General features: G+C 47.6%; 1 protein-coding gene across 2 annotated transcripts; it reads right to left on the minus strand.

Moving 5' to 3' along the window:
- Nucleotides 1-213: 213 nt before the first annotated feature.
- LOC119460763 (Down syndrome cell adhesion molecule-like protein 1) lies at nucleotides 214-107,590 on the minus strand. 2 transcript variants are annotated; one of them, XM_049671796.1, is made up of 15 exons: nucleotides 106,909-107,590; nucleotides 58,991-59,275; nucleotides 34,314-34,436; nucleotides 26,534-26,710; nucleotides 16,193-16,337; nucleotides 15,347-15,495; nucleotides 14,220-14,351; nucleotides 13,934-14,098; nucleotides 12,348-12,418; nucleotides 11,318-11,555; nucleotides 10,872-10,964; nucleotides 10,201-10,389; nucleotides 9,554-9,730; nucleotides 8,558-8,953; nucleotides 214-6,829 (listed from the first exon to the last, which is right to left on the minus strand). In XM_049671796.1, exons 1-15 carry the CDS (start codon nucleotides 107,027-107,029, stop codon nucleotides 6,468-6,470), a joined length of 2,823 nt encoding a protein of 940 aa, XP_049527753.1. In that variant the 5' UTR covers nucleotides 107,030-107,590; the 3' UTR covers nucleotides 214-6,467. The 2 variants fall into 2 exon arrangements, with proteins under 2 accessions (XP_049527753.1, XP_037577775.1); XM_037721847.2 differs by having other exon boundaries at nucleotides 6,604-6,829; nucleotides 8,658-8,953; nucleotides 106,909-107,589.
- Between the last annotated feature and the right edge of the window lie 743 nt (nucleotides 107,591-108,333).

Consider the following 108,333-nt stretch of genomic DNA (forward strand, 5'->3'; position numbering starts at 1 on the left):
CCCCAAAAAAAAAAAATAATTATATATATATATATATATATATATATATATATATATATATATATATATATATATATATATATATACGCTGGGCGTAACGTGTTCAAGCCATTAGAACGTGCAAATGCCAATGCCCAGGACACCGGCACGTCCTATCAAGGCTGGGTCCGTCGAGGTCACGTGCGAGATGCAATGACAAGCTCGATCAAACACTGCAGGCTTGCGAAACCTTTAATGTAAATTTTATAAAACAGCATTTTGTACATCGACACTTCGCTGGTGAATTTGTTGTTGTTAATACCGAGAACGACGCTATCAGAGAGAGACTGCGAGACCATGGGTATCACGCACAAGACCAAACGCTTCACTTGGTCGCACGGTGTGGGTGCGAGCAGTGTAAACGCGCTATCGAGGTGTATATATTTACAGAAAGCCTAGATTACAAAGGCATAATCTCACGCCTGTTATTGTGTGGTGGCTATAACACGTCCGACAAAGAGTATACACACTGCTATTGATGCGCAAACTGCGAGGAGAGAAGAAGAAGAAAATAAAAGTATGCATGTTCCGACGCAACACATCGGAACTGCAGGACCACCATGAATACAGCAATTATACTTTTTGGAGACGTGATATACAGAGCTATGGTGTGAACACGGTGATGCTTATTTCATTTTCAATAGGAGTTTTTCTTTTCTCCATTTTTGTGCTTCTGTTTCTGTACGTTAATGACGCACACTTTTCTGAACACACCTTTATACCACGACAGCTGTGTCAAACGACCTTCGTTTATATTCATACTGGGGTCCGTACACAGCGCCGGAACTTACGTGGGGTGTTTTACCGTAGGCGACGACAGCTATAAAGAGACAGGCTCGTCGCATGTGAGGATACCAAACGATACAGTGAAATACGACGCGGGCATGACTCTCACTTTGCCAAACAAGTGCGCGAGTTCTTTAGGGTAATGCTTATGACCTACGTATACTTCCTGCTTTAGGGTCCCTGTATATTCGAAACATGTGGTCTGATTAACGCGGAGTAACTTGTTTGGCACTCCAATTTTATATGTACGCGGTACGAGGCACGGACAGTACGCTGACTCGTTCCGCTGGGCAGGGCATTCGCGAAACGCTGTGGCTAATAACGAGGAAGCGCTCTTGAAGAGGCGCCATTTATATGAGGATTGATGGCATCATGATGACGACAAGTTTTGTTTTCTTCACGAGGCGTTGTGTTATCGTTATCGTGCACAGTGACCGCTGATTGTGCAGCGGTCACTGTGCAGCGGTCACTGTGAAAAAAAAAAAAATTATGTAATACTTGTTGTGAAGGACGCACCGTCCCGGTGTATGCTGCCACGATTAACAGAGGCCAAAGATGAAGTCCTACTGCTCGTTTCTGGTTAGAAATAAAATTGTCTTGCTCTTTACACTAACCACGGTCACGAGTTCACCATGGTCGAACTATAGCAGCGCATATAATTTCGCATTCTGTAGTCTCTCGACTCGGTGCCGTTTTTTATGCGAGTCAGAAGCGATACTGAAACGGCGTTTTAGTGCTTAGTGGAGTAATAAAAGAAAATTCCGCTCTAACGCTTGACCACAAGTTTGTTTAGGAGTCGGACGTGGCTGCTTTCTGGGTTACACATGGAAAATTATTTCTGGTGGTTGGGTCAAGATGGCGAGTTCTGGCGCGCACACACAAACACCGCGTTTTATTTGCAAGCATATAACATTCTACGAAACAGACACAAAGTAGTCTGTTTCAGAGTGCGTCATTCTGTTTGCTCAGTCATCGACCCTCTCAGTCCGTAAGAATATTTTTTTTTTAAGTCGCATGCAATAACATTATCCGTACTAAAAGGTTTTGATTAGAGAAGCCAGCTCCTGGGTGACTGGTGAATTCCTTCACACTCGGTGTCCATCTCGCCTCAGCAAAGTTTAACGCCATGCCAACATCAATGCGTCAGTGCAACGTGCGTCATAACTTCGGTATTTAATTTTTGGAGCAGCGACAACAGATGGGCGTTAGCGGAACCCTTGTGCGTTTGCAGCCTTGATTCTTTATTTCCTGTGATTTACAATTGCCTGCTGGCGCACATCTTGTGCGCCAACACAAATTCCCTTTCACAAGGAACTCGCTTCTCAGTATCAAAAGTTTACGTCGCATTCTGTCTCCGCGATCATAACCTTCGTCAGTGAGCATCTGTCAGTCTAAATCTGATATGATCTAAAAGCGTTCAGGTACGGTATCTTGTTGCTGCTGGGTCGTCGTGTGGAGAATTGAGGTGCATTTCTTCTCTGACAGCGCCGAACTGCGTTCAGCAGCTGGCTTTGCAACGACCGTTTCCTTCAACACATCTTCAAACATCTTCAACGCCCAACGCTTCGTCGCCTCTACACTCTACAGACAGCGAGAAAGTTCATTTGCGGGTATAGACATTGTGTTACTCGTAGACGGTGTACGGTCAGACTAGAATGGTAAGCGGCCTATATTCATAATTCAGATCAAGATGGCGCCCTGGACAAGGCCGCTGGGAAGAGGGGCAGGGCAAGTCACGTGACACGTGCGTAGCTCCCAAAAGAACAGGTCCACACCGTTATGCGGACACTTGCAACAACTTTGCAGTTAAGACGCCAACCAATTTTGGAACATTAAATATCAAATTTCCGCAGTTCTGACCAACGAAAGTGAGAATCACTTGAATGGCGCGGAATTTTAAGAATTCACACACGTTTTCCTGGGAGTCGTGTGTCACATGACGGTCCCTACCCCATTACAACGACATTCCCCCGCCTGCACACCGGTCACACACACTACATACACACACACATGTGATGCGTACATACTATGCGGCGATGCGTACAGTAAGATAGCAAGGTTTATGCATTCAGATGCAGGTATATAATACTTTCACTGCTCACAAAGCAACAATCGCGAGCGGGCGACCGCTAGCCGTGAACAGTGATGTGATAATTCCTGTTGTACACTTTGTATACCAGCCTTTCCTTACTGGGCACCGACCACGCCGGGCTGAACAAGTCTTTATTTGTTGACGACGCAAATTTTCGGCGCACTACTAGAACGTGAAATGCCCTTTGCCTTGAAGGCCATCGTGAACAGCCGCACACTTCTGATGCGCGAGACTAGTCACATGCGATCTATGACTGTACGACTTATTTACTTCATTTATACCGCAAACCTTTTGTCGTACAATCGGTTTTAAGTGAAACATGAACCCAGAAGCCTGTGGCATCCAGAAGGGATTTTGTCACTCTGCACTCTCAGCTTAGGATATTAGCACGAGTCCCATCGATTCACATGCCGTAAAGACAGTTCCGTCGGCAATTAGCGACTAAACATCGATGGCTCCAGTACCGCCATCTACATGGCCGACATATTGTACAGACAACGCGTCCTGCATCTTGCCGTGTTGCTCGTGCTTCACCCACATCACATAATGTGTTAAAACGCCTTGCTGCACGCAAATCCAGGATGCGCATGACTATATAGTATTTAACACGTGGTTTTCATCCACGGATGAAAACCCTCATTTTAAACAAGACATAGGTCACGTCTCCCTGTATTCACGATCCTTCTTCGTTTTATTGTAGTTGTTCGCCATCGGGCAATGCGTCCAATGCATAGGATCTGGCGTAGACTTGTACTGCGTACACCGAAAACTTACGAGAGCAGGTTGCTTCGTAGTGTCAGCGTTTCATGTGTGAAAAAGTTTTCCGAAATCTCGACGACATGGTGCCACTCGTTCGTGCTGGCACCAATCCCTATCCAGGATTTAGAACTAAATGACTTGCAGTTTTCACATACTGCGATGCCTTACTCAGTATAGTGATGTCTCGTTCGATTCCTGGTAAAGGACTGCGCGCGATGAACGCCGACTACAAATACCACTCGGGCTCTTTTAACTATCGTGGAATAGTTGGCTCGTCATAAAGGTCTAACATCGCGGAAACCGAAGGAAAGAACAGAACAGTCAACTAACATACAAAAACTTGTTTGGTTGTGGAACAGCCGCTCACAGTACGACGTGTCGCGACGTGTTCCCAGCACCATTGGTACGGGGTTGTACAAGAGACTACGTTATATGAGGAAGAAATAAAAGAAAGGAAAAGATAACTAAGATTGAAAGAAGAAAATAAAAATGAGAAGTCTTGCAACCCCGGTTTTATCTCGGAGCACCATAATTCAGTTGAGGGAGAGAGGAAATCCGCGCGCAGATTGCGTTTGAACTCTCCTTTTCTTATCGCCTAGATAAAAGCCGCTCTTCTACAGCAGGTAAAAAGCTATAAAGGGTGACGTCGTCATGGCGTAGAAGCTGCGGAACATTACACACCTCTGAAGCACATCCGCACATGTAAGCAAACCCTTCCTTGTACGCCTAACTCGAGTAAAATCAACACTTGCAATAAGCGAAATTCTCGGCAGCCCTTCCAAGCACTATTGATAGTGCCGTTCGAAGTACAGTCATTCTGGATGATATCGAAAGCAAAATTGAAAACTAACAGTGCGAGCGTGTTTGCTTCGTTTACGCCGCAGTCTTCACTGTCTCCAGCGTCATTGATCGATGCAGCGGAGTCCCACAATGGTAGTCGTATTTACGAGCTTTTCCGATCTTTTACAAGAACATCGCCTATGATCTAAGTAAAGCACGTTTTCACAAGAAAAATAATTAAGAAACAATACTTTACGTAAAGGCCTGCCTGTTGGTGAGCTTTATGGGAAATGTTGCACATATAACAGAGAAAGGTGGTGGAAATTCCTGGTAATTATCTGCAGAAAATAATTTTCGCACCTACTTTCAATACGAACCATGCGCATGCATCACATGGTGACGCCATGCAATAAAATCAGAATACAGAAGAGTTGATATTTTAACACAGAACTTAGTATTCGCTGAGAACCATAGGTGGCAAACAATAGCATACGGAACGCGCCCACGTGACAGCACGCGAACTCGGGCTGCTTCTGACGCAGCTGCGTTGACGCCACAGACCAAAACTTTACTGACGGTTAGAGTTTATGCTAGCACGCATACTCGTCCGACTGAACAAAGAAAAACCAGAGGGACACTATCGACAGTCGTGCGTCTAAAAATGCTTTACATGACTCGATTTGCTTCTTTGGACAGCGGAAACAAGAACGCTACACAAATGTACAAATAACCTACACTTATTCCACAACAAAACGAACAATACATATGTTTCCTTTTTTTATATATAAATACCTACTCATTATCACAGAATTACAGCGCACTACATGAAAAAAAAAAAAAAAAAGCTCTATGTAGCAGGGTGTCAGCAATGACACCTTCGCGGTTCAGCTTGTGGTTTTAAGTTGGCTGTGAACGAAGCACAATAAGGCAACAGGGTCTGTACAAAGAGAGAAAAAAAAAAAGATCTCTGACTGGTGGCGTCTCGATTGTCGAGTTTGGAATGTTCTTTTCTTCTTGCATTTTTCTTCTTTTTTTTTTTACGCCGTTTGTAACGTTGGTAAACTGAACGGCACGGGTCAATGAAGAAGGATTTCCTTCGGCAGCGCGCAGTGCCACTGCAACACGACAGCTGTTCTAGGTATAGGAGGCCTTATTTCACTGTACTTGTTCAAATTACCAACGTAACAAAGGCAAAACAGCTTTCCTTCCGCAAGACGCCAGGCATGGAGAAAAGAAATAAAGGAAAAAAAAAGACAAATAAAAAACAAATCTCAATAACAGCCCACGAAAGTAATCGACGATGAAACTACACAGGCATCGGAAAACAATAAAACAGGAGCACAATACGAAACGTCGAACGTTGGTGCTTCTTGTTTCATTGCGCAGCTTCTTGTTTTTCGTGGAGATTCCGAGATTGCTTAGGATCGTCGGTCAGGGACCGGCGTCGCTTATTATATTCACAACAGTATCTTGCCACCATCACAACGGCTTTAGATGACTAAAAGTAGATACTTCGATTTCGCGTTTTGCTGCGAACAACCTGCACAAAGATAATCACGAAAACTAAATCGCATGTTCGAGAGATGGTGGGGAGCTGGGTTGATGGTGGCAACGGGGATGGGCGAGGGGACGAAATGATACTTTTTTGTGGGGGTGGGTGGGGGGAGGGGGTGTGCCGAGAAGTCAAGAAGTGATGACATTTCTACACGTTAACACGAGAGCTACTTCCTATACGGACAGAACGCTACACGCAAGCACGATCGGCGAACGATGAGCAATTCACGTTCAGTACGGACACACACACACACACACGCACAATTCGAAACAAAGGTTCTCGGGTGGGCAACACGCACACTACTAAGAGACGCGCGCGCACTGCACACGTGTACGTACACACACTATAGAGGAGTTCGTCGAGACGATGGCCAGCGACGGGGACCGGGCAACGAAAAAAAAAAAAAAAAACTGGAGAAAAAAAAATGAAACAGAGTCTGTCGCCAGTGTTTTCGTTTCAGAGGTTCAGTTCGAAAGCGACGGCCATGTTGTTGGCCTGTGAGGAACTAGGGTCCGCGTCCGGTTTGTACGCTGATGAGTTGAGCTCGAGGCCATCGGGCGCTTCGACCACGGAGTCGCTCGCTCCTTTCTCTCCGTCGCCCTCGACTCCTTGTCTCCCGCTGTCCTGCGCTGCCACTCTCGTCGTCGCCCCCTGTTCCTTCCATCCCTGATGCTGCTTCTGCTTCCAGTCCTCCACGCACAGTTCGATTGCACTCAGATCGCCACAGGTCACCGCCTCTAGGCTGCGATGTCGTAGTGGTGGATCTCTGCCGCCTCCTCGATGATGTTGCTGCCCTGGCCTTCCCTGTCCAGAATGTCCTGGTAGCGAGCACGAGAGAGAGAGAGAGCAAAGAGAAAGAAAGAAAAAAACAGACCCCACGCATAATGTGACTCGTCCTAAGGAGTCTGTATGTCTAGACACATGGTTCGTGAACGCTCTTCTATATACAGGGCATGCGCTTTGCGTTCGTATATATGAATAATGATGGGCCAGGCACTATGGTATGAACAGAAACCAAGAAAAAATAAGAAAGGCCGGTAAAGGCATGTGCAAGACACTTTGAGTTCGACGAAGGATGATGTTTCTGGGCATACGTCGAACACAGTTTCTTTCTTTCTGTCTATCTCTTTTAACACAGGGTAGCTGTCATTCCGTTTCACGATGTTCCGGAAAACTATCATCGTAAGGTCGCCATGGCAACAGTAAAATATATACGACTAAAGAAGAGAAGGAGCATTGTTTATTCAGGGATACCCCCAAAGGAATCGTCGTCGTTAGGCGAGCTAACGACGTTTTGGACAACACCTAAGAATCTTCTTGAGTAACCCCGGTCACTATTTTTGGGCGTACTTTCGCTCAATTCATTTCATACCGAGATTATCGCTGCTTTCTTGAGTCGTTAATAAAAACCACCAGCAGGATGTTCTTAACAAGCGAAATCGACGACCGCAAAAGTCGAAGGCCTGCGACTTTACCTCGGGAACCGGAGAAGGTCCCTTAAGCGAGTGCAAGCGGCTTGTACGGCAAACCGACACTGCTTGTAATTGAGAAATATGCCACTGACGCCATCCTTCGGTCGAAACGCAAAGAACAGCCCTTCCGAAACAGAGTTTTAAAGAAATAAGACAAATAAAAAACGTACGTGCAACCGCATCCTCTTCTGTCCCTCGAGAGAAACAAGGGTAAACGGGAAAAGACGGAAGATGGACGGAGAGAAAGAGATAGCGAGAGAAAGAGAAAGACAGAGACACACACAGAGAGAGAGAAAGATGGCACCAGACGAGACAACGAGCGGGTGGCGGCCAGCAAAAAACGGCGCGACCTAACTGCACGCGAGCTTGGGCTAATCGGGGACGGCGTGGGCCTGTGGCTGCTTATGCAATCTAATGCTTTTAACACCTGAAATGGCGCAATGCTGTCCCGTGGCTGACACCCTGCACCTTCATTTCGCAGATCTGTTGGTCGTTAGCTCACTTGAACACACTAACCGGAAGAGAGTCTCCTCCACACGAATTCGCACAAAATAATAACATGTCGTGTAGGAACAACAAACTAAACTTACTCCTCGGAGACATGTACGCGAGTCACGCACATGGCAATAGAGCTGATGACACCGAATGGTGACTTGAGAATCGTAAATCATCTAACGGCTGCGGTGACATCAAAACTCTATTGGCTAATAAGGATTGCGTGTTTCACCGACCAGTGAACTGTTCTGATGAGCTTAGGGCATTAAGCGTGACATTAAGCGCAGGGACATTATGCGTGAACTCTGCCTGCTTGTTTCAATATTTTTCCCTCAAGTTTTCTCTCTTTTATTTTAGGGTTTCGCTCTCTTATCTGAGACTTTAGGATTGCCGGCTTAGTAGCCAAGCCTCCCATACTTTCGCATGCTAATCAACAACTGCGTGGTTAGCGGACAGCCTTACTCCTTTTCGGGAGTTAAAAGGTTCGCTGCTTGCCGCCGTGGCGCCAGCACAGAGCAGAGTAAGCGAGTATAGGAGGCAGCAGGCAGAAGCAGGCAGAGACGACGTCGAGGGCCTTACTTAAGCGCACACTGCCGCCGGCCGTGAGCGTCATTGACGCCCAGATGTCGCACCAGACGCCTGAGCGCGGCGCGTCCCAAGGCTCCTGCGGGACACGTACCTGGGACAGGGACGTTCCCTTGGCGTGACGCGTGAGCCGCGAGGGCGACGGGCCGTCGGCCGCCGGGCAGCGGATCGGCAGCGTCGCGTACGGCGCCGGGTACTGCGGGATGGCCGAGCCCAGAAGCGGGCGGCACGATCCGGGCGGCCCGACGCTTCGCTCGCCGTCGGCGTGCCGGGGTGTCCGCGGAGCGCCCAGTCGCTGGTCCACGTCCACGTAGCGCTGGCTCTGTGGACGCCCGAGGCTTGCGGCTCCACTCATGTACGTGCCGGACTTGACTGGCTTCAACGGGGGCACTGCATTTTGCCGGGACGAGAGAGGCGGAATAGGCCGTAACCATGAAGCTCCGATATCTTTTTCAAAGCTTCAGAATGAATACTCACAGACAACCTGAGAAAGGGATGCTAAAGTATGCTTCAGGAATGTCAGCAACAGCAAGAGCAGGCACCAAGCAACATGTGTTGGTTTTCTTTGTATCTACGTGCTACCATTAAGTGGGTACCGAAGTTTCCTTTCATGAATCTGCTGCCGCCTAGGGCAGTAGATTCATAAAATCTCGTCATACTCATTTGGTCGGAGATTATGCCACGAGCACTCTCTGGCTTTAGCGTACGGAACACCGGTCAAAGCACGAGATACTATGACGCACATGACACATGCTGAGGCATGTGTCATGTGTCTCCTTAGAGCAGGCGCTCTAAGGAGCGCCGAGTTGCGAGGCGCGAAACGCGACGGGATGTTTCTGAACTGGTTGCGTCAAGATGAGGACATATGACACTCTTTCTGCCCAACAACCTTTACATCTAAGAAACGACATTACGGTCAATCAGAATATTGCATAAGCAAAGTGTCGAAACCCGCGGTGGCTCGTCGTCTTCACAGTGAAGCGCACTCACCGATGATGTTCTTGTACTTCCGCCTCTCGTGGCTCACGAAGAGGCAGGCCCCGGCGATGACGAGAACGATGATGGTGAGCGACGCGGCTGCCGGCGCCACTACCGACAGCCGGAAGTAGACCGGAAGTTCGCGGCTCTGGCTCCCGTGCGGGGCCGGCATGGATGCATCCGATAGTGCTGCAATGTGACACCCATCACTCAGTTCATGAAAAAAAAAAAGCTTCCGCTATGTCCTTGTTGAAATGGTCTTTCTGCTGGGCGATAAAATCACACTCCCGAACTCTCCGATGATCTCTGCTGTGTGAATGTTTTCGAACGTGCTGCGAGCTATAGCCTGAATATTTCGATAGTTCTTTTTCTTTTTTTTTTTTTTTGCCTGTATAGTATCTCCGATTTGAACACAATAAAACCTGAACGCTACGGCTCAAATTGTTACGTATTTCGTAGTCATGTGAACACTCCCATGAGTTTGATCTATTTCGATGTTATTTGTAGATATCACTAAGCACCTGCTTCCATGGCAGCTTTATTCACTCCCACGCTAAGCTTACAATTCATTTTCAAGGCACGTGTACTGAGGACAACCTACGGATATCGAAGATGAACGTAGTCGGGCGTTCGGCCGGCAGAAAGTATGCGCGGCTTACCTCCGCCTTCAGTGAGCACGGTGATGGTCTCGCTGGGGGCGCTTGTGGATCCCTCTCCAGCAGCCTGCAGGTAGATCTGGTAGCGGGTGGCCTCTCGCAGGCCGGACAACGTGTACTTGGAGTTATCCGCCTGCGGCACGGTCAGCTCGCGCCATGGGCCGTTCTCTTCCCGGTACGACATGATGTAGTCTGCGCGGTAGCAGCCAGACAGGACATCCATTCAGCCGATGACACTTGTACGTCTTCGTATTTTACAATTACGCTAAATATTCGCACTCTTAGAGCGCTAGGTACGGCTACGCACGAAGAGCTGAATCACTGACTTGTAAGCGAGTAAGTTAAACGAAGGCGAGGTAATGTCACTATTGGGACGTAAGGCACGAAGGCAAATGAATACGAAGTATTGGTTCCGTCTTGTAGCAATGCGTGTGTCTGCCCTCGTACCTCAACTCTTATCCGTTTTACTAGCCCATGTCCCCACACTCCAGTGGCAAACATGGCGCTGGCGGTTGAGCTTCTTGTGAAAAGGTCTGTACTGGTATGAGTTCATATGAAGACACTTCACTAAAATGACAGTGCGACAGTCAAGACACGGAACATTTCAATTGACATAAAAAGGGGGTCCTGTTTTGGAAGCAAGACGTTGCCGTGTGGCTAGGCCGTGCACTTACGAGTGACAGGTGGTCCTGGAGGCTGTTGCCAGTGAACGACGATGAAGAAACGGTCGTGAGACTCGAGCCATAGACGTGGCGGCAGTGGTGGCTCTGCAATGCAAAAAATAGCGCATTGCTTCATCGAATCGTACGAGGAGTGTCATTCAGAAGATTTGCTTCGTTGTACTCAGCAATGTGAACTTTAAACTTGTACTCGTACGTCAACAGTTACTGGCGAGGAAGCACTGCCTGTAGACCGCACGCGACGATGGCTTTAGCTTTCTTTCAACACTTCACGTTAGTAAGCGTTTTCATGTGTGTGGAAGTGTTTGTGCCCGTTTAATGTGTCACCTCATGTTTCACCCATCATATGAACAATCTTGCTTTCCAAGCATATGGCCAGGCTTTGGCCGGTCTGTGTCCAGTTGTCACTAAAGCCAGCTTCTCTTTTCTAACCAGCTTACCAGAGTCTGCTGTCCTGGAGAAGACCTCCTGCGAGTCTGGGCCGGAGCCGGCCGCGTTGTACGCCTTGACCACGATGCTATACTCAGTGGCCCTTTTGAGACCAGACAGGATGTGCTCTTCTTCGGGCTGATCAGTGACCAGCGTCGACTGGTAACTATACGGCTCCTCCGAGGCGCGGCTGCGGTAGCCGATGTAGTAGCCAAGCAGGTGACCGTTCCACTGCTCCTTGGGTGGGGCCTGGCCAGTGCGAATGAAGAGGTTAGAAGACGTTAGTAACATCTTCCACGCTTTCTTTGTTGCCCTTTTTTGCTGTTCTGCATGTGCTCACCATTCTTTTTTTCTTTTTCTGTCCTTTCTATTTTGATATGAACGTGATTTTGGTTGGCCAAAGCATGGTTCTAAACTCGCAATGTTGACCCATACGTTTCACTCATCAACGGTAGCAGCAAAGCGTACCCGCTACAAGTCGAAAAGACACCACCAGCGTCGCCAGGGCGTCAATTCGGGGGGTTTCTTTAGCCAGGCTCCTAATTTCGGGGCGTTTCAATCCCGCCAAGCACTTTGGGTCGGATTCACAAAGCTGTTCGCTCGACAAAACTTTGTCATTTGCCGGCCGCTATCGCGAATATTATGTTCGTTGACCTCTCTGGCTTTCTAATAAATTATCTCTTCTCCCTCTCGCTGCCAAGATTTGGCGGCGTCGGTTCTTGCGAACAGCTCTACGGCGTCTATGGCGTGCGACCCGATATGTGAAAGCAGGCCTTGTTTGTCTTTCTTAGGATGGCGCTTTCAGAAGGACAATCCTAAGTTTTAGTGATTGTCCTGACACCGAAACACGTGCCATACCATGGTTACGACTCTGATGAGTTACAAGTAATCATTACCGAGAGTCTGATCTGTGTGCCGGCACCGTGAGAGCTAGCTACCACTTGATTACTCAATGATTTGACGGGGTGCATATTAACGGTAAGCACCAATGAGCTATACTACCGCGGTACTTTTGTGCCACAGATGTTGGCCCGCACATACCTTCCATTTGATGCGAAGAAGAGTTGGTCCTCTAGACTCGGCCATGACGTCAGTAGGAGCGCCGCTTGGTTCTGCAGGAGAAGGAAATAATTAAGACCACTGTTCACGAATGCTTTTTTTTTTTTTACATTTGAACTGGAACTACCATTGAGTAACTACAAAGGATAATCGCGGAGTAAAAGAAGCGAAACGATGTGAATGAACTATAGGACAGGAAAAGGCGTCTTTCATGTCCTGCCGTTCCTTGACATTGCTTCGCGTATTTTACATCATAACCAAGTACGAGCCAACGAGGCCATCGACAACTATGACTGTAAATGAATATGGTCGCAGTATGCAGCAATTTCCTCGACGAAGAATATTACTGTTGCACTAGGCATTATTCAGGGTTATTATATTGAGCCTGTCTACGTACGATATCTCTTCCTTTATTTATTTTATTTGGTTTGAATCTAAGCACCCTCCCTAACTTTGTTCGTATACTGGCGTGAAAATAAGAGAGGGGAAAGTATGCCTAGAATCAAAAAGAATACCTCAGGTACTGTCAAACGCCTGCTTACAGGTCGGTTCCGTGTGTCTGCTCCCTTTCCCTTTACCGTCAACTCACAATGGTGAAAAATATTAAACCGTTTGCGAACAACGAAAGGCGTAGCCTCGATATAACGTTTCGAAAAAGAGGACTTGTTTTCATCAGGGTCGCCCTGATGAATACAAGTCCCCCTGTGAAAACGTCGGCTCCAGGCTGAGGCTTCCCTTGCGCGGCCACTGTTGACCGCTTCAAGTCCCCATCTTCTAGTGACCACTTTGTCTTCTGTTGGGAGAAGTCTCTCTCCGGAGGCTTCGATCGGTCCGGGATGGTCCTTACACTTTCCCTCGATCACCTGTGTCTGGGCACCATACACCTGAACCATCTGAAGCCCACGCTGGACCTTCTAGCAGTTTGTGACCGCCGCTTGTTCTCTCCCCGTTGTCGCTCAGTGAGTGTCCTGACACCGAAACACGTACCACACCATGGCTACGCCTCTGATGAGTTGCAAGTAATCGCTATCGAGTATCCCACCAGTGCGCCGGCACCACGAGAGCTAGCTAGCAGCTGATTAATCAATGGTTTCACGGGGTGCATATTAACGTTAAGCACGAATGAGCTTTAATTCCTACGACGCATGGGAGAGAGCCCCGATGCGTCGACGTCCCTCTACCACTGAGACGGAAAACTAAGTGGCGCATTTTAACTGTCCAATGTTGCCCTGCAGTCACGTCCGCAGTGGCTGCTCACCCTCCGCTGTAGCCGTAGGCTACTCAAAAAAGTCTATCGAGAGGTTCCGGGAGACGCACAAGCTAGCCTGAAAAACATGTCCGGGATAACGTTCCGTCAGTGGTCTGAGCGGCGCTCCACTTACGCTATCGTCGGTATCGGTTACGTCGTGAGCGGTGAATGAGAAGAAATGGGTGCCTACACTATAGTGGCCCAAGCCCGTTCGCTCATAGGCAGCTAGTTTCGTAAGCCAATTTCAGCATGACGCAGGTCCGCGCGCATTTATTTGACCACTTGCTCAAAAGAAGGGGAAAAAAATGAAGTGACGCACCTTCTTCTTTCGTCTGGAACTTTTGGCTCTCCGACGGGGATCCCCTCCCTACGGTGTTCTCGGCCAGCAGTCGGACGATGTACGACGTGCCTGGCTGCAGGTCTCGCAGGAGAGTCGACGTTTGTGGCGCCACGACGATGGCCTCTTCTAACCTGTGCGCAGCGCCTACACAGTTTCGATGTACGGAGAAAGAGAGAGAGAGAGAGAGACACGCAATGTGGTTGTTTTGGCCGAACATTATCGGATATAGATTTTGCTTTCGGACGAGACAAGAAAAGTTCCTCACCGTGGTCCTTCCAGTACTGCACGATGTACTTGGAAACGGGACTGTTGCCGCTGTACGGGGCATTCCATCGGACGCTGGCGGAACGACTCCAAGACTGCTCAACTTTGACATCGAACGGTGCTGACGGTACCTCTGAGGAAAGAAAAAAAAAAGATGTGCGTGAAATTTTAGTAATTATCATCATAATAATCATCATCGCCATCCAATCTCATATGCACTGCACGACGAAGACCCTTCCCAATAATCTACAGCTCTGTCTTGCGCCAACCGACCCCACCTTATGCCTGTATTCTTCCTGTATGTTTATGACTCCCATCACACCATCTAATACTATGCCGTATTCGGCTGTGTCTCCCTATACCATTCGCACCTATGCGGTCACTCTAATAGCCCACCGGTTATCTATCTGCCTTAGCATTGCAGGACCTCTCAAACTCCACTCAATCTCAAATAGAAATTCGGCTACGCCCGTTTGGTCTCTAATACATACCGCCCGTTACTTGCTAAGCAGCTATCTATTAACTTTACGCCCACCATTTCCCGTTGCATCGTTCGTTGCGCTGCCGTCAGTTCTTATGCCTCGTTGTTGTCCTCCAAGTTTAAAAATACGAGGAGCGATCTTATGGTTTATTTATCAGTGATGTTTAACGTTCCAAAACAGTAACAGCGCTGGTTAAACTAGTGTTGTGGGAGGGTAAACATCTCCTGCCGCACACACCTAAAGAGAAGGGAACCCATCTGTACTTCAGGCACCCCAAGACGGCCTTCTTCTCAATTAAAGCGCTGCTTATCTTCGGCATAGTTTTGCTCAAACATTGAGACTTATTGGACCCGTATAAGTATGAAACAAACATTACCAAGCGGGATTTGCGCAGAGTACGTGCTGCAGCTGCTTTTGTGATTCCTTTTTGAAATCATTCCTTCTTGCTTGCAAGCAACTTGCCCAACATTTAGTTCTGTTTGTGGTTCCTGTATAGGACCCGTGCACAATGACAACGATGTAGATGTAATGGGCCCAGTGAATACTGACATCAATCAATCAATCAATCAATCAATCATCAATCAATCAATCAATCAATCAATCAATCAATCAATCAATCACAATAAGTAAGTGAGCTGGGACTCACCGAGGACGACCAGCTTGATGCTTCGCCTGTCCGTCCCGAAGCCGTTCTTGGCGAGGCAGCTGAAGAGGCCGTTGTCCGACCGCTCGGCACCCTGCACGTGCAGCTCGGAGGCCGTGCCGCGGTCGGTCACGCTCTCGAAAACCTGCAGCCTGGCACAAAACGAGCACGGAAGTGATCACGCGTCCTGCACGAGGTCCCCGCCGCAAGACGGTCTCTATATAGCCCGTCTTTGGCCCTCTTAAACGAAACCCAAGTTCGTTGCCCATCGGTTCACTCGACATAGCCATTCCGGCTCGCCAAGAAACCAGTATATAACTCCTACAAACGTATATATGTATACATAAATATATATATTACTTATCGCGGAAAGCGACAAAAATATAGACAATCTCGCTAAGTTGAAGGAAAGGGGTAATTTCACCCTGTTACGCATTTCCTGCAAGAACAGAAAGATGGAGAGGGGGAGAGCGATGCCCCAACAATACCTATAGAAGCCTTTCTTTGCTCTAATCTACCTGTTATTCAAAGAAAGAAAGAAAGAAAGAAAGAAAGAAAGAAAGAAAGAAAGAAAGAAAGAAAGAAAGAAAGAAAGAAAGAAAGAAAGAAAGAGAAAGCAACAACCAGGAAAGCACAAAGTCCTCGTTGCCTGCAATGAACTTCCTAATGCCAGAAAGTTTACGCCACCCCTGAAAATAACTACTCGTTTCCAACATGCGACGTGGCTGCAGACAAACTAGTGGCGTTTCTGCAGTGTCCTACATCGTCGAATGTTAGCGTACGCGTAGTATGAGTATGTATACAGCCGATATATGCGCTATGCGCTTGAACGTGTGAGCGCGTGCTTACCTTGGCGAGTCCAGCGGAAGCGGGTCCTCGTTCCGATGCCAGGTGACACCCATGGGGCTGTCGCCGAGCGCCTCGCAGCGCAAGATGGCCGTGTCGCCACGCCGCACACTCTCCACGCTAAACTTCTGTTCGAAGCGGGCGGGCACTGCGCGAGCAATATGGCTCATTAGCAAACAAAGTTCAAAAGTAGTAATCATAATAAATGCCAAGCCTATCTAAGTATGGCAGGCGACCAGTGGCAATACATGGTGTCAGTATGACGTCACGTATTTCGCAGTAGTTTCACTTATTTAAGCCTTTATTTTCTTTTTTTTTTGCGCCAGAAAGCACGGCAGTGTTTACGGATTATTTTCATTCATTTACGAACGTAACACAAGAGCTGTTCCTTGTTCTTTATGTTGTTGTTATCGTTGTTGCTGCTGATGCTGCTGAATTGTGGTGTCGCCGGCAGTTTTTCGCGCTCGCATCACTTTTTTTGTGTTACCCCAAGCATCCACACATGGTAAACGTGGCCTATTTGATATACGAGGAGTGTAACCCGCTCAACTCGATTAAGCTCCTCTGCGCTGCGAATGTCATACAAAGGATGAGGAGTACCTTAATAAAGTCGACTCCCGTTAATGCGACCCTAGCGGGACCGCAAGATTTGGTCGAATTATCCGAAAGGTCGAATTAACAAACGGCGGCATTGTGAACGAATTCAGCCCGAGGCTGTCTGCAGTGTCTTCCTGATTAGGGTTCTTAAAGCGCGACTCAACCGGCATGTGGCAATGAGGGCCGGCATGTTTAAACGCCGCCTCATCGTTGAACGGAAAGGTAAAGTTCCGAAAGTTCTTAAAATAAAGGCATAGAAAAAAAAATGAAGTAAAAGTAAAGTGAAGCAGCTTCACATCTAGGGAAACAGCAGCGCTGTCTGCTGAATTTCCTGTTTCTCAAGCCTTAGTAGTCGGTGCGCGGATGAGGGGGCGCCGGCGTATAGGTCGAATTAACCGAAGCGGCATGTGTTCGCATTCGAACTAAACGATTTTTTTTTTCATATATGCTTTTTCGTCGAAACTTTTTAGTGCGTTCGAATCAGATGAAAAGTCGAATTAAGCGAGGTCGAATGTAGAGCCGACTGTAGATGTGACTGATTAGCTCGAAAATATGCTGTTTTCTGAGCACGTTATCGACATCAAGTACATTGGGGAGAAGGAAAAGTGTACTTGTAGCTCGTGGAATGCAAATTTAACTGATCCATTCGACGAGTTTTATATTGAAGCCACAGTGTGGACCGTTGGCGGTAAGGTTGTCCAGCAACGTTGACTTGGCTAGCACATGCGTCTGGAGCCTCGTGTTCAGAATGATGCCCAAGGGAAATTTTTATACTCGGAACGGCGTTTTGATTAGTTTTATTTTGCCAGCTGTACAGTCGTAACAGTCCTCCACAGCGCCCGCCTCTGACAGACAGAGACACCCCGGGGACTTGGACGTCCGTGATTTTATTCCTCGAGCTTTTTCTTGTAGCTGAACTAGGTGTTCAACTAAGTCAAGACTTCGACCGAGACCAAACTCTTGCAAAGAGGGTGTGCAAAATAAAGATTTTACGACAGAGCCACGCAGGCAAACAACTGTTCCCTTTCGAACGTCACCGAATCCTTCTGAAAAGGGCCTCCACAGCGCCAGCTGTCAGCGGTCGAACCCAGAGAGAAAGATTTGGACACGCGACAAAGAGGGAACTCGACGCAGTAGTGAGTGACTGCCAAGGGGGCGTGCAGTTTCTTTCAAATCTGGCCACGGCAGGGGTCTCTGCCCTCGCAACACGCTAGACGAACGACGGGTTCTCTCTGATTGACCCGCTGCCGCTAGCGCTGAGGGGCGCGACGTACGGCACTCCCTTGACGCCGGCGCACGCCGCTGATTGGACGCTTCCTGCCTGCCTGAATAATCGGGACACGTTCGGGGGTTCACCGGCTCAAACAGGAAGCAACTCGAAGGCGAGCGCGCTTCGCGACTGTCAAGGAGCAGATCGTGCATTTTGTGGGGCGTTTTAGAATTCTCTGACTGTCTCGTTTCCTTTGTCCCTCCCCCGTTTCCGTTTCGGCATCGCATTCTGAACAGATCGGGAACTTTTGTCGGGCACGCCGAGGCAAGATAACAAGGGCCCCAGCGTACCCGTGCTCATTTGTGTTGCGCTGTTTTATTGTTGTTGGTTTTGTGCTAAAAGTTTTGTGGAAAAGTTCGTGGTGTCTATAGTGCACGTGCATGAACTTTGACCGGTATTCGGTGTTCTGATTCAAGCGTGAACCCTTCTGGAGCTTCGACGATGCTCACGTGGCTGATGAGATGTGAGAGAAAGCACGCCCACGTACAAATAGTACGTATATACATATAGTGTTATGCGTAATGTCACCACATCCGAAGGAGTAGCACTTGCTTTCTTTCACACATTGCCACATTCTACACGCTTAGTTTTCAAAAGGAATGTCGATGGCTGACAGAGGAGCTAGAAAGTGCCGGGGATTGCTGTAAGAATAATTTCATGCGCATACCACGAGGTATTATTTGACAGTTTTCAAACACAAATCACACCTGCAACCACACGCACCCGCACGTATGCTAGCATAGTCGTACACAGACACACTGAGAAAGACAGATATACACGCGTGTACGCACAGACACACTGGCCGACACACACAAATAAGGCAGACAAACCGAACCTCCAGATTCGTGCAACATATTGTGACCACCACTGCCCATGCATACATGCACATTCGTTCGTATAAAACAAAATGGAGATGAGCAACGCATGAGCGTAATGTGGGAAAGGGATAGAATACGACGCACTGCACCTGCAAAAGACAAGAAAATCACGGCAGTTACTGCAGTATGACATAAACTGAAAAGGCTATTCGCATGGCATGGCAATGGCTTTATTGGCTGCCCAATGTTGCATACTTCATCGTTTGTGTCAGCGTTAGAAGTCGCACAACTTCGGTGCTGTGCTCAAAGAGGGCTGTGCATCTGTCACTAAATCGCAAACTGCTGTCTACGATGACTGCCGCTGTAAGCGCAATAGCAACAGGTCTGCACCAGACCACAGACGTTTGTTGGACGTCTTCCAATCCTTAAGACAGCTCATATCGCTCGAGGAATAGGCTTTCGGTTTGAAGTCAAAAGGTGCACTGTGCACTTATTTTACCATCCTTTTTGCGGACGTTAGGAAACGAGTGTTTTCGCTTCGTCTATTTCTTACGTCGTTCAACTATGCATGGTAACCAACACTTCCAGTATTATTCAAATCACAACTCGTCGACCTACGCTTCACAGACGTGACACTCGTGAGCTATCACTTTAGAGCAACGGATTTGTTTTCAAGCAACACTTAGGCTTATTGGTGGCCCCGTGTATTTAAACCTGGCACGTGTTTACGGCATAACGGATCATTTCCAGAGACCTGCTTGTTTAGGACGTTCGGGGCAAAGGCGTATACCTTTCTAGGCCAGCGAAGTCTGTTTTTCTGAGCACAAAAGAAGTCGTTTCCAGCGTGCGATCCGCAACGAATATACACGAAAGGCGAGAAAGCGGCGGCGGCGCACATAACGACGCATTTATCCGCAGCGCCGAGATTTTGACTGCGTTCCGAATCGAACGTGACCCCGGACAAAAGCTCAGTCTCCCTCCCGCGCGCAGCGCGACACACTGGAGGACCAATAGACACCGGGAAGGGCATCGTCCTCGAAAAAAAAAAAAAAAAAAAAAAAAGCAAGTAATGCGACTTCGTCTTGATGGTTTCTAAAGATACTTGGAGTGCGTAGGGCGAGCAGGAGGTCGTTCTCTTTGATCAGCATTCTGTGGTTGTGGTCGTCAAAATGTTTTGTTTTCTATACATACGGCTACGACCTCCCCTCTTCACCATTCTGTGCTCCGCCTCCCTCCCACATCGCCCCAAAATCGACCGTCAGTCGGTTTAATGTTCTTCACCCGCAACGCGCCTTTCTCCTCCATTGTCGTCATCGCATGCACCATCGCCCCTTATTTTCTATTGAGGCATTAAATCTGCCGCTTCGTGTCTTTTTACTATCAGTCGCCTTTCCTGGAATGTGCACCGGTACTGTATGCGCCGTTCGGATACAAGAACACGTCTCCTGTTTTCTAGACGTACATTTGGGATCGACGTGGAAGAGAACGCCTCATTTGCAGTAATTATGGTAATTTAATTCTCATTGCTTCTTTTTTCTTTTTTTTTTTGAAGCAAGAAAGCACAACGAGGCAGACAACAAGTACTATCATGTGGAAGGTCTCACTTCACACGTTGGCTTCTATATGCATTAATTGTCTCGTAATACCGATTAATGTGTTCTCCTTGATAGTGGATCATCCTGTGCAGATCTATTACGTGCAGCAGCAGAGCTCAAATACCGCAAGCAGGGCGAGTAAAACAGACAGAGACGTGCCCTTCGTCTCTTGTATTCTTGCGATTGGCCGTCTTCACGCTATTGCACTGTATTCTGCACACTGTATTGCACTGTACTATTTGTGCTATGTGGTGTTCGACAAGTCGCACCGAATAGTCCAAGTGTCTGTTGTATTGCACGGTTTCTGATCGCCCGCTAACTTAGCCGTTAGCCGTGCCGGGCAAATCGCAACCACGCGATGGGCGTCTCTTGCGGAGGCCATTACTCCCAAGGCCCGAAAATGCCAAGACGAGGGGAGACAAAAAAAAAAAAAATGTAAAACAAAACTTTAGAAAAGGGCAGCAAAAGATAGAGTTAAGGCGGGGAGCGAAAATCGATGCTCTTGATCGCCACGCGAGCGGCCCTGAGCTCTCGAGAAAGAAGCGTCGGCATGCGGGGCGTATAGGGTGGGGCTCGCGAGCTAGAAATTTCTTCGATGGCTGCGTCGCGTGAAACGGCGTATGCAAAACGACCCGTATCTGCCCCAGTGAGCACCGCGCGTAAACGCTGTGAGCGGGACGTGCTTCTTTTGGTTTTTTTTTTTTTTTTTTTCGTTTCGTGTAGTATAGACTGAGGCTGAGGTTATATTTCTTGTTTTGTCTTGTAACAAAATTTTGCCCTTTTTTGAACGACCTAATATATATATATATATATATATATATATATATATATATATATATATATATATATATATACATATATATATATATACACTGTTTTTTAAATGAAATTAGAAAAGGCTTGGTTGACGGGGTTCGGTGTCCCAAAGCTACAGAGTGGGTCAGGAGGTTTCTGTATGGTTTTAGACCACGTGACATTAATGAACGGGCATCTAAACCTACGTGCGCGGATGTTCTTTACATTCCGCGTTCATCTGAATACGGCCGCCGTGGTCGTTTTATTGGCCTCGAATCGAGCGCGCCATCTTGTGTGCGTGCAGCTAAATGCGACAGCCACTGAGCCGTGGCCACCGGCGACCGTCGCTAATCCTCCCCTGTCCGACGTCGGTTAATTAGAAGGTTAACGGATGGATTAGCGAAGCACTCTGTGTGATCTTTTACTCTTTCTGCGAGCCATATGTAGCCGATCATAGGGCCGAGTTCACAAAGCTTTTCGTTTGTGATGGCTCTTTCCCATTGGCCGGCCGCCTTTGCTAATGATACGTCCAGCATCAGCATTGGCTGAAATTTTCTCTTACGAACAATTCTAGCGTAAGAGGTTTTTGTGAATACGGGCCCTAGTTTCTTATTGGGTGACAGGTGCTAATTCGCACTTTGGTCACAAAAAAACAACAACAAAAAAACAAACACATAAATAAATACACAAACAAACATTGGCTGACAAGACCCATAGTTTTCGCTGTACGGCATGGTATTCGTAAGACGGTGTATAGAAAACACGAACTGTTGCGATGCCTTTTTTTTTTTTTTTTCATTCGGAATAAGTGTGGTTTGTTTGCTGTTGCAGCCTTTCACAGCATAGGAATGGAAATAGGAGCGACAGGTTCACAGAAGGTCACTGAGATAATTTAATCAGACAATCCTTTCACCTCATCGAGCACCCATGGAGGTCGTTGGATCTGTGCCAGTGATAAAACCCCACGGTGCAGTGGAGCACGAACGTACGCTTGTGCCACGGCGATAACAACCGAACTCGGAGGCTTCGTCCCGCACTCGTCTTTCGATAAGACCTGTCCGATTATGTCGCTCCGCGATGATGTGCCAGACAGCTCTTGAGATGATTGACTCATGACGATCGTACGCGAATCAGTGTCATTTATTACATAAATCGACGGGCATGAGCTCAACATTTTAGTCATAGTTTGGTGAATGTTTGTCATTAGCTAACGCATGTCTCTCGCATTTACCGCTATATTGCCACGGAATTATTTTTTTGCAACGTGATTTGGACGACATTGTTCGACTTGTCAGCACTTAAACGCTCAGCACCGTTTTTCTTTCTCCACCTCAAGCCATTTATTTTGGGTGATCACAGGCCACTAGCACTTTCAACATCATCAGATAGATCACTCGATGAATTAAATTAAGCTGGCTGTTTTCGAGTTTTGCCAAGCTGTTCTGACTCTCATTGACGAAATCCTGGTGACAGTATTGTGAATAAAGTATAGAGAGGCGTGCAGTTTTCGTCTACATGTGTCGTCAAACGTCACTCGTTTAATCTCACTCCAAGCAAGGCTATCCGAAGTAGAGTTTCGTAGAACAAGAAACTCTCTTTAAAACAATCCGTACTGAACAAGTATAAAACGTTCTGTATAGAGTGCCTGGGACCATTCACTGGGCGTACTGCTTCATTTATCATTATTACCATCTGCAATAGCATGCTAAGCGTACTGCCGGGCAAACCTCCCCGGTATTCGTTAAACAGCGTCTCTCTTCTAAAGCATATTTACTGCCGCTAAGAACCGTTGCGCCGGATCCAATACTTTACCGAACGCCTGAGAGTATACGCACAGCCGCCGTCAGACATTTCCCGAGTGGCCCACACACATCTCTAGCGGCCTAACTTTAGCAAACGCGTGCTGTAAGGTGTAAACATAGAAGGCCTTGGAAGGAAGACGCATTATGCTCTAGCACTTTCGAGGAACACCAATCAGAAATCTCCAGCACCACTCGCAGGAGAAACGAAAAGGTGCTTAAGCCGCCTCTGGGCGTTAAGTAAGAGATGATGATGATGAAAACATTTTATTGACAGGAAAAGGAGAGGGGAGTTAGGGGAAGGGTGGTCGGATCCTTATTCCGGGATTCGTTGGCTAAGGCCGCCGCCCTGGCTCTTTTCACGAAGGCTTGCTGGTCCTCTAGGGTTGAGCTGGACGGGCTGCCTCCCATCCTTCCCACGTTGGCTGTTGTGTGGTTTCTAAGGCACTATTAGCCTGACAGGCCCATACCATATGGTACAAATCTGCTCTCTGCCCGCAGAATTTACATTCGGCGGAAAAGGATTGTGGCTCGATAGCATGTAGCTTTACTGGATTGCTAAATGACATGGTTTGTAATCTCCGTAGATGACATTCTTCTGATTTATCTAATCCCTTGGCAGGGCCCGGGTATTTTCGTTGCGATAGGCACAAGTGCTGTAATACATCTGCATATGTTACTAATGGCAGAAAAATGCGCGCTTCGGATTGTTGATGCGGCCAAAACAAAGCGGGAACACGGAACACTGTGCCAGAGTTCATGTCACAAACACAATACTCCATGTGTTTCATTAACTCTACGTCCTGTATTACCTCGCTGCATTCGAACGATCGCACCAAACACGCGGCTTGCGTTGCGGACGCCCTGCTCGTGAAGATGCGAGAGATCACGCGCGGGATTATAACCTCCAGGTTGGGAGCAACTTGCTTTCGAGCCGCAACCCGCGCTAAAGGTGTGTCGTCGTCCCCGCACCGCCTACGGCCCACGCTTGGCGACGCGTTTCGCCGAATCTGTCGCTCTTTCTGTACTACGCACACGAACGCGGCGCGCGAATTCGAAAAGACAATAACGAGAGAGAAAATGTCAACGGAGAACCACTGCATTCGCGAGTGCCTTATAGAGCAGAGCAGCACAAGGACTCGGCGCTGTCTTGCTCGCCGTCAGAGTCAGTGGCCGCCTGCCGAGGCCGTTTCGCAGAAGCTCGGCCAGCCAGGATCTTGGATTCGAGCCAGGCAGACACACACCCACCGCAGCGTGCGTAAACGCGTCAACGTCTTCGGAATGCCCCTGCCTCGGGCTCTCCTCCTTGTGCTCTTTTTGTTTCCTCCTTCTCGTCTCGCCACGTACGTGGATATATACAAGCCCGTGTCTCGTCGGGCAACGCTGCTTGCGTCGAGAGAGAGGGCGGCCTAGTCGGAAAGTGGTAATAACCAAGACAGAAAGCATTTCGCAAGGCTTCGGTTCTCCAGTGCAAGAAGCCATTCAGTGTTGCAGTCGCGCGGCGAAACGGCGCCGCGAGCCTGTTTGGCGAACGAAGCGAGGCGTATTTTTCTTTCCCCCTGCTTCTCTTGTTTGTTAATCGGCGAAGAGCGCACTTCGTGTAACGCGGTGTCGCTAACGTGCGCACTTTAGGCTGCGCCTACAAGCATAGCAACGTTTCCGCGTTCGTCTAGTCAGCCGAGAGAGAGTCTGGAACATCGTCGTTGTACTAGATGGGTTTCCGGGACGTGTTCTTTGCGGCGCCGAGAGCTTCTGGTTGTGCTGTCGTGGTTGTCGCATATACACACGGAAGCGTATACCTATCTAGCACGTTGTCACGGTCAATTTGCAGTGAGAAATAAAGTATCTCGGAGATTTCCTGTCACACGTGCTCATCACGGTCGCAATGCTGGCGCGGCAGTGACAACGTCGACCTGAACTTTCCGACCACGCGTAAACTTTTTCACGCGAGCTATCGCCACGCGACAACTTCAGTAGTTCTAATTGATATCTATCACGAAAGCAGTTGGTTAGTAAACTACAGAAACTTGTTAAATTTGTTCCTAATAGTGACCCACATTGTGAACGGGAGAACGGTACGCGTCATCGACAGCGTTATTGAACTGATCCCACTATATGCTTCTGGCAAATCTGTAGAACAAGAAATGAACGCGGAAAATTCCGATACCGTTACGCAACGCTCGCGGCCTTGTGTCTGTCCAGCGAGGCTTTCAATGAAGAGCCACGCGATGCTTTTTCTAAAATTCGCAGAGGCCGCTTGCGCAAGCGTATATACCCGGTTTTCTGGACGCTGTCAAATGAACAAGGGCTTTCGTATTCGTTTTTAAAATTTTATGCAATTCATAAGAGCCGCTAACATGGCGCTTTTCTGTTTTTCCTTCTCTCGTACACCTTTCACCCAGCCTATAGAACGTGCCGCACACTCGAGACTGATTTTGTAACGCTGCACTATGCCGAGAAGGGTGTCGTAGTGGTTGCGCCTACACTTGTTATTGAAGACTGTGCCTTCCATATGCATGCAGGAACTTAGATAAGTTCTTGCTTTTCTTGTTGGTCCGACCAGGGACATAAATAGACAGCAACATTCGTGTTCGTCATCCGTTTTAACTGCGTCATCAGAGAGTTTCTGAGTTGTATCTACAGTATGAGTTGTATGTAAAGAAGTACAAGGTTGCTGCGCGTAGCACATTCGGCTCCTTTCTTCTAGATGATATGACCCGGTTACCCGAAGCGGTGGATCAGTGGCTGTGGCGTTCTGCTGTTGAGCACCAGGTCGCGGGTTCGAGTCTCGGCCGCGCAACCGCATTTTGTTAGGAGCTTTAAGGCAGAAGCGGTAACGTTCGGAGCGTTGGTTGCACATTAAGGAGACACTGGTAGCCAAAATTAATCCGCAACCCCTCATTACAGCGTCTCTCAGTCCTGGTATATATAGCTCTGAGGTGCTGAAGCCCACCGATCAATCAAGTATAATAGGCTAGTATATATACAAAAAGCAAGTGCAATATGACGCAGAAAATGACTTCACCGCAGAACTTTCCACACAATTAAATTTCAGAGGATTTCGAGAAAGTTTTACACACACAACATTACATCTTTAGTGAAATACCGTTAAAAATAAACTGCATTATTTTGCATTCACGCGTCATAATATAATTCGCTCGTAGACGAAACATATATTCTACAGAGCACACTCATAGAGCTAAAGCGATAAACAGTGGTCGAACAAAAGAATGTCGCTGAAGCCAACGTTTCGACAAGCGGACTTGTCGTCGTCTCCTTGAGAAGTTCACTTGTGGAAACATTCACTTTAGCGACATTCATTTGTTCGACTTCTGTTCATCACTTCGAGCATCCATCTTCCTGCGAACCTCTGTCTTAGGCGGAACTAAAACGGCAGGAGTAAGGTCTAACGTCACCGCCGAAGTGACATTACGTTGTGAGCGCCACGCTCTCGACGAAGCTTTGCTTACCGTGAAGCGACAGCGTGAGCGTCCCTTCGAGGTCCTGTCCGAGCCCGTTGGAGGCGACGCACCGGTACCTGCCGGCGTCCTCCTTGCGTACCTCGCGGATGACCAGGGTCCCGTTGGCCAGCAGCGACACCCTGGCGCCACCAAGCGGTACGGGACGCAGCTCCACATCGTCGGACACTGCGCATGCGTAGGAGAAACAAAGAATACCCAGGAAGAAGCGTCAGACATTTTTTGTCGAAGATGAATACGCTCTATTAGCGAAAGTGAAAGACGGAGACCTTGTGGAAAAGGTTCTGCGTCTGCGAGCCGAGGAGGGCAGCTAGAATGCTTGCAGCGGTAAACGCGTGGTCTTTATGACAGAAACTAACCGTATATCTGGTTTAGAGACGAGTGTGGAAACTTGGCGAGTTGGTCATCGTGATGGTGTTGACGGCGCACGAATGATTTCAGAAAATGACGGACAGGCGGAGAGCAACGTCTCGATCATTACTGCATAATCTGCAATAATCTGCAGAATACGGATCTTGGATTGTGGCAGAATCTGGATCTAGATAACTTTTGAAAACTACAGGTCTTAACCAGTGTTAGCGAACAGCTTTAGTGTTTGTACGCGTGTCTGTCCGTGTATGTACGTTTATATGTTTGTTTTGTTAGTGTCCATCATATTTCTCATTCCATACCTTGAGTAGCATTCCAGGCCGCCAGCTAGGCAAATATCTCCACATTTTCATTAAAGTCAGCATCTTTAGTGAAAGGATGCTGGCTTTATACCATTTAAAAGCCGACTCAATGTAGCCTGCCAGTACACGTGGTCTTCCGTTGTGGTGGCTTGAAGCTATGAATCTCGTTCTTCAAGCCTCCTACTTAATCTTTCCCCTTTTATCTCCAATCTATAGAAACGCGCGAGGACTTTACAAACGTGACAAAAGAGTGCGCTTTCTCCACTGAACATTTTTTTTTCTTTTAATGTTTCGCTACATGTCAGCGAACGATGCCAGTCGTCCAGACCAAGCGAACTAGCTCCGACAGGTGCCGTCGTTTCTCGCGTTACCGGCTTCACGATGGCGAAACGCACCCGGTTCCCGCGACAGCCCCGCGGGAAATCTCTCCGAGGCAGCAAGTGAGGCTGCCGCCATTTCGGTGGCGAGCGATCGCGACCGTATAGCCCGATGCCAGACACAGCCCCGACGGGCGCAGGGTTGTATACCCTGTCATGTAAGGGCGTGGGACGTGCACCGCCTCGGTCGCTCGGCGGCCGAGGCGGCTTCGCGGTTCGCAGAGTGCTTTCGATTTGGAACCCGGGGTCCTCCGCACGGGGGCCGGGCGGCGGCGCCGACGACGTGCTTTCAACTGCACTCCTGGGATCGTTGGACGCATCTCGCCCGCTTGCGACGCCCGGAAACTGATTTATCGCCATGGGGTTTTCCGCGCAGCTTTTCCGGCATCACTCCGCGCGGTGTGGCGTTTTCCTTACTTCCTCTTTTAATGTTGATAGCTTGCACGGCGGAGGCAGCGGTAACGGGTGCCCGGAGGATGCAGAGATTGCGCGCAGCAGCGCTCTGAGGGCCATATGTTGCGTTAACAACGAGACGTACGTCGAGGACGTGAGAGTAAAAAAAAAGTAAAAACGCTTCGTCACTTTACCAAAGCGTCGGAACCGCCTCATAGTTGCTTCTAAATCGTTACACAGATTCTGACGCATAGCAGACGCTATCAGAACTCAGTAACGATTCTGATGGAAATGAGCGAGTGAAAGTAAATGCCGCCTTACCGAAGTTGAAGGTAAGCTAAACAATAAATGTGACAACGAAGACGTCTGAAATTTGCCTTTCCTGAGATTGCAAGGTAGAAACTAACAGTAATCGCCCATATATGTTCCTATTAATTTATTTATTTCGTTATAGCCCTTTTCACTGTTCGATGTCTATGGAGCGTGAGGCCAACGCATGTAGCCATCTTTTGTCTTCGAAATAAACCTCTCTTTATAGACATTATACCAAAGCGCGAAGAATACATATAATGGACATGTGGTGTAAATTAGTACTGATTGACTTCTATTACCTATCTTCGGGCTTACGAAAATTGTTCCCGCGTATACCCACTGGAAGATGCGCGCAATAGGAACAGATACATGATTGTTCACGTTTACAGAATGAAAAGCGTTGCTTTTGGACCATTCCACTGATATGTTTGCAGTGGAATAGCCATGACAACTGAAATTCAGGCGAATAAACCCGAGAGCATGATTAGACTACCGGCACTGTAGCTCTCTGGAACAGCACGGGTTCTGTGCTCCCGGTGTCATTTCCATTAGCCTCGATGCGTGTATCCGCGCGGAGGAACGAAGCCCGCATGAACTAGTGTGTTCGGCATGCCTGATGTAAACTGCATCTCCCGAGAGCAATCAGAGTGATGTGACGCTGCAAGCCACAAGCCTAATGATGCGAACAACCATTTCCAGCAGCACTTAGCAACAACGTGAACAACAACGCGGCAGCTCGCAACGTTAACTTGTGAACAGTGTTACGGCTGTAAAGAGCGACAAAAAAAAAAAAAAAAAAAAAAAAAAAAAAAGACAGCGGTCGCTGCTTAACCTGCGAACAGGGCCATAATCGATCCTATGCGGGCCAAAATTTCTGCATTCCATACGAACATCGCCTTCAATGAACAACGTCGTGCAACACTTCGGGTACACTTACCGAGCGCACGCTAATGGACGCCTAATGAACGAGCATCGGACGCCTTGTTTGTCACAACTTTTGCTCCTGTCTCTCTGCCCGCTTTGGGTCGACGCGCTACGCTTCGCCGGTGCCAGCATAACCCATTCGCCTAATGGAAGCCGCTCCCTGCTGCGCGGATGCGGTATACACAGCGCAAGTCCGGTTACATGCGGCTCCGCTGTCGGTAGCGGCGTTGTTGCGCGCAGCGCTGGGAGCGTTGCTATTTTGACGGCGCCACGGTGATGTTTTCGAACGCCCTTGGTAATCGTCAGCCGCGGTAGCAGTTCTGTGTCCGCCACAAAGCATTTAGAAAAACCCAAGAACAGTGCTTGGATGCGGACTAGTTGGAAGGCACTTTGGTGATTCGTAGCGGTCTATAAGGTTATAGAAACAAGAAACTAAACAAGTTTGTATACACCCGTACGAGATCGTTATTGCGTGCACCGCGCCACGAACAACCAGAAACAAGTAAATTTAAGAATACACGACGAAGAAGCCCAAATTTTCAGCGGATTTAGGTGAAAAAAACGGTAGCATACATGCTCTCAAGAGTGTTCCTTTGAGCACGATGGCTGTCCAAATCTAGGAGGAAGACTTGCGCAAACTGACGCGAGCTAGCGTTAACGTGTGGTGTGCTTTGTTCGTTCTGTTGTTATATTTGAAGTTACGCCAGCAATTAAAAGTAACAAAGCTGCAGGATGTCTAACCATAATAACAATTACATAATGTTAAAGTAATGAGGATATCACGAAACAAAAGGAATCACATGGCGAGGAGACGAAAAGGGTGAAAACGCAGAAATTAGGCTCCTATATAGGGAAGCCCCATAGGAAAATGGCTGCTGTCTGCTAGTAAACTCATAAGTGTTTGTCTTCGCCCATATATAGGACAATAAGCTCTTGTGCCTGGAAGGATTAGCCGAACCGCAGTTCTATAAGCAGATGAGTACACGGCAATAGTCAAAGCGGAGGAAGTTTCGTAAGAGGGAAAGCTGGCATTAATTAACCTGAGGGACCCGCGTACGATTCTTCTGTAGCCGTGTTTGTTTCAGGCGCATGCCATTTTCTTTTTTCATTCAACCGTAGTTATGGTACAAAGCTAAAACCCAGAAGTAATAAAATGAAGAAACCATCATTTTAAGCGGATACAGTTCTTTCTTCACCTTACATCAGAGGTTCTGATGCCTCCTTGTTCAAGGCGTTACCCAGTGTTATACTGTGTTATTCAGTTTACCGCTGCCATGGTCTAACTTCGGCAGCTGATTTCAAATGTGACGCTTGCCTGCCTCTGCAAAACGCGCACGACTCTCGCCAGCGTAGCAACTATAAGCCTGTTAGTTTAGCGGGCTCGGCGCCCCGGCCATTCCCTCTGCGTTGCATGAAATTAAACTCTGTAGCTTTCGGGGCACGCCCGTAAATAAGCTACGATACGGGGCCGACACAGACGCCCTACACGTACGTGCGGCCATGCTGTTGCTGCCTCTGCTGGTGCCTTTGTTTTGCTATGCATATCTCCGCAACGCGGGGCTTCCGTGCACTGAAAAAAAAAAAAAAAAAAAGAAACAATACGCATGCGGACCATGCCACACTTATCAGCGATCAGCGAGGCTGCGCGGCAGGATGCGAGCACTCATTATCATGGGAAGCCGTATCCCGTCCCTCGGACCATCGCACGCATAGCCAAGTATATAGGAGGAGAGAAATGCATCGGAAGGGTGTTGCGGCGTTTTCCTTTTCCCTCGTGGCTCGGCATTTCCCGAACGGGTCGTCGAACCGCATCGTCGGCGCAGGCCTGCGAACCTTTCAGCAGGACGACGCGTGGGGCGTATTTCGGACGTGTTTCGGACGTATACGACAAACTATGTAGTACGTATACTCTGGGCGTATTTGCGGACTACAGTCGAATCCGGATATATCAAATCTGTAGGGGATCACAAATAAGTTCGATATATAGGTAATTCGATATATAAAGTAAAGAAATATACGAAAACTTTCAAGGGAATTTTACTGCTGTTCGTTATACACAATAATTCGTTATATGCGGGTTCGATATATCCGGGTTCGACTGTATTTTGGGCGTACATTCCGGGTTATTTCAGGAATACTGAGATCATATTTCGGACGTATTCTGGGCGTATTTATGAGTATACAATACTTATTCCCCGCGTATTTAGGGAATATTTTCGGTGCAGTGTATTTCAGTGTATAACAGTGTATTTCAGACATGTTCCGAGCATATTTCGTAGTATGTATATAATACTTATTCCGGGCGTATTTCGGAATATTTTGGCGCGTATCTTCATCTTGCGGATACAACTATAGTGGCCACTATAGATTGCACTTCGTAAACTATAGTTGAATCCAATTAAGTGCCAGTATATAGATTATCGCGTAGAACGAGCCTATCACTTCCTGCACGAAGCATGTATACGCAAGTGCGAGGGAATGCTGTGAATTGGGCCTTCACGAAGTGTGCGCCGTATGGTGTGGCCGAATGGCTATGTGCTGACGCGGCGATATTAAACTGGTGAAGATATCTGCAAAGAGCAGCACCTCATAAACTATATATTAGGAGAAGCGCAAGCAGGCTGAATGAATCTATAAATGTCCAATCAAATCCGCACTATGTAATTGCCGCTGGAAGACCGAATCACGCTGAACGTCATTCACGGTCTCTCGATTACGTCGGTGTCGTCCGGATCGAAAGACGCTGCGATGTAGTGAGGATATTACTTTTCGAATACTCTTTATAGGTGTTATTGCCGCTTCATTCGCCAGATCAGAATACCCTCTTTAGAAGTAACAGCGGTACACTCTGGAGCCCACATTTCATCCCGGGCACTTCACTTACGGTATCATCGATTATCTTTCCAGCTGCGGAAATATGTTTACCATGCCATGACGATCAATAACAACTCGTCCTTCACTAGCACGAACGTGAGCTCGTCGCCGAAGATTCAAGTTACGGCGCACCATTTCTGATGTAACCTAAAGAAAGCGGAGATCTCATGAGAAAAGCAGGGGGGTTGCTGCGGTCCATACAGCCACCCCGTGTATAGTTAAATACCGCACGAGAAGCGCGCGTAAAAGCAGGCGTAAAAGAAACAAAGGAAAGAAAGTAACCGAGCAAATAGCATATTTAATCCAAGTTCAAGCATGCGCCGGAGCTGAACCTCAATGGCATAGTCTCCCCCGATAGCTATGTTGCATTCAAGTCCGAAATATAATTGGTCATTATTACACAGCGTAAGTGCTCGTATGCGGTAAGGAAATCCTGACGTAAACCGCATTAACGCCCACTGTCGTTTTGCGTGCTGCTGAAGCAGGACGTATAACAACGGCGTCATCACACCGTAAGTGAAATGATAATCGTCATTCTAGCATTTATTTCCATTTCTCTCGTTAACTGCGACACCCTGCCAAAAACACTTTGCACGTCAGTGGTCTCCTGTCGACGCGTACTTCGCTTCACAGCGACCCGCTATATAGCGCAGCACAATAAATCGCTACGCGTTACCCAACTTGGCAGCTCACCTTGCCAGGAGGGCACTGTTGCCAGAACATCGTCAGCGCAGACAAAGAGGCCGTATTTTCTGCCCAGGCGCAGGTGGCTGCGCGAATGACGAGTTGGCCACGGCTGCTGACAGTCACGGAATGCGCAGCAGTAAACAGGGAGACAATAGCCCCCAGGGATTCATTCAGAAAACGTTCCTTCCCACGGTACGCTATAAGTATACCGTAGAGTTCATGTTTCGGCCAAGATTCGTAACCTTAACGTTTCTGGCAGTGATTCTTGGGAGGCGTTGGATCTACTCTCTTTTTCTATCACGCAAAAGGCTTTGTGCGATCGGTTTCATGAAAAAGTGCGAGCTTTGAGTATTACTTAACAATCACTATTCAGTTTTCTTACGTTGGCTTTAAACCTGTCATGGTTTGTGTTTCTAGTGCAGGTTTTCTCCCCGCGTCATTTTCCTTTTTTGCCGTTGATTTCATAAGTTAGGAGATAAAGGTGAGGACAACGTTTAGGAAGAAGGCTATAACAACTGAGTTGCTTTGTGACTTGTCCAGTCATCGCTTTTGATTTCTTAACAGTGATGATAACGGCGAAGTTCATTGAACACTTGGGTGTATTGGTATTTTTGTGAAGTGTAAACAGTGTCTTCACCCCCGCCCCTCTCCCCCCTTCATATGCTTCTCCGTTACTTTCAGAGAAATGAAAAACGTTACTCTCATGCGCCTTCTCCGTTACTCAGAGAAATAAATAAAAACAGAGAAGAAATAACATAATCTGGCTTCTTTATGGCCTATATTACCCGTTTCACTACAGTTATTTGTGGTTAGATGGCAGGCTGCGATCGAAGCAGCGGCTTTGGCAACACGCGGGAAATGTTTGTTAGCTACGCGTTTTTCGCCGCGACAGAGAACCGTCCGCTTCCTCCGTTAAGCCACTTCTTGATACCTTGTATAGAGCAGAGGCGGGCAAACGCTGACCTGCAGCACAGCTATAACGGTTGCCTTCCTCGCCTGCTTTATCAAACGCACTTGACTGAACAAGTTTAAAATACTTACATAATTGTGTCACACGTGATGAGATAGGCGTATTACCATACATATACACGAATGTCACTCTGTGTTCGGCGTTTACTTGTTCTTTCGCCACTCCGCTTTTTTTGCAGCTCAGCGACCGGGCCGCTGAACGGTTGCGTTTCGGTTTCTCAGCCACCTGCTCCAAAATGTTGCCCAAGCCCGTTAAAAAAATAAAAAATAAAGGATGTCGAAGAAGAACAAGAAAGAAAGAAAGAAAGAAAGAAAGAAAGAAAGAAAGAAAGAAAGAAAGAGAGAAAGGAAGAAGGAAAGAAAGAAAGCACTCACTAGGGTTGCTTTTTTTTCTTTCTTTTCCTTGTTTTCTTTTTCAGCGACAATTTCACTATAACGGGAAGAATTACAGATGCCAGCATATGTTGGGTTACGTCAGGCAGTAAAGAAGAGAAAGGCGGGAAAAGTAGGCGACTACGACACGACCTCCTCACGCGACGGGTGGTGCAAGCTTCGTCGTCTCACCTGACTCTTCCCGGGACCAGCGGACGGTAGGCGTCGGGTAGCCGACCGCCAGGCAATCCAAGGACGCTGGCCCGTTGAGCGCCGATGACGTGTCTCGGGGCCTCGTCACCCACTCGGGAGCCGCTGCGCAAATACAGAGGGAGAGAGTGTGTGAGCGAGAGAAACGTTCATTTTCGTCAAATCTGGCGTCGCTGGTGTCGCGTTACCACACCTCGCCCAACGTGCTCTGCCAGACACGTCATGTGAGGAACGAGAGCGTGAAATCAGAAACGCAGCCACAATTACTTTTTTTTTACATCATAACTAGACTTCTGGACTGAATAGTCCATTCGCCGGTTGATGAAGAAGCAGGACCAGCTTTCCCCACCTGATTCCTTAACCCTTAATAAAGTTTCATACAACTACTGCTACCGTCTAGGGGTATGCGAATATTTGAAACCTTTCAATAACGAATCGAATACTGTCCTATTCGATTCGGTTTTCGAATCGAATAGTCGCTATTAGTAAATGCGAATATTTTTTCGAACACTTTTCGAATATTTCAAAACGTCAACCGCGCCCAATTAAACATAAAAATAGGAGCAAAGGTATACGGTAAGTTTTCACCCCCGCGGGCATAGTATACGTAGACACAAAACGTGGAGACTTCTTTAGTAGAGCAGGTGGGGGTATTCTGTAAGTGTCCACCTAGTGGACATGTCCATTTCGGGTGCTGGTGAAGTGCTGATTGGCTGGGGTTGCCTGTCTCCTCCTGACGCCTAACCCAGTCCAGCCAATCAGAGTTTCAGCAGCAGACAAAATGGACATGTCCACTAGGGCCGCGATTTTGTAGCGATGACTTATGACTTATTCTATACTAGTCTTATCATCCACCGCTCACGGCCGGCTGATCCCGTTGATAACACGAGCGAACCGTCGCTCTGACCACTGACAAAGCGCGATAAGCGCGAAAAGTTATTATTACCGGAAAGGCATCGCTACAAAATACCGGCCTAGGTGGAGACTTACAGAATACCCCATCTAGGATACGTCGCTTAAGTAGCCATACTTTACAGGCTATATATACAGTGGTCATTCGCACTCTCTGAAGAGTCCTGCGAATGCGAAGAAACTAGTTTGCTCCTAATTCTCCATTTGTGCTTTTAATAAACAACGTTTCATAACGTACTATGTAACGACAGAAACTTGCTAACTTTATCAATATTAGGATGAAAGCATATTTGGCGCCAGCGGACAAGGACAGGAGGAAGACAACGACACAATGTGCTGAACCCCTCGATCGGCCTCACACAGGAGGCCCAAAGTAGACAAAGTACTACACATAGTGTAGACATATTATTTGTAGACATATTATATCTGAAATACTTGATAATAATATCGGTGGCCGGCTCAAGTATGCTCACGATTTGTCCTTATATATTTCGGAGTTGCATGAGTTGACTGTGCATGAAGACTGTTCTGTTTAAGTTCCAGTGCCAAGCAATCACACGGTGGGGTGTCTCTCCTTTTTTAATTTCACGCTGTCACTTCACACACGTCTTTGCTCTTCGTTCAGTGGGAACCGACTCAGTTAGAATAGATCACAACCACACACACTCCACGGTTGGCGATTCACGTCGCAGGTTTGCGCAGCTATAGAATTACCGCTTTCTGCAATTATTGCCGCAGGCAAAGGTTACACAGTAGTTCTCGACGCCTTTGTATGAGCTGACATCGCCCAACTACTCCACAGAATCAGCTAAAATATCTCTAAATTGTATCACCCCCTCGATGGCAACACATTTAAGCAGCACCGCGCTGGCTCGCACAAGCCAGAAATGAGGAAAGGCTCGCCGAGCGCTGGTTACTATAGACCATTCCTCCTCGCCCGATGAAAAGGTCTATAGAAAGGCAGGGAGCATAACCAGAGGTAGTTCTGATCGGCTACCCTACACGGGGGAAGGGGTAAGTGGCAGAAAGAGAGACGAGGACAAACAAAGTAAGTTAACCAGGTACTACTGCGCTATAGCAGGCGGTGTTCTTTATAAAGGGCCTATATCACGTATAGGCCCTGTGGGCCCGAAGAAGTTGAGCAACGGAACTGCAGCTTTCTGCGCGGAATTCCTTCGAGAGCACTGGCCTAGAACATTCTGTTCTGTTGGTGGACGATTGTCTATTGTCCATTCACCGCGCACATCACTTGCCTCTCGGCGCCGATGAGAATCACTCTTCATTGCCTTCCTGCTGCGTCACGCTGCTTGGCATACATCATCTGCGTGTTTGTTCACTTTCTTTTCTCAACGCACGATGTGGGGGCAATGAAAAATTACGCGCGCTTTCAATTTCCTCATCATCGAGCGCGGCGAACAGGGCGGGTCAATTTCGTCTAAGCGTGCGTGATTCCGGAGCCGCTCGTCGTCGATCGGGCGATCGATTTCGTGACCGGAGGCACGAGCGATCGGGCTTTACTGCGCCCAATTACGAGACCGGAATGAAGGACGCATAACATATGCGCGATCGCTAGGCGGTCCCGTGACAGCGGTGTGCAAACCAAGGTCGCCGCGAAATGGAACGGACGCTTTCTCTATCTGGAGCCGATGGCTTCCTCGCAGCACAAAGAAAGGGCGCGGCTTATATACCGGCCGCAGTGGCAGAATGGCTACGGAGCATCGTAGTACGAGGTCTCGGGTTTGACTCCCGATTGTGGCGGGAGCGTTCTCATTGGGCAAGAATCTGTAAACGATTGAGTAATTAGATTTAGATGAATGCTAATGAACTTGAGGTGGCGAAAATCCCGAGCCTCTCCACACAGCGTCTTTCATAGGGTAAACACTGTTGCTTTATGGCGTTAAAATCAATCAATCAATCAATCAATCAATCAATCAATCAATCAATCAATCAATCAATCAAGCCGTGGGATTCGTGTACGGCTCAATCACAACTTGCAAACCAAAAGCGCAATGAACAGGCGTATAATAGCGCTATCTGTAAAGATCAAGACTCTTCATACACTGGAACGTTGAATAGAGCTCCAGATTATTCGCAAAACGTAGTGTCGACGAAGGAGTTGACGGCACTGGAAACTGCGAATCGCCAGTAAAGTTCGGGGCCGAATTGATATACAGTAGCCTAAAGTGAACGAAAAGAGTGGCACATCGCACCAATTTATGTAGCGGCTTAGCAGCTGTGATGTTCTGTTGCCGAACATGAGATCCCCAGTCCAGATACCGGCCACGAATGCGTCTTTCTTATAAAGATGTATCGAAAAAAAAGGAACCGCTTTGATTTAGGTATTGATATTTTAGAGTAGGAACCTGGATCAACTTCTAGCGCACTGCATTCTGTCTGGAAAACCCGATATGTTTGAAGCCTAACTCGGAGCCTTTCACTAAAGCGTACTTATAGTCCACATTCACAGTTAAACACTGTAGCACCAACGAGAGCTAAGAGGGAAAAATTGTTTTCCACCCGATTTTAGCAGGAAACTATACAAAGGAAACCCATGCGGGGTTCTCAGAAAGAGAGCTTCACACTTGATGAAAAATTCGTCCAACCGGAACCAACGCTTTGCGGGGCGGTCGCTGTATATATGATTTGAGTTAACCAGGAGGCTGGCAGATTGCCAGGGTGAGGCCAAATTGATCGACAACTCGAAGCGCAGAAACACGGAATAGGGCAAATCAGTTCTACAACAATTCGCAAGGTTTGATTTGTCATACTAACGAAACCTATCCGTGAGTTAACCATTCAGCGCGCATGCATAGACAGTAATAATAATCCTCACGCCCCCACTCCGGGCACAAACTTCCATCCTCCACGCCGCTAAAAGCGCATTCGTCTGCCAGATATTTTGGACAAGCGTTCGGCGATCGAAAGCATGCAAGCAGCTGCCCGTACGTGTGTTTCTTTTCTTTTTCCCCGCGCTATATTTGCGATCGCGCGGCGTAGTCGATATTGACCCCAGCTGCCTGTTTTTCCGCGCTCATATCTTTGAGCTGAGACAAGTTCAAGGTTCTCGTCGTCGTTCGCTTAATGACCCGCCCCGGGTCAATTCCTGCCCACTTTGGCGTGCGCGCAAAGATCATTCCGGACTAGTCGCGTTTCCGGTTCACTCATGGGTGGAGGAGCAGCAATCAGGAAACGTTGCCGTCCGCGCACGCTCATTCGCAGGCGTGTCTCAAAGCGCAGATCCCATGCAATGGGTCGATCCGACGGCCACGCTCTGGCCCGTGTTTAACGAATGGTAATGCGACGCCGTTATGTTTGCGCAGAGCTCGTGTACTGTGCGCGATAACGACACTTTAACGAAGGTCGAAGGCGCAACTCGTGCGAGGCAGGAGTTGGAACAGATACGGAGAAATAAGAGAAAAACACGTCACACTTTTTTTTAATGTATCTTGGCTGCAGTGACGTCACTTCCAAGGCGACACAGCGTCCTGCTCCTCAACTCAAGCATGCGGTGTTGATTTCCGGAACGAGACAACGCACCTTTGGCGATGTTGTCGAAACGCGCAAACGCTCGTGGTGGCTGTATATTGATACGTAACAGCCGCCGCCCCAGTGTGGCTGCACTGAGGAGGAGGAAGACGACGGGTTCCCGCTTGCTATAGCGTCGCCATTCTGGCCTCCGTTATCATCCCTGTAAATAAAGTGTAAATAGCCTTGGGCATCGGTTACACGTAACATTATTGTATACTGCAATGAGGAAAAGAGAGTCATTGCGCTCAAGGCAGATTCTCTAACTGCTTCACATAGCTGCTTTTGTAACTGGAGCGTATCTCGCGGTACAGAGACAACTGTGACCGTAAGTGAAGATTCCGTGGCCGATCGTGCCTTTTCCTAATCGTTAGCTTTCCCGCAAGACAACTTCCCAGGCCATTTTTTGGCGTGGCGAATTGCGCACCTACTGATTCGGGTAAATATAACCTTCTTGCAATCTTCGATCCACGGCGAAGGTTAGCAGTAGAGATATTGACGTTTTATTTCACGCCGTCTATAATTGCGCCTTTCTTCGAGCAATAACGTTCCGTCACCAAGAGTGGCTTCAAGTTATCACTGTCGCGCGGTGTCCGACGCATAACTTTGCGCACCACACACACGAACAAAGGTACGGAATACACCACGCATACAACGTTGTATCGTCAACACTGCGTCATCATAAAAGCGCTACATGTAGTGTACACTGCATCTTTGTATACGCTATATGTGTATACGTCAGCACATCGTACTGGAAGTGCTGATATGTTCGCGCATGCAAACAAACTATCTGTTTATCAGCAAGGCCGTGTCGACTCAAGCGACATGCATACATATACAGAAGGTGACCAGGAAGCGAGGAAACGCGTGGCGTTTCACGGCACACAAAAACGCCAGGTGCGCGCTCCGCGGCGAGTCTTGTTTTGTGTATTTGGATCGGCGCGCAGTCTGGCCACAAGGGCAGCCTGTCAGCTGCACTATACACAGGGGCAGCAGAAACGAATCACGTTGCTGCTTGTGTAAGAAGAATTAGAAGAAGAAGAAGACTGCCGCTTTTCACGACTGCTTTGCCGCAAGGAGTCCGAAAAACTGTGAGGGAGGCCGACGCCATCTGTACAGTGTGTGGGCCATCGATGCCGTCTGCTGGTGCCTCAATCGTACCCGCGGTCCTTCCACCACGCACCCTCGTGCTGGAATAACGGGACCCCCTCCACCTCTCGATGGGTCGTGAAAGCACTCCTCTTTGTTTTATTTTTACGTTCTTGCTGTTTTGTGATGCGAAGAGAAAATAATAAAGAACAGATAAGTGCGCTTGGTGAATGCGGGGTGACGGTGCCCCCGGCGCATTTAGTAGTTGCACCGGCGAAGAATGTCCACGTCTTTCTATCTCTTCTACTTTTCTTTTTTTTTGTAATCTGTTTGTTTACTTTTGACTCCGTGCTCCGGAAACAGAAATTGCGACGTGAGAAACGTCCTACTTTCCAGTGAACTTTCAGGAACCTATATGAGTAAGCAGCCCACGGTTTGCGGGTTGTTGCAACGTGGCACCATAGTAACACTGCAATTTTCACGTCCTGTGCGCTCTCTCTTAATTTCCATCTCCGTTTTAGCCTCTTTCCATGCAGAGTGGCAAAACGGTTTATCTCTTCTGGTTATTTTGTATCTCTCTCTCTCTCTCGATATATATATGGCGGCATCTGTAGTCGGATAGCTGCAAACCGAATTAGTTGTGGCATCTCCGCGGAATGCCCGTGAATTAAGCTGCCAGCACTGACACTGGCATACCCAGCACGATGATTATTTCTTTGCATTCGGAGTTCAAGAAAAGAATCAGATAATACATTGTGTTGCGAGCCGTTAATTTCAGAGGTGGAAATATTTCGTCGTTCCATTCACCGCGCTGACTGCGTGTATTGCCCATACGCTTGGGAACGCTTGTTCCACGTAGATTGTTCTTTGGAGTTGTACTACGCGCTGAAAGTGTGCCGAGTAAAGAAATCGAAAAGACTTAGTGAAGGCACCGATGTGAAATCGTATGAAAACCTGGGCCAAAGAATCGAACGGGATGGACTACGTGGATGATGGCACAGCTGCAGGGTATAACCCTTTCAGACGCCAATTAGTTGTGTTGATTGAAAACTTACTTTCACTGCATTTCTTGCATCTTCAGAATCACAAAAAGCTTACAGCTGCAGAATAGATTAAGAGTTTTCAGTTCTTTATTGAGTTTTGTCAACTTTACAGAATGTGGACTCCATGCGAAAACTCACTGCCGGAACATCAGATATGCGAACATAACTATTTCATGTCTACCAGGCTTGAAAAGCACCTACCCAGCCACTCGAAAATTACGAGTGGGGCAACACATTGGGATAAACAATGAAAGAAGTGAACCCGCTACATACAATGACATATTCACACCAAGCAAAATACCCAACCATCTACCTTCATACTGGTTTTATTAAAACAATTTGCCGATGTAATTCACACTTGCAGCACTTTTTCAATCAGAAGCGTTTCAAGATCGACGGAGTACATTATAAATATGCTTACTTTAATCAAGGCTCTTGCAATTGATGCATTATTATTTTGGTGTACCCAATTGTGTCCATAGCGTCTGAAAGGGATAATTTCGATGAGGGCCCGGGATACAGGGAATGAGTGGATCGCGGGACTTTTCAGAGTGGCACCTAGATCAATAGACACGTACATATACCAGTATGAGGATTGCGGGTTCGGGAGGGGGTTAAAGTTAGGGGTTCCGGCATCAACCATACCCTCCCCCCACTCCTCCCACTCTCGTTCTTCCTCTACCGCCTCTCTTACTTCGCTTCTGCTTTAAGTGTTTTTGTGCATCGCGTGCTTACAGACGACAAACAAACACCGTATATTCCAAACGATACTATACTATATATGCCTCGAAAAGGCCGCCACGCTTCATTCGCAAGAAAGTTTCAGTCGGTGCCGAGAGAAGAGCCGTTCAGAGCTTGTCCCCCCCCTCCCCCCCCCCCCCCCTCTTCTTTTTCTCTTCCTCCTACGATATGCGTGAAACGCGTGCGAACATGAATACATGCGTGGAAATGGACGAGGCAGCACATAGACGCATCGAGCCAAGTGCGCCCCCGCCTTTTGCATACCTTCTTCCAGACGCTCGCACGTATACGCGCGGTTCGGAATTTATTCATGACCCGAGCTCCGGTGCGCCTGCACGCGAGCCTGATGATGGCTGCTCATACATGCAGAGAGGTGAGTTCCTTCTTTATTTACGTCGATACGAATAAGGTGGCGGATGGTGCGAGCTATATACACGGGAAACAAAGAAGAATGGATTGGAGGAGGACAAGGGTGAAGGAATTTCGCGCGCTTTTTCATTTTTTTTTTTTACCTCACGTCGCGCCAACCTTCCTATCCCCGCACACTCTCGCATCCCCGAAGATCCTCCGTGCATTTTTTTTTCACCATTCGGCTTCTTGCCTCAGGGACATCTCGAACGCTGGCCGCATACCGCCGAGCAGATTCAGGCGAGGCGCGCATATAGCGTCGTCGTCGCCGCTGTCGCATTTGATTTGCAAATGGAACCGCGGATTGGACGACATCTGCTGCAACACGCCGGCTGTCTATATGAAGAGCAGCCTTGATTTAAAGCTCGCGCGCGGCCCCTTGAAGTCGCATTCGTTCTCCCACTTCTTGTATTACTTTCGCAAATGAGAGAACCTGCGTTCGTGCTAAAGTACTATGGGCCGCGAAGTTGTTTTTTATTATTAGTATTATTTTGTAAATTGTTATAGTGTCCGTGCTATTTCGTGGGGAAAAACACCTAGACGCTAAATTGCGTCCTTCTCATTAAACTAACGAACGTTGGAACTCTTTCATTCGAAGCGTACAAATCTACTCAGAAAAAAAAAAGAATGCGATCCAGATATAGAAAACATAAATGCAGCGGAGAGTAATAAGATGGATGCTTTCTCGAACGAAATAAGAGGACGTATCCTAACCGTATTACTACTTCGCAACGCTGACTTTAGTTCTTGCAAATTTGCATTTAGAAGTCAAGCCGTTTGAGGAGCAAAGAAGCGAACTTGGTCCAACGTGCCCGTCCACTCATTATTGACCGTTACGTTGACCGTTACAAAGAACCTAGACTTCGACGAACCTTGGCACCATATTCCGCGTGTATTAATTCTATATTTCCTTCCTTGCCTGCTGCCTCTATTTCTTATACTTTTTCGGGCTAACATCCATGCCTTTTCTTTGTTTCTCTTTATAATAAAACCCCATAATTTAATTTTCTTTCACTCTATCTTTTATTTGCCTATCCAGCTCTTCCTATGCAGAGTAGTAAACCGCACAGATAACCTCTGTGTCATTTGCTTAACTAAATTAGTATGTAGTAGATGAACGCGCCTAATTGCAGACCATTCCTTGTCACATAACATCTGTTCAACAAATTATGCAGCGACGCTCTATAACTAAGGCTTCGTGTACGTTAGCACACTGCATGAGAATTATGTACGGTACCGTTATTAAACAACAGCAACAAGCACATCAGAGAAAGAGGACGTTCGAGCACAGTAATTTGCAAAAACCTGGTATCAGCTGGGAGAAGGCTGCGTGCTGCGACTGATATAAAAGAAGTATAACGATGACGATGATGATTATCGCCATCATCGCGATAATCAAAGACGTGATTTCGTTTTTACAAAGTGACACGATGAACGAAGGAAAAAAAATGGGGGGAGGAAGCATAGATAGGTTCAATACATAGTTATCATCACAAGTACAAAGTTACAACGTTTTTTCAATGCTTCTCTCGAATCTCTTTCACTTTCTTTGGAAGAGGAAGAGGAGGTTACGGTTAAGAGTGGCACTATTAGAAACAATTGAACATTACTTACTGGACTACCGGCGTTTCTCCTCCCTGAGAGAAATGACATTGCAAATTATAATGCGACAGCTCGGCCTGTCATTGAACTCTCCGGCGCTGCTGTCTTTCGGAGCTTCTGTGCTTGGGCACTCACATAGGAATGTATGCATCGCCATAGAGAAATTCATTGTTGAATGAAACCGATGTCCTTGCTAATCGTATTAATCATTTCATTGTTCCCTTATTGCCTCATTTATAAATATACATACATACATATTTTCCTTCTTTTCTGTGTTCTATTAGAATGACTGTTTACTGAATCGTCTTGTATTTTAGTCGCTTTAATTTATTCATCAAAATTATGGATTTTTAAATTTATTCACTTAGCACATATGTAAAATATGCCCGACTTTTGGCCAGTCCCCGTGATTGGGTATGTGCCAAAATATCATCATCATCATCATCATCATCATCATCATCATCATCATCATCATCATCATCACTACTATGCCGCTGACACGATAGCTGTTGCGGTCAAGGCGAGCGCCCGAACTATCCGGCGACCAGGAGGAACCCCTCTCTAACGCGCCGTAGCCGAGCTATAGGCTCTCGCATTCGACAGGCGAGGACTTCGGAAAGGCGACGTTGACCAATCTCTTTCCATGGTTAGATCGATAAGGAAGGCCTCGGGGCCGGAAAACGGAAGGCACACTGATACCCATGGATGATTGATGCAGTGCCCAGGGGGACCGCTCGGCACGCCTCCGTCATAACTAAAGGATGATTCTCGGACGCCCGGACAGTTGATGCCGGAAACCCCCGCGTCCAGAGCATATAACAGCCCAGGGAGGGTTGGACCTCGTGCACGTCAGTACACATATATCTCACATTCGCGATTCACCTAATGAATATAGAACGATCGGAAAGATGATTACTATTTTTTTACTGTTTAGGTTTTATGTAAAGTGAGGTTTAGTCTGAAGGATTGATTCGTACTGTTCTGGTAAGGTGGCTGTAACGAGAACGGAAAATGATGTACCCGTTAATCAATGTCCGAGTCGAAAACTAAGTTATGCTTTATAACCGGTTCAAGTCTTTCAAGCCATAATGATGAACGCAGTTCTGTCAGTCCTCAGTCATCAACATTTTTTGCATAACTGTAGTCTTGTGTCTATATCTCTTCTTATTGCTACGGACCACGGACGTTTATACTGACGACAGCCCCGCGTGTCTAGTCATTTGTGGAACCTGCACACGGACAAATCTCGAGAAGGTATAAATACTAAATTATACCCATCACTACACTTTTTTGTTGGCAATAAATTCCACTAATTATGCAGCCATTATTCAAATACGAAACTGCCTTCTGAATATTCCGTCTAGCCGAGTTTACTGTTACGTGGCGCATATGTTTACCACCCGCTGGCTGTGTTGAACTTTGAACTATAAAAGAAAGATATAAAAACACGTATTAAACACTCACAAATAACGCCAACTGAAATCCACCACGCTCGCTCCTTGGAAGCTCACGCCAAAAGAGCTTTCCATTCGTCAGAGCCCACATGTCGTGGTTAAAATAGGTCGCGCATTAAGTGAGGTCCATGAGAGATTGCAATAGCATCTCGATCTGATAAGGTTCAGCTGCGTTCGCTACAGGAATGTCGCGACCGCATCCTCTCTCTCCCTTCTCAGCGAGCGAGCGGCGTTATCCAAGCGAGTGACAGCACTGACACTCCTTTTCACGTCCTCATTTGTTTACCGCGCTATAAGTTGCGTAAGAGCAGGCCTCTTCGAGTGCTCGCCTCCGGATCTTCGCTTGGGCGACCTCGATGCAGGCATCGGGTGTCTGTCTCGGTAAACGCGGTGCAATTGCGCATGCGCGAAGGCCGCAAAGGGAGATCGGGTTACGGTTCGGTGACACCCACAGTCGAGGACTGCGGCATAAACGGGCGCTGTCTTGCTTTCGGAGACGCGTCGTGACAGCTGCAAGAACAGTCTCCAGGAAGCGGCTTTTAATGTCGCAACAAGGAAGCGCTTTGTGATTGTTGATCGTTGCCACTGTTGCGAGGCTATCTTCGAGGACTGGGGACTGTCGGCAGTGCACGATGACGAGCGCAGGGATTGGTGTATGTGCGAGCACGGCCTCGCTCGGTGAAAGAGCTGTCTCGTGTGCTTTGAACGAGCGACCGTGAAAAATGTGCGCGGGATGTCTAAAGGATCGTCGATTGGTTAACCATTAGGCCTGTCATTAGTGGTGACACTGCGTTCTGTATTGACTAACTTGAAAGTTCTCTGGTTATCTTCTGCAATCGGTTATTCGGGCAAACACAGCTGTAGATCGCTGATCATGATACCGATGCAAAATTTGCCTCTCTCAGCCTGCCAGCGGTCCATCCAAGCGGCTTCAAACTGAGCGAAGCTCCATGACGGGTACGGGGAACGTCCGCCTCCACCAAATAATGTTACGTGTAGCTGATGCCCAAGGCTATTTACAATTTATTTACGGGGAAGCTAACGGAGGCCAAGATGGCGACGCTCTATCAAGCGGGAGCACGTCGTCTTCCTTCTCCACAGTGCAGCCACACTGTTGCGGCTGTTCCGTATCAATATATCACTGAAAAGTGCGGCAAAAAATAAGTTTCATCGACTAGAAGCCCTGCCTTAAAACCTATCACGAGATACTTGAGTCAAATCCAATCGCTTACACCGCTTAAATGCGTACCTTTCACCATACGAATAATTTTATATGTGAGCAAATGTCCTTGAAGCGTTTAGCTGTGCTAGCAACTGGAAGAGTTCAAGTAACTGCCCACCTGTGATAATGGTGCAATTACCATGAGGCGTACTTGGGAGTCTCTTGGGGATTTGCTGCCAGCTCGACGTGCTCCTATTTTTCACAATTCTCAAAAACGTTTGCGACGTTTTTTCACTAGCCAAGAACTTGAAACATCAACGTATGAACAAAAACAGTCACCTCCATTGTTATTAATAGTCGCGAACGTTGTGTCGCGCTTATTTATTCGTTTTCTGAATCGTTGCCGCGTTGGACCGTGTCACAAGTTCCGAAACCAGCGCACGAACGTCACAGCATTTAAAGAACTTGCGTGCTGTTGCTGACAATTCCGAGCTAGGTAATTGCGTTTGCATCTTCTCTAGGAAATCTCAGGTCGGTTACGCGCATAATTCACCCCATGCATGAACTGTGCAGAACAAATATCGAAAGCCACCGGAAAACGGAGAAATGCGACTGAGAAAGAGGGGGGGGAGAGAAAACGAATAAAAGTAGACGAATAAACGCTCTGAACTGTATGTTAGCCTCATAGTAACAAAAATAATGATATAATAATATGAGACTCAAACGGTGTGTTTACACAACAGCTGTTTCCAGTCGCGATTAACGACGTGAACCATAACAAAAAGAAAATTCGTTTCGCCGACCAACTGCCTCTTTATACTTAGCTGTTTGCTTGCGTGCCTCGTTCGATCCTCTTCAACAACGAGGACGCATTCGTTCCTTTTTCTGCGCCTCGTCTCTCCGTGTTCGTGAGCTCACGAAGGGTGCGTCTGGTGTGTATTGATCGTGAGAACTGATGCACTCATACGCACCTGTTTGTGACGTCGCGCTAGAAGGTTTGCTGCTATAACAAAGAAAATGATTTCTATTGATAGCAGAAGAAACAGCCCCGAAATGAGCAGGACTACACGAGGAAGCGGAGAGCATATCTATCTATCTATCTATCTATCTATCTATCTATCTATCTATCTATCTATCTATCTATCTATCTATCTATCTATCTATCTATCTATCTATCTATCTATCTATCTATCTATCTATCTATCTATCTATCTATCTATCTATCTATCTATCTATCTATCTATCTATCTATCTATCTATCTATCTATCTATCTATCTATCTATCTATCTATCTATCTATCTATCTATCTATCTATCTATCTATCTATCTATCTATCTATCTATCTATCTATCTATCTATCTATCTATCTATCTATCTATCTATCTATCTATCTATCTATCAACAGAGAGAAAAAGCTAGTATCAAACCTGATTCCCACAGCCGACAAACACCCCCTCCCGTCATCGTCACGGCGCCGGTGTCCGTCATGATACGGCGTTTTCCTGCCGGTATCTCCTCAAAAATGGGACGCCGGTGACGTTAAGAGCATCGGCCAATATCAACGGAGTGCCGGTATTGAGGAGAAACAGGCGAGAAAACGCGGTTTCATGACGGACGCCGGTGCAGGTGCCGTGACGGTGACGGGACGGGGCGTTTGTCGGTTGTATATGAATCCGGGGCCTAAGCATTTGTAACACACTTTTTTATTTCGTTCTAGTTTCGCTCACTTACGCCACACTTTACCGCCGCCTGCGTAGTCTAACCTAAACCGTGGGCTGTCACAATTCACTGGTAAAGTTTTTCTTGTTTTCCCTCGGGCATCCGTGCACCTACACATTCGTGACGTGACAGATACGGTCAGTGAACATAGGGTTACAACATGACGCTGAGTCAATTGTAAATAAAAACCTCACGTTTCCGCCGTCTCGGCGGCTTTTCTTAATTCCGAAATTAAACAACCGCGGAGAACAGGCACGAGAGATAAAAAAAGGCTCCTTCCGCGAAGCGTCCTGTAAGGCAGCGCGTCCAGTTATGATGACGTCAGAGAAAGAGAGGAAAGAGCGACGTCGTGCCCCAAACGTGCTGCCTCCACGGAGCACGCCCCTCCCTCGAATCCCGCGCGAGCGTAGCGCGCAGAGTCGTTCATTTCCTCCCGGTCGAGCCGCCTCTTGCCATTACTGCAGTCGTCTATCTTCCGTGGCCGTTCCTTCCGGTCCCGCCGCCGTCGCCGCGGCTCTGTGTACACACTGGCGGAACGCACGCACAGAGGCACGGCGAGAGTGTGTGCGCGCACGCGCGCGGAGCTGGGAGGGGCAACGTAGTGCCGAAAAAAAAAAAAAAAAGAGCAAGCGCAGTGCCAGACCGTGTATCGATCCAAAGTCGCCGTTTGCTTCAGACGGTCTCGGAGGAACGCGTTCCGTGGCAAACACGCACACACACCTCCCCGCTGCGCCGTCCGCCCTTGTTGGGGCAGCGGGCAACGAACGACCGGCCAGCAGCACGGTGCCGTGGACCAGCCGTCCCTTGCGAGGAATGCGGAGGAGGACGCAACTGCTGCAGTTTCCGTTTCTGCTCTTCCGCATCATCGTCGTCATCTTGCTCTTTCTCGTTGCTCCCGCGCTTCCCTTCTTCCCCCCCCCCCCCCCCCCCCGCCCGCTTCCCGAAAGATGGGATCGACCTCGCTGACCCGTTTGCCTTTCCTCTGCGAATCCTCCCCTTTCACGTTTCGTCCTCCTCCTCCTCACTCGCCCCGTTTCTCCCTGTTTCAGCGGCTCCTTTGCGACGCTTGTTCAAGGCAGCGGAAAGGGGGGGACGAGGGTTCCACGGTGTACGCCTGCTCCAACATGGCGGCGAGGAAAGGCTCTTGAAATCAAGTGCTTCCCCATTCGAGGGCGTTTAAGGGTTTTTTAACCGCAGCGGCCGCGAGGTTTAAGCCGCGGTCTCTGGACTGCGGCGTTTGCTACCAGTTTAGCAAGGCCGGTGTGTGGGAGTATCGGAAATGTTTCACTTCTCATATTAAAACTATACTTACTCACCCTCGACTGCAGCATGTTCTGCAGCATGTTCACCGATTTTTGAGTGGGGGCTGCGGTTTTCATTGTAAAGACAATAGCTTTAATCGTTCCTTATAAGACGCTGCTGCTAGCAGTGAAGTAAGTGCAGACCACGTAGAATCGAAAGTAATCGTACAGTTATCATTCTATTCTTGGGCCACTGCCCAGTGCAATTGTTGATCATGGCAATAACTGCCATTCATTTTTTAAAAATTTCTGTTGACGCATGATACCTTCATTTTTTTTATTGCGCACATTTGTGCGTCTCAAGTTCTCGCTTATAGCCTCATTGTTCACCTGTCACCTCAAGCATATCCCCCAGGTATAGCAGCCCACGTGACCTGTTTATCGCCGGACTTGTCTCTTTACACCGCTATTTAAGCTTCAGCGGAAATGATATAATCCTAATTTCACTGTCTGTAATCACAGCCGCATATCTTTAAGAGCAATTCACCTATCTTAGAGGCGCACAACGCGGTTTCGGAAAGCGTAGTGTCGCAAAAGGACTATGGATAAACGTTTTCATCGGCACTCAGCTCCCAGAAGTAGCAGCGAATTAGCGATCGTGCTCGGACCGTGGCCACGTCTGTCGCTGGAGCAAAGAGCTGTTTGCGCACTAGTGCAGTTCTTGAAATGCACCGGCCTGAGTGGCCGTTTATGGCCCTCCTGTGCATCCTCCCATGTGTACGTAGTGCTCACTCTCTCCTTCTTTCCCTCTTTCTATCGATCATTTCCTTTACCCCCTGTGTAGGGAAGCAAACCGCCGACGCTCGTCTGGTTGACCTCCTTGCGTTTTCTCTCTTTGCTCTATCTCGATCTCTTATTAGAGAGCAAATAAAGAAAAGGAAAGATAAGCTATTATTTACCGTAAACTAGGCCTCTACGATCTTAGCCCTCGCCATACGCCTTATAATAATTTGCTGTGCCTTTGCAGATAGATATTCGATTCATTTGAATTCTTCGATAAAGTTATGGCGTGATAAGTGCCTGTTTGATAAGTACTTGTTTGATAAGTACCTGTTTGGTGCAACGTACTGTCAACGCACCCATCGACTGGCAGAGTGCACAATGCTTACGACCTCTTTATACGGGCGTAACTGCTAATCACATATTTACTCCGTTTTAGAGAGTTTTTGTACTTTTCTAGGGGAATCCAAGATGGGTGTACAAGAAGAAGTCTCACATTTCCATCATGGGAGTAAAAGGGAGATTTTGTACTGCCCACGGAAAGGTTGATAAAGTTCCCGCATGTCCATAAGGGAGCGCAAAGAGAGTTACTTTTACTTTTTATACTAATGGGAATACAAACTACAGATCTTTACTTCAGAAAGTTAATGCCATTTCAGGAAGGTTTAGTACACGGGAAATGCTCGTACTCCTCTTGGAGAGCTTTCATCTCTCCTGGGGGCATATTACGCAAAGGCGCAGGAATCTAGTTCTTGTATTATCCTACAGGAGTACAAAGAGAGTTTTTGTACTCCTCTAATGGCAGAATGGAATAACATAGAAGTTTAAAGACGCAAATCGATTTCGGCGGAAGCCCGCAAGGTGGAGGGAAGTCCATGAAAGGGAAGAATTGTCATCCACACAACTGTAGCGCGAATTACAATTATTCATTTTCAGGAGTTCAAAAAGTTTTCGTATTCTCCTGGAGGAGTTCAAAGACTTCTCTGTCATTCCGTAATACACTGGCGCTCACCTTTACGCAAGTCCCCTAAGTGGGTAGGCTGCTCCGCTTGGCCCTGTCGGAGTCAATGTAGTCCATTCGGTAATCAAGAGAACTCTTAAAACATGGAATACAAATGGGACAAGAAATTGCTGTTGCAAGAAGAGTCGCCAGCACTCCCTTTGTTGCAAAAGCGTATTCAGGCAACAAAATTCGTAATTTTTTTTAGTATGTATTCGCATGAAAGTATATACGGACCAGGGATTCGTCGATAAAGCCGATTTTATTCACCGACTATGACTTGAAATTAAGGAGTGTAGTCCACACTTGACTATGCGAAGTCGCCAGCGCACTGACCACTTCCAGTTTGTGCGTCTGGATAACAAATAAATCCAGTTTTTTTTTTAGCAAGCATGAAGTCTGTATACCATTCCACGGATGGACGTAGCATGGCTTGCGTCGTGCGCCTTTACATTGCGCATAGCGTCTCATTAGCATAAGGATGATAAGTTTGAAAAATCTACGTCTTCGACTTCAGAAAAACGGTTTTGAAATGCAGAATACGCAGAGGTTGAATTTAACGTCATAGCATCATATTTTTTCCTGCTATAGCGAATGAAGGCGAACGGCAAGATTAATCGAAACACTTGGAAAGCGTGTCCCCACTGCTGCCGGAGCAAATAGTCCGGCGCCGCCTTAGAAGCCATCGAGGTAATTAGGCGTCGCGACGTAAAGCGAATGTTCTTAATGTTCCTCCCGGTTTCGCCGTTGTCTTAAGCTTTGCTATACCCGCTGTCGCACCGTTAAAAATTTCGAGCAATGCAAGCAGAAAAAATAAAAGTAAAGAGAAGATCGAGTCCCGACTTGCAAAGCTTTGTCTTGATGCTGCGGCGCGTTAATAATTTCGGGGGAAAAGGTGAGAAAAAGAAAGAAATAGGTAAAATAAATGGAGCGAGTCCGACTTTCGAAGCTGCGAGGAACCACTGAAAGGTATTAAAAGCCGGATAAGAAGATGAGGAAGGAGACCGCTGAGAGATCCAGCGCTTGCATCATTCGTTCCGCTGAACTTCCATTTCGCAGACTTTCTCTCTTTCTTTCTCTTTCTTCGCGAAGTCGCGAGGGCTCTCGCAAGATATGCCCCGCGGTCTCCGTGTTCAGCGCGGAGAATAATGATGCGCGGCGAGTCGACTGTGTGCCCGTGCTGCCTGCGTGATAATTTCTTTTACGAGCTGGCCACTGGCGCCGTAATAATTGAAGCGGCGACGGATTCCACACTTCCTTTCGTTTTCCTTCACGTCTCTCCGTTCATCTCCCCCTCACCTCGCTCATTTTGTATCCCCGCTTCTTCCCAGCCTCGGGGGCTTCTCTGTGACGCCCAATTTGCTACAAAATATATTTGAGTAACGCCTTCGTATTCTTTGCACGTTCACAATTGAGCTAGGCTTCATATAAGAGCGGGGTTTGAAGCGTCAACCTATTTTATTTCGAACATATGGTGCTTGGGAGATGTTGGCGCTTTTAATTTGCGTTTGCGCGCCGGCTACGCCTTTGCGCGCAGAAATGCAAATAATGAGTGCTAGAGGTATGAAAAACTCACGTAAGAACACGCTCAAACCTACGTCAATTCGTATAAATAAATCAAACACACTTTATGTCAAGCCACATAAACGAGCGAACCACAGTCAGTCCGTCTTAAAAGTAAAGTCACGTAAACTGCAACAACATTAAAAAAAAAGCAAACTGAGACACACAAGTTACTTCAGTCCCATGGCTACAATAAAGTCAGGGCATAGAGAAAAACACGGAATAAGTTCACACGAGGCCACATGAAGTTATGCACAGAAATTAATCGAACGGATTCAGGCCAATATAGCACTTACATTGAGCTTACGATAGATGATAAATACTCCGTTCAATATATTCTTACCGAATTCCACGTGCCTTGTTACTTGTATACAATCGTGTCAACGTTACGGACACTGAAGGCGAATTTTCGTCGTCGCCGTGATATTCCGTATAAGGTCCAAGTGCGATAAGATCGCACGCCGTATACTGTGGACGCGAGGGAAAGCGTACGAGGGAGAGTCGAGAAGAATGGTGGCTCGATGCGCGCTAGGGCGCCTCGATGCCAGCGATGCCAGTGCCACGGTGCGCGCCGTCTTCCCGCGCGCCCTGTTGGAAGTCACGTGATCGAGCGCGCCGTGACGTGATCAAGCACGTGCACTAGGGGGACACACGAACGCGCTTTTTTTCTCTCTATAGTCCGGCCGTGGTTGGGTACGGCGCGGCAAAGCCCATACACGACCCCGCGCACCCTGCTTTGGAGGTAATCTGAGGCGGGTGCAAAGCAAGGGCGAGCGGAGATGGCTTGTGGCTTCATGTGCGCTGTCTCATTCCGTGCGCCTATAGTGCTGGGGTCACGAGTCGCCTTTTCGGCAAAACGGCGATTCTCTTGTGTGTGATATTAATTAATTATTTATTTATTATTTGCTTGTTTGTTTGTGCCCTTTTTTTCATGTTACGAAGTACATCAGTGTTCCATGTAGTTTTCTCCTGCGGTGAGTAAAGAAGGCATTATGCAAAAATAAAAGTGATACGCCAGCCATGGCCCCTGAAATTAGGTGGCGCGCCTATAAGCGCGATGTCTGAGGCCATGCTCCAGCGCATTGCACTGCACGTTTGCGTGGTGGTGGCGCTCCAGCAGGCGGGACATGGCCTGGCGTGCTAGGACGGCCATTGTTCCTCCTGAACACCTCTTACAATGCTAGCACGCGTGTTTCACCAGACATTCAACAACTCGATGTCTCGCAGGAATGCAATCAACAGGTGCAAAATTTGTTTCCCGATTACTGCGCGCCCTCCAAGGAACATCCTGAAAGCTCACGTGTGTACGAATGCCACATAAGGGGACACAGCCCGCGAGCACAAATATAGGCTTCAATACCGCAACTACGCATAACACGTGACTTTAAAGTAAATGAATCATTTTAATGACTAAAAGTGGTCAATAATGTTTTTTTTTTCACTGATTACATCGCAATTTCTGATATTCAGCAGCTTGAATAATGTGTTACCACAACAATAAATAATTTGCCTCTGCTGCACCTCAAATGCGTCATCTACTACATCCGTGCATATTGGTAGTACCGTGAATATCAATTTAGACTGTCGTGCTTACGATAATATTTAAAGATAGAACACTATAGTGATGAAAAAGGGACGGCCAGTTAACAGCAGTCGCCTGAAAAGAAAACGCCGCCTGCATGCCTGTTCGGGGCCGAGAGATTGCTGATTGCTCTTGGAGTCTACGAAAGAGAGATCTCTAACGTTCGATCAATACTTATTTTTCGTATTCAGTACACGGAAAGAACCGTCACGTACTGCAGTTCTTGCACTTCCGGTGGCATTCTTAGGTGACGGTAGAAAGCTTTTATACTAGCGTTGACAAGCATTTTTGCGTGCGCTATACTAAACAAGAACCGTCCTTTTGTCTCCGCGAAAGCGCAACTGCGACCCGAACCGTTCCACGATGCGCACCGAGCAGCCGAGAGAAAAATGAACAGAAATGAACAGAAATGAACAGAGGGATGGAGATGGCGAGAAGGGAGACGTTCCGTTGCCCTTTTCGCGCCGTCTCCCCTCCGCGATGCCGCTTCGTGGGGATGCTTCCCTAGAGCAGGGCGGACAAAAGGGAAGCAGGCCAAGGAAGAATGGCCCGGCGCATTTCCGGTCTAGCGCGCATATCGCATTCTCGCGAATTCAAGCCCCGTTGTGTTATATGTAGTGAATACTGCGCGCGGAGCCTCGGCCTCTCCCTTGAAAGCGTTTGGTTAGGACCGGTTGGTTTACAAACGTTTCGAAAGAGTGCAGCGCATAGGTGCTACATGATCGGAGTTAGTATAGGCGAGAAAAAGCTGACACAGGCGGAAAGGCATAGGTGACGAGCGCGGTCACCTGCGTTTTTCCCCCGTACGTGCCAACCTTTGCATCTTCTTTCTTTCTTTCTTCCTTTCGTTTTCTTTCTCTCTTTCTTTTCTTGCTGAGCTGTCTATGTGCGTGCTTCGAGTCTTGCACACAGTCCTCGTTAATGAAATTTTACGTGATAGTGTTTAATTGCGTCAAAATATTTTAGTATGAGTAAAAACATTAAGTACTAGCCGGCTATCATAATGACGAAGAAAGCATTAGCATACAGCGCTCAGCATGAAATATTTTGCTCGACTCGCTGACTGAATCTCTCTAACATCTTCGAGGCGTGCTTGCGTAAGTGGCGATGGTATGCTCGCGCAGTTTTGGGGGTTATAAACTCGAAACAATTGATTGGCTTTGAGTCGAAAAGATGCCTTGTGACTGCGGCGATAACTTATGACTGTTGCCTAAGTACAAAGCCGAATAATTGGTGGGACTTTTGTGCTCGGAACGGCCGGTGGAAGGAAGAGTGAAGCGTGCGCTATCTGTTCCAACAATTGCCTTGCAAACAAAGAACATTCATCACACAGCAACACTTTAGAAATAAAGGTTCATTTCGGTATCCCCAAATCAGTGTGCAATGAAAGTGCGGGCAGTAGTAAGCGGCGCTACAATCAACGCCTACAGTCGCCAAAATGTTAAACGCAATCTATAAAACGTGAGCAGAGAAACAGGGGAATGGCAGAACCTCTGTAGTGCAATTCTAAGTCAGAACAACTCGAATATCACATTCGACGTAATCATCTGTCTGGAATAATTGAATATAGCATAAATATAATAAACTAGCAGTTGAGCCGCCAGTTGAAATAATAGTGAAATAAGTAGCAATTACGCCGGTTATCCCGCCGCTTTCGTACTCTGCCGGCTATACGCGGCTATAGACGAAACGTACGAAACGGCGTTTCGTACTCTGCCGACTATACGCGTCGACATTAAGGATGTTTTCGCAGTAACACATTTTTATTCAGAATGAAAATAAAATGACGAGAGCTTGGGGCGGGCGCCTTGTTTAATGCTCATCATCAACTTATATTTTAACGACCACTGCGGGACGACGACCTCTCCCAGTGATCTCCAATTGCCCCTGTCCATACCCCGATATGCCAGCAAACTGACTTATCTAATGACACCACCTTATCCATGCACCGTCCCCGACCGTGTTTCCGTGCACTGGCACTGTATCTGTCACTCTAGTGGATACCTAGTTATCTGCTCTACGCATTACATGACCTGCGTACCTCAATTCCTTCCTCTTAATAACAGCTATAACATCGTCTACACCGTTTATTCTCTAAGTCCACGCCGCCGTCTTTTAGAAGGTAATCTAACAGCGCTTCACCAACCAGCCCCGTTCAGCACGCTCTTCTGTCTCTTTAACGTTTCGCCTTTATTATTTTGCCTTCCATCGCTCGCTCCGTGGTCCTTGTAGCTGCTTCTCGAGCTTCTTTTTGTTATCATCCTCCACACTTACGTCCCGTAGGCATACATACAGCAACGATAATGCACGACAGCATGCATAGTTCTTAGAGCCTTCGCTAAAAGGAGGCGAAGTGCCGGAGGAGCGCGTCTCTTCAGCGCTGCCGAGACCCGGAACCACGCAGCTGCCACCTCAACCCCCCCACCCCCTCGTTCTTCCTCCGCCACTTGGAGCCAGAGCCTCGCGTCGGTGGCCGAGATGAAAAGGCAGCGCGAGCGGATATCCCCCCACCCCACCATCCACGAGCTTTATAAGTCTGGCGCGTTCTCGGCAGGGGAGCTCCAAGCCACACACACAGAAAAAGGGCTGGTGCGTTGTGGGACGTCGTGTGCGCGCCGCGGCGCGAGCCTCGCGCTGAGGCGGCCATCGATCGCGCCAAGTGCAGCGCCACGCTGCTAGCTAGACCCCGGTCCTGGGGAGATCTGGGCACTCCCCCCCTTTTCCCCTCTCTGCGTTCCTCCATTCCTTCCCCTTTTTTCTTCTTCTTTCTCGCAGCTTGGGCGTGGCCCTGTGTTCGGGAAGAAAGACACGCGCTGCTTGAGCCGTGGTTCCCTGCGCGCACTTCACTGAAGAGCCCCACGTCTTGCCCGTATAATTATGCGTCGGCAAGACTGTCGAGCAGAATGTGCGGCGGAATATCATAACTGGCGTATATTTCTATAGAGAGAGAGGGGGGGGGAGAGAACGAAATGATAAGGATATGTTTCATAAAGGCAATTAAACGATGGCGCGGGACGGGAAAATTCAGGAAATGAGTGACTGAAGATGGTGGTGGCAAGCTCCGGTGCGATTTGCACAAGCTACACCTTCAGCCACAGCCATGTTGTTACGCGATCGAAAGCCCTACGGCTCCTGCGACCGAACGCCGCCGCCGTCCCGAAATAGGGATGCATGAGCGTCCATGAATCTGTGCATGGGCTGTCATTTCCAGAGGTTATATGTGTGCAGTGGAAACGTGATTACAAGCTGTGTGAACGTACAATAAAAGCCGGGAGTTGCATACGAGTCCGGACATACTGGCGACAGAACCCGGACTCCTCTTATAGAGAAGCGATGCCGGTGTATGTATGGAACGAGGTGGAATCCCGGTAGCTAGCCTTCTAGCACCGTTACGGCTAGAAGAACACGTATAACATTTTGTATTCCAAGACATAGATAAAGTCGCGACGAGCCCCGTATGAATATTTATTTATTTATTTATTTATTTATTTATTATTTATTTATTTATTTATTTATTTATTTATTTATTTATTTATTTATTTATTTATTTATTTATTTATTTATTATTTATTTATTTATTTATTTATTTATTTATTTATTTATTTATTATTTATTTATTTATTTATTTATTTATTTATTTATTTATTTATTTATTTATTTATTTATTTATTTATTTATTTATTTATTTATTTATTTATTTATTTATTTATTTATTTATTTATTTATTTATTTATTGTACCCTCAGGGCAGACAATGCATTAGAGAGGGGAGGGGCTATTCCACATACAAGGAAAAAGAAAATAACTCGGGAGAACGCAACCAGCAAATAAGCAATCATGTCATCAAATACGTTTATCGCGCAACTGAAATAGTGTTTTAGACGTACAAACAAAGCAAAAGAATACAAAACAATACGTAAACTGAACAGATATGAGCACCAAAAAAAATGTTATTCAGATTATTCTGGCGAGTGATCTGCAGAAATGATCAGCGTCCGTAATACTGACTAACGAGGCAGGAAGGTGCTTCCAGTCGAAGCTTGTTATAGGAACGAAGGACTGGGAATAAGTGATAGTGTCATGACGCTGGATGCTAACTTTTAGCACGTGGTCTAGACGGTCAAATTAAGGGAGCAGATTGAATACGTGATTATTGTTGATAGACGCAGTCGTGCCTAAGGTTTGCATCTTGCATGTGACACCACTGTCGTTCCGCCGCCCGCACATGTTGCGCTAACGCAGTGATGTCCACTGGGCTCCCCAAAAAGCCAATCTTGTAATGTCTAAGATGAAATACTTTGTTTGTAAATGACGCAAACTTAAGGAGATGCAATAGGGTTGAGCACAGGTGCAGCTATAGCTGTACTCATCATTATCGTCAACCTATCTGAATACTCTCCAGCACAAAGGCCTTTCACAGAGATTCCTTGGATGCATAAGCCCACTGGAATACCCTCTGAATGCTATCTTCACATCTCCGACATGGGTTAGGATTATGAAATATGTCACTCACAGACTCATTCACTCACTCACTCACTCACTCACTCACTCACTCACTCACTCACTCACTCACTCACTCACTCACTCACTCACTCACTCACTCACTCACTCACTCACTCACTCACTCACTCACTCACTCACTCACTCACTCACTCACTCACTCTCTCTTGCCCCTAGCTGTTATGCGCGTCAACCACAGGCCTGTATCCGAAAATCTCCCAATCCCACCACCCAATCTAATTCTTCGTCATTCTCTGCGTTTCCCCCGGCAAGTTAAAATCCCCACCTGTCGGGAATTAATTAATTAACCGCGAAGACAAAGTGCGAGGCTGCCTCACCTTGGACTAGCAGTTGGCTGGAGTATGCGTCGCCGCCCTGGAGGTTCTTGAGGGCGCACGTGTAGTTCCCGTTGTGCGCGACTCCCACGTTGGCCACCTCGAGCACGGAGAAGTCGTCGAACGTCTTGATGCTCACGTGGTGCGCGCCGTCGCTCAGGCGCTGCCCGTCGCGCAGCCACTGGAAGCTGAGCGGCGTGGCGCCGGACGCGGCCGAGCACACGACGCGCACTTTCTCGCCGCGAAGCACCGTCTTGGGAAAGTGGAACGGCTGCACTTTCGGCTCGCCTGCGGGTAATGAAGGAAAGAAAGACGAGAAAACGAATGAAAAATGAAGATCGGGTACATTCAACGTACATACATGTTTGAACGTACGTGAAGCGAATAAGCGTTCGCCAAGCGGTTAATTAAGTGCTCCAAAACTAAATACGAGGCGGCGTACACAAGCGCCTTTATTGTCATCCTATACGGAACGTGTAATCTCGTGCAATGCTTATATGTGTACATGCATTGCACAGGTCACAAATTGAATGACACGTAATGTTTTTTGTTTATGCATTACACCATTTGCAAGCTATACCGATAAACGAGGATAAACGAGAAAAATGCATTCAACAGGATTTTTCCAACTCAGAATTTAGTCACATGGCAACCATGCAGACGAGGCGTATTTCGGAAGTGCATTTGGCGACAGCGTCGCCACGTCAATCACAGCTGTCATATAATCAGGGCTTTAACCAGGGCTTTAACCAGGGCTGCACCCGCGTTATAATCAGGGCTGAACGGCACTCGATGTGAAAGTCACCTCAAGCGGCAATCACACGGAAGCCGTTTTAGGCATTGCAGCTTGAGCATCACCAGGCTTGAAGTATAGATGCTGCGACACTACGCTAAATATAAGTCGGAAATATGTTCCATGCTGTGGCTGTAAAAGACTGCGTCATCATAACAAAGAGAGCGTGGTATCATAAATAGCTGAATGCTGCATTTTCGTTGTGTATTACGAGGTCATCTATCTCTGCTTCTTCTTCTCTTCTCTCTCTCTCTCTCTCGGTGTGCGTGTGTTTGTGTGTGTGTATGACCCTCTTTTCTGATCATGTAATGTCGGTTCCCTGGATATTTTCAGCAACATGCATGTTATATCTCGGCTGACCAATTTTTACGCGTGCTGTCAGTTAGCAAACAGCCAACGACCGCAGTAAAAAACAACAACCACGACGTCCTTGGCACTTTCCAGTCCTTTCAATCGCTCCTGTATCATATCAGCCTCGCGTACGTCACTGTTTGATGTTAGTGTGGTGAGAACGAGGGTCAAAAACGCGTTGTTAACCAAGTGTGATACATGTCGCCTTCGGTGCGGGCTTAATAAGGTTAAAATCCAGTGCACGGCAGGAAAGTGAGCGAGCCGTGCGGCGATAGCGGGCACGCTTACAAAGATCAACGTGTGCGTACTATACTATATCCTCCTATATATATACAAATAGCGTCGTTTCGAAAAATGAAAAGAAACTCGCCACGAGACGAGCACATTCCGCCTCGCGGCGCGATATCGATTTTACGGGCAGCGAAAATGTATTCTATTTCTGAAATGAGATCCTGGTCTCCCTCTAGAAAGGGCCGGGCCATTGTGGAGCGGCCTGGTATCTGAGCCCGCGACGGCTCTGGTCGCCTAATCTTCGACTCGCGAGGCCGGTCTCCATGGAAACCAAGGAGTGGTCTCGCGAGGGAGCTGGAAGCGTTCGCCTATTGTTCTAGCTGTGTTTTTAACGTTCCAACGTTCGCAAGTATAAGAACGCGTTCTCCAGTTGAGTGCGCGCAATCGCCGCCAGGCAGCATACAGCGGCGGCCGTTTTCTGAGAGAGCAAACGAAACCAAAGACTTAAAAAAAAAAAAAAGCAGAAGAAGAAGAGAGGGGGAAAAATCGATGTTGCTGCGAGTGGAATCTCGGAATTGCGGGCCTCTATTATTTTGCACGGCAGTCCCGGTTATTTTCGGGAGCCGATGGCCCAATACATGAGATAACAGCAAACAAAATTTTCTTACGAAAGGAAATAAAGGTGCCAGGTCACCGACCGACCGACCGACTGATTTATTTATTTATTTATTTATTTATTTATTTATTATTTATTTATTTATTTATTATTTATTTATTTATTTATTATTTATTTATTTATTTATTTATTATTTATTTATTTATTTATTTATTTATTTATTTATTTATTTATTTATTTATTTATTTATTTATTATATAGCGCCTTGAAGGAGAGCCACTTCAAGGTGCTGGAGCGGACGACCCACTTCAGAGTTCCAACGCTTCGCTACAATTTATTTAACGTTCCAGGATGCTAGACGTGGTTGATTTATCGAGTGCAGTGCTGACTCCCAGACCCTCTGGCCCTCCCACTTAAAGTTATCAATTGACTGTTTAGAGCCGACACCTATCCCGAGGTGAACTTACTCCGTAAGCTTTTCTTCCGGATAGATTTACCAAGAAGTCAAATAGACACCGTCCATGGCAAATAAAATTCGAAAGAACTACGTTCCTCTGATACTACGTTCTTTGTTTGTTTGTTTTTTCTTTCTACGCGCTACGCAGCACCGTATCACGGAATATCTGCACACTACGCACTCCCCATCTTTGTTTTCTCCTCCACCCCATTCAGTTCCCAGGGGGCATGAATGTAAATATATAGGCAAGTATAGAATGGCGACCTGAACTGCCTTCGAACACGGTAAACTTCCCTTTTTTATGGCCCTCCAGGCGGTTCTCCCGTAACTGGAAGTTACCCGGTGTTATTTATTTTCGTTCGTTTACCGCCGAAAGCAACGCGCGATCGGACGCCGCGCAGTCAACCTGCACGGACCCGATTAATGGCGCCATAAAAGGCGGCACGCCGAACGTTGTCGGACGATGTCGTTGGTGGCTTAAAGAGGAGTAATCAAGCGACGGTGACCCTTTTCCGCGGTTTGTGCTCGCGGTGAGCGGTTGCGCGTTGTCGGGGTTGAATGCGGCAACGATATCTCTAAGAACAAATGGTGTCCTAGGAACTATTTCTGCTACACTAACTGCGTATTCCTTAATTTCTAACTCCACTTCTGAGAGTTTTGGTAGCATCAACCGGTGTGACGTTCATTTTGATCGAGTTCAAACTGAGTAAAAGTATACACCAACGAGAACTCTCGAAAATGAAGTGAATACGAGGCAAACGGTCGTTATCATCGTTGTCGCCACGATCATCATGATGATGACCATCACCGCCACCGTCACGATCATATCCATCACCGTTCGCTGATGGTTATCATCAGTTGCCGCAAAGAGCGATCTCCAAGCCGTGACTCCATCGTGTGTATACGCCTGCGTATAACCTAGTTTCATCGTACCACCTAATTTTCTTGCACCCCCAAATGCGTTCTCCTTAATTTGGCACTCATTCTGTTGCTCCAATAGGCCTGCCAGAGGTTACCTGTGCTGCACATCACGTGACTTGTTTCCAACTTAAAAGGACACTAAAGACAAGACCGAAATCAGTTCAGACTGGTAAAGTATATACGTATATAGTTTTTTTTATTATTATTTCACGGAGAAATTACAGCGCCTGTACGTCAGTGCAACATTTCAAATCATTTTCTCGTATTTTTTGGCCGTTTCTGACGCAGTAAAAGTTATCAAAACTTGCTTATCAAAACGTCTTGGCAATGTAGTCTATATTTACCAGTAACAAGTTAACTAGACCCGAAACAACTCCACCATAATCTGTGACGTCACGGCTGGCTGGTGCGGGATCTGCAAGACGGCGATGCCCGCCCTCTTCTTTTCCGGTTTGTCAGGTTTCCCAACACGGTAGGAGTGGCATTCTTTGTTATTCTGCAAAAGAAAGTTTACTAATACAGCTCAAGCTACTTTTCTCGGTAGCGCAGTAGCGTGTTATATTGGGCTGGTTTGTACATATCGGAGCCCCGAAATGTACAACCTAGAAGCCTAATAGTAACAGCACTAACAGCGCCGTGTTTGTTTGTCTTTTCTCGTCTTGGTCATTTCTCGTCTTCAGCGCTGTTACCATCAAGCTTTTTTTTATAGTGTCCCCTTAATCTGCATTGCAGAATATCAGCTGCCCGCGTTGCTATCTAATTCGTATCGGTCGTCCAGCTTCCTCTCTCTTAACATTTCGTGCGTCATTTTTCGACGATACCGCACACCTCCCATTACATAACCGATGTTTTTTGTCGAGGAAGGCCGAGGCCCGCCAGGATATGAAAAAAAAAAAAATCCCCCCGAGCTCATCATGTACGTCGAATTCCGGGCGGCGCGAAAGCCCGATAGCGGCTCTGCAGCAATCTGTTCACGGTGGTGCAATATCGTTCCGACAAGGAACAACGCGAAATGTCGATCGGAAACAGCCCAAATTTGGTTTGCACCATCGCCCTTACACGCGCCTTACACGCGCCACCTATTACGTAATGCATACCCATTCCCGACACCAATGAAGAAAGAAGCAGAAAGAAACAAAGAATGGAAACCATTTTCTATGGCGACTTGCGCAACGCCGCCCGGCAAGCGCTTTTAAAACAGTTCACGGAAAGAACAGCACCTGCAGTACGGTGGAATGCTCTCGATCGTTACATTGATGGTTTGGAAACTTCCCGGCAGGATCTGCAGCAGCAGCAGCAAAGCTTCTTCGACCGGCAACCCGTGAAGCCCTGGCGCTCCGCGGATATATTGGTTATAATAAGAACGCGCGGCCGCTGCACCAGGTCTTGCGGCATCGGATCGGGCGCTGCGAGTGAGTCCGCGGCAGCGGTCGGTCCAAGCTGCCCGTCGTTTCCGGCGAGGTTTCCGTCCTCCTTGGCGAGCGAGCCTTGATCAATACTGTAGCGACTGCGGCTCTGGCTTATGGCGCGGCAATCCTTGCGTCATCGCTACTCACTTCAGTGCGCGCGCCAAGCTGCTGCGATATAATATACATGAGCGAACCGATATGTATGCGCGGTTCCTGTGCCTGCGCAGGAAATGAAGCTCGCCCGCCGTGGTCATGTATCTTGTAGTACATGCTGTGTGCGCGAATATCCGAGCGGGGCCTTCTAAGAAACGGGCTCGGCTTTCACATGTCCTCTTTCGCGCGGCCTAACTCACATATATATGCAGAGTACGTTCTATGCATGCTACATATTAGGCGCCCTGAGAGTGCGTTTTTTTTTTTTCGTTAAGTTAACTTTTCCAAACATGTACGTGTTTGGTTAGAAGAGGGGGGAAATGCATATGCTACGTCGTTCTCAATTCTTTTACGCAGATATTGCAGTAAAATTTCATCCCAACTCGCACGTCAGTGTGTCCGGCGTAACGAAAATATTCAAGGAGTCTAAAGTAGTTCGAGAAAAGTACGTATAGATACTCTTGCGAGCTATAAGAAGTTGCTGGTTGAAAACCGTAAAGTTAGCTGGAGGTCGACAAAAACGCAAAAGTACCGTTGTCAACGTTTCGGAAAACTTCCAATACTATGACTATGTGAGCGATATCTGCATATAGAAGAAGACGGTAACGTTTATGCATTGGAATAGGAAACTAATTTGCAGCGAGATATAAAGTAGTATTTCTGAATGCTCATAGACTTTAGGCGACAGGTGTCGGGTGAGTATAGTTACATGATATGTCACATCAGGTGGGCATATAAAATATGACACTTGGTTGCAGTGACCTCTTTATATACCAAATACAAAAGGCTTGGTATGTGCTTTTAAAAGGTAGCATGAATCTGTTCGGCTTTTTTTTTCTTCTAGCTATGGTTTTTAACATATTTTACCACAGAGTTAGCGTTGTCAGCTTCTATGAATTCTTTCGTTGTAATTAGCCAGGCAGTTGCATCGACGCAAAGGTATGTGTTGACCCAACTGTACTAAATACCGCTCGCGCGTGCCGTGTAAGACGCGGCGTGAATGAAAAAATACACGTAAAAGTGCATGACACAGGTGGCTAGCGTGACCCACGCCTCCGAACGGGGCGAGTTGCAATCTTTCGGCATAGCTGTATAAATTCAGCAAGGCTGAACCCTTGCAGGTAAACTATCGGCACTCTCCGTGAGAATCCCACTGACGCCGAAGGTCATCGATTCACTTATGTCCCCAAAAATAAAGCATTTAACCCAAAAAGTAAAAAAAAAAAAGAAAAACAAACAAAGGGAAGTCAAGAAGTAGAAACGTCACTTCGCATTTGCCATCGAGGTCGAAAACAAGGTCCGCCGCAGTTTTAGCTGCTAGGCGTCTGCGTCTCACTCGGAGCAGCAAGCATTCATAGTGTAGGGAAACAAGCCAACTTCGTTGAGACTTCAACTGATTCTTCCGGCGATTCTTCCTCGAGCAAGAAGAAACAAGAACGCTCTTCTGGCAGCGCTCCCTCTCTTACCGCCAAGTACATAGGAGACCGAAACTGTCGTCCTCGCCGACAAGACACTGTCGACCGTCACGGCAAGACCGCGAATCCTCTCGTTTCATTGTCAACACCGGCGCTGCAGCGTATACGGACGACACGCCCTCCCAAGCTGCGCGCGTCTGGTACCGAAAAGCGTGCATGCTTGCTCTGTGCGCTTGCGGTGACAAACGTCGTCGTCGTCGTCGTCGCCGACGTCGCCGCACAGGTCGCTCGTCCCACCCCAGCCGGCAGTGTCACGCACCGGCGCGCGGAGCCGACGTCCTCCCGCGCTAACGAGCGCGGCGGGAGGCGAGTCTGCCGCACCGCCGCTGAAATAAGCGACGGCGTCGCGACGCGACAAAAGAGCGCACTTGACTGACGACCCGTGTAACAAACGCGCCGAATGATGGCAGAGCGAACTAAAGGCAAGAAACCGCAGCGAGAAAAAGAAAAAAACTTGGAAATAACGAAGATGAAGGACGGTAACAAGCGGGAGCAGCAGATGGAGTGCTCGAGGAGCGAGCGAGTGAACGAGTACGGTCACCCGCTGACCTCCACGACAAAGAGGCAGATCATGGCGGCATTCTTCCAGGGGCAATTCTTCGGCGTGTGCGGGCTCTGATCCAACGAACGTGTGCAGGCCTGGCTCTCAGAGATAGCATGTGCACATGTTCAAAACCTGTGTATACACGCCGTGGTCGTTCAGCGGCCTTCCGCTGCTGTGCGCGATGTCGCTGGTTCGATACCCCAGCGGCGGCAGTCGCATTCAAACAATGGCGGAATGCTTAAAAAAAAGAAAAAAAAAAACGCTCGCGTAATTATAGAGCTTCTGTGCGCGTTTTGGGTGCAGTCAACCCGAATACTCTCGTAGTTGTCCGCTGCGCAGCTTTTTGACCGATGCACGAAGCCCCATCAGTTTTTATGAGGAAGCTTTCCAAATTGTGTACCCGTATCTATAGCGGATGCTCTCGGCCCCTAAGCAGAGCCAGGGTTCTGAGCACGCGTAGAAGTTAACTGCAGTTGAAGCTTCAATTATTAATTTTTGTAGTGGAAGAGGGGGGGAGGTTCACACCGTAAGGGCCCCTTTAACGTGTGTGCAAGCTGCTTGCGTCCATTGCTTCTGAATCTCATATAGACAAACGTCAGTGAGAGAAAAATAGATAAAGGAAAGGACAGGAAGCTTGACCAGGACTGAGCCCACCCGTTGCTTATCCACTCATGAGAGGGAGTGGAAAGGGAAGAAAGATAAAGAAGAGGATCTATTTAACAGAGTTCATTCAGGCTTGAAGACGCTGACAAACTACAATTATGTGTCGGATAAGCGTTTGCAGCTATCTATTCATCGAGGGTTCGCCTGGCTGCGCAATAATATCCGGCGTTAAATTTCTCTCTTCGCTTGTTGTTTCTCACTGTCATTGTTATGTATATACTTGCTTCGTTAACGGAATGCTGTGTCGTTCTTTCAAATTGCGCAGCTCTCGTTCGAAGCGTTGGTGCAGTCGCGCTTCTCGCCTTTTGAATCCAGTCAAGCTCAGCTTTCATGCGCGTCTCAATGGGGAGCGGTCTCGCCGCTCTCTCAATTCATCTTTGCCTTGCCATGTAACTCCGCTAAGACGGCGGCTCAGCAGCGTGACCGTAAACGTCGCGGTGCACGCTTTCGCGTGCTTCTGAGCACAAACGATTAATGAGGCGGCATAACAGCCGTGGTCCGCGAAGTCTAGTTTTCGAAGCAAATTGTGAAACTCTCTATGCTTTCAAACTTCTCAAGTACAGCCAAGCTATATGGCCCTGAAAGAAGCCTAGAAGGCAATTTAATTAATTTTTTTGAAGCGAAAGCATCATTACGCTACCTCGGGCAGCCGTCGGCGACTCAACCGTTTTCACCTTGAGAGCTAGGGGTCAAACCACAAGAGAGCATTAAGGCGCGTTTATAGTCCATCGGCACGCGGGCGAGCGTCATCAGACGCCGGGCGCGTCGGAGCGCATGGGCCGCGCTTCCGGTTACATTGGCGGCGCCAATGCGTCAAACCATCGGTCGAACTATAGCCGCTGTTGTTCTCGCCAACGTGACATAACGTGTTCGCGCGTTCACGCTACGTCGGAGTATATTTAGACCTTTACGAAGCCCTGAAAGGAGACATTGCCGCCGTTATTGCCCGAGTAGAGTTGGGCCCGGCTGCGAGTTGTAACCAAGTCTCACTACTTTACTGATCACCACAGTGTCTTCATAGGCACAAAAAATGATGAATAAACACTGTATTCATTGCGAAACCACACCAGTGAAGCTTTCGCTATCAACCAGGGTTAACCAAAGCTAAACCACAGCAATATTTTAGTCCCAGACACTTGTGCTTTTATATTGTAAAGGAGCAACATTTGCTCAATGCAACGACAGCAACATTTGCTGTGTCGTCTATTCGGTGATAAGGCTCTGCGACGGCCCCGAGAAACGCACCGGTTGCAATATTTACCAAAAATATGGTAACGGCTGGACCGAGATTGAATCTCTGGCCAGGAATCTCCTCAAGGAGCTCTCAGACATCACACTGCCCAGCAGATGCACATTCAAGTACTGAATTTGGCATCGCAAGGACAAAAAAAAAAGTTACAAATTGTTGTGCATGGGCATCAATATCAAGAGAAACCGACGCTCATCACTTATATAGCACAGGCAAAGCGACAGACATATTTAAGCTATTTGCTCGGGCGTTCTTTTTTTTTTTTTTTTGCGAATCTAGTTGCGCAAGGCCCGCAAGGAAGTTTCAAAGCGAAACGGCTAAGACGATAGATGGCGCTTCTTCGAGCCGCAATTCCCCCGACACTGTAACGCTCCCTGCCTGTATGGCGGGTCCTCGTTACTTCCTTACGAAGCCACGCCAGCCAAAGGGGACCACTCCGAAAATTCTTTGTGGCGACGAGCGTCGATCGCTGGCGATGAATTATGGATGCCAGAGGCACCGGGTAACGAGCAGTTGCTCGCTCTTCCGTGTGGGGCCGTAAATCGAACCAGCCAAGCGCGGCGAATCCAATCTCGTATATACGCCGTTTTATCTTATCTTGTTCACTACATTGGAAGTTTCGCTTATCCCGTGCCGTAGATTATTTTTTTTCTCCCAACCGTTCCTTTATTTACAACCCTTCTATTTTTCTTATTTTTAAAGCCTTCTCGCATCTTTCCGCGCCATAAACGCGCTGCCTCTCGGCGTGTACAACATGATCCAGGGAAGATTGGATTTCGTGTCAACGCACGGCCGCTGATGAGCTCTGGGACGCGAGACTCGACGCAGCATATAGTTCATATCCGCTCTTGAAGTGGATAAAACGAGATGAGCTATATATAGCGCTGTGACCAGCGTTTTAATGCGAACAGCACTCTTGGCATTGTCAAATCCAGTTTTCTTTCCGGCTATATCTAGCTCTCCCACAAGAAATGTGGGCCGATCCCGAAGATAGTGCAGCCTAAAATGTGGGCCACTCACGCAGGTATGTGCTATAGTGCCGCTCTTCACTTAACCTTATCTATTCTTCCCCTTTCCCCCTCCCCAAGTGTAGGGTAGCCAACCGGGCACGTCCTTGGTTAACCTCCCTACATTTCCCTCTTCATTTCTCTCTCTCTCCTTCACTTAATTGCTTCGAGGTCAACTTGGATATGTGCCACTGCGCATGCGCCAATGGGTATGCGTGGACTTCACGGCAAGAACACGCAGCGTTTCCAAAGGAAACCGTGAGAGAGGAACCCGACTGCAGTGACACGCGTCACGTGTGACGCGTTTCGGTTATTCGCATGCGTACTGCCCGGATTCTTTATCGTATAGCAATTTGAACACAAGGTTTAACGCTTACGGCTGTTTTGTCATCGATCAAGTTTCGAAGCGGAATGGTATACTTCATCTAGTCCGTATCGTAGATAGTAAAACACTTCGCTTCGTTGTACAGACGTAAACATTGCACTTGGTTACACGTCGCTTGGGCTGAAAATAAACGCGATTGTGAGCATCGCGTTTAGTTTTATAGCATCGAATTAACCGCTTCACGAAAGCTTCGCTTCACATAGATTTCAATATGTGTGTCGGATCTGAATTTTTTGTTTATCTCTCTTTCCTTTTTTTCCGGACAAGCCGAACGCGCAAATATGCTGACCTTTATTTAACGGTGTGGACCAAAAACATGCTACCGCTGCCGTGAAAATCAATTAAGTACAACAGACGAGCATGCGCAATGAATTATTATTTCAATTTAGATTAAAACACCGTACATCACTGCATAGTCACATGCAGACACGTCGGTCCCCGGAGTCGCGCCGATTGCATAATCAAAAATCACGTCGGTTTGGAGAATATGAGATAAACAGAAAACGTAGAAGGCGATGGGTCACAGATATAGAATTGGACAGGCTGCTAACAGTGGCGAGATATCTTTCGAAGTCATATTGCGACGGTCGCGTGTAATGAAGTCGCCCGATAATTTTCGAGCACCGTTACTACGCATGTGCAAGCGCCGCATCAAGACGCCGTAGTGCGAGCGCAGTTTGCGAACTTTCACGCACCGCTGATATTTCAATCCACGAAACGGTTCGGCTCGGATATGCCGGAACGGCGGGTAGACACGCAAGCATCTCTCTTTGTTCCAAAAAGTTCACGACCTTTTCTCAAAGCCCTCCTCAAACAGCGGTCCCGCCGGTTATGCAGTCTCGCGAGCTCGCTAATCATCGTCACGCTAAGAAACCCCGAGCTCTCTCGAAATAAAATAGCGAACGCCATCCCTCGTGTGTGTACACCGTAGTGTGCAGTAAACGCGGACTTTACTCGTATGCATGTCGCACGGCGGTTGCGCTTGGGCGAACCGGCGTGGGCAGAGCTTATTAGGAAGCGAGTCGGTCGTCCGTTTCAATTAAGACCGCGCCGCGGCACACAGCGCTGAAAGACGCTTGCGCGAAACCGCGACGGGCCCGCTTTCATCAGAGCTCTGCATGCGTTCGTTTGCGTTGCCTGGAACTGAGTCCCTCAACCCCCGCACAGTCGGAGAGTTCTGCTTGAGTGGAGTCGCGCGCGACTGTTTGTAGCGAGTTAACCCGGTTCTGTCGCTCAGGCTTTTTTGTCTTTCTGAGAACAGCTTGAACAGTCTGAACAGCCTCGATCGTGCGCTTCTAAAGTGTGTTCGCAAGGGCCGGACTCCTGGTAATTATAGCGGCCTTAAGTCGAGAGCCGAGCGCTCTTTGTATACAGAGCCCATACGCTGTGTGCGGTCATGGCGCCTCACATTTAAAGCTCAAAGCTTGGCGCGTGTCTCTCGGTCTCTGTGCGACGTTAGGTCTTATTGTAGTCGTTGGTGCGAGCATTAAAATAATCGTCGTCGTCGTCTCCAAGATCCCCGAGGCCTTTCGTGAAGACAATGAACAGGAAGAAGCCATTTCTCTTTGCTCGAAGAGTCTGACTAGTTGAAAACAGTTTCGTTTTCTTGCGTCGAACTGTAATTGTGTTTGACAGTTAAAATAAATCAGAATGCGGGCGATCTAGTTTATAAAGCCACTGTACGCTTACACGCTTCGAAAAGATAGCATGTTACATTGATTTTCACAAATGTTAACGAAACACGCGATTGAGGACATTGAACTGGTCGTGATTAACGTTTGGCAGAAGATTTTCTGATAAAGGAAGCAATGATTATTTGCCACTGGCCGCTACGCAGCGCAATGCGCAGACAACGACTGGCGTGTAAGTATTGTGACAGTGAGCTAGCCATCACCCACTCAGACACCTTATTTAGTTCACCACATTGATATCATAGGGGCATCGGTTGGGTTTCAACATTATTAAAAATAAGTGTACATAGCAGATTTTCCTTCATTTTCTGTGCCCTGTCAGCCTGGACTGATTTTGTGTTTCTCTTAAACTGAGTACTACCAATTTCCTTTCAAGTTCTTTGTGTGCTTCCCTCACAACTACTGCACACTCAGCTTGTCAGTCTGCGAGGGAATGTTTAAATGGAGGCATCTGCGAAGAGCCAACTGTCACTCATCTCCTGTTTTTTTTTTCCTTCTTTTTTTAAGCAATTCACGGATAAAAAAATCACGGCAGCCTTCTTGCCAATGTCTGCGCGGTCGCGTCGTGGAGTTGTCGCAATTGATTCGAAGCCACCCGTGGCTCGCGCCCAGAAGGCGCGAGAGAACGCGTCCAAAGCTGGCAGCCAGTGGCACGTTTCGTCGAGGGAAAGACCTTGAAGCCTCGAGCAGCCATTAAGCGGACAAGTATAGACCCCCTGGGGACAAGTGTAGTCGCATACGCGACGACGCTTACGCGCGCTGAGAGAAAAGGCAAAGCGCTGTACACTTTCAGCAAATAAAAAGGAAAGAAGAGAGTAAAAGAGAAAAGAAACACAGACGCTGGGTCGACGGCGCACGCGGTGGCAGCGGCGCATAGAGGCCCATTACGGATCGTCGTCTAGTCGCTCTGCTTGCTCGCTCCGATCAGCTCGGCGACGCCAGTCGGGAACGTCCTTACGTCCTCGTCCAAGGCCGGCACCTCCCCACTCTCCATTTATGCAAGGCAACACCGCACCGCGAAGCCGAATCGGGCCTCGATCTCGCGCGTACGTGCTGTACGCCCCGTCGCGAACGCCTGTTTTTTTTTTTTTTCGTTTCCCTTGACAACCGAAATAATTCGACAAAGCGGGCACTGCCTGTAGCAGGACTGATTGTGCTGAGCCGTTCCACGATGTTTCCTTTTTTCGCGACTTTCTTTATTTTTTGTTCATAAAAAAAGTCGCAGTTTCGACCGAAAGGCGAAGCATCGATTGCGATTGCAGATTAGAAGACAGCTATACGACGTAAGGATAGTAGTTTCATCGGCCGTATGAACTTGTAAACATTCGCTTACTAACTAAATTAACAAGCATGGTGTCACGCGCACACAAGCAAACATGAACATATCTCACTCGATGATCGCGGAAATTCGCGGTCAAAACGCTGGAGTGAGGAAGCGCGGGATAACAACGAGCGAATTGACCTTCGTTGCTGCCTCTCGCTTCAACACGAACTAAGCGGCGAAAAACAGCGCACACGAAGCTACCAGCTCTCGGCGCACTCTGTCCCCTTCGCAGATCCCTTTCAAGAAAGGACCCATACGTAGCACCCACCGGAGTGAAACGCCCACGCTCCTCCACCCGGTGCCTTGCGCGCGACGGAAGGCTTCCTCCCCGCTTTCCTCCCTTGCGCACGCGAGATTGAGCCGCCATCGTCGGCTCCACTTGCACGATTTCACTCGCACATGCAGGATACGGCGCGCGGCGACGATGTTATAACTCTTGCTCTTTATACGGAACATCACGGCGACGCCGACGGCAGAAATGCGCCCGAAGTGTCCATATAACTGCTCTCACAATAAAAATTTGGGTTGCGCAGGGTGTCTACAACCCCCGACTGTTTACCTCGGGGAGTGTAGACGACGGCAGGAAACAATAATAATTTATTTCTTTGTGTATTCATTATATTAATTAAGGGAAAATAAGGTATGCGTCTTTAACCTCCTTTCCTATAGAGTCCCAAACACAACATGAGAAGGTCACTACTCCCCCGGCAGTAGTATTAGAACGTAGAAAAGGAAAATCACGATAATAACGCTTTTTTTTAACCAGAAAAGGAACTCTACGGACATCAAAAACAATGAGCATCATGCAAACAGCTTTTTTTCTTGTTTTTTTTTTTAAGCACACAACTGTAGTGAACTGCAGAATAATGTTCCCTGCCGCCGAACCCCTCCCTTTCTCTAATAAAGAAAGAAAGAAAAGTTAGTTCACCTTGTCTGTGCCCGGAAACAAATGCTAAACTAATTAAACCTGAATAGTCACAGCAAGTAACCTTTTAAAAAAATAACCTGTAGTTTAATACCGATCAAATGTGTTTTACGGAGAGTTCGCTATATAAAAAGGAAACAACTATCTCAAGCTCGAGTCGGAACTAATTTAGCGAGCAGGCAAGGTTAGCTGACTAAGCTCAACGCAGTTTAATACCGCGCCGAGGTAACATCGACCTTCGTATTTAAATTCATTGCACTCCCACGGTAGGTAATCGTTTTTCTTTTTTCTCCGAAGGAATAGCTCGCAGTCGATGCATACGGCAAGCAAGTGTACTGGAAAACGAGATCAATGCTAGACGAAGCAGTTTCTTTTGCTGGTGATGACAACTCGCATACTGCACTGTTTATTTTGCTCGCTTACGCCTCAGGCACATTAGCGTCGCTGCGATACACTCAGATACGCCCTGCGTGCATTTAGAATTCTTTACGCATTCCGTTCAAGAACAGGAAAAGCTGCGTCTGTCTTCACGCTGTGCTCTGTGTACCACTTGCATTGGAGCATAGAGTTTCTCACTATATTACCCACAGGGAAATCTAGCGGTGCTGAGCTGTGGTATGCCGGGGAATTCCGGTCTATTCTGACTTCGGATTGGCATCGTTCTCGGAGAGCCAGGACGCCTTGAAGACGTGCCTGGCTAGCACCGTTCCGTCTGCCACAATGATTCATTTCCTGCTGAAGCAGCACGTGAGAAGCTGTTCTAGCTTTATTATTGCACAAAATTTCGAGGACTTACTATTGGATGCACAATTATATGAAACGTAAAAAGTATCAGCTGGCCGCTAAAGTTGGAGGACAGACGACAAGATTCTCGCTCGCTTTGGAACAACCAGGCTATGGAACAACTTGTCGTCTGTTCTTGCTTTTATTCGCTTGATTCTACACTATAGGTGAGTAAGCTTTATTGAGAGATTTAGTATGGGTGAATCAAAGCCTTTCATGTAGATTTTATTTTAAGAATGCATTATTTGTGTAGCCATATCCACGTTTTAGACGAAGCCTCGTACAACGCCAGCCAGTACAAGCCTCGCAGACACATACCCCGTCACACAGCGCCCTTTAGGAAACTCCCACATACGGTGGCGCCACATTACCCTCGTGTTATAGTGGGAAACTCTATGCATTGGAGCGCAGTCCCTCCTCGCCCTCCCTTTCCTGTTAAGATGTCTCGGAATCTTGTGTACGTGTGTAGTTAGACAATAAAGAGAAGGATAGTCGGGGAAAGGCTCACGTTGTGCAACAATAATACGACACTTGCAGCAGAAGCTAAGTGGCACTCGCTGTTGTAGCACACTGCACTCGAGTCCCTGCTCGAGACCCGAGCAGACGACGCTCTCACGCTTACGGACACGTGATGAGTGATCGCGACGCTAATTGGGTGACGCTTGTAGTCACTTTCCGTGCGGAACATATGTAGAGTGACCCTAACGCCGTACATAGAAAGCGTATATACAGGTGCGATTCTGTGCAGGCAAAATAAAATGAAATAAAATAAACGTACTTCGGGGCGCGGATATTCTCGCCAAGCGAGATAAAGAGATAACGTTGCTTGGCGAAAATTGTTGATCCAAACAAGCGGACAGGGAAAAAAAAAAAAAAAGGAGAAAAAAAAAAGCACATTGTTCAGCACTTAGACGAAGCACAAGGTTTAAAAAGACACAAACGTTGCGATGTTACCCTCATACAGCGATTTTATGCATTACACACAACGCAATGTGTGCGTTGTGTCTATCTTTGTGCTTCGTCTGAGCGCTGATCCTCCAGAATCTCACCTGCACGCTGCCCGTTTGTTTATTTCAGGGTTATTACTTCTTGTGCAACAGAGCATGAAATCTGTAAAGTAAGGTAAAAATAAGTCTGCATTATGACACTAAAGCCCGGGATACATGAGCGAACTTTCTCACCTTCACACGCAAGTAACGACTGTTTGCTGTGTTGCAATACATGTTGGCCGCCGTGTTTAACTGAATTTGGCAGGTTGTGACTGCGTAAACGGCTTCTTGTCTCAGGCCGCTTCGAACAGAGTATTATGAGTAACGCGTCTAGTAGCATATCCGATGCCAGCGCCATCTATCGGGGAAGTCGGGAATAGGCATGTAGAGAAGTAAGTAAGTTGCAAGATAGCGGATATGGGATGTACAAATACAATAGAGATAAAGGAACTACTCAATAAATAAATAATATTGCGACCGGATAGTGCCTCCTGAACCGCTGCGCGCTAAACGAAAATAAGGCAGATAAATTTCTTGAAATAATTCGCTCCATGTAAATAAATACGACGCCTCGATGCCAGCATTCGAAGGGACGCTGGCATCAAGAAGCACTTAGGTGGCGTGCGCTGGCCAATTAGCTCTAGCTATTACACACAACGCAATGTGTGCGTTGTGTCTATCTTTGTGCTTCGTCTGAGCGCTGATCCTCCAGAATCTCACCTGCACGCTGCCCGTTTGTTTATTTCAGGGTTATTATTTCTTGTGCAACAGAGTATGAAATCTGTAAAGTAAGGTAAAATAAATAAATAAATAAATAAATAAATAAATAAATAAATAAATAAATAAATAAATAAATAAATAAATAAATAAATAAAGTTTTCTGCGCACCAAGTTTTCTCGTTCTTTGGCGTTTTTTCTTTCTGTCTCTTAACAAAGTGATGCGCGATGCAGCTTGTCTGATAAAGGATTTCGTTTTCTATTTTTAAATATCCTTTAAACTCAGAACCATCGCATAAAAATTGCACCATCTATCATGTCCTCATCGCGAGAACAACCAAAACTTCAAAATGTGTCGGCTCGTTAAAAGCTGAGCCTCGGCGATCGAAGAAAGGATCTGGGGGGGAAGGGGGGGGGGGGGGGGGCTTCGGTGCATAGCGTGTGAGAGTGGAGGAAGAAAAAAGAAAGCGAGAATAAAGGGCAGCAACTCAGTGGTCCTGCATCCAGGAATTGTGTGCGTAGTAACTGGAAGGGATATTCTGAAAACAACGCCGCTTGAAGTAGTCAGCCGAGCGGTTATGAGGCACAAATTAACCCTCGCGCACACTTGAAACCGTTTTCACTTTAAAACTTTCAGTGTCAATTTGATTTGCAGGACTATAGCATGCGTGCGACCCACAGCTCTTGCTTCCTTCCGTAGCAAGCCCCACTTTCGCGTAATAAACTGTCTACGGCGGGAAAAATGCTGCTTTGGTCCTATGCCGCGAATTCTTTCTTTATGTTTTTCTTGCGAAGAAAAAACCGAATGTTCGAATTGGTTTCATTGAAAGAATGGCTTTAATTGCACAACATAAATTTTGGTAACGAATCGATCGCCATGAGGTTTTGCGCGCAGAACACCCTGACGTTTCTGTGAAATCTTTAGCGTCAAAGAGAGCGAAATAGAGCACTTTCAGGTATGCTGAAAGGAAACCGAACGCAATTTTGCCGAAGGCGTTTATCTGGACAACACAAGTCTATTTCGTTTAGCCTGTAGTTATCGTGCCTCCGGGGCTACGATGATGCAGTTCGTAAGTGCCACTGGCCGGTCATATTTGCTAATAATATGTCCAAAACCACGACTCTCTGAGACCTACTCTTGTGAAAAGTAATATATATATATATATATATATATATATATATATATATATATATATGTATATATATTGTAAATGTGTAAAGATACCCGAGCGGCTCGAATGGTGAGAGTTCCTCACAGTTTTCTGGTGGACAACTTTTGCAGGAGCAACGCGGCCAAGCAGACGTATTCGCGGGAGCTTATTTTTTGGTAAACCGCGGTACAGTGCATCTTCTTCTCCCGCGCAATTTATCGGGCAGTCGTCGTGGACGCCGGGAAACGCAAACTACACGAGCGTTACGCAACTATTTCTTTCTTTCTTTCTATTCTTTTTTATCTAACTCTGCCGTCTACACAGCCGTCCAGTCTCCTTCCAATAGGAGTGCCGTATGAGTCATACGCGCCCGGAGCAGATCCTCTTTGTGTTGGTGGGGTGAAGGAGAGACGGGCCTGTTGCTGGGGTTGCATTTCCGCGCAATTTCTTCTTTCCTTCTTTATTCCGGGGACTTCCCACTTCAAGCTTTACACTCCTCGCCGTGCCCTCTCCTCCCCCAGCCCACGCGTCCATGTATACTCTCCAGCGAAAACAGAATCCCTAGCAGGTCTCGAACCGCCACCACCACCCACCCACCCCACCGCACCACCATCCCGGCTTTTTCAATCGATCAGATGTCGCTCCCCACCGAAGAACCCAATCCCGTTCTTTTCTAACCCCGCAGCGGCCCCTGCTTTGCCATCGAAAGCGTCATGTGGACACTAAGGTTCGGGACGAGATGACTCACCTCTTTATCCGCTCACTGCTACACGACTCTCCCCTGCCCTCCTCTCCCTAAACCCCGACCCCCGGGTTCGCTTTTGTGCGTTATTTTGCGCGCTCGCCACCACAGCCTGGGTGAACAGGGAGGTTATGGATGCGGACGTTTCAGAGAGACAGGGTCCTTTCTTCTATTCAGAAAGAAGCTATGACTTTACAAGTTCTTTGTATGTCGTCACTGCCGATATTAAACAACTTGCTGTTCTCTTGCGTCCTTCGCTTGTTTACTTGCCCTTTTTTTTTTTTTTTCTTAGAACGCAGGCAATGTTTTCTTCCGCATTCACTCCCGTCCGCTCCGCCTTCCCTCTCACCAAGCGATGTATACCATTGTGTGGTGCAAGGTCGACAATGCCGAGATGGTCACGTGAGCAGAAAATGAGGATTCATTGGCAATATACCAAATCGCATTCGGTCACTCTAACACCTCCTTTCTTTTCTTTTCTTTTTTTTTTTTCGTATGCACGGAACGCATGGAGAAAGGCGAATGTTTGATTGCTGGTACACGCCAGAGGCAAAGAAAGCTTCGCTTTGAAACGTAAAGAAAAACGGCGCCCGCATCGTCAAACTCCCACTTTTCAGTAGTCGCCTGACCAGTGTTTTACATCGATACAATCAATAATAAATAATAAAATCAATCATACTCGACTCATACGGAGTCAGCGTCGGAAGCGGTCAGGGAAAGCCATATCGGAAAGTGTAATTCAATTTTTTTCATTAGATTGTAATAAAAATTACGAATGAGAGTTGAATTTGCTGTATTCTTCATATTCCCAAGTAAATGAAAAGCGCAATGAAATTGGATGAAAAGACAACTTGCCGTCTGCGACGCGTGTGACCTTGAGCGACGCATCGTTGCTGCGCATCAGTTCATTTCCTCGAATATTTGTTTATAGTGCAAGTATACTAAACCTCCAGATTTTATATCTTAGTGGCTATGCATGGCGTTGGCCTAGCTGATCTCGAGGTAGCCAGTTCGATTCCGGCCGTGGCTGACGCAATTCGATGGCGGCAATAACGCTGGTGCTCTTAAAATGTAAGTGCGCGCTAAATAACCCCGGGTGGTCAAACCTCATCCGCAGTCCCGCACTACGGCGTGCCTCACAATCAGATCGTGGTTTTGGCCCATAAAACTGCAAAACCTCAGAATTTACCTGATTGTTTTGTCATCCAGGTTTTCATTGTCTGTTGGCTCCGTATGGTTGATACTAAAAATCGACCTACTCGGTTCTCCTTGTTGTTTTCGCTCGAAATAACAGACGTAATATCGAGAGAACGGACAGGAAAGTAGCAGTAAAACGTGGTTGTATAGAAAATATAATAGGATAACATAAAGCAACAACAATGCATGGCCGTGTCATACAAGTCAAGCGATGCATTTTTCCTGCCCCACGTTGAACGACGAGCCATTTCTTAGAGTTATTATTACTTCAAGGAAGAGGAGGCAGTGACTATAACTCTTTGCTCGCTTTGCAGACGCGCAATCTTCCGACTGGCAGCTTATCTTCCTGCCGCTGACTCGGCTTCTGGCCGGCGCTGCAATCTTTATTGCTTCATTTTTCAGTGACTTCCGTGGGCGCGCGGAGAGAGAAAAAGAAGAATATCATTGTTGTTTCCCCTCTGGCATGTTCAAACCGCGCAGCTCTGAAAACGATAAGACCCGCGCCGGCGTTGTGCCGTGGTGTACGAAGAATGTGCAGTCATCTTTCATCGCGGAATCTTTGCACAACTCTGTGCAAGAACGAACGAACTAACGAACGAACGAAAAAAGGAAAGAAGTCGTAGGCAGAGGAAGTGAATAAATGGGAAGGGGAGGTCAAGAAAAAAAAAGTCGCGCAAGGCGAGGAAGCGGCAACATTTCGCTAGGTTTTTCTTCTCTTTCTTTTTTTTTTTAATACTCACGCGCCTATCGCAGAGCATATACTTGAGTCACGAAGGCTGCTAACAGCTATGGATCGAAGAAGCAGCGAGGAAATTTGTTCGCATTCGCACCGGAACCTCGCGGCAACGACCGGAAATGTCTGTGCCTCTGCGCTGGAAACAATCTGTTTGACCTTTTTCTTTTATTTATTGATCATCTGTATCCATTTTGTGCGTGTGTGTTCACATGTGAGAAAAGTGATCTGTTTGACATGGGTAAATGCGTAGCTTGGCGATAACTAGGTTATCGACCTGCATGCTGTTTGGTGATCGTGAAGTTAGTAACTACGAATGCTCTCTCTCTCTCTCTCTCTCTCTATCTTTGCGGGTATTCGTATTTTTATTTCATTATATTATTACTTATATTAAACGTGTGTATTCATTTCCAGACCAATGAATACTTACATTGCAATATTAAAGATAATTAAATTGTGGGATTTAACGTCGAAACTCCACAGTGTGTTATGAAGGACATCGTATAGTGGAGGGCTCCAGATTAACTTTGGCGACCTGGGGTTTTTTAATGTGCAACCTGTCATGCACCACACACACGCATTTTTGTATATACCGCTCAAAATCGGAATGCTGCTGCGTTGTGACCGGGAATCGAACACACGACATCGTGCTCGGTAAGCGACACCATAGAGCCTGGAGTTTACGTATTGCAATATGGACTTCCTATGCTATTCCCCTTTTCTTTACCCCCAGTGTAGGGTAGCAAACCGGACTCTCGTCTGATTAACCTGCCTGCCTTTCCTCTCCTTTATCTCGCTTCTCGTTTCGACCGTCTAAGCCTACGAAAGAAATATCCGATCCAGCGCCATCGTCTGATGACGACAGCATGTGGCCTCTGAACAGAAGATTTCTGCCACTGCCTTTCCTCTCAGCTTTGTATCTCTGAGAGATCTCTCTCTCAATTCCTGCAGACACGGCAACACCAACGCGATTCAGACGACGCGAAAAGGCGCGCGCGCGCGAAACACCAGCATTAACTAGTTGATTGGCTTACCGCTGCGCGCTAGACGCTTCCGGCGGCGGCGTTCACCCGAAAAATGTTTGGACAGGCAAACGGCAAATTTCTTGCGCCGGCCGTCCCGCCGCCCGACGAAGTGTCGGACGCCGGTTATTCGCTTCATCGCACACGCAGTCGCTTCGGTGGTCTCACGAATGCCACTTCGAGAACCTAGAAGACTAAACATTTAAACGGCTGGCCTCCGCAATTAGCTCTGAAATGTTTCTGAAGTTGATCGCGGAGGCTGCAATTACGACGCAGTGTAGGGTAGCAAACCGGACTCTCGTCTGATTAACCTGCCTGCCTTTCCTCTCCTTTATCTCTCTCTCTCTTTCCTATTCTTAACGTTGAGTTAACAAACCAAAGGCTTTTGCGTCCCTGTTTTCATCGCACACGCTCTTACGAAACTTCGAGAACCTAGAAGAAAACATTTAAACGGCTATATACTCTTTCGGGCGCACCCTTTCAGTACATGGGGCTCCGAAAGAAGCAGAACAGGTAATCGCTATCCCAGCAGCAATCAGTGCTGAAGTGTTCGTTCAAGTCTTACTTGGTCACACTTGCTGAGCTAGTAGTACCTCTGTATAGCGGAACATGTCCTGTGATTCCATGATTTCAGGGCTAAAACAAGGAAATGTTTAACGATTTTGAATGGAACTCGAGTTCTCTCTGTCGCATTGCCGCCGACTGCACTCTGAAGAGTTCATCGACATCAGTAGGAAATAGACATGCACGTGCAATTACAAAAAAAAAAAAAAAATTCAGTTCAAGAAACAAGAGTATAGGCGAAGACAGTTCGCCACGATTCATCTGCTCGCTCTGGGGAATCGGCGCTGCCATTACAGACTGCCGGCTCCTTGCTGACCTTTCCTAAAACTTATCTGTGATTCGATCTCCCGCCACTATCGAGCAATTACTACAATTCTCTTCTGCGTGCGCATTCTAAAGAGGTCGCCAGATTCTCTTGCATTCCTAGGGGCACCCACAGTCGCGCGAGGCGCGGTTTTGGCCATCTCCCAGTGCCAGGAACCTGCTGACGTCACGCACTAATGTCGACCGAAAGGACCGTCGACCTGATGGAATGAAAGTACAAGAAAATAAGAAGTGACGACGAAATAAGAAAGGCGACAGAAATGTGCAGGAGGTGAAAGCGAAATAAGGAATGATGAAAACAGATAATCCAAGAGCTAAACGTAAAAAGAAAGAAGAGTACAAAATCCAAGACCAAATACAAAACAATGAGGACGAAAGAAGAACGCGAGGGTGAAGGTAAAAGAAGAAAGATAAGGAACGAAACAGTGAAAATTGGAGATTTGAAAGGAGTACCGCCGCCAAAGGAAGGCTGGAAAGAACTGGAACGGCGCTGGTGGTTCCCTAACGTGCCGGCGGCTCGCACAAACTTGGCCGGCTGCCACCCGTTATTCCCTTTCCCTCGTCCTCATCCCTGTATCCCAAAATCGATGGAACCCTGGGGGCCGTCTCGCCTTGTCGTTTCCCCCCCCTCTCTCCCGTCTTCTCGCGCAGCGATGGCAGAAGAAAGGTCAGAGTTGAAAATCTCATCTGGGGGCCGGCGACGCCGACACTCGGTCTCCCTACAGGACGCCAGCCCCAACTCATGGCGCCTGCTTTGAGGAAACAGACAGCTCCAAGTTCAGCCAGCTATTTCGTTTAAATATATGCCCCGCGCACTGTGCTACTACATCGACGTCACACGCGGTAAATTGGAGCGACGTGTACTCTGGTCCCTTCACACGAAAGTCATCTATATCGAGAGCTCCGCGCGCGTGGCGTCTGCCGTTCTGCCCGTGTGTTTCCGATTGCAGCTCTTTCCTTTTTGATGCGTCACGACCGATTCCTGGCGCCGGTAATGACACGAGGAATTCGTTAGCGCGGCCATTCGGAGCCGGGCGTGCCTTCGTAATCAGCGACGCCGACCTCTCGTCGCCGGTATACCGTGGTAGTCGGCAAAACACAGTCGGACCCATGAAACGCACGAAAATGCTCTAATCGAATGAGACGCCGTTGCAGTGTGACCGTTTCGGATAATGGCTAACGACATTTGACGGCAGCGTCGATAGTTTAGGTACCCGATGTGCGCCTTAGAGGAGATTGAGGAGCTTTGAAGTGGAAATCGATACTGAAAGCCCACTAATCTGACGTGTACGCTTTTCAAAAAACTTATATATCCAGGAATTAAATTTCCATGCATGTCGGCATTGGTCGTTTGCAGGGATTCGTTCGTTGGCTCATTACTGCAATTTCTTCACACGCTTTGTCGAAGTACTTGAAAAAGAAATTGCGTTAGCGCAATTGCTTCAAGCTCCAGTAAGGCTCGTATAAACGTTGGTTACACCGACATGTACCCCAAATGTTTTCACGCTGAGAGAAAAAGCGCATGATGGTATCCTAAAAAAATGCAGAGCGAACAAACAAACAAACAAACAAACAAACAAACAAACAAACAAACAAACAAACAAACAAACAAACAAACAAACAAACAAACAATTTGAATTTACTGGTGAGAACGTTTATCGAATTCTACAGCACTGTCTGCTTTGAGCCAGTCGTCATTCACATGGCAAGCAATCTAAAAGCATGCAACGCAGCGCTTTGTGTTGAACGCAATATCTGATCCTCCCGCACTGCGGAACCAGATGCGCACCACGGTGGACGCAGTGGAAGTAAGAAACGACGCCCGTAGCAATGTATAGTACGAAGCGAACCAATCAAATTCGATGTCGCTGGCAAAGCACGGAGCGATGCCTTGTTATAATAATTTTATCATCAGATCTCGCAAACTGCCACCACCGGATGCTAAAGAATTAGATCCCAATCAATCGATCGATCGATCAATGAATGAATGAATCAATGAATCAATCAATCATTGTTTAAGTACATGGGTAAGTACCCCTGAGGCGTTCGTACAGGCACAGTTTTATCATGCTTTTCTACAGTACGCGGATGGCCGTGATGATGAAATTACGATGCCACGACCTTTTTCTTGCTACTCCACAGTAAACACTACTACTACTACTACTACAATGACGTTTTGCTAATTAACAGTGTCACCGTCAACATGAAAGCCGCTCCGACAAACATCTTATCTTGTAAAAGGCCTGTTCGCAAAAGGCACCGGGACTGTGCACTTTGCTGTGTCGTACCGTACCGCTTATGCTTATAATGACCGACCCCAATTTCATAGATAACTGAACGGTAATTACTCAAGGCAATTCGGTTTAAACAACGATAACCGCGGGCTGTCAGTATACAAATCATTCAAGCTTCGTTATTAGGCTTTAAGGTGAGGTTTTTTTTTTTTTACTTGCGTGACGACGTTAGCCCTTATCTTCTGCATATTCTACACGCTCCGTGTGAACTGTGTCTAGTTCATCGATTGCGATATGTTCCGGTCGCTTCTGGCGCCACGTACACCTCTACAAATCGATTGAACCCTTTCTCCGAGATAGCGGGGGAACGGGATTAAATGAGATCGTGCAAGGGCTCCCCGACCGGAACGCGTGCAATTGTATCCTAAAGCTGTGATAAGCGTTGCCTATATTTTTTAGCTAAGACGCATTTCTCCTTGCTAATGCGTTTTGCAAAGAAAGCGCGGCGTGTGTCATGCAAGCGCATCGTTTGTGAACACCGACCTAGATTCCAAGTTTCTTTTGGCTTGGCTTACGCCGTACAACGTGACTCCGCATCTGTCCTATCTGATTTATTTATTATTTTTCGCAAAAAAAATAATTAGACCATCCGGCAGGAGGAGGAAAATGGGAGGAACAGCATGCACAAAGAAAAATTGAGAGGTTGGCCACTGATTTTACTGCGTAAAACCAAAGTAGACCGCATCTCCAAAGACCTTACAAATTAGAAATTATTGAACTGTAATATTTGAGTGCGAACGTGCTGCGTTTCAAGGTCATTGCTCTTTCTCTGTTACCCCTGCAGCAGCGACGCATGTAACGACGGCGTTACTAAATAGTTTTACATTAGGGGACGGACGCAAACTGATTGCGTATGCAATAACTAGGGGCCACGGCACTGCGCATGCGCAGGCATACACGTCGGTGTCTGCGCATGCGCAGTAAGTACTGTGGTCCCTAGTTCTTGCGTACGCAAGCCGTTTGCGTCCTCTAATCTAAAGCTCTGTTACTATCGAGCGCAGGGTCGTTGAACCCGTACCAGTCGTTGACCACTCGACTCTCCACGGTTTCGGTGTCGTGAGTGAAAACGGTAAAGCAAGAAAAAAAAAGAGCGAGAGAGAGAGAAAAAAGTGCGGCGATGCGTGAGAATGCCCTATTAGCGAGCGCCCTGACGCGAGCGGAAGTGCTTTCCCTGAAATGACTGTGACATTTCTGCCGCATTACGGGGATAGTGTCTTCCGCGAAGTAGTCTCTGCACGGACGAGCTAAATTACCCGTTCCTTCAAAGTTTGTTTTTATTTTTGTTCCACAACTTCGCAGCATATGTTATAGTGTCCCTCCAGCGCTTACGAAGCGCAAGTTAGAATCGCTGTGTACTAAATCGAATTTGGGAATCGAACTGAACTGTATTTAACCGTGCACGTATGCGCCAGTCATCTTTAATGTGGAGCGATGAGTGCACGTTCATGAGGCGATACTTTTCTTTTTTTCACCGCCAGAACGCGTGCAATATCTGCATTGAAGGACGTCAAACTGTGTGAATAAAAATGAAACTGTGTGGCTACCAACATTTTGCCGTATTGCATCACACATGGCTGCATACATTCGTTTAGTATTTACTTTACTTCATTAGCCTCATGGTGGATACGGCTTGTGAGACGCCGCACAAATGTCCGTGTTACTGGAGAATTGGCTGTCCGAAGGGATCGCGTGAACCTCACATGCAGAGAGTCTTCCTTTTCGACTCGAGCAGTGACTGCAGCCTCGTATAATTGAGTAGCTGCATGCCATCTGCCCCTCCAAGAGAAACACTCGCACCAATACGTGCTTGACCGATCGAATTCGAGCCATATACCGACGGCGCCCCACGTATAGCACTCTTCACCGCTGGCAATCCGTGATATACCGGACAGCGCATTGATGACTGCGGTCTGGTTCTCTGATACGACGTGACAGATTGCGTGAGCGTGTCTTCTTCCATCACCTCATTGCACCCAATTCATCCGCGGAGATTGCGTGACATGTATAGAACGCCATTTCGTTTTCATTTTCCTCGCACATTCGCAATTTTGTCAGCCCCCTTGCTCTTCTCTGCCGGGCGCAAAAATATAAGCATCATCCCGTGCAGGTGACGTCGTTCCTTAATTAGAACGGTTCGCATCATTCCGCGGGTTTATCTCGTATCCTGACTTTTCGTGCCTACTCGAAGAAAATCGAAATTTGCGAGCGGGAGTACGTATGTCCGCATCGCTTACGCTGCTGAATGCGAAATAAACTGTCTGCTACCGAGTCGATGAAGCCCGTCTCTGTCCGTAAAAGGCATCGCGGACGCTGGTGGTCTGCTGTCGTGTTGATGTCAAACAAGCACGCATGCGTCTATGTCCCCAACCTTCGCTATATGCCTCATAATTACCGACTGCATACGAGAGGGTTTGTTGAATAACGTTGGTTCTTGTCTCTCTCGTCGCAGAGAAAAACTGAGTACTTCATGCACGTAATAAAATGTGAACCACCGGTGTAGTCGGCAACATTACTAAAAGCTCTCCACAGAAAGCTCACTACTGTCCATCGTGCATCTATAAAAGTTGGATGGCAGCTCCACTAACGGCATAAAACGTTGAAGAAAGTTGAGTACTGTCAGGGGGAAAGGGTGGGGGGACGGGGATGCCATTAAAGGTGGGGTTTCCTTCGACGTATTCTACCCATGCAATTCTAAGCTTAGGCCGGCCTTGGCATGGCTCTGTGGCTACGCACGTCGAAGCCTTGTTCGTCCTATCCTTCAAGAGATGTGCATATGAGTGAAATCCAATTCGCCAAAGATAAGTCGCTAGTTCTCGCTATAGTTACGGTTCTTGTGGTAAGCAATTATTTTTACAAGTCTAGCATTTTTATTTGTGATTCTACGGATGTATGCATGGTATATGCCTTCTTTGGCTTCACTGTCGGTTTACTTCATATATGGTTGTAACTAAAAAAAAAAAAAAAAAAAAAAAAAATTCGAGCCCCTCGATTCCCCTTATTTTTCTCGCTCACAAAGCCCGCGAAAATATATAAATGCGCTGTCCTGCGCAAGCCGCTGCGCCGTTTTTTGGCCGAGCCAAGTCGCTCCCGCTTCCGCTATTTTCTAAATGTATTACTGCTGTTGCCAGTCGTGACAGAAACAGAGTAGAAGCCCGCAGCGAGATGAAAAGAAAGGGCGGAAGATCTCACTTTCGCGCGTCAATACATACCTGCTCTTTTCGAACTATTTCCAATAATGTTGCCTCATGCATGCGAGTATGGAGCCAAACGCGAGGAAGTGGCGCCAACCGAACGAGATTAGTTTCGGTGAAAAAAAGGAAAACAGGAAGTGCTGACGCAGTGATATCATTATCATCATCATCATCACCATCATCATGGTTTTACTCGACGAAAGCGTCCGGTTTCCGGACAAACAAGCGCGCCGCCGTGTCAGTGTTGACTCATATTAGTGGTCAGCGTCGTTATAGAAACCGCACTCGCTAGCCTCGGCGCCGCCGCCTTGATGACGACCCGCGCAAACACGGGGTCTCGCTTCTCTGCTGGGCGAAGGGCTCGAACCCCCCGGCACGCGAGAGCTTTCAGCGCGGCCTCGCGGCGACGGAGCTGTTTCAATTTCCGCGTGCCGGTACTCGGGCCGTGTATGCGAACTTCCGGAGAAATGCTCCCTGGCGACACAGGCAAACACGGCACGCCAACGCGGTCGCACACGCAAGCGAGCGCGTAGCTGCGCGATGCGTGTACGCGCCTATATCGTGGCAACGAAAACAGGGCCAGCGACCTGCTATGAGATATGCCGGCTCGATGCGAAGGGAGGAATGTACAGGGATGCTTTCGTGTGGTTTCTTTTAGTTGCCGCGTCGTCGTCTCTATATATTCTAATAGCTTGTGTACAATATAGCCATGATCAGTCTATGAGTAATGACGTATAATGTTTCTAAGTGCGCCATTGCAAATATGAGTTGTTCCAGGGCACCATAATGAACTACGATTATTATTATTATTATTATTGGTGCTGTTGTTGTTACTACTTAACGTCTGGAATGTTGTGTCAGCGCGTGATGGTTGAGATTTGGCAAACTTATCGACCCCTTCGCGCCATAGTTGCGCATGGCCCATGCGAACGTGTTTGCGTGGAAGCATGGACCGCAGTTGCTTATTGAGACCTGCGTTGGCGGTAGCCATTTACTTCCTTTTCCTTGCTCTCTCTCAATTTAGTAAACCTTTTTTTATTACATAGAACAAAGAAAAATGCAATTTCCGTAGTACCTCAGTCTTTATGCAGCGAACTATCTACAACAGAGGAGGAGTTCCTACAAGACAAAGGAGTTCGCCGTGCGCCTATATTACACTCGACAGTGCGTTAATATATACATTGGTTTTGTTTTAGCTTAGCTTGTTATTTATCGCAAGGCATACTTTCGCTTGAGTTCGCATCTGCTCTGTTATCGCGTTATCACTCAGTTATCAGTGTAGCCGTTGGTAGTAGATCATAAGAGATAGCGAAACGAAACAGTAAAACCATACGTGAGGAGATTAACCAGGGAGGTAATGTGGTTTGTTGTACGTATATGAGGGATATGTGTATGTATAGCGATGAAAAGCTGAGCAAATCGATTACGATCTACTTATTGCCAAAGAATACCATCATATGCCTTGATTCAAAGGAGTCAATGTCCCATGGATATGCGCCAGACTCGACAAACTGTACGAGCTTATTTTCCTTTCATTAAAAAATTATCACCAAGCGATTTGTTATTTCGTTATTTCGTCAGCAACATTTCTGTAAACCCGTCACGAGAAGGCCGGGTTCTCTGTATTACGACGTTGGCTCAATGTTACATTTCCGTCTTCGATTTTTCCGAGTTCGCGGTGTCTGACGCACGGAACTATCAATCTCGAGAAACCATTTCTTTTGTCCCTTATTCTTTCTTTCTTCTTCTTTTTTTAATTCTCCGCCAAGTCGACAACTTTGTTCTCGCGCGCATTGTGGCGTTTGTTGCAGGGCGGCCTCGCCCCTTTTCTGAGGAAGCGGGCGACGACGCTGTAGCCGCTCGGCGCGTTGACGACTTTCCGGACCGTCGCCGCCTTTCGGCGACTACGCGGGGCGGCGAACAAAAGCGACGATTTCGATCAGCCCTTTCTCACAGTATACAGGCGCGAAACGCGGTCGATGCGGCCACACGGGGCCTCTCTCCCGTCTCGGCGTTGCACGAATATGCACACGTCGAAAAACAAGCGGCGAGTCGTCTCCCCATAGCCCGCTCGGTCGAGAGGGAAGCCTTATTCAGCTTTCATTACGTGCACGGCATTAGAATCGTTAAGCAATGCGCCACCGAAAGCGTGAGTGCTGCGAAGTTCGGCTCACATGTTTGACGCCGAACGCTGCGAAGCTATACATAAGTGAAGTTGTAGGTTGCTGGCCATTACGAGTAACAATTGGGAGTTTTAGAAAGAAAGGCGCCCAAGCTTGCGTACGCAAGCCGCCCTGCGTGCAAAAGAATTTAAGCTGTGTTTGGGGTTCTGCGCATGCGCAGAGCCGCTGAAGATACGTTAAGCTGCTTATTCGCGTCCTCTATGTCTGAAGCTCTGTAATCGAAACATTTAAGAATAACGGGCGCAAACGGCTTGCTTATTCTATATAAAGGAAACTAATAATACACGTAGTAAACAAACATAGGTTTCGGAAACGTTGCTTCCAGTCTTCCTGAAGACAGGAAGAGAGAAACTATTTTTGAACGACGCAGTCCACTTTCGTCGCTGTCACTGTCCAGCTGGGTGCGCGGTCATGCTGCCGGTTGTGTGTGTCGTTAGGCCACCCAGTCCACGCGCGCACGCGCCACGGTAGACTTCTCCCTGAAAGCAGAACGCCAGCAGCGTGCCGCGCTTGCTTCTAAACCACGGTTGTAGTACAGTCGCGTGCAAAACCGAAGGGCCCTAAAATAGCCTGACCACAACCAAGACCAGCTGCCGCGGAGAGCTTGAAGAGAAGGAGGAGGCCTTAACGCGATGCTTGCGCGCTCTCCTTATTTGGCAACGCCGCCATCTTGCGCAGCAAACTCGCACGGCAGGAGTAGTACGTGCAAGCCGTACGAGCGATTATGCCCGTCTTGGTATAACGGCCGATTAATGGATCAGCGCGCGAAACGAGGACATTAGCCGTTGCGTCATTCGCGAACGCGTGACGTCAGAAGTCGTTACTGCGCGTGTGCAGGCGAAGCGAGACGAGGAGGAGAAGCACAGCAACAGCGACGCTATAGCCACCCAACGTGGCTTAATTAATCTCTACACCTCTCGCGTCCCCCCCCCCCCCCCCCTTTTTTTTTTTTTTCGTCTTGCGCACAGCATAACAAACTTCGCATTTTTGGGAGCCGATCTGTACTGTAAGAGAAGACATGTCTACGTGTAATTTACTCTGCTTACGTCTATTATTCTCCTACGTGGACTATTAATATATTGTATACACCAATATTATGTGTATTTTAGCATGTTTTTTTTTAATACGATTGTGGGACTTGAAATTGCCGGCGCAAAGCGTTGGCACCAACATCTTCTATTGATACATTTAATTTTTCGAAAAGTGTACAAAGGGGCTGAGCGATAACTTTCGCTAAACCGGCCGAATATGTTGAAGCGGTAAGATGATACATGGGTTGAATAGTAAAATAACGTCGAATGCTTGAGGCAACAGAAAATGAAAGCATTTAATAGGACTATAGCGTACAACCGGACGAAATGTTTCTGTATAAACCTGCTGTGGTGGTCTATTGTGCTGATCGAATCCCGGCCGCGGCGGCCGAATTTAGATGGGGGCGAAATAATGTGAAAACACCCATGTACACCGTGCATTGGCTGCACGTTAACTAACCCCAGATGGTCATAATTCATCCGAAGTCCCCCACTACTGCTTGTCTCATAATCCTGTCGTGGTTCTGGCACTTAAAGCGCCAGAATTATTTTTGTATTGTTCTGCTAAACAACCGGAAAATCCAGATTGTAACGTCGACATCACAAGCGTAACTTTCTGAAAAATGTTCGAGTTTGATGCTCGTTCATTTTCTTTTCCTTTCTTTTTTTGCAACCAGAAAGTCAAGAAGGTTTCATTGCACCGAAAAAAAAAAACAATAATACTTATTTGACGTAATTGTTGGGTCCACAGTTCTAACTACCATAATCTGTGATTTTCAGATCAAATTACTAACGTTTTTCAGTGACGTGCGTAGTTTACTAAAGTTATAAAATACTGATGAGATCATCGCGACTGCCGAAAACCTTTAAATGGGCTTACTCGAGTGCTATATGGCTCGACTTATCTTGGGCATCATGTATGGCGCAAGTATACACACACGGACACAATCACAGCTAATTCGTTAACTTATATAAAGTGACTGTTTATTTATTGGGAACGTTTCAGCTAATGTCCCTCTTCACCCAATGTCGTGGGAGATTCGGCGCAGCTTTTCTACGCGTTTTCATTTCTTTTCGATTTCAAACTATTTATCTCAGCTTACGTGGGGCACCCTGTATGTGATAGAACCGGCTGAAATGAAACTACATGACGCGCACGTCCGCGTCATCTCGCGCCCTCTATATGAAGCGTCACATGCAGGCGTCTCCGACAGCGCGATAACACATCACATCTCAAGGCCTCGCGTTCGCGTGACTAATGACGAACGCTCTGCAGCCGGAAGCCATCAGGAAGCTCGCAGGCGGATGCCATCTGTCAAGCTCTGACTCTCCCTTCGAGCCGTCCAATTGAGTTTCAATGTTACTGCGTTTTTTTTCTTTTTTTAATTACAATTTTCGTTTCTGTCTGCTCGCGATATCGGACGCCCTTCGTCCACGGCTCGCAACGAAACGAAATACTTCAGCGCCAAGCTGCGGTATATATATATATATATATATATATATATATATATATATATATATATATATATATATATTGTAATGGGGTTTATTGACGACTCAGAAACGCGACCGTCTCAGTTGAGCGTCGGACACCGAGAGCGCGAGCCCGTCTTCGTCGGCGGGCCGATGATGATAGTGCGTCCACAGGGCGCGCCAGTCACACAGGGCGCCAGTCTTCGCTACAACTGCCCCCTGGAGAAGAAGGAGCCATCTTGGCGACTCAAGGAGAGGAGAGGACAAGGGGGTCGTAATAGGGTTTAAGTCTCTGGACGTGGACTGTCTCGCGTCCACGACGCCTCAAGTCAGTAGATGGCGTTAGCGGCTCGACGACGTAGTTGACCGGCGTCGTCTGTTCAACGACGCGGTAGGGACCATGGTATTGAGCGAAGAGTTTAGAGCATAGACCAGGGGTGCTTGAAGGTATCCACAGCCAGACTAGTGAGTCCGGCTGGTAGGTGCAGGGAGGTCGGTCATCATCGCGACGGAATTTTTGGAGACTCTGGTCTTCCGCCGTGAACGAACGGGCCAGCTGACGGCATTCCTCGGCATACTTGGAGGCTTCAGACAGAGGCGTGCCCTCTGATGGGTCAGGCCGGTAGGGGAGAATGGTGTCGAGCGTACATGTAGGTTCACGGCCATATACGAGAAAGAATGGCGAAAATCCCGTTGTGGCCTGTGAAGCGGTATTATAGGCGTACGTAACATATGGCAAAACGAGGTCCCAGTTGGTATGATCCGATGCCATGTACATGGATAGCATGTCGCCCAAAGTACGATTAAACCGTTCTGTTATGCCGTTCGTTTGCGGATGATAAGCTGTACTGGTGCGATGGACGGTATGGCACGCGGTCAGAAGGGCGTTAAAAACTTCGGAAAGAAACGCACGCCCTCTGTCACTAAGGAGTTCCCGCGGTGCCCCATGACGCAGTATGAAGTGATGCAGTAGGAAAGACGCAATGTGGCGGGCTGTCGCTGTTTGCAGTGCCGCAGTTTCTGCATAGCGGGTGAGGTGGTCGACAGCGACAATAATCCAGCGATTGCCAGCTGATGTGCAGGAAAGAGGGCCGTAGAGATCGATGCCGACGCGGTCAAATGGTCGGGACGGACAAGGAATGGGCTGTAAAGGACCAAAAGGACGAGGAGCAGGAAGCTTGCGTCGTTGGCACGCTGTGCACGAGCGAATGTACTGTCGCACAAAATTATACATGCCACGCCAATAAAAGCGGGAGCGAAGCCTGGCGTATAGTCTTGAAGAGGCCGGCGTGGGCGCATTGCGGGTCTGAATGGAGAGCGGAGCATACATCTGTGCGCAGATGGCGGGGAACGACGATCAACCATTTGCGACCGTCGGAAGCGTAATTTCGACGATAGAGAACACCCTCCCGCAACTCGAAATGAGAAGCGTGGCGGCGGATAGCACGTGAAGGGCGTGTTGTTGAAGTGTCAGAAATGCAATCCATAAGTGCCGCAATCCAGGGATCTTTACGTTGCTCCACAGCCATGTTGACGGGCACAGGCGACGAAAACGCCGATTCGATGGCTGTAATGCAAGTCACGTCACTTGGTGTAGGCGACCGAGAGAGGGCATCCGCGTCGGTGTGTTTACGGCCAGACTGGTAAATGACGCGTATGTCGAAGTCTTGTAACCGTAGAGCCCAGCGCGCAAGGCGGCCAGACGGATCTTTTAAAGTCGATAACCAACATAGAGCATGGTGATCTGTAACGACGTCGAAGGGGCGGCCGTACAGGTAGGGTTGGAATTTTCCAAGTGCCCAGATGATAGCCAGGCACTCCTTTTCGGTGACGGAGTAGTTAGATTCCGCTTTCGTTAGTGTTCGGCTGGCGTATATAGGCTACTACGTATTCATCATGCTCACTTTCTCGCTGTGCAAGCACGGCACCAAGTCCTACGCCACTGGTGTCGGTGTGGACTTCCGTGGGGGCCGTGGGGTCGAAATGGCGCAGTACGGGAGGCGAAGTGAGCAAACGCCGCATGGTTTCAAACGCATCGTCGCAAGCTGTGGTCCAAGTAGAAAGTCGTGTGTCGCCGCGAAGCAGCTGAGTCAACGGAGCAATGATGGAAGCGAAATTCCGGATAAAACGACGAAAGTAGGAGCAGAGCCCGATAAAGCTCCGAAGTTCTTTCAGAGACGTGGGTTTCGGGAACTCGGCGACGGCGTGAAGTTTCGAAGGATCAGGGAGTATGCCATCTTTCGATACGACGTGTCCGAGTATAGCAAGCTGCTTGGCTCCAAAGCGACATTTCTTCAAGTTGAGTTGGAGGCCTGCCTCGGTGATGCACTGCAGGACTTTTTCGAGACGGTACAGATGTGTGGGAAAATCTGAAGAAAAGACGACGACATCATCAAGGTAACATAGGCATGTCTTCCATTTGAGCCCACGAAGCAGATTGTCCATCATTCGTTCGAATGTAGCAGGGGCATTGCAAAGCCCAAACGGCATAACGTTAAATTCATATAGGCCATCTGGGGTCACGAAGGCTGTCTTCGGGCGATCAGCAGGATCCATAGGCACTTGCCAATAGCCTGAGCGTAAATCGAGCGAAGAAAAATACCCCGCACCTCCACCAAATATGTAATGGGGTTTATTGACGACTCAGAAACGCGACCGTCTCAGTTGAGCGTCGGAGACCGAGAGCGCGAGCCCGTCTTCGTCGGCGGGCCGATGATGATAGTGCGTCCACAGGGCGCGCCAGTCACACAGGGCGCCAGTTTTCTTCGCTACAATATTTATATATATATATATATAAGGAGCGCAAGACCGTTCTCCAAAGATGATAGCTCCCAGAGGAGTGAGCCATCACAAATCGGAGGTTAGGCTTACAGAAGCGATCATGCGTTTCGCGTTAACTTGAGAGGATATTCGGCGTAGAAGTACAGTCGCGCAACGGTGTACAAGAAGTTGGTGAGAAAAAAAGAAATAGACAACAATATCAAGGCTCTCTACGACGTGTTCTGAGCGTGACGTGTGCGACGTTTTGAGTGGAGGCCTCCACTCAAAACGTTCGATGGTTAGGACTAGCGGGCAATGAATAAAACACAGAACCGTGTTCTGAACTTGTGAGAGAAGCAGACAAAAAAAAAAAAAAAAAAAGAGGACGTGGAAGCCGCTTGTTAGAAGATGCCGACAACGCGCTCGGGAACACAAAAGAGACCGATTCGTTTTATTAGTGTGTTGTGCTTGTTCTTTTTTTTTTTTTTACCTGGAACTTGTAATTTAACCTTTCTCACGGCGTTTACTTTTCAGCAATGCTAGAACGTTACAATGGAATTTAATTTATATTATAATTTTTATTTATCCATACCGATTTTTGCTTGGTCAATCGTCAACTGTTCGCCGTGGAGATACGATCACGATTATCCCAGCTACTCAGTTTTTTGGTGTTCTGGATCCACATAAATAAATAAATAAATAAATAAATAAATAAATAAATAAATAAATAAATAAATAAATAAATAAATAAATAAATAAATAAATAAATAAATAAATAAATAGGAAGGAAACAAGGAAAGAAGGACAGAAAGGAAATGTCTACGACAGCGGCTGCCGGAACACGCACATCAATGCGCAAGTGAATGTTGGTCAAGTGAATGGCCGCAGTCCATTCACTTGACCAAGCACATAGGAGACGCCCTTTCGTTCATTTTCTCCCTGCCTTTCGTTTATCATTCTCTCTCTCTCTTTCTTTCACAAAGTTCCCGCATTTGAGTGGACACATATTAAACACGGTAGGAAAGAAGACTACACGTACGAAGACGACGCGATCCATAGAAGAAAACATTAAAAACAGTGTAATTAAGTGCTCCGTCTATAACTTAAAAAAATGTAAAGGAAATAATTTGTAGTAAGATCAAGCAACGAATATAGATAAGTGTATAATCTTTCTTTGTGTTTTTTAAGATCCTTTATATGTACCTTATATAATAATTATATACCCGATGAGAGTCATTAAAAATCAGTTGGTAGTACACAAACATGCCGCCTACTTTCATTTCGTGCTGCAAAAAGTGTGCGCTCAAATTTAGAAAAGGATCATCGCTTTCTTTCACATCCCAATTTCAATATACGAGAATAAGCCCTACTCACAAATTATACAATTCATTAGAGAGTCCAATCTATAACAAGACACTGGTAAATGGAGATCGCAGGCAGATTTCGTCGTGCAGTGGACCTAAACAGTTTTGAAGATAACGACATCAAGACTTTAGGCGGAATAGGCTTTCGCTTTTTTTTTCATAAATAATTATTCGGTGCAGGTACGGGTAAAGCGATGATAGCTTTGTGAGCGATGCCGGTAACTCCTATTAGCTGTGTTGTGCACATATGATTACCTTTCAATTATCAAGACGTTACTGTTATATGGTCAAAAGCATAAGTCCATGCACGAGTCATATAAGCCAGGGCCACGAGTCAAAAGTCTCGCGGGACGCGGAAGTGTTGGCTTATGAATGACGCATGCAATATATCCACCGACAATGCGCAGCTATGCCTGAAGTGTTCGTTCCTGCTTATTTGGTAGATTTCGCTATGGAGCAAAAACGTACCTTATCCTCATCCTCTATGAGAATAATAGACTGCGCTCTTTATTCGAGCTCACGCGGAAGCGAAACAACCCATTCATTGCCTATAGCAAGTTCCAAATTTCGAAATAACAACGGCGCATCGCCCCCCGAGACGAATTGCGCTCTTGAAGAGATGTGTGCCGTTAGATGTCGTTGTTTAAGGAGCTTTTTTTTTTTTCTCTTCATCTCTCAGTTTATTTCATTCTCGTGAGAAGAACAGTGCGACGGATTGCAAAAGGCCTAGACGGTGAACTTGAAAACCGCGCTGCGCCCTTGTGTTTTTCGATTTGTCGCCCTAGCGTTTCTTCGAGGCAAGGTTTATTGAAATAAATAGGCCTTGGTCGCGCCGGCCTTGGCCGCCACTTATTTCAATGGAACCGCGGCCGCGTCGGGCGTACGTGCCAACTTGAAGCATGTAGAAACGAAGCGTACGAGCTCGCCGGGAGCTCGCGACTTGAGACGAATATGCATGTCTCCTTCGTCAAGATAAGACCTGGAATTGTTTTTGCTGCCGCAACTGCGCTGATCTCTGCAGACGTCCCCCTCATAAAAAATAGTAATAAAAGACTACACAGCGCAGTAAAGTGAGCAAGGTCCAGTACTTTAATACTGCATGTCAGTTAATCAAAATCAACTGTGTGCTGACGCTGGTCGCTAATCATTTTGTGAAATCGAAACTAAAGATAAACAGCACATCAGTTCAGAGTGATAGAGCATTCTTTACAAATACATATATATATTCAATAATTTTGCGGTAATAGGATTACTAAAAACGAAAATGAAGGGCCCATTTTTATTTTCGAATTTCGCGCCGAAATCTAACCGCAGATACGTGAGTGTGACGTCACTGATTTAATTAAATGATAAAAAACAAATTATGGGGCTTTACGTGCCAAAGCCACAATATGATTATGAGGCACGTCGTAGGGGGACTCCGGAAATTTGGACCACCTGGGGTTCTTCAACGTGCACCTAAATCTAAGTACACAGGTGTTTTCGCATTTCGCCCCCATCGAAATGCGGCCGCCGTGGCCGGGATTCGATCCCTCGACCTCGTGCTCAGCAGCCCAACACTATAGTCACTGAGCAACCACGGCGAGTTGTAATTATTTCTTCGTATTTGGGCCATTCGTGGCACAGGAGAAGTTATTGAAACTTGCGAAAGCTGTCTCTTTCGCTCATTTAAAATACAATGTAGTAAATATTTACCGAAAAAATATAAGAGATCCCGATCAGACGCCGTCAAAATCTGTGACGTCACGGCCAGCTGGGGCGAGAACTTCCAGGCGCCGTCGTCACTCGTCTTTCTTGGCTTGTCTAGCCTCCTTACACGGCGGTTAGATTGTCTTTCATGCTGTTTTAGCAGAGCAATTTCTTAGTACAATTAAACTTAATTTTCTCTTTGGCGCCCCTTTAGTAAATTATATTCAATACGGGTTTGATAAGAATGATCAAACCCGTATTGATGATCTAAACTTAAGTAGTGCATTTCTTCATTGTCGGGTTTCAGCAGCTAATCGCCGCAAATCGCGGCTCTCCCATTCGTAACTATTCGTATGAATGAAATCTACTCGTACACAGGCCAGTAATTATGACGCCGGAGAGACTAGCCGTGGTTGCTTAGTGGCTATGGTGTTGGGCTGCTAAGCACGAGGTCGCGGGAGCAAATCCCGGCCACGGCGGCCGCATTTCGATGGGGGCGAAACGCGATAACACCCGTGTAATTAGATTTGGGTGCACATTAAAAGACCTCAGGTGGTCCAAATTATTGCGGAGTCCCCCCCCCCCCCCCCCCCCTCACCCCGCTACGGCGTGTCTCATAATCAGATCGCAGCTTTTCCCACGCAATACCCCAAAATTTAATTTTAACGCCGGAGAGCAGGCATACCCAGCGTGACGTGTGCTATTTAGTGTCGGTATTCTGTTCAAGAGCAGTTTGCCAGGGCCAGAGACAACAATATTCAAGCGCTGCGTACTTGCTGTAAAAAAACTGGTTACTTTCCTTGTACATCGAGTACAAAGGTCTGTAAAGTACGATGCTATCGAACGCATGCGGCAGTTTTGCTTTGGGAAATTCCTCAAGCCGAGTCTAAGTGCGAGCGACCGCGGTTCGCACGATCGGGCTTTGTTAAACAATGGCGGTTCACCCGATCAGGTCGATAGCTGAACTAGTTGGAAAACGAGCAAAAGGTTGCCGCACATGCACTGCAGACAGTCTGATAAGGAGGAGGAAAGCGAACGGAAGAAAACAAGTTCTGTGGGAAAGTGCGAGTGTAGTTTAACTGTATATGTTGGCATGGGAGACAACACATCGCCTTCTTTACTTGCCGAGGCAAACTAGCTATGGACCGCACGTATAAAAAAAAATACAGCCGCACAAGCCGCGCTATCCAGATCTCCGATTGCATACGAAAGCGGCACCCGATTAAGCACCCCTGCACTTAATTCGCAAACTCGTTCATGCGATCCCCCACTGCGCCTTCGGTTTGAAACTGGAGCAGCACGTGCAGCGCAGATTAGGTTTTCCTTTTCCTCCTAACAAGAAAGAAGGGGGCGAAGCGTACTGCGCACAATTATTTCATTCCTTGGTGGTGCGATGCTTAGATTTTTTTTTATCTGCTCTTCTACGTAATTTCGACTCTGTACCATGTCTTTGCGCAGTTATTCACAGAGCGTTACCCCGCCGCTGTCGTGTAATGACACCCAGTACACATGCTACACAGAAGCGCAGTACTGTGGGACGAAGTACACAGTACTATACATAATACACAGTACTACACAGGTCTGCACAGTACCGTGGAAGCCTGTATTGGTGGAGAGCCCTCGAACCCCCTTCCCTCTGCGGCGTGGTCGACTACGCCTCGAGGCTTTTAAAATAGCGCCGTCGTTTGGGAGAAACGGGTACATAATAAACACAAGAGTGCTCCCGAAAAAAAATAATAAAGAAACGCCACCACTAGCGACGAGGCTTTTTCCATCAGACTCGAGAAAGGATGAGCAGCAGCTTCCGAGCGTCGGCCAGAGGCTGCACCCACTCTCGTTTGGTAAACAGTGACTCTACGGAAAAGCCGTGTTTTCGTTTTCTTAAAAAAAAAAAAAAAACACTGCTTCGATGAAGTTTGGGCTCTTAGGCTGCGCCTGCGGTTCTCAATAGCGTATACACGGATTAAAGGTCTAACGGATTCTGGGCGGAGGGGCGGCTAAAGCTGTTATTCTCGCAGAACTGAGCCTTCAAAAACTCAAAAGCTTCGCATTCTTCAAGTACAAACAACGTGTCGATGGCCAGGCAGATCCACTCGCTCCAGTGGTCGCAATGGGCGGCAGGGTACAGAACGAAGTTGCGTAAATACGGTGACACATTCACGAAGCTGATTCAGGCTTCAACACTTTCCTTTGAGAATCGATCATAGGTTAAAACTGGTCTGTGGTGGTGCGTACACAAAGCCTGTTACTAGCCATCGCATGAATAATTGCACAGTTCGTGCATACAGATATGAAACAGTAAGTAAAAAACAGCAAGTAAAAAAAGAGTAAATATATCTTGCTTGCATTAATACCATGTTCAGCTTGCTCGGCAAACGTGTTCGGTTTGTTGCCGTACCCAATATTTAACGCACACAACATGCATTGATTCGTTATCTGCAACGATGAAAGTTGAACACACAGTACGAGACGAGCGCGCGTTAATTCGTCTTTACTCGTCTTTTGTTTGTCTAAACTCGTCTTTACTTCGTTTCCCTTTTTCGTTCACAGTGGAAGCTCGCTGGCAATGCCAGCTTGCCATCACATGCCATCAAAATACTGTAGACAGAGCAGCAGGATGGCATAGAACACGACACCACGATGCCTTCGTACAGTATTCAGCAAAGTTGCTTTAGAAGGTTGCCTGATTTGAAATAGAACAAAGGTTTGAAGTGCCGACTATCCGAATAGATTTCCAGGTCGCGCATGCATTGTCATAGGCGTCGTGAGTTGGCTACGGAATCTGACTGCACAGAACATAACGGGGTCATTTGAGACGCGAAGACGCGTAAGGAGATTTGGATTTCTGAATATATTCCGTAAGCTGTTGTAGTCATTTGCTTTCCACGAAAACGAATTTTAAGTCGCGCTGCGGCGAGTGCTGCGTCAAGTAGGGGTGCTAGCATGCGCGCACCTTATCTTTGCACGTAGATCACACAGTGACGATGGTGCCTTCAAAATATTTTAACCTTCGTACGCTGCAAAAACTGCTTTAAGTGCAAACGAACGCCAGTGCGCCCTTGTTTATGGATAACAGCTAAAATGAAAAGCAGCCATACCACATGAGACGACCTGTTATAGCTCTTCTAGAGTATAACGTGTTTATGTCTGCCCACTTCTTAGAAAATGGTCGTTTAGTCTTCTAAGCTTGGCAGGAGTAAACGCAGCTCTGCGCTGGGATGCTTCGTACACATAGTTGCCGTGTACAGCTGCAATTCGGTGAACAGCGGGAACCGTGCAACCATAACGAGTGCGTGTCATCTGGCAGTTGACGAGCATAACGCATGGATTGAAAGAGAACGATTCGCCACTGTTCTCCGTTGTCCCCGCACTCAAATCTCGCCAAGGCCCGTTCGTGAACGCCTCCCGCTCTGTAACCTTCTCACGCAAGCGTGACACACGCTCGACCAATTCGACACCGCACTTGTATCGACCATCGCATCGCAATTTCCGGCGAATAAATCACGGCACCGGCACCACTGCAGCGGGCACCTTCCACGTAATTCGCGTACACGGCGACCAACGCCTGCGGCAGCGCAGAAAGCGACAGTCATCACTCCTGTACCACTCCCTCCGCAAGCCTCCAGCGAACGACCCCACGCGGAGGACAAAAAGAATGCCCCGCATCGCGTCGTCACAGCTGGAAGCGCTTAGGACGAGCTCAACCGTGCAACTCCGCACTCTCCCGTCGGCACCGTAGCACACCGAAGCGACGACTGAAACCCTCTCGGACGAACCTCTCTCGACTTCCTCACCGCTGGCGTTTCACTTTCAGGCTTGTCGCGTCTGTGGCCCGATGAAAGAGAAACCAACAAAAGAACCACCAAGAAAAAAAAAAAAAAAAAAAAAAAGAGAGAGAGAGAGAGGCAGACGAGGCAACGAGGGGCAGAAAACCACTAAAAGGGCTCGCTTTGTTTCTCACTAGGCGAGGCCTAAAGCGTCTGAATCGGGGTGCGAGTCCCAGAGAGGCAGGTTAATCTAAAAATCTTTGCAGGAGAAAGATAAGATTCCACTCCGCTGTTCGAGTGACAAAGAGGCTCGCAGCTGGGCCCAGTGGCGTTTATTTTCTCGTCTGCTCTTCGGCATTCTGTTTTCATGTCCTGAACTTGCTTTTTCGAACGGATTCGCCACGGTAGTGGAATGCATGCGTCTCGATTCTACGGCAGAGAGGCACCGGCCGCTGACGTCGGCGGAACGGGAAGAATGCCAGAGTTGCAAAAGAATTCCCAGTTGATGCCTGCTCTCTTTGGAATGGTGTGAACACTTTGCGCCTGGTGTTGCAGTGGACATCTCTTGAACGACGTCAGAAATGTGCGTTCATTTTCACGTTTGCTTGCTGAAAGTTGAGCTTCGTTTTTCATGAGCTGGCTGCACGCATTCACCATTCCCTATCGTCCACTGTTTTCGGTCGCCGTGGTCCCTATGGTTTTGTTTGGTTTCGATACCTGAAAAAAAAAATCGAAGTATGCACGCGCAGATCACGCTGTGTAGAACACTTGTGTGATTACTTCGGCCAACATATATACGATGTAGGGTATTCCGAGTCTTAATGAATTTAACACCCTCACACGCGATGATGGTTGCGACATTCGAGCAGCTTACACTATCCAATGTACGCCTCATTTGCAAAAAGAATGCCCTACGACCGCGGCCCACAACGGCCAGCTAGCATTTCTTCTTTATTGCGATGCGCGTCGACATGCAAGTTTGAAAGACGTGCTCCAAAATTTCTCTTAACTACTAATTCAAACAGTGTTTGCAGTTTGCGAAACAATAATGGCAGGCTTAGAAAGAAACACTTAGGACTTTTTTTTGGAGCATCAGGTAACGTGAGGACCAAACTAATCAATCGCTTTACCGTACCTTCCTATCGCCGCTCGCCACACCGCACCTCAAAAAGGAAACCGAAAGCGAAAGCCGCGTAGCGACCGGTTTGGTCGGCTTGCTAGCAGACAAACGCCGGCCAAGCCTAGCCGACAGAAAAGCCGGTTTCTTGCGCCGTTTGAACCGTCGAATGGTGGGTGTTGTGCTGTGCTGTGCCTGTGGGATTACTTGCTGCCAACTGGGTGCCGCCGAAAACGGTGAGTCGCAGCTGCTTTCACACCTGAGTTTCTCCGAGTGAAAGAAGTGATCGTTTATGACGTCTGCCAGAAATGAGGACGAGGAAGGGTGAATGGCCGTTCAATCATCACCGGAACCGTTGCGACTTGCCATGTGCGATGTTTACATCGCTGTGACGTCGTTACGCGTTGTAATGTCGAAGGCGACGTGTGTGTTTGATGCCGTGGAATGCTTGACATGGAATGGTTGAGCACGGGTTGATCTCTTTCGGGCTGACATTTCTTAGAAGAAGCCGTTGCAACCATAAATAGTTCCGTAATGGCGCTATCGGGAAGAATGACAGCAGTCTTGTCTGGCGGAAATGTGTAGTTTTGGATTAAAAGTGATGGCGCTTTCAATCAGTGCATAGCGCTCGGTAGTGTTGTAGCGATTATCACTGTCAACTGGTCACCGCCGGTTATTACTCGGCAGAGAGCTATTGTGTTGACGTTTTTCATTTGTGCTTAATACTAATACGCCCGCATGCATTCGGCGAAGCCCCTCACATCTTTGCCGGGATAATAAATGCGCCACCTGTCCGTCTTTCCGATTATTCAAACAGCGAAATGGGACAGGCTGCGCGACGCACGATTGGTCGCAAGTTTTCGGTTACGCTTTGTGCCGCCTAATAATGCATCGATCGTGCCGTGGAATATTGCATTCCTGATGGGACCCGGGGGTAGGCACGAGCAGCTGTGATGAGCGCGAGTATCCTTACACCCTGCGATGGCGGCGTGAGTGAGGTTCTTTCTGCTTCTTTTCTGCCGTTCTTTAGTTGAGACATTGCGCCGTGCGAAGCTCGCACAACTCTATACGTGCTCTGTTGTCTGTGAAACTACGTAACAAATAATAAAGAAGCAACAGCGAAGCGTCGTACGTCCTGTGTTAGATGAGGCGAGGACGGGGGACAGCTGCGGAACAACAAGCGCATGCACGCATTGAATCACTTGTAGCCAGCCTTCAGCTTCGCGCCTGTGAGCGGCTGCAGATACCTTGCTGAGAATGGGAACGAGCAACACAAAGAAACGAGAACAGACTTCAGCACATATCTGGACTGCGCGTATTTGCAGCCAACGTAACGTTGGTCGCAGCTGCACAGTGGGAATTCAGGCGGCTGGCATCAAGCACCCGCTACACCTTAACTTAATTTCCTCTGAAGTCCCCACGTTGACTGTTGATATTACGCACTCTAGGTAGCATGCAGGTCGTGATGGAGGCATCGAGAACACAAGCGTTGCTCGCTCGGATCATTTTTGAGTAGTAAGTTGCTTACGAGTTTGACGTCGAAGCAGATCCTAAAACACAAGTTCGTTTAGCTTTTGCTTACCTTCGAAAATAATTTAGGCGGGCCTGTTTTTCTCGGTCAGAAAACGTAACCTGAACGGCATGACGTCTAACTGACGAATATTTTTGAATTAGGATAAGCGTGTGATGCTCAAAGATTGGAACGGATGGCTGAAACATGCGGCTTGTATGACGTCAGCTGCGATCTTATCATCGCACGTACGAAGCCGGAGGTGTTGATACAACATGCAAGTTCGGAATAGTGTGAATAGTAGTTTCGTCCATTTATATAATGGTCATAGTATATGAAAGGCTATCGGATATCTTGTCGGGGTTAGAAGTTAACCAAAGATCGGGAGGTCGGTTGGCTTTGGGAGCCCACGGCAAGACCACAAACGAGGCAGTGCGGGGTGACATGGGTTGATCCTTGTTTTTAGTCAGAGAAGCGCAGAACAAAATTAGTTTTGAAGAAAGATTCAGGAACTTGGATCAAAATAAATGGGCGGCTGAAGTGTTCAACTATCGGTACCTGAAAAGCGTGGACACTGAATGGAGAAAGAGGTCAAGGAAATTGGCAACCAAGTACAGGGTAATTGAAAGTGTAACCAGGAGTCATAAAAAAAAAAAAAAGTGAGAGAAACAGACAGCGGAGTTGGATGACAAGAATGCAAACAAAAAGAGACCATGGAGATTTACAAGAAAGAAATTAGAAGGGAAAATCTGTAAAACAAAGTGCAGTGCCTTGCTATTTGAGGCTCGGGCTGGTTGCGTAGACAAAAACATACCGGAGCAAATATTCGCAACAAGATGACGCATGCGTATGCTGCAGCAATTATCCGGAGACTACTCAGCACATCCTAATGGAATGCGAAGGGATTCACCCAGTGAGGCCCGTAGGTAACGTACACGTTCCAGAAGCGCTTGGATTTAAAGTGGACGGAATCATCAACCGGTCAGCAGTCGAGATAAGCAAGTGACATTTATAGTGTCGGTGGCAAAAAGGCAGGGAAGAGATTGATACGACCGGATCCGTTACATGCATAGGTAGCGGTACAAGGCTGAGAAGTTTTGAGGAAGAGAACGAAGATTAAAGAGATGTATACAAAAATGCTAGAATGAAAAGCATGTTTTGCATACCTGAGTAACTCAAGCAGGCTAGTTGACTATTTGTCACCGTCCCGTTTCAAATGGGATGCCAATAAATATTAATCATCATCATGTACACAACGTGAACGTAAAAGCCAGCCCCGTGCTGGGGGATGGGCCATGCGATCCGTCACCGGGAACGCGAACTCTACCGAGACGACGGTCCGTCACCCCAGCTCCGCGGCCGCATCGGGGCTCGCGAGCAGCGTGAAGCGGCCCGTGTACAGTCTCGGATCGATAACAGCGTTTCGCGACGTTGACAGCCTGTGCGCGTGTGTGTGTCCACGCTGGCCTCCGCGTCGTGTTCGAGTAGGCGTTATCGCCGCCTCCGTGTTATTTACACGCTGTCCTGCTCTCGTCGTGGGCTCTTTAGCCGCTGTCTTCCCTCTCCTTTCTTTCTTTCTTTTTATTTGCCCATTTCTCTCGACTGCCCCGTCGCCGACCCGTGGGCGATATGCAGCTTATCCGCATACCCCGGCCGCTCGGACAGCGCAGCCACTCCTCGGTCAGGCTTGAGAGGAATCCTTTTCTTTAAGTCAGCTTGATGCGAGGAGGTTATCGCTTCACTCGTGTGCTTGCTGCGTGTCTGCGAAAGCGCGGGAAACAATCATAAATGTGTCGTTTCGAGGCATATGAGAGCCCTGCGGTGAGTCAAGAAACGAGGGACAAAGGCCAAGTGAGCTTGCATATTCAAGCACAGTGGGCGAGCCTGGGAGAGGTAAACACAAATAGCAATCTGCTAAGAGAGAAAGAGATTATTCTTTGGTGAGATACTGAAAGTGGGTCCGTGCAGCCCAGTAACTGGGGAGGACACCTCTACCGCACTGCACTAGACAAAGGGTACGATAGAGGGGTTTGAAGATATGGTGTGGTAATAAACCTCCCGAGGTCGTCCCTCGTGTCTTCTGTCCCGGCCATTATCCGCAGGGTTTAGATGCCGTTTCCATGCTTCGATTTATGGGGCTATGATCATCACAGCCCGCATTCTGTAAAGATTGCGGTGACATTTTGATTTTAAAATAAGTTTGTATAACTTTTTGTGTCATGACGTGACACAATTCTGAAGAAAACAAAGGACAGCGATAGTACAAATCAGTCACCGTCTGGATTGACACATTGTTGTCGGTGGAGTTCGCATAGCTCGAGCTTTCAGATCGTTTTGACACTGACCTTTCAACCATCTATCCTTATGGTCTTCTTCTTCCTGGGGTTTTACGTGCCAAAACCAGTTCTGATTATGAGGCACGCCGTAGTGGAGGGCTCCGAATTATATTTGACCACCTGGGGTTCTTTAACGTGCACTACAACGCAAGCACACGGGCGCTCTTGCATTTCGCCTCCATCGAAATGCAGCCGGCGCGGCCGGTCCTTATTGTACGTATGTCGAAAAATGGCATTTGAGTCGCCGTATAAGTGCGATTTCGAAGGCTTCTGCCACGCGCAGCTGTGGTACCGTCCAGAGTATCACTCGTGGCTGGAACTGAAACGCTGCATCGCATCTTTTAACACTGTGACTGGTTGATAGATTGATCTTTAGAACAAAGCGTTGACAGACAAGGGACGTAAAAAAAGTAGACAAACACGCTAGACGAAGTCTTGTCGAGCAATCGTAGACAAAAGTCATATGCTGATACTTTGTTCTGAAGATTAGTTGTCTACCAACTTGCCCAGATTTCGGTTCTGCATTACTGCACCGCAGTTTCCGAGGTACGTATTGTTGAAAGCTAAGCTAATTGCTTACTGGCATTATGAAGTATGGTTACAGCGATATGGAAGACGAAATCATAAACACGATCAGCGTTATCCCTGTGCATATCGTGTCTTCGTCTTCATCGTAACCATTTTTCATAAACCGATGAGACCGCTTTCCCCGCTACCGGGAATGTTACAGGAGCAGCCGAACGGCTGAAGGATGAGGAGCAGTGTGTATAGAGTGAAAGCATGTACTCACCGTCTGCGGCGGTCCTATGCGGCGCCACCAAGACCAGCAGCAGTAGCGTAAGCAGCGACGGCAGCGCTAGCCGCGCGGGCGCGAACCCCGCGCGCTGCTGCTGCTCCCCGGCGTCCGGCATCGCTGCTGCGAAGGAGCCTGCCGGCTCGCGCACGCTGACTCTTGTGGACGCCGAGCTGCTCCCGGAGAGCGGCTGGAAACGGCGACGGACTCCCTAGGCGACCACTTCACCGATTGCTGCTGCCGCCGCCACCGCCGTGGCAACATCCGCTGGCATCATTCGGCGTCGTAGGTTCACCACAATTCACACCTAGTATCATGATCCGTAGTTAGATTATTTCTCAGCCGCGAACACCACTTTGCGAAGATCGCCCGCCGGCGGGATAAATCCGATCACCGCGCACTCATCGCGGGGGGGTTCTGGCGTATCCTCCTCCTCAGAATCCAGGGACACTTGTTTTGGTGTGTCTTTTCCTCGACGGGCTCGTCTGCGCACACTTCCGACGCACACAGTAGAAATCGCTAGATGTCGTCCTCGTTGAACGGAGCTTCCATCGCCGATGTTGTCCGCCTCGATTCTCCGCTCTTTTTTCCTCCCGTCAGGCGGTCCGAAGCCGAGCACAGCTCGCCCCCAGAGCGCAGCCGACGGCTCCAGCGGTCCCAGTGGCGCGGACGACGCGCGCTTTCCGCAGGGGCGCGCGCAGCGCCGCCACGTGGTTTCTTGTTTTTGTGAGTTGCCGCCCGGCTCGCCTCCCCTACTTGGCGTGTGCACTCTCCCCACGCCGCCGCCTGCAGCAGACCCACGCGAGCGGGAGCGCGAGTCACGTGCGGGATGACGTCACATTTTTTTTTTTTTTTTTTCCATTGTTGTGTTCTTGTTGCTGCCGCATTTGCCTTCGTTGCTGTTGTAATGGTAGTAGTGGTCTTGGTGGTGGGCTGTACCCGCAGCCGCGGTCGCGTGGATTCGTGCCGCTCGTGTCGCGTGGTGCTGCGCGACTTCAGACACGGCTTCTCTCGTTCTGCTGTTATGTTGTATTTTATGTGTTTTTGTCGGGGCTTTTCGTTTTCGGCGAAGCGGAAGTGGCTTACCCCACCGTCAGCGGCTCTGTTTCGTGCAACCTTGGAGTCGCTGTTTTGATTCTCCAGGAGAGGCTGCGGCGGCGGTTTCGAGGGAAATCGGAAGGGCAAGGCAGATGGGAGGGCGGAGCAGGGCGTCTGCACATTCGAGCGGTGTTCCCTTGACTTCCTTTTGGCTGCGTCTGCGGAGTAGAGGGTCGACTCGCCGCCGCTTGCGAGCTTCCGGTTTTTCGGCCAGCCTGCATGCAGAGAGGAAAGCGGAAGAATTTGCTTGCGTATTGTCTAAGCTTTCCCTGGTTATAAATATGATTCCGTTTCAAGGAATACCGAAAAACGGGAGCTATTTGG

Source organism: Dermacentor silvarum, chromosome 8 (assembly GCF_013339745.2).
Source record: "Dermacentor silvarum isolate Dsil-2018 chromosome 8, BIME_Dsil_1.4, whole genome shotgun sequence".
Lineage (NCBI taxonomy): Eukaryota > Metazoa > Arthropoda > Arachnida > Ixodida > Ixodidae > Dermacentor > Dermacentor silvarum.

Coding starts and splice junctions, on each gene's coding strand:
- LOC119460763 (XM_049671796.1), bottom strand. CDS start 107,029: ATGCCGGACGCCGGGGAGCAGCAGCAGCGCGCGGGGTTCGCGCCCGCG. Junction 10,965..11,317: donor CTCCAGGACAGCAGACTCTG/GTAAGCTGGTTA, acceptor TTTGCATTGCAG/AGCCACCACTGCCGCCACGT. Junction 9,731..10,200: donor CGTGCTCACTGAAGGCGGAG/GTAAGCCGCGCA, acceptor GTCACATTGCAG/CACTATCGGATGCATCCATG.